This window comes from Ascaphus truei, chromosome 8 (assembly GCF_040206685.1).
Source record: "Ascaphus truei isolate aAscTru1 chromosome 8, aAscTru1.hap1, whole genome shotgun sequence".
Classification (NCBI taxonomy): Eukaryota; Metazoa; Chordata; class Amphibia; order Anura; family Ascaphidae; genus Ascaphus; species Ascaphus truei.
The window spans coordinates 80,842,901-80,987,079 of record NC_134490.1 but is presented as its reverse complement, the minus strand read 5'-3'; the positions used below and the strand labels follow the sequence as shown (position 1 = coordinate 80,987,079).

Here is a 144,179-nt window from a genome sequence, read left to right as displayed (position 1 = left end):
TTTCTCAAAAGTCAAAGAAGTTTCACTTACTATGCGCGTGCACAGCACACACAGCTTTTTTTTTATTTTTTATTAACACATATAATACATTCTAATTAAGCACTTTATATGTTAAAATAATTTAGATTTAGCACTTACTGCACTTTATCTATAATATGTGTGAGTCCCATTTTGCACCTGTAAAGAGTTAAGTGACTAGATTTATGTAAAGCGTTTGTTTTGTGTTCACTTCTTGAATGTAAGATGTCTTCTAGTGCAGAAAGGTGTCTCTTGGCAGAAGAATGCTTTGAAAATATGGCCCAGAATCTTGACATCTGTAATACAAATACTGCATAATGTTTTGCAAGACTGGACCCTGAACATGTAAGGTGTGTGCATGGGCTCTCTAATCTTGTTTTTGTTACTGGAACTGCAGTGCTCAGTACTGAAAATAGTTTCCCCATGTCATAGGGAGATCTTTTAGTAGTTACATTGTTACATAGTAGATGAGGTTGAAAAACCATCAAGTTTAACCTACAGTATGCTAAATTTAGACAACAGATTCGTTATCCTATATCTATACTTACTTATTGATCCAGTAATAGATGGCAATAATAATTGGGACAGTCATTGCAAATGATTTTCTTACCTACTGTGCTAACTTATTGATACAGAGGAAGGCAAACAAAAAACCCTGTTGACATATCATCCAATGATATCTCATAAGGGGGAAAATAAATTCCTTCCTGACTCCAAGAATTGGCAATCGGATGACTCCCTGGATCAGTATTTCAAAATACTATATTGGTTCCTGTGAGGAGTTATCCTGCAGCGCGAGGATTTCTCCCAGGTGGAGGCGATGTCACCAGATAGAACGTGATCACCCCAGGCTCCCAGTGGCAAAGGATCAGGCCTCCTGTATGCCAGATCAGATCGGACAGGAACTGTGGGCCAAGATCCAGGTGAGCCTGGTGACAGCCATTGCTTCCCTGAAGAACCATGCTGTCCGGCACAGGCGTTCTTCCCCATAATATAAACTTGGAGACATGGTGTGGTTCTCAATCAGGAACATCAAGTTGAGGGCGCCCTCCGCTAAACTGTCGCTTAGATTTATTGGCCCCTTCCCGATCATCGAAAGGATTAATCTGGTGGCTATCCGCCTACGCCTTCCACCCATCATGAGAATACTGTACCTTCAGCATTTGATGTCTCACTTCTCAAACCTTACGTACAGGATCCTTCTGGCTCTGCTCTCATGGCCCCACCTCAGCCTCTCCTAGTGGATGGTCAGGATGAATTCCAGGTGCAGTCCATCATCGACTCCAGGAGGTCCAAAGGAGGACAGCAGTACCCTGTGCACTCAAGGGGTTTCGGCCCTGAGGAGCACTTCTGATTTCCCGGAGTCAACTCCATGCTCCTCGCCTAATCTGGGCATTTCACCGTAAATACCCAGAAAAACCTTCCTCTGAGCGCCCACCGGAGATCGCTCCTGAGGGGGGTGGGGGGGAGAGGGGTAAGGCTCTGCCCCCGCCAAGGCTCAATCACCTGATTGGTTACAGGTTCTCTACTGCCTGCAGCAGCAATCCTGCATCTGATTTGAAGGTTCTCCTATTTAGGCTCAGTCCTTCCACCAGGAAGTTGGCACCCTCCCTTGTCTCACCCTGCCTTGCCTCGTTTGCATTGGACTTCACTGCTATCTCTTATCCTTGACCCCAGCTTACTCTCGATCATTCTGCTCTCTCCTACCCACATGCCGGCTAACTGACCCCTATAATCCGTATCTCTCTAACCCTCGACCTCGGCTTGCCTCCTACGATCCTACATTCTCCTACCCTGACCCGGCTATCCACTACTATGAACCTGCACACCGGACGCTACCTTGCGTGTCTCTTGGTCTGTGTTTTTTAATCCCCACCTTGGCCTTGCGGTCCTGTCCGGTTTGTGGCGAGCATCTGTTACACTATCCAATACTACTGTAACTTTAAGCTAACCACATCATATGAGCCACTTAAAAGTACTACCAAAGAAAGAATATCTAAACATTTACTTATCTTTAAACACATGTACTGTACAACTACAGTTCTAAGGAACTGGATTGGAGATACTCTAGGATAGCTTTCACCTTTCCCAGAATACGTTGCTTGTCTCATACTTACAATTGATCTCCCTAACTGTGGCAAGACGGCCTGTAGGCGAGGTCAGTCAATAGTTCACATGAGGAGTTTCAGGTTTAAAGTAAATGTTAAGTGGTTTTATTTCTCCACAATAGAACGTAACATTTGGGCACACCGTCCCTTTATAGCAACACAAAATATAGCAGCAAAAGAAATCCTGCTCCACATTGGGAGAGCTTACTAACACTGCAAGCCTATCTATCAGGCTGGCTGGCTAATCCATAACCAAACGGTAAGTATACATCAAACAGTCAGAAAAATAATCTTCATCCAATTCTATTCATGTTGGTTTATCCCAGACTGTAGGAATTTTCAAAGAGACATCACCCCCACACCCCCATTTAAAAAGGGGTCAAGGATGTTTTTTGGGGCCGTCAGGAATGTAAATGGGTGCTCTTTCGAAAGTTAAGGAAAACATGTTTTTCAGTAATGAAGATTGCACTTTTAAAAGAGAATTTCAATGATTAACATTATATAAATGCGTTATTTTATAGAACCTTTATTTAGTGTAAGTGAGATTTTCATGTGGGTTGTCAGAATGTTTTTAATGAAGAATAATAATTTGGGACATTTAAGATCTCCCAAGCAGAGCATATTCTCATTGTTGCTGTAACCTCAATGAATGGGATCTGTTGGTGACATGCTTTGTGGGTCATAGATTGAACAAAGTCTGTTTACGTTGCATTGCCAATTAATTGTTCTATCTGAACAATGCTTAGATTCATCCAAAAGGCAACGAGAGTGTAAAAGAATTAGAAATATGTATATTACTTTAATAACACAGAAAACAAAATAAAATGCTCAATCACCAAGTAGGAACATTATATGGTATTACAGTATTTGCTGGATCATTAGTACGGGAAGCAATATTACAGCTGCTGTATCTACAGAACATACAGTAATCAAGTCAATCTGGGACATGACTCAAACATGCCCAAAAAATGCAAAGAAATAAAGAAAAAGTACTAAATGTGTTCTCAAATATATATATTTTTAACATAAGAAGCATCTACAAAGCTGCATGTGTTGCTTGTACACCTGCCGAGAGAGCCATTTGCACATTGACAAAAGAAAAGTTGAAGCTGTATGAAAAGATCAGAGTATCCCCAATGCTGGTTTACTTATCACTTATATCTTTTCAGTTCAAAATGAGAGAAAGAAAAATACATGATCTCTCTGGAATTCAAGCAAATACTTTATTTCTATTCAATTTGTAACAGTTTAGCACATCATTAAGTTTCTACTATTCCATCACACATTCTTGTACATGAGTAGTAAAGTGTAATTTATTACCTGATACTTAGGTTTCTTGGATTGTGTCCTCTTTACCTGCAAATATTTACACAATTAGTGACCTCACGAACACGTGGTGGGCTTTAGCTAATGCTAATCTAGTTTATTTTAAAAACAATCCTTACTATTAATTGCAGTTTAGACTTTCACAAAAAAATAACGAAACTTCAATTGTGTACATATCAAACAGGTGGTGTTGTTGATGACCATTCAACTACATCTCCTAACCACTTCAATCTTAATTGGACATATAACCCATGGCAAAGAAAACAGTAAAAGGGTTAACACTAAGGAATGTTTATACCTTATTCCCATTATTGCATTTAATAAATATGTATCTGTACCTGATAAATATATGGGAACTGTACAATGCTTCATAAGCTACACTCTTTTCTAACCTGTCCATTGATTGCATTCCTTCACCGTACAACCATACTGCCATATATGGATCCTTTCCAAATCTGGCATTTCCAACAAAATGTCAAGCTCTACTTTCTACCTCATGATTTTAGTGGAAGAATTATACATAACATTTGGGGGTTTATCTACAGAAATGTTTTTATTAGATAATTGAACTCAACCTGAGAACCCTTACGGTATATTTTGAACCTAGGTGTACCTTCAAACTATCGACTATTTTTCATTCATAGAAATTAGATACAGTAGATAGAAAAATAAAGAAGAGCATGTTCCATAGCACAGTCTATTTAATTAGTAATAAGTGATTAGAAACAGAGTCAAGATTGAAAGCACTCAACAAAATATAATAGTTCTAAAAATTCTGGTATTTACATTCCCACCGAGTCCTACTGTATATATGGTATCCAGATTTAAGCACATGGTTGTTTTATTTTTGCGGTGACCAAAATAAAGTCAGTAGCTCTCCTGAATTTTGGAACTTTGTAGGCATATACCAAGTTGTGACAAAGTAAACACTTCCAGTGCAGGTGTGAACCTCTGTGGAGCCGTCAGAGATAAACGAGAAGATCACCAATTTGTGATTTGGCTGTGATTTAAGGAATCCTTTATTAAACGAATCAACAAAGTTATACTGCATCTCTCTTCCAACATCAAACAATGTGGGCCTTTTACTTGGAGCCTCCACACCACGAAGCTGTGCATGCATACAGCTATAGTAGAAATCAGGAGAAACACTGGGAATATCAACCATAATGTAGCAGATTAATTGAACACAACAATCTTCATCAGATCTTCTGCAACATTAACCAACGGGTTTGGTGTGAGACCAGACCTGTGATCATTTCTTCAGCACCAGTAGAACGAACTTTACTAAGGGGTAAATTCTACTGTATATACAGTACTCTGAAGTAGCCATTAAATCCCCATTAAAGCTAATAGGGATTTCGGAAGTAAAGAACCAAAAAAAAACAACTCGGATCACATAGAATTTATCCCTAACGCTTCTTTCCCTTTGTTTCAACAAAGACTATGTAACCACTAGCTTATTGGTCATTGTTTAAATGATTTACTGTCAAACATGATATGAAAAGCGTGAATAAAGAAAACACACCTGAGGATCACAGAATAACAAATGAGTTTATTTTGTGTACATGTGCACACATAGAAGGAAGTTTCAAAATAAAACTTCCCCATCGAAATGTGGCCTACAAGACATATTTATACCAAAAATACTAAGCCCACACCCCCTTTATGAGGTGGTGTGTGCGTCATCATATAAGTGTATAAAATAAACAAAATATGAATATGAGAACGTTGAGTTAATAACATAACTGTAAAATTAATACCAAAAATTAATTGAGTCAGCTAACCTTTCCTCTATATACAGTAAGTTGATTTCTGGGAAAGGGTGTATTTGACCATGAGACCCTCCCCCTGACTGTGAGATGTGTCTGCTATCTATGTTTTATTTTCATAACAGTTGAAGCATTTCTCCCATCTCCAAGGTCTTGTGGTTAGCTGAAAAGCTTATTATCACTAAAAACGTAGGAGCAAGAAGAAAAAAGAAAAAAAAGTGTCTCTTATACCTAACTTTTCATACCAACACTCATGCAGACAATAGACAAAATGGATGACAATATCAGGCACCTAAAATGGATGCTGACTAACAATGGCTGCTCAGATCCTAGTGCTGTTTACGTCAGACACCCCCCCCCCCCCCCCATAATGTACTTTTTTCTCAACTTTGTCAATGATGATGGGAGATATTCTCAAATACACCTGTGCATATTTGCTGTGGACCCACAACATATGAATGTGCCATAATTATGTTTTCATGAGCCGGAAGGTGCATTATGGAGCAAGACAGTGTACAAATGTCTGTCATTTCAGCATAAGCTCTGTGATTGAAATATTGTAATCTGCCTGACCTAAATGTGTGTTCATTCATGTGTACAGTATGTGTAATTGTACAATCCACAAAGAAACTGAATTGTATAACAAAGGCAAAGGCACCTAGTTAAAAAAATAAACTACTCTCCTCCCTCATTGATGCGAGAAACTGCATTTCAAAGTAACTGTAAACCGGTGTAGAGCCATAAATACAAGACAGCGGACGGTCACAATCCCAGTTTTTTTTCCATTTGACCAGTTGTCAAACATATTCAAATTAGGTTGATTGAGCAGGCTCTTTAGCCATGGACATGTGCAGGGAGAAAGACCCCACAACTAACATAAAAACCTAGATAAAATACTTGCAGATTAAGGCTAAGGCCCCGCTGCCTCAGACCGCGCGCCCGCACTGCAGACAGGCGGCGCGTGGAGAGGCACTTGGGGCTTTTTCCGGTCCAAAGGGACCATTTTTGCGAGCAAAGGGGGGGGCGTGGCCAAAACGGGTGGGGGGGCGGCCATGACATGAGGGGGCGGGACCGCCACTCAGCCGTTCAGCCCCTCAACCATGTAGCCGCTCACACACACAGACTGGCACTCACGCACTCAGGCACACACATACACACACACAGACAGGCACTCACGCTGCTTTCCCCCCACACTCTCCTCCCGCTCCCCGAAGCCTCCCCTCCTCCCCGGCTCACAGCCACACCACGTGACGCGTCGCCGCTTGGGAATACAATTCTCTTGGGGACCGGGACCGGCTCGGGAGGATTCCCCTGCTGGTGGGGAACGCTCGTGCGGCCGCCCACGCCGCCGGGCGAAACGGGTCCCAGCCCTAAGAGAGAGAAGCCAGGATGCAGTGAATGGAAGCCCAGTGAGAAGACACTTCCAGAACGCCAAAGATATGGGCAGGAAGATACGAGGAGCAACTATTGCAGCTTCCAAGAGTACTACTGTTAATATGCATTTTTATGTAACATGTAATTTTAGAACTACAGATGTAACACGTTACTGTCCTCAGTAAGCGGCCGGGTGGCGGGCAGTGTTTGCCACGATTGCACTGCAGTGCTTCTATGCTTCTGGATCGGACACCCCACATTGTTAATCTGTCCGGCCCATGATTGTCTAGGGACCAGGTGCAGCCACGCAAACCTGAAGGTTGCCTTTATCTTGGATATTGTAACCGTAGTTAGATTTTTACTTAAATGCAATATATTTATTTAATATATTAAACACTTGTTTGTGTTTTTCTATGTCACGCATCCGCGAAAGAACTGGAAATACATAAGGCTGCATTTCTTTCAACAGCTTAGTAAATTTGACAGCATGTGTGATGTGGGACCACAGGGCAGCACCCGCAATATACATTTGTGCTGACAAAGTGAAACTTTCCTCCATGTGTCACCATACCAAGCAACACAAAGACAACTGCCAATGCTTATTGTACACGACACACTTTCATAACAAACAGTGTGATAGGCTCATGTATAACATGAGGGAAGGATCTTGCATCGATTCAAAAGTTGTAGTGATTAGATCGGGGCAGAATTATAGATGTAGCCCCGGTCTCTTTTCAGCCTCAGAGACCCCCTTCCCTGTGCGGAGAGCGGTCGAGGGTGCCGCCGGAGGCAGCGACGGACCCGCCGGCATGCCGAGAAGGTGGGGGCCGGAGCAGGGAGCGCTCCGAGGCTCTGCGGCGCACCCGGCTAGCGGGGGCCGCCATTGTGTCTGCTCGCGGTTGCGCAGTATAGTCGCGCACGCGCTGTACAGTGCCAGGGGTGCCGGCAGCAATGTTAAGGTTGGCGTGAGGTCGCACATGCGTAGAACCACAGCGGTAGCCATTACAGGATTGCGCAGGCGCAGTAAGGGTAGCGCACGCGGTCCCAATGCTAAAGAGGTCCTGAGTGGACTACAATTCCCAGCAGCCTCTGGGGATTGCCCTTTCACCCACATCACGTGCAGCCAGCCAGCAAATAGGGTTTTGCAGCTTCTCCTGTGGAGGAAGGCTACAATGTTGCGGGGACCACGTTTGGCAGTTGAAGCTGGGAGCAGGAAGGGGGAGGCAGGGTGTAGGGAGCAAGTGGCTCCTACACCAGGTAAGGTAGTTCCCCAAGTCCCAGGCAGGCCTCAATCCCCAACAGGGTAGGGGGTAAGTACTGAGGGACAGCCCCTAGGTTAGGGACCCTGCCCTTAGCAGTGTGTGGAGTGTGTAGTCTTGTCAGTGTCACGGCTGTCAGTGCTGTGAGTGCTGACAAGAAGGCACAGTGTGTGTGTGCAGTGTAGCTGCAGGTACCAGGTTGGTTGCAGTGCGTTTGCTGCAGGTACAGTGTGAGTGCAGTGTGTTTGCTGCAGGTGTTAAGTTGAGTTAGGCAGAGGGGATCCGGGAGGTGAAGGGAGAGGTAGAGTGGGTGCAGTGGGTCAGTGACCCACCTGCATAGGACAGGCTACCCCGTTGGCCCCTAGGAGTGTTCCCCAAAGTCACCAAAGTTTGCTGTGCTGCAGGGACGCCCATAGTGGTAGCGAGCACCACCCTTCACTGTGTAGACAGTTGGGAACAAAGGGACAAGTGTACGGAGCAGGTTTGCTGGCGAGTCGTCTGGGACCAGACGGCTGGACATTGAGAGCCAGGAGACAGACCGCTGATTCATCTGACCCTTTGCGAAGAGGTAACGGTCACCGCCATGACCGGAAGGTACTATAACATCAAGTGCACCAACACCGGTCAACAGGCACTGATCCCGCCTTAGGCTAAACTCTTTAGGAAGGAATGTGGGAATCTGTCCTGCGCTTCCGTGTGCAGAGTGGCAGTCTGAGATATGTCAGACACTGGGGCAGCGCATGAAGGAGCTTCGCTTGGCCACAGAATTGACCGGTGCAGGGGGCTGTTGTTGGCTTACCTCACCTGCTTCTCCGGTCTGGGGCCTGCTCACCTCGGCTGCTCCTGCGTGCCACCGTCAGAAGAGTTGCAGGAAACAATGGCGGATTTCGGCGCAACTGCGCATGTCTGACTCAGAGAGGCTGCTGGGATCTTCAAAAAACTTTATTCGTGGAACACACAAGGGCTAGCACCGCATTCTCCCCCTCAACGCGTTTCACCCTTGGAATAGGGCTTCGTCTTGGAGTGGGGAGAAGCGGAAGCTGCCTGCTTATATACAGAAAAAGCCAGCGAAAACGGGAACATTAGAATTAAAAACATTAACCCCTCCATTGCTTTTGCCTGTTAACATATATTGTCATTAAAGTGACCAGTGCTAAACACTTGGGTTCCTAATTAGATATATGACAATGTGATAGCAATATTTACAAACATATATACTGCTTAAACTCAGGTCAATCAATGGATATATAAAATAAGTAAAAAGGTTGCTGCAAACACTGCTAGTGCATGGTTGAGTCCCATAGATTACAATAACAGCTTATACATTTTCATTGTTTTTGTGTATAAAAATGTATACTCAAAACTATCCAATACATGTTAATATGAACTGTGTTTAAGCTGATTAACCCTCATATTTTGGGCTCCCACCTGATGCTTGAATGTGACAGGGAGGGGGGGGGGGGGAGAAGGAGATGGGGAAGGGAGGTGGAAGGGGGGAAGGAAAGGAGGGGGGGGAGGAGGGAGGGGGAGGGGTGGGGGGAGGGAGTGGGGTGGGGGGTTGGGGAAGGGGGATGGGGTGGGGGGGGGGGAGGGGAAAGGGGAGGGGGTGTGTGGGGGGGTGGGGGGGAGGGGGGGGGAAAGAGAGGGGGGGAGGGGGAGGGGAAGAAAAGTTAGTGAGAAATAATCATAGAGAGTAGCATATTAAACTATATACCCTTACCCTAAGGGCATTACATCATAATAGTTATTAAAAAACTTAAAGAAACTTATAGAAAACAACGTAGATCCCAATCAATATTGAGTCCGTTGGGCTGCAGAGAATTAAGTGTGTGTATCCAGTGTGCCTCTCTCTGGTGTAAAATCCTTAGTCTATCCCCTCCTCGGGGCGGTAACACAATGTGTTCGATGGCACAACATTTGAAATTCTCTACAGAGCCCAACGGACACACATTGAAATGCAATGGTACCGGGTGTGTAGTATCGTGTTTTTTAATTTTTTAATTAGCCTGAGATGTTCCATAATGCGGATTTTTAGGACTCTACTAGTTAGTCCGACATATTGTTTATTACACCCGCATTTTAACAGGTAAATCACGAAACTAGTCTGGCATGATATAAAGGTTTTGATGGGAAATCTATGTGTTTCATCGTAGTTTGAGAAATGCTTAGTCCTAATCATGTTTGGACATATTTTGCAATGCCCGCATTTGTACGAGCCAGTGAGCTTAGGAAACATAGGAGATATGGTATGTGTGGTGCTCAGAATCAGACCGGTAACTTCTGTAACATAATTGTAATTGAGACCATAGGCTTGGTGGTCTGGTGACGACGGAGTGCCCCTCAATAATGCAATGAAACTGCGTAATAACTGTAGGGGAAGTGACAAGTGGAGTCAGTTGGGACAGCCACTGTGATGTACACAATAATCACCCTAACAGTATATAAAGGAAGGAACTATGTCCATTGAATAGCAGGGTTTAGATAAGGCACATTGGCACTTTACCTGCGCATCCGGGGGGGCACTCTCAGAATCAGTAGCGTGCAGTCCATCAGATAGGAAGTCCAGGAGGGTAGTTGGTGTAGATAGAGCACAGCTGCAGACGCCCTGCAATGTGAAGCAGGGAAAACAAAACCAGGCCACTCCGCAGTAGTAATATCAAAAAGTGTATTAAGCCAGCAAACACATACAGGGAACAAAAATAGAACAAATAGAACGCACCTACGCGTTTCGTCCAATAGTACTTTATCAAGGCTTAATACACTTTTTGATATTACTACTGCGGAGTGGCCTGGTTTTGTTTTCCCTGCTTCACATTGCAGGGCGTCTGCAGCTGTGCTCTATCTACACCAACTACCCTCCTAGCTTAGGAAACATAGACATGTTGGTTCTATTGCGGTTGATTGGCTTTAACATACTGGGCGACAACAGGTTCCCTAGTGTGGCTGCCTTTCTAAACACTATTTTGGGGCCCATGCTAACCAATTTACCCAGAAGGGGGTCTAAAGACAGGGTGGTCCAGTGCTTGTGTATAATGGCTTTAATACAGTTGGCCTGCTCACTATAATTGGTTATGAAGAAAGGGGATCCCGTGTCTTCCGCTCGTGTACCCTGTGGTTGTTGACGAACATTCATATTTATGAGTTGTTCTCTATCAGTGTCTAGGGCATTTTGATATGCCAGATCTAGGTCCTTGGCGTTATACCCCCTTGACAGGAATCTCTCTCTCATCTCGCTCGCCCTCTGTTCAAAAGATCCCAAAGTGGAGCAGTTCCTGCGTAGCCGCAGAAACTGTCCCTTCGGAATACCTCTGACCAGAGGGCGTGCGTGACAGCTTTTGGCATGAAGAAGTGAGTTTCTGGCATTCTCTTTCCTGTAAATGTCAGATTGGATTTTGTTCTCCAAGTCTATATACAAATTTAAATCCAAAAATTTAATTTGGAATTTGTCATATGTATGGGTAAAATTCAACGTATTATCAGCCAGATACTCAAAGAACTTCAAAAGCTCTTCTTCCCCACCACTCCAGATCAAAATGAGATCATCAATGTAGCGCTTGTAAAACGCCACATGATGTCTAAAAGGGTTCAAATCTCCAAACACGTGGGACATCTCCCACCAACCCATGAATAGGTTGGCGTAGGAGGGGGCAAAGGACGTCCCCATAGCTGTCCCACGTGTTTGGAGATAATACTGGTGATCAAAAACAATGAAAATGTATAAGCTGTTATTGTAATCTATGGGACTCAACCATGCACTAGCAGTGTTTGCAGCAACCTTTTTACTTATTTTATATATCCATTGATTGACCTGAGTTTAAGCAGTATATATGTTTGTAAATATTGCTATCACATTGTCATATATCTAATTAGGAACCCAAGTGTTTAGCACTGGTCACTTTAATGACAATATATGTTAACAGGCAAAAGCAATGGAGGGGTTAATGTTTTTAATTCTAATGTTCCCGTTTTCGCGGGCTTTTTCTGTATATAAGCAGGCAGCTTCCGCTTCTCCCCACTCCAAGACGAAGCCCTATTCCAAGGGTGAAACGCGTTGAGGGGGAGAATGCGGTGCTAGCCCTTGTGTGTTCCACGAATAAAGTTTTTTGAAGATCCCAGCAGCCTCTCTGAGTCAGACATGCGCAGTTGCGCCGAAATCCGCCATTGTTTCCTAAACTCTTTAGGAACACTGAGCGAGTGCTTAAAGAACTGAGCCTATACCAACACATTACCATACACGGACACAGTGTGGAGCACGCGGTAGCGGGACTGAGACAGTACTCATTAGGAGCGTGGCTGAGCCACTACCGTTATAAGGACGGTACAAGTTATTAGGGTGTTAGGCATTGCTGCTAGGGTTATGCGTTAGGATATGCTGTGGTGTGTTATGAGAATTGATATGTATTATTGCTACGTTGCATTATAGAGTGATAAGGTTGCCGTGCATTATCATTATTACAGTAAAGTTGGTTGCATCACATGTGTGTGTATGTATTTCTTGCCCAGGGGAATCTCACATTACGGGGATCCTGGGTAAGTGGAGGCGCTGCGCTAGAATAGTTACCCCAGGCTCCCAGCTAGTGGAGGTTCAGATCTCCTGGAGCCGCAGGTGTTGTACAGTGACCAGTAGTTCCTTTGGGAGGGTTCAGAAAAAGGGCTAAATAAATTAGATTATGAAAATGTCACAATGCGTGTCCCAAAAATGTTCTACATCAATATTCTCCCCCCCCGCCACCCCCCCCACAAAAAAACCTACAGAAGACTCACAATACAATGAGGGGATGGGAAGGAAAAAGTTTGTAGCTATGAATATTGGAGTTTACCAGGTGGGATATCTTGAATGTATTGCCCTCAGTTGATACCACAATGTGTCCTACATTGTCAAAAATATTTGATTGCTAAAGCTGCAGACCAAGCAATATCGTGTGTGTGTGTGTGCGTGCGTGCGTGCGTGCGTGTAATAATAAATCAGTTCTGTACTAGGAGAAAATACTTTTTTTTTTAAATGCTACAACTCTGAATAACATTGTTAAAATATTACAATGTAACCGGCATTTTTTGTTTCTATAGCAACCATTTACTAAGTCACATCCCCTTCCTCTTCTGAAACAGACTCTGGCACACCCCTTTTTGAGCCCTGCGCGCTCTCTATCAGTGCCCCAATTGTATATTGTGACTGTCTGGTCACATGATCTTCCCCACATAACTATGCATCTTTGGTCTTCCCCTGCTGCCCTGACAGCCATTTAGTGAATCCCTGAGCCGAATCTTTGCAGATCGATCACAGGAGAACGGATCGATCGACAACTTAGCTAATTACTTATCATTGTGTGGATTGTATTGATGCACATATTAAAGAGAGAAGAAAAGAAAAAAATGCAGCTTGAACAGCTGCTATAAAGGGATAGTCCTGTCTGGGACCATAGTTAACTTAGGACAGTGGCATGTTTAATAGAGTAAACTTAACTGATTTTCACCGAATAAAATTGACAATTATACTTTTTTTGTTTATTTTTTTCTTATAAAGATTTCAAAATTTCCAAGGTAAACAAATGCTTTGAAAGTGTTTTACAATCTTTAACCAAGGTTTTGCAAGAATAATATACTGATTGCCAGTCAATTAAATAGTTGGCTTAGTTTTGTTTGCTATTACGGTGCAAAAACAAACACAATAAAAGATAAGTATAAGTAGCTGATATCATTGATCGTGTTCCCAACAAGAAGGGATGAATATTCATTTGTCACAAGATAGAAAAAAGTAAGACTTTAAGACTGATTGAAGCCGTTTACACTGATCATTTGTTTAAACACTTTGCTAAATTGAGTCTTTAACCTTAAATCAGACTACGATTGTAAACATGGGTCGGATGAAGTAACATATTTGTGCAATGTTTCATGTGAATGCTGGACTATGTTGGTCCTAAAGTCCGCAGTTACTGTTGTACTATTTTTTTTTTTTAATAAAATGTTGTTTTAATCATTTTCCACTAAAAGAGGTGTGGAAGTTGTTGCTGGTTTTTGCCATCACTGCCCTTTTCTGATTTGATCTTTATTCGATAGCTGCGAAAACTGCTTTTGTGTGAAGCTGCAGAGATTTACTAAAGTACAAAAGGTTGAAGGAAAACATACAAACTGTCCAGAAATGTAAATTTTTTATTGGGACAACCTTAAGCATTGCTCCTCTGTAACCTTTGTGTGCTACACTTCGCATTCTGTTTTAAATGGGAAATACCATTTCTGCCACTAGACTAAAACTTCCATGCAAATCCTGCACTTGCTTATTCTGACATTCCTGGCTGAAACTCTGAGACGTAACCTACTGTACAACAATACGGGATGTGAGCCGAGGTACAATTGTGCAGGTTACATTACAGAACATAGATGACTCAGAGTTAAATGAAGAGGTATTAGTTATAAAGAGTTTACATTTGAATAGAAATGAGCTACATTGTTTCCATTATGGTCTGTAATTAGGGAATGTTTCCAAGGCAGCATTGCAGCCCACATTCTCAATACTTCACAAACAATAAGATCTAAAGGGTAATGTACAATAACCTATTGTAGGAAATATCAGTGCCTTATCTTTCATTGGAAAAGGTAACAGGTCTGAGAGACTTCCGGTGACGTCACAGAGCATGGTCGGGTTGTAGAGGAGCTCCAGAACACCCTCGCTGATAACTCGCCAAATATAGCACCCACCACCACCAAAATTTGCCCAAAAACCTCCCAAAACACTTAAGAACAGGGGACTATGCCAGCTAAAGGAAAGGCAACGCAGAAGCAAGCGGTCACCAAGTACTTTACCCCTGCAACGTGACTGCCGGAGCCGAACTGCGACTCCCAAGATGGCGCAGAGAAGGCCATGCAGGCCTCAAACGCGGAGCAGGACACAGACACAGCTCACCGCGAACTGCCAGAATTTGGCCTTAACAAGCAGTACTTTGACGCACTATTCCTCCAGATGAGGAGAGGAGTCCAGGAAGATGTTAATGCAGCTTTAGAAAACCTGAGATCTGATATCAACGGCCTCACGAAGCGCATACAGTAGATAAAATTGAATACAAAATAAGAGACATAATAGGGTCACAAAATAGCACAGGGGAAGAGGTGATAAGATTGGGCCGAGTCATAGAGGAACTTAAAGACACCCTCGAGGACCAAGAAAACAGGGATAGAAGACAAAACCTACGACTAAGAAATATCCCTGAGGAAATCACCCCTGAGATCCTCCAGCCCTACCTCCACAAGCTGTTCCGGTCCCTGGTGCCTGATCTGACGGAGCACGATATCCAAATGGACAGGACCCATCGGGCGCTTGGCCCCAAATCCGCAGACCCAAACCGTCGCAGAGACGTGATAATCAAATTCCATATGTACTCTGCTAAAGAACGCATTATGTCTGCGAGCAGGAAAGCAGGAGACCTTCACATAGACAACAATAAAATAAAGATCTTCAGCGACCTATCAAGGGTCACTGTGGCCAGACGGAAGGAGATGAAGCCCCTTATAAACATACTGAAAGAACGAAGCATCACTTACCGCTGGGGCTTCCCCTTCAAATTGATCGTCCTAAGAAATGGCCGCCATCACACCATCTCCAGGCCAGAGGACTCTCCTTCCTTCCTTAAAGCGCTAGGGCTAACTCCACCACAGGACTGCAAAGGCCCCTCTAAGGCTGCAACACGCCAAGATGAGGCGGAAGTACCGCGAGCCTCCGAGCGCATTGCAAACCAAAAGGCCCCTAGCGCTCCAGATCAAGACCAGAGCCTACAGACACGCTAATACTCGACGGAGATCATACCTGCCCACTTGGCCCTCACTCGCGTACCGTGAGGAGGAGAAGAAATCAACACGGCCGAGCATCTCTTCACGACACCAACTGACATCGAGCCGCCACCCCCCAACATAAGAGGGAGGACTACAATACCTGCAGCGGAGCATCCGACTTTTTCCCTCCTCGCCGCAGAAAACAACGCCGGTCAGATGGATGCACGACCAGCAGAAAACATCAACTCCAATCTACCCCCCCTCCCCGGTGTCCCATCCCCTCCTCCATATCCTCCCCTTACCCCCCCTCACCTCCCACCCCCACCCCATCCATACCTTCCCGCCCCCCCTCTCCCTCACCCCCAGAGTATACACCCACCGCGCCACCCTCCCACCCACCTATCCCCCCTGCATCCCGATACCTTCCCGACACCTCCCCCCCCATCCTCCCCCGAACTATCGCAGAGACATACCTGGTTCCTGGTCGAAGAAGTCTCCCGGCCGATGCCCCCCCCCCCGGGCCCAGCTCCGCTCTCACAGCTTCCTCCGGTGGCTTCGGAGGCTGACCTGGCGACAAGGGGCAGCTGGCGGAACATAACCACTTCGCCGCTCTCTCAGAGACGCCCCTCGCAGAGCCGCGATGATCGTTCAAGAGCGGAGACAGAGGGGCCGCATATCGATGGACGGCTTCCACGGCAGTTGCCGGAGGAGGCCCCCACCACCTCATCCGTTACCCACCAGGTGCCCCCCCTGGCCCGCTTCCCAGAAGACCGGGAGAATAAGGTCGTATAAACCCCCCCGCACACTCGCAGGTCGTCCCCCCCCTCCCACCAGGGACCACTTGGCCCGCCCCCCCCAATAACCCCCACTCGGCATACACCTGCAGAGCTAGCAAGATCACGCACCCCGATCACAACCCCCCCCCCTGGCCCTAGCCACCCCACGCCCCTATTTCCCCCCCGACCACACTCCCATAGCCTCCCCCAGGTCAGTAGCGCGCAAAAGCGACACAATCAGGGATTAACAAACCAGCAAAGAATCCAGATTAGGCCAAAATCACACTCAGGCCTCCCCGCTATGCTACAGCCCATCCCCCCACCCCCTCTATCCCCACTCGGGGTTCAAAGATAAGTAAGCAGCGACCAGGACTTTAACTCAAAGAAATGTTTGGACAATCTTAGGACGCTACGACGTGTAATAATAAGGGGGCATAAATCACATTTCGATAACAACTATTTCTCCAGCATATATGTCTGTAATATGCCTTGTCATGCTCGCACTCCCCCAAAACCTGCCCCCCCCTCCCTTCCCCCCTTTCCCTCTCCCCAACTCCCCCCCTCCCCCCCCTCCTCACTCCCCCCCTCCCCACTCCCCCCCCCCTTCCCCTATCCCCACCCGGTGTCCTAAGACCCAAGGGCAGCGCACAGGTCTCTAGTTAAAAGAGCTGAAGAGACAGCCTTGTAGTGCAAAGGACTGTAATGATAATGAATGCAAACTACATTTCAGCAACAAATGTCATTATTGTATAAACGTCTCTATAATGCTGTGAAATACCCACACACCCCACCCCACTTCTTCCCTCCCTCCTCACCCCCCCTCCCTCACACCCCACCCACCACTTGCCGTTCCCCCACTCCCCCTCACCCCCTCCCTCTCCCCTCTCCCCCTCTCTCCCCCCCCCTTATTCCCCTCTTCCCCCACCTCTCCCCCTCCCCCCTCCCTTCCCCCTCCTCTCCCCCTCCCCCCTCACTTCCCCCCCTCACTTCCCCCCCTCCCCCTCGCCCCCTCCCTCCCTCTCCCCTCTCCCCCCTCTCCCCCTCTTATTCCCCTCTTCCCCCTCTCTCCCCCCCCTTATTCCCCTCTTCCCCCTCCTCTCCCCGTCCCCCGTCCCTTCCCCTCCCCATTCCCTCCTCTCTTCCCCCCTCCCCACCCGGTGCCCTAAGACTCAAGAGCAGTAATGCAAAAGATTGTAATGATAATGAATGCAAACCATGTTCCAGAAACAAATGTCAATACTGTACAAATGTCTCTATAACGCTATGTAATACCCACACACCCTATTCCACTTCCCTCCTCCCCACTAACCCCCTCCCCTGCCCCCCCTCCCCACCCAGTAGCCTAAGATACATGGGCAGTGCGTAGGTTGTGTGGAAAACAATAACAATCATTATATAATTAAAGTGATATCACATAAAATCGATGGTTCATATATATTCAACTGAGGTGGTATCATATGTATTAACAGAGTGGGTTAGTGTAGTGTCATAAACTTCATATGTCTTGTTATCATTTATACAGGGTCAAATCAAACTCAAGAATAGTGCAAGAATAGTGCGTAGGTTGCTAGATAAAAGTCATGAATAAAAAGCCATACAATGCAAAGGATTCTAATGATAATGAGAGCAAACCACACTACAACAACAAATGTTTTCAATGTATAAATGTCTCGGTATTGCTTTGACACACCTACGCATACCCTAAACCACCTCGCCCCCTCCTCACCCTCCCCCTCCCTCCCCCCTACCCTCTCCATCCCCCCTCCCCCCCTCCCCAACCCTTCCCCCACCCCCCACACCGGGAACAGCCCCCCAGGCCCAACCCTACACCCAGTACCGCAAAAGACTCCCCAAGAATTCCTATCCAACCCCACCGAGCTCTGCTCTCATGCAAGCGGTGCTCATTTCAAACACTAGTGAGGGTGTCCGACCCTCTGTCCGAGCCCGATCCATGTCCTGTGCCCCGGAAATCTCTCCAGGGGTGTTTAACCCCTCCACCTTCCTCGACCCAACGAGAGAGGTTCCCACTTTAGCACCTGTCGAAGGCCCGCTATCCCCCTCCTTCCCTCATGTGTCAGCCCTGCCCCCCCCCACCTCCTCCTCCCCTGCAGAAGGAACGGTTCGTCACTTGCCTCGCAGCTCATCTGAACCTCCCCAGCCCCTAAGACCCAGGGGTTAGAATCCCACATACTGTGCCCCTCCCTCCCGGGCTTCCTCGGACGTCCCAGGTCCCCCAGCTCTTGTCATGGGAAATCCAAGAGCCCCGGAGCGGTCAGCTCCGGGAAAACTCTTGGATCACAAATGTCTGCTATAAAATTAATCTCGCTCAATGTAAAGGGCCTCAACTCAGTTAGCAAAAGAAAACTGGTACTCCTAGAGTTTAAAAAATCAAAAGGAGACATCATCTTTTTTCAAGAAACACACCTTAACTCCCCTACACCTCCAAACACATTTAAAAGTACATTTCCCCATGCATATTTTGCATCCTCCCCAAGCAAAAAGAGAGGGGTCGCTGTCCTGATAAGGGACAAAGTCCCCTTTATCCTAACCAAAGCCCATGCTGACCCAGATGGGCGTTTTCTGCTTATTCAAGGCTCCCTAGCGGGCTCCCCCATTACACTGCTCAACATATACACCCCAAACGATAATCAAACCTCGTTCCTACAGAACATACTTGACTCCTTGGACCAACATGCTCTCTCCTCGCTAATCATTGGAGGGGACTTCAATATGGTAGCTTCCCACACACAGGATAAATCAGCAAATCCAGAAGGCCCACCCCCAACACTTCTACCCATAAGCCACCATACCCAAGGCCAAAAGAAGGCCAAAAAATTCAGGGACATAATGGTAGCGTTTTCCCTTATAGACATTTGGAGGGCTCAGCACCAGGGTCAGAGGGATTATACTTTCTTCTCCACCCCTCATCAGTCCTACTCGAGGATCAACTACTTTCTAGGCACCAACAACATCTTCCAGGCCTCCTCCCACTCAAACATAGGCCCAATCACTTGGTCCAACAACGCCCCCATTGAACTCACTCTCACCATACCCTTCGTAAAGAATAATCCATATAGATGGAAGTAAAATGACTCACTACTCCACTGCCCAGAAACAGAGCTATTAATTAAAGAAAAACTCTCTACTTTTTTCCAAATTAATAAGGGCTCAGTGTCAGCCCCGGCAATGCTCTGGGAGGCACATAAAGCCTCCATCAGGGGAGACCTAATCTCAGTGGCGGCTTACAAAAAGAAACAGAAGCTTAAATTCCAGAAAGAACTAACAGACAAAATTGTTCAACTCGAACAACAGCACAAAATCACAGCCTCCAAAAAAATATTTAAACAATTAAACCTAGCAAGGGCAACCCTCAAACACACACAACTAGAAAAGGTGGAGCGTGCACTGAGATGGACTAGACAGAAGTTTTTTGACAAGGGCAATAAGGCGGATAAACTCCTAGCTACAAAACTTAGAGGAGCCCGAGTCAAATCCCAAATCTCAAAAATCCGCACTAAAAACGGACAAATCTCCTATTTAGAGAAGGAGAGAGCGCAGGAATTTGCCGAGTTTTACTCCAACCTCTACAATTTACACCCCCCGGGCCAAGACCCAGTATCCCTGGAAACAATCGCGAACTATCTAGACCAGTGTAACCTACCATCCCTTACGGACGAGGAACTAGATAACCTAAATAAAGAAATCTCCCAGGAGGAACTGTCTGGAGCAATAGGATCCCTAAAAGTAGCTAAAACTCCCGGCCCAGACGGCTTTTCCAACGCTTACTATGAAACATTCTTGCCGACTCTGTCCCCCTACCTCCTCAAAATGTTCAACTCCTTTCTGCAGGGAGAGCCGATCCCCGCCACAATTACAGCAGCAAACCTAGCAATTATTCATAAAGAAGGCGGGGACCCCCTCCTCTGCGGCAATTACAGACCAATATCCCTACTAAACACCGACCTCAAACTCTACAGCAAAATATTGGCAAACAGGCTCAATCCAATTCTCCCGAGACTCATTCATGTAGACCAAGTAGTTTTTGTGTCAGGCAGACAGGCATCTGAAAACACCCGCAAAATTGTGGATATAATAGACCATGTGCACCTCACAGGAACCAAGGCAATGATTCTTAGCCTCGACGCAGAGAAAGCGTTCGACAGAATCAAATGGTCCTTCTTAAACCAAACAATGCTGAAATTTGGGTTCAGCGGTCCCTTCCTGCAGGGGGTCAGAGCCCTATACCGACAGCACATGTCAAAATCTCGGGCGGATATTCTGACCCAATCAAGATAAGAAACGGGACCAGGGTTGCCCCCTCTCTCCTCTCTTATTCGCCCTCACATAATATATATAAAATACTTTTTCAGTGGTACCTGACTCCGGCTAGACTTAGCCAGATCTTCCCCGGCACCCCCGATCTGTGCTGGAGGGGATGTGTTCAAAAGGGGGACATGGCCCACATTTGGTGGTCATGTCCGGAGATCCAGAGATACTGGACCAAAATTCAGGTGATCATACAACAGACCACGGGGCTCCTTCTCCCTCTGGACCCCCTGACCTTTGTGCTGAGCTGACCAATAGACGACCTAGACCCACTCATGAGTAGACTAATAACAGCTATACTAACCGCAGCGAGATGCTCAATTGCAGCGGCTTGGAAAAACACCAAAGCCCCTGCAAGAAACACGGTGCTGAGATGAATAGATGAAGTGATGTCCATGGACAAACTAACGGCAATGTTACATAAGAAAATGCCACAGTTCCGTAACATCTGGGGCCCCTGGAGTGGCCCGATGGGAATAGATCTGCTGTAGCCCGCCCCAAAAAAAAAAGAAGAAAAAAAAAGGCCTGAAAACTCCGACCGCTCCCCCCCTCCCCAGTATGTCTTCCCCCCCCCCCATCCTTCCCCCACTTCATCCCCACCCACTTAGGAAAACACACCCTCATTGAGACTACAACATGCTTTTTTTAGTCAAGAACCATGTCATGTGCCTATGACACTGTTGTATTCATGCAAAATGTTTGTTGTTCTCAAATAAAAAAATTGTTAAAAAAAAAGAAAAAGGTAACAGGTCAACAAATAATAGGCTTTGGTCAATAATACGGTAATGCTGTCTGAACTAAGAATTATACATTTCCTAGTCTGCCATTTATGACCAATTATAATCTACTCCTCTCCTAATAACCCACGGTGTCAGCAATCAGCAATACGGTGGGGAAATGTTAATGCAGGCAGCAACAACCTTAAAATACATTGTTTACCACAATCAACGGCCTGAACAAACAGGTAAAAAGCTTGTGCCAGTGCATCAGGGTTAATTATGGTGAAGCAGACTGTCCTAATAGGCAAAAATTACACTATGATCTAAAAGAAAAAAATACAGAAAGGAATAGGGCATAGTTACTAACAAGGTGACAGTCCAATATGCAGCGATGACACTAAACAATGCCTCTTACAGCATGCAAAAGAAGCATATATCATTCAGTATGATATAACACGGCCCTGCACCTCAATATTGCAGTATATTTGTAAAAACAAAAAGATAACAAAAGACTGAGAGGTCCCTGTTTACTAAGCAGTGCTAGCCATAAAACGCCCTACAGCCTTTACTTGAATGGTTTGTAAGGTGTAGCACCACTTAATATATATGGGACTACACCTTTCAGTGCTAGACTTGTCTCTAGCCTCTAAAAACCAAAGTCTCATTATAATGCTTTCTATATACAGTATAATTTTGAGGCTTTTTCCCCCCTGCAGCTCAAGAAAAAACTCCAATAGTGTGTGGGTATTTTTAGTATCAGTTTTGAATCTAATTCTGATGATTTATTTTCCACAGATCAAGAAGATCCCATGGTTTATAAGTATTCAAATACAAGTTTTAGCTATATGGATACAATGGGAAATATTCTTGTCGCTGCGAGTTTGTCCTTGTAAAACCGCACGGTCTGACATGGTTATCAGTAGCGGAATAAAACGTGACAACAGGCCGTATTCTGATACACAAATCTGATTGTTACATCACATCTATTAAACTGGACATTGCATGAAGTTAAACAGCCAATCACAAGGCTTGTACTGGTTTGTTTTGAAGCAAAACATAACGTCAACCCAAAAGGGGTTAAATAAAAAAAATAATAAATGTTAAAGACTGTAAATAGCATGTATGAAAAATATTTTTGAAAATAAATGGAGTTTGTATTATATACAGTGGAAAAAATAGGAAGTGCTTCATTTAAAAAAAATGATCTACATAAAATGGGAGCTTAAATAGGCAGCTAATTGGGCATTAGTGCCTTTTAATCAGGACACTTGTCATTTAATCAGACAATCAGGAATGTAATGTATCTGTGTGTAATTTACATAGGGGTAAAAATGGGTTGCAGCAAAGTACATCATGAGTTAGACAGCAGTGTAGAGTTGTCATAAATGGAACTTTTCAGGTTGGGCTAAAGTCGTGAGTACCTCAGGGATCGGTACTGGGACCCCTGCTTTATAACTTGTTTATTAATGACCTTGAGGTTGGCATCGAGAGCAAAGTCTCCAATCTTTCCTGATGATACTAAATTGTGTAAGGTAACAGAATCAGAGCAGGATGTAATTTATCTCCAGAAGGACTTGGAGAGACTGGAAACGTGGGCAGGTAAATGGCAGATGAGGTTTGATACAGATAAATGTAAGGTTATGCATTTAGGAAGCAAGAATAAACAGGCGACTTACAAATTAAATGAGGATAAATTGGGGGAACCCTTGATGGAGAAGGATTTAGGAGTGCTTGTAGACAGCGGTTTAGCAATAGTGCCCAAAGTCATGCAGTACTGCTGCGGCACAGTTTATTCGAGCATTTGCCCGTTCTGTGCCGCAGCAGTAGCCTGGCGCGCGCCCGAGAGTGACGGGCGCACGCCGAAGCAGCGGAAGAGCGCCCTCCGATCGGGGTGCTCTCCCTACCGCTGCCGGGTCCGCCGGGTCCCCCGGAACCCCCTGCCGCTGTCCCGCGATCGCGGGACACCGGCGCGGCACGCCGAGGGGCGGCCACTAGCAAGCCGGGAGATTTCCCGGCTTGCGGTACCGACCACACTTCAATAAAGTGTGTCGGTAGTGTAGCTGCTAAGGCAAACAAGATCTTATCTTGCATTAAACAGGCAATGACTGGAAGGGAAATAAACATAATTAGGCCCCTTTACAAGCATTAGTAAGACCACACCTTGAATATGGAGTACAATTTTGGGCACCACTCCTTAGAAAAGACATTATGGAACCAGAGTGTGCAGAGAAGAGCCACCAAATTAATAAAGGGAATGAACAATTTAACTTATGAGGAGAGGCTAGCTAAATTACATTTATTTACATTAGAAAAGAGGCGTCTAAGAGGGGATATGATAACTATATACAAATATATTCGGGGACAGTAAAAGGAGCTTTCAAAAAAACTATTCATCCCAAGGCCAGTACAAAGGACTCGGGGCCATCCCTTAAGGTTGGAGGGAAGGAGATTTCACCAGCAACAAAGGAAAGGGTTCTTTACAGTAAGGGCAGCTAAAATGTAGAATTCATTACCCATGGAGACATTACACTTTATAACATTTGTAAAAAGGATGTGACATTACTTTAAGGGAGGATATCACATTCTTTAAACTAACGTTACATATCACATGGTACAGGAACCAATGGGATTGTCTTCAATCCCATTGGCTATAATATCATGTGATATGAGCTATGTGGTTTTAAGGATGTGACTTAGCTCTCTTGGAGATGACGTCACACCCGTAAAATTTTTTTTTTTTTAAAGCCGGTCACATGATACAGCATCCAATTGGATTGGAGCTGTACCATCTGGCCCTAAAATGTGACATTACAAGCCCTATATAAGGCCTGGTGATTGTGGGGGAATGAACCCCGTATTGTCCGATGCTTCCAAAAATCCACAGGTAAATCTGGGTGTATATGAGCAATGTCTGACACATATAAGGACAAGAATGGCCGCTACACAAACATGAAGATCCTGTGTGAGGGGACCGGCAACAACAGCAGCATACGGCAAGATAAGAAATAAAAAATAAAACCTGGGTGGGGGGCTGTTGCACAGGTACTCTCTGTGCCTTTTCATACATTAGCTTTCAAAATTGTATTGTCATTCTCCATAGAATTATAATGTTATGATTCAATGATTCTTTAAACCCGTATTCATTTTTACTGTATATGGTATATTTTGATATCATAGATGCTGCAATTCACTGTTTGTGATTTTAATTTATATGTTATTTTGTATTTTTTACTTGTCACTTTTACCAATGTTGTTGATTAATCACACACACTGCAGTCTGTATAGGATCCTCCTAACACCAATTACATAACTCACTGATTGCCATTGCCTGTTTACAATTAAGTGTTGACCAATCAGGATAAGAATCCATGTATATATTTGACTCCAGTGTAAGAGACCTTTACTCTTTGATAAAGTTCCACACAGGAACGAAACGCGTCAGAGTGGTTCTCTGTGATGCGCAGCATTCTAGTCTAATAAAGCTGTTTTTAACTATCCACGTTTGCGGCTGAGTTCCTGTTGCAGTGACCACCTATACACTACGAACAATCTATATAAGGCCTGTTCCGTCTCATTTTAGCTGAAGATGTTGACGAGTACACCTCCATTTTCGATTTACCATGGGGTTTCGATTGAAAGAAAAGAACATAGAAGAAAAGAAAAAAGGATGACAGAAGAAGATAGAAGGAGGAAGAAGTTGGAAGAAAAAAAAAAAAAAAAAAAAAAAAGATTTTGGTACCTGATGCTTATCTTCAAGGAGGATAGAGATGGATTGCAGTCGATGATGCATTCGGGTTGAGAGCTTCCTGATACGCCGGGATTCAGAGGGGGAAGACTTCTAAAGGTAAGATAAATATTGAATGTATGTAAATGTCTTTTTTCAGGTTTTTATTGTATTTATTTTTATGATTTTCATTGTCCATTGACTGCTAATGTATGAATCTGTGCCGCTTTAGGGTACAGATAAATACAGTGACAGGCAGTGCATTTTTTGGCAAATGATTGTTTACAATTGATTATTTTATCTATTTTTATTGTTTTCAATAAATTGTTTGCTATTTGGATGGCTTGTTTTTAGTACATTTTAGGATTGGTTAGTGGTTTTATTTATTGATTTTGTTTTGTTGGTTAGGTGTTTCTTTAATTGTATTCTAGTATTTTGGTATAACATCATTTTTATTCTTTAGCGGTTTTGGTGTTAGAATCATTTTATTGATGTGTAGTTGAGGCTTATTAGTTCTTTTATTTTTGAGGTGTTTAAGTGCTTGTGTATTTATTTAATTGTTGTGTATTGTTCTGCTTGATTGTTTTAATAGGTTGGCCATTGACAGCTATAGTGGCTTATCATGCCCATATTATATGGGTATGATGTGCCACGGTGTCAATCAATGGTTAGAGGGTGGGTATAGTGGCCCTTGGGTGGGTGGTTAGGCCTCTGGGTGGGTAGCAGGGGAGGGTGGGTTAACCCCTTAATTACTATAGTGGTTATTAATCGCTACGGTGATTAAAGGGTTAGGGGCCATTAGATTGTATTTTTTCTTGTACTCTTGCTGTCAACGAAGGACATGGACCTGGAGTACAGTATGATGATGAGGATGCCCTTCATGATGGCAGGGGTAAGTAGAAAGTTTTATTTACTATATGTTGGCTGTCAAATGTTTGATTTTAGAATGGGCAAATGAGCTATTATCCATATCTGGATAATAGTAATGTTGCCCATTACTGTACTGTATCTGTTGTTTGGCGTAGAGGAGGTGGGTAGCAGGGTTGTTGTGTTTTTGAATGTTTATTGTGGGTAGCGAGGATGGGTGAAGTTGGCATTTGGCCCTGGTCGGTGTTTATACCTACCAGGTGGGTAGCAGGAGGTTTTGACCCACTTCATTACCTTAGCAGTATTAACTGCTAAGGTAATGAATGGGGTTAACTCCACCTGCAAACCCCCGGCAAGGCCTAAACACCCACCAAGGACCAAATACCACCTTCACCCACCCCCATAACCCACAATAAAAATGGTACCGGTATTTAACCTTTTCATTGCCTTAGCGGTTAGCCATTAAGGTAAAGAAGTTGCCTGTAAATGCATTTTTCATGCATCTTATTCATGCCGGGAAGCTCCAGTGCTGATATTTATGTGTATCAACTCCAGAGACCGATGGCATCAATCCGATTCCCGAACAATGCATTTTTTTCCCCTGTCCCTCTCTCGCCGCCACCTCTGAAACCTGCTTTACGCCAACTTTTGTCTGGCGAGAGGAATTTGGGAGGAAATCGCTATTCTAGACCTGCGATTAACCTCAATAAGCTAATCGAGGCTAATAGAATTGCACGAGTTTCAAAACCTGCCAATAAGTGGCTTATATACTGAAACAGAGAGTATTGCCACTCACCAAATGTCCATAGAATGTATACATATAGATAGGAGGTGCATACGGGAAATGATTGCATATATCGGAACAGGAAGGGGTTAAAGAGAAACACCCAAAAGAATTCCTATTTGCACTTCCCTATACTATTAAATGGCTAAGAAGGATTCAATCCCTGTGTAGAAACCCATACAGCATTTAGTCAATCACAATTAAAATATTTTAATAAACAATTATGCAAAGACAAATACAGTTATTAAAAGAAACAGGGAGTGGGTGCAGGGAGTGGAGTGGGCTGTGTAACCCTATACAGTCAGCACACTGCTATCAAACATTCAACCCTGTTGGTATATCAATGTTGGCACATTGCAGCACAAATTACGTTGGGGTAGGACATTCTGATTAGCCGTCTATATACATAGATTTGATGTGTTATAAGTCCTATTCATGACTATGTTATGCCTACACCTCGTCTAGCATATGAGTGAGTGCTTGATAGGAGGTTTCATGCATTAATCTGGTATGATATACCAACAGGGTTGAATGTTTGATAGCAGTGTGCTGACTGTATAGGGTTACACAGCCCACTCCACTCCCTGCACCCACTCCCTGTTTCTTTAAATAACTGTATTTGTCTTTGCATAATTGTTTATTAAAATATTTTAATTGTGATTTACTAAATGGTGTATGGGTTTCTACCCAGGGATTGAATCCTTCCTAGCCATTTAATAGTATAGGGGAGTGAAAATAGGAATTCTTTTGGGTGTCTCTCTTTAACCCCTTCCTGTTCCGATAAGTGGCTTATCCTGGCTCACTTGGCGATGTGTTTTGGACGAGAGCAAAAATGGCGAAAAAATGCATTCGCCACCCACTTATCAAGGCTTTCTGAATCGCTGTAGGCATTTTTGGCCAATAACAGCTAAAAAGCCTTGATAAGTGGGTTATGAAGGCCACTGGCATGGGCCCCTTATTTGGGAAACAGATGCACAAAAGCTCTGAAAAATCGTGTGGATATCCAGAGAGCGTTCAGCATTATATGCATCAAAAATGTTGTTTTGGTCTGTGCAGTTTAGGTACCTTGCAATTAAAAGGTCTCAGTCTTCCCGCAACCACCCCTTGTTCACTCGTGGAGAAGGGGAGGCGGATACATTTGGTATAAGTGCTCCATTTTATACTGAGATTCATCAGAGATGCTTTTATCGGAAAAAAAATCCTTGCAGTGTTAAAAAAACTCTGCAATAAACACTAAAGTCAAACATCTGCAAAAAAAACAAAAACAAAACAACAACAAAAAGAGGAATTGATCTGTAATTCTGCTGTATGAGGATTTTCCCTGTGAAGCTTCTGTGCATCAGTTGATTTTATATCAGGTGTGCAACTTAAGCTGCAGAGAGGATTTATTGTCCAGTTTTACACACTCCAATTACTCACATTGGCCTTTTTCCAATAGTCACAACACAAAATTCTATGTTTGAACTTGACGAGCTAGAAAATATTAAGAGTACAGTCAATATTTAAATACAAATAAAACCGCATTATAATTTAATGCAGCAAAAATCCAACCCTTTACAGTAAAAATTTACTCGTTGGTTGTTATACATCATTGTTTCACCACATAACTTCCAGTTTAAAAAAAAATCATTATATTGTACATGCAACAAGAAATAATGTTCCAACATGCACTGCTGTCGGTATGGTATTAAATAAATGTGACGCACACAAACAAGAAAACTATTGACAAAGCACTGTCTATAATTCAATTTTTATATATCGAAGAAAACTGCATACAAGGTAAAAAAACTACTGTCACAGTTATGAAAGGTAACAAACACCCCCCAGAAAAAGCCATGGCAAAACGCACGTTGGGACGGGTCTTGCAACGTCCCCTCATACACGGATGATGGGTGACGCATACGGACGTGCACGCGGATCAATGGTACACCTCTAACTATTGAGCTCCGTGGATATGAATTCTCAAGACAATACTCTTTTTTTCCTCTGCCCTGAGATGTCGGTCCCTGCTCCCACTTATACTTTCCTGTTGGCCATACTATGGTATTGTAGTGATTGTTCGGTTGGTAGGAACACATGTTTTTTTATATACTCCGCTATCAGTACACATATTGCATTACATATGTTTGGTTATTACTTTCCCATATCTGGAGATTAGTTTCAGAATTTGCATATCTTTTGCATGTCTGGATTGAACTTTATACTCATGAATACTGCACTAGTAATTTATATGCCTGCAGACCGGCCCATCTAGATTCTAGCAGGGAACTTATCTCTGTTTCCCTGCTGAATTTGCGTGTAAGAGTTTTTCTCATCCCTAGAAGGGTATTATATTGAGTATTATTGTTAGCTTGAGAGTTTATATTGTAGAACATAATCACTGTGTCTACTGGTGGACGTTTAGCCTTTTTAGTATTTGTTATGCTTGTTAGTCTGTCTAAAATAAACGTTTTTCATTTTACCTTGAGTGCTTACTTTGGAGGTTCTGTGCTTGTTTGTTCCGATATATTATTCACCTCACAGAACAATTAGAGCTAACATTTCTTCATTTAGTATTTGTGACAGTGCTCGTCTCAAATCAGGAAGTGGACCCGCAGGGCTGAGGCAGAGATGCAAATAAACTGGACAGAGTCCTGTAAGACTATCCGTAATCGGTAAGCAGGCAGGGGTCAGGGCTGGTGGCAGATTTGCAAAATCCAAGAGAGAGGCAGAGGTCAAGGCAGGCAGAAAGCAGTCAGGTCGGGGTCACGCTCCTGGGTCAGCAACAGGGGAATAAAAACAGGCAAAAGGGTAAAGCGTGACTGCAAAGACCAACAAGAGCAGTAAACGTAGGAACTTTGTTCGGCGATTCCCACCAAGAAGTGCAGCCTTACATAGGCAGGCTGCCAGTACACAAAATGGCCAGTTTGAGTAGACAGGGCAGGCAGTCTGAAAAACCTGAACTGGCAGCAAAACACAGCATGGATCACGCAGAAGCCTTACAGTACCCCCCTCTCTAGGAGAGACCTCTGGGCGATCTAAGCCGGCTTGGCAGGGAATCTCCGATGAAACGCCCGGACCAGTCTGGGGTCATAACCCTTCCAATGGACCAAGTATTGTAGCCCGCCCCGGGAAATACATGAATCCAGTATCTGGTGTACTTCAAAATCCTGAGACAAACAGTTGTCCTACCGCTCAACCTATTAATCAACGTTTATATAGTTACTAAGGTGCAAAAGGAATATTTAGAGACATAGAAATCAAAAATGTTTCCCTAAGCAGGGAGACACAAGAAATCCCATAGATTGCACTCGGTCAGATGAATTACAGCTAGGTGTTGAGAACAATTGAATCTCTGAGCTATAGCTGAAACTCCTACTGTACACTAAAATCAAAAACAATAAACTATTTAATCAAGCATTATGCCATAATATATACAAAATATACAAATAAAGGACTGTGATATATAAATACACTGTACAATAGTGTGTTTAAAATTCCTCAATGGTGAAAAGTGGATCTTCAAGTTGATGCAGTCAGTTCATATATAGGAACACTGCCATCTATTGGTTGTAATGTGTATGTGTGTTACAGGATGGTCAGAGATATAGTACCTTACTTCTGAGAGAAAGTTTCCAAAACCTTCACCAACTCCATTGGTAATGACAAAATCAGAGTTTACAAACGGTCAGACCACGGGGGTAATCTACCTAATAACATGCATATGCGGTAAGCAATACGTGGGAAAAACACAGACAGTTTAAAGTGAAAATTCTAGGATCAATCAGAAATTTTATAGACACACCAGTTTCATGTCATGTCATTGATGAACACAGAAGTTTAAATAATGTCCTAACTTTTGTAGGCATTGAAGATGTCCCACTGGGACCACGAAAAAGCAACTGGGATAAGCATCTCCTGCAACAGGAATGTGAATGATATAGAGACTGCAAACGCTGAATCCAAAAGGTTTGAATGAGGGCTTTATCTATTCATGTCACGATGTGTTCACCACAAAGAAGGCGTGACTGCAGGGCCGAGGTGGGGATGGATATAAACACCACCCACAGCTGCGTGGGCACGTCTGGAGTGTAGGTTGGTTAAGGTAGCCGGGTCTGGGTTGGAGAGGTACATATAGTCTATATACTTGCCGGGTCTGGGAGAGGTACGGATCGTTGAAGGTACTATTAGCCGGGGTCCGGGTTGGAGAGAGAACATTCGTTGTATGGGTGCCGAGGTCAGGGTTGGAGAGGTGCGGATTGTCGTAGATAGCCAGGGTCAGGAGTACAGAAGAGCAGAGTCGAAAACAAGCCGGGTCAATAACAGAGAGCTGAGAACCTTTTTCACTGACTGCCCCACACCTCTGGAATGCCCTTCCCCTCAGTACCCGACTAGCACCCTCTCTATCCACCTTTAAGACCCACCTTAAGACACACTTGCTTAAAGAAGCATACGAATAGCACTGTGAACATTCTGAACACATGATATAAAGCTTGGCCCCCTGCAGACGCACTTACCAGAACTCCCTCCTACGGTCTCTGTACGTTCTCCCTACCTACCAATTAGACTGTAAGCTCCTCGGGGCAGGGACTCCTCTTCCGAAATGTTATGTTTGTCTAAAGCACTTATTCCCATGATCTGTTATTTATATTATCTGTTATTTATTCGATTACCACATGTATTACTACTGTGAAGCGCTATGTACATTAATGGCGCTATATAAATAAAGACATACAATACAATACAACAAGAGGACAAGACTGCAAGGCTAGGAAGCAATGAACACAACGCAACATTGAATTATGCTCAGTCAATGTGCCAGTGGCACAGCTGAGCATATATAGGAGAGAGCATCCAATGAGAAGAAGGTGATGTGAAGGTGTATCAGCAGTGGTGACAACCATTGGCCGCTCCGCAGGACAGGTGTGGGGAGGTGTCTAGGTGAATTACTGACGGCTCGCATCCTGCACGTGCTGGTCGCGCGTGTTCGTTGCGCCCCGCTGACGGTGCGGCGTGGGCGGAGTCTAGAGGTGGGCCGGAGAGGGAAGCATAAAGCTTTTGAGCGGGGTGCGCGCATGCACCCCTCATGGCAGACAGATCCTGGAACTGCGAGAGCATGAGCGGCAGGTGGAGCGAGAGGAGTGGGACCCCCGGCAGCGGAGCAAGGTAAGCGGGGAGTGTGCCAAGGGCGGCGTGACTCCCCGATCCTTACAATTCGCCCTTTCTGTAAGACACCAGTAATATTTTGGAAAAACGTCAGTAGTAGTTGGTGAACCCAAGAAATTTTTGAGATGGTTTAAGGCCTATTGGTAAAGGCCAACCAAGTACTGCCTATACTTTCGCACGATCCATCTCAAACCCACGAGAAGAGATGAAATACCCAAGGAAGGAAATCTTTTGTTCGAACTGACATTTCTCGAGCTTGACAAAGAGGGAGTGATCCCGAAGTCTTTGGAGGACCAGTCTAATCTGTGCCCGATGTTCAGTCAAAGAATTGGGGGGGGGGGGGAAAGGATATCGTCCAGATACACTACGAGAAATTGGGCAAGTAAATCCCGCAAGAACTCATTGATAAAATGTTGAAATATGGCCGGTGCGTTGCGTAGGACAAATGACATGACTAGATATTCGTAGTGGCCGTCAGGGGTATTAAAGTCTGTCTTCCACTCATCACCTTCTCTGATCCGAATTAAATTGTAAGCTCCTCGGAGATCCAGTTTGGTGAAGATCGTGGCCTTGTGTAAGCGGTCGAACAGTTCAGGAATGAGGGGTAGCGGATATTGGTTCTTTACAGAGATTTTATTTAGGCCTCTGTAATCGATACATGGTCTGAGAGAACCATCTTATTTGGAAACAAAGAAGAAACCCGCACCAGCGGGAGAGCTTGATTTGCAGATAAACCCACGGTGAAGGTGCTCCAAAATATATTCTCGTATAGCCTCGGTTTCTAGTTCCGAAAGGGGGCAAGTGCGACCTCTAGTAGGAATGGCTCCAGGGAGCAGGTTGATTGCATAATCATAAGGTCGATGTGGCGGTAACTACTCTGCCTGTTTGTCAAATACATCGGCAAAGACCTGGTAAGAAAGTGGCAGGCATGACGAGGAAGTCTTTGTAGCTAGCCGGACCTCGGAGATAGTGAGAGACACTGGGGGACAGGATCCATGACAATGTTGTCCCCAGGCTGTCACTTGATTAGTCGCCCAACCGATCTTAGGGTTGTGGTACCGCAACCAGGGACCACTGGAATCGAGGGACAGCCAATAACATAGAATGACAGTATGTCTTTGTGAAGTGCTCCAACCGTAACCAGCAAAGTCTTAGTCTCGAGGGTTATGGTCCCAGGTATCGGAGGTCTTCCATCACTGCCCACTACTGCTAATGGAATTGCCCTAGTGAAGAGAGGAAGGGAGTTACGAAAATGCGTGGTCAATGAAATTCCCTGTGGCCCCTGAATCCACAAAAGCCTGTGAAACCGACAGGAGCAGCCGTGAAGATTGTGACTGAGGAGGAATAGAAGAAATGCACAGAGAATATTCCTCTATCTTCGCTGGGCACTGGAGTTCCCCATTTTTAGGACAATTTCAGTCAATATGATCTTTGAGTCCACAGTACAGACACAGTCCCCTGACACGTCTCCTAGTTCTCTCCTGTTCAGGTAATTTGGTACCAAATTGCATCGGTTCCTCATGAGAGAGGTGTAGTAAGAGGAGTCTGAAAGTGGGAGGCAAGCCGAATTATTGGGGTTTTTGAGAGACGGTCTCACTTGGTCTGTCTTTCTCGCTCAGTCTGTTGTTTTCGCATCCAGAGATCCATTTGGATACAGAGGGCAATTAATTCCTCCAGGTCCTTGGGGGTGTCCCGGCAAGTCAGTTCATCCTTTAAACACTCAGAAAGGCCCTGCCAAAATGCTGCCAGCAGAGCTTCATTGTTCCAGCCTGTCTCCGCAGCAAGGGTACGGAATTCAATGGCATACTGGCCCACAGTGCGGGTTCCATGCTGGATTAAAAGGAGCGAAGCTTGGAGAAAGTCAACGGCATTGTCAATCAGTGGGCATTCCTTTTCCCAGAGAGTGGAGGCCCAGGCTAAAGCCTTGTCTGTCAGTAGGGAAATGACATATGCTACTCTGGATCGATGGGTGCAGAACATGGAGGGCTGGAGTTCGAACTGGATCGAACACGGATTCAAAAATCCTCTACACAACATAGGGTCCCCTCCATAACATCGAGGCATCGGGATCCGTGATTCCCTGGGCGTAAGGGATGACAGACCTGGCGTTAGAGATGCTGCCAGCAATGGCGGTGCAAGGTTAGTACCCACCTGGAATGCATCAAGCCGGATAATAATGTCCTGACGTTGGCTAGAAATGAGTGACAGCCTTTGGTCTTGCTGGGCAAGGCATGTCCCATGAACTCAGAGTTGTTCCCCTTGGAGAGACACGGCTCGCGCTACCTCAGCGGGGCCCATGTTTGGCCAAGCAAAATGTGACGGTGCTCATCTCAAATCAGGAAGTGGACCCTGGTCTAATATCCTACGTGCCTCCAGCTCCAGGCTCTGACGTCCACTTTCTGTTCCTTACCTCCTCACACGGAAAGGCGCTGCACTAACCCTCCTGTCAATCAGCGCAGCGACTCTCCCCCTCTCACTGACTGGCACTAAGGAGGAAGGACAGAGCACTGTAACTGGCTGCAGCACTCACCGATGAATTAACCTAGTGGTGCGCCAACTTTCCTCCTTGCTCTCCTCGGTGCGCCGCCCCCCCCCCACCCCTACTAGGCCCCGATGTCAAATGACGTGTGGAGTCATGTGACGTCATGTTGCCATGGTAACGTGACCCTGTGGCATCATTTGACGCCGGCTTACCTTGACGACGCATCGCTGGAAGGTAAGTGTGTTATAGAGGCCTCGCGCAGTCCCCCGGCATTTAATTTAAATGAAAAATTAGATAGTAAAGTGCGCTACTGTTAGGATTAAGTGATATATAGATATGGACTGAAAAGCTAAAATTAGCTTGCAGATCCTATACACCCACAGTGATACAAACACAATAGTAGTAAAACATAAAATACATAACCTTGTATTAGGGTGAATAAATGGAGCGCCTGCAGCTATGAACGGGGGGTGGCTCGGTACCCCTAACACTAAAAGAGAAAATGACAAAAAAACTGCTCATAGTGAAGTGTGTTTTACTTAAGTAAAATACTATAAACAGGTAAGTATTCTGCGTACATCAAGGTGGATAATCACAAGCACATCATGTATCAAGACATGGGTTACCGGATATCAGATATGGAGCTGGTGGGGGGCGAAGTTGTCATCTGCAGGTAGGTGGCCTCTCACAGGCACAACCGATCCTCCTGGAAATCAACACCCCATCAGATGAATCCTTCCATGTATAGTAACAAGATTAAATAGCGTCACCAAGTCCTGGCGAACAAAGTCCCAAAAAGCTCAAAACGTGGTGAAGATAGTCCCAGGTGTTCGATGTCATCAGATGTCCTCTCAACAGCAAGGAGGAAGACAGATTAGGCGTCACTCGGGAAGCACATCGGGAGGTGAATAGCAAACAAAGTCCCGAATACTTGAAGTGCATAAATAAAGTCCCGGATGTTCAATAGCACCAGAACCCTCTTATTAGTCCTCTAATGTGGAGCCAGGGACTACTGCAGCAGTTACGGGGAACACAGCAGGGAGTAACCACGCTAGAGTGACCACACGCAAAACAGGAAGCAAACATATACACTGCTGAGGCTGGGACTATAGGGCGTGACGGCACTGAGTAAGCGCCGTGAGTCCCAGGTGACCATACCCAATTGGTACAGCCAACAGTAACAGCCACACAGTGAGGTGATAAAGTCGAATAGATTGAACAGATGTAGATATGGCAAAAAGTTAAAATAGAAACATCCTACGCGTTTCGCAGCGCAAACTCCACTTCATCAGGGAATAAAAAATGAAGCTGACAGGTGCAATAAATACCCCGCGGTCTCTGCCGATTGGTCAGGCATTGAGGAAATTTCCAGCCAATCCACAGTACCTCATGGGGAACATCACAGCTGAAAGCCCAATGAATCAGTTTAATAACAGTCTAAGTAAAAAATACATCAATACAAACAGCTTAAAATAGCATACACAGATGCTGTAAAAAAAAAATTAAAAACAATTAGAACAATAAAACACAAATGGTCAGGAGAATTGCAAAATCTAGTTATAATCCATTATGCAACAACATGCAGAGGACAAAAACAAAGAAAACAATCCACTGTAATTTGGAATGAGATGTCCCCCAAGTTTGCGCACCCCTGGGTTAACCAACACATCACTGCAACACAGGCACCAGGGGGTGATTTCTGCACCCACGGCAGCTGCCCCATTCCTCCTCCCCTTACCCCCATCTAGATCCGACACTAGTTTATGGTGTACAATCTGAAAACATGTCTATTTAATTTACATCTGGTTTAGAACAACCAACTCTTTGATACAAAACCTTTTTAAATCTAACCTGAATGCACGGTTATCCTATGTAACTGTGCTACATTTCTAAGGTTTTCAGTACACATTGCTCATCACAAAGCAAAAAAAATCAATTAGGCCTCCTGGAATAGAAAGGAACCAGCTTTCCTTTCAAAGGGAATGAGGCAGTTCATGACATACCTCACCTCTTACAGGGAGGTCAGTACATTATTTTGTTTATCTGCTATCATGAGGAAAAAAGTACACCTCAATGAATGGCAGAACACAAAGTCCCTTTCTCACAGGACTGAGATATTTCCCTTTTAAAAATGCACAATGATGGTGCTAGTTTTCTAGCCATATGTAAAATTACAAAAGTTATGAATGGTACCCAGCAGTTAACAATATTTAAGTGTATGTGGATTAGTTATTATAAAGTAATACCTTTTTAAGGGACCATTAGGGTTTTTCACAGATATTATTATCGTGTTTAGAGTTAGTTAATAGGCCTATTTTTAGGTGTGCTTATGAAGAAACCTATGAGTTTAAAAAAAATAAAATCTGTATACTAAAGATATACTACCATTTTGTCTTTTTTTTTTCTCCTATGAATAACGCCAACATTGGTCCCCTTAGGCTTAGAGGTTGCACGGCTAACCTGGAATTATTAGGTGCTGATGGAAAATACTTTCTTGCACTGATACTCATCAGTAACGGTTTCACAGGTAAGTTAAGCATCCCTCAGTAGTTTTTTAATGGCCAATGCAGTCAAAAGTTCTTAAAAACATTTTGCAAATAAAAATATCACTTGTGAGCACATTAACATGTCTCAGACCGGTCTAAGTACATTTTATAATTCAGAATTCCAAATGTCACCCATTTAAATTATGTGGTGATGATGGAAAACATTGATTCTTATTAGTCAACGGATGCCACATATTTCTGCAATTAAAATACCATTAAAAAACAAACAAAACTAAAACAAAAAAACTTGCCAAACAAACACTGCTTCTACTGTCAATTGTTTCATCCTCACACGACATCTTGTTGAACTGTAACGAGTGAACGTACGTGGGCATGTTAGAAATGTCACATTTAGACAGCACCCTTAAAAGTAAGACTACAAGTTAAACTATAATCCTTCAAGCAAGTCATAAAGGATTGGTGCTTGGAGACTAAGGGATCCCCCCTGACAAAAATCCCCACAAATGACACACTGGCACACTGACACACTGACACACAAACTAGTAAACCGCTTTTATTGTTTTGAATAGACAGAGTAAACATCAGCTTGTACTAGTCCTCCATTGATCAAACATAACAATTTCCAAGTATTTCAACAGTCTTATTTATCTTGAAAGAAAGTGACAAAAAAACACGTTGTTTAGAAGGATGAAAAGGATAAGAAAAATATGAATTGCTTGTGTCTAGCAATAAATCTATTACAGAATAAACATGTTTTGGAGGGTTATTGGTTTGAAAAAGCAGCTGTGATCGTGTGGACTATAATAATAATAATAGTACATTTTAAAAAAAGGTTCCCAAGTGTTACATTAATTCTAAGGCTGCTCTTTGCTTAACACTGTAAGCTTTCCATGGCAACAATTTGCCACACTTTATTGCCCCAGAATTGGAGGGATCCATTGAAAATAACAGTAGAAAGAGATGCAATTTGACTGCACATAAGAGTAATAAGGGCTTTAGCATTTTTAGACCAAAAGGTTGGCAAACCGTTTAACAGGAAAATAATGAGCTCAAGGAGGATCGTAATCCCAGTAACATCTTGTAAAGAAATCCTCACTTCGGTCCATTATAATTGAGCAATAGGAAATCCCACCAGATGAGGAAAAGGGAGTTTACACAGACATTTTCTCAACACAAATGATGCATAGACAGAGTTGCAACTAACCTTTGGAGTGGGAATCAGCATAACATTTCTGGGTACCGTCTCTTCATCAGACACCACCCAGAATGCAATACTTCTTGCATCAGTTTAAATAGTATCCCCCCCCCCATACATTATTGTTTTATATTAATTTGGTGTAGTGTCGTTCTTGTCTTTTTTGTTTTTATTGTTATCCTTGTTAGGTGACTTTAGGTTTTCCACCCTGGACACTTGCAATCACTATTATCGTAAGTATTATTACATTCTTGTTGGATGTTCTTTTTTCCATTTCCTTGTTTCGTCAACACATATTAGGCATATTTAAAGAAAAAAAACTTTTAGTTTGGCCGGAGTATAATACCATCTAAGAAACACTTTTATATTGAACTTCTCCAATAGTAACAGATCTAGAAGTGTTCATGGTATGTATGCATGTTTGCCTTTATTTATATAGCGCCATTAATGTACATAGCGCTTCACTGCAGTAATACACGTGACAATCATATACATAACAAATAATACAAATAACGCATAATGGGAAGAAGTGCTTCAGCCATAACATTTAGGAAAAGGCGTCCATGCTCCGAAGAGCTTACAATCTAATTGTACCAGATCCCATTCCAAGTTTCTTTATGAATCTGAAAACCTTAATCTTATTCGCATGCATATTGATAATTCTGTTTAATTGTAGATTCAGATACAAACAGTAGTTTGTAAACAAATTATATAATAGCTTTGTTTATATGCTTATTGGTTAATAAGGCTTCAAATTAGTTCTAATAAAACATGTTTTTTATCAAAAAGTGAAGTAAGGTAAGGAAATAAACCATGCGAGATGAGTATTTCTTTTAACACTTGAAACAGAAACATTCTTCCATCCCCACCTATTAATTAAAAAATATGACAAACCATTTTAAAAATGGGAACAGTAAAAAATAATCATAGATGTGAGATTGTGGAAATGTTGAATTAAAACATATACCGTATAGGGGTCAAATTCGACGGAAAAGTAGCAAGTCCAAACGATCTTACAAATATATCCGATATATGAAGGATAAATGCTATTGTGGGTAAGAGGATAATATCTTTAGGCCTAAATTTGCTATTAAGTGCACAAAGTTGTGCTAAGGACATATGATTACAGTTGGTTTGCTCACTAGTAATCCAGATTTTACTGCAAGCACAATTGAACCAAACAGTTTTTAATTGTATTGCGTAGTAATGTGTGTATGTGGGGAACACCTACCTCCTTTATCTTTTTGTAAGAACAACATTTTCCTATTTACTTTATTTACTCTGGGGTTCTTTCTTATCCCAGACAACATTCGATACATTTCAGAAACTGATACTGGACTTCGTTTTGTTTTTTTTTACTTTTACGACATGTATATATAACATTTGTGGAAAAATCATTTTGATAGCTGCTACTTTATCCAACCAACATGTACCTATTTGAATCTAAAGTCTTTTCAATTTGATTGAATAGAGGATCATATTTGCTTGATAAAGATCTTGGTATCGTGGGGTAGTATTAATTTCCAAGTATTTAATATCTTTTTCTGCCCATTGAAATGGAAAATTAAGTTTAAGGAAATGTACTTCTTGCAGAAAGGTATTAATGTTTAATATTTCTACAACAAAAAATGTTTCATTTCAAAACCCAATACTTTGCTGTAATTCCCAAGATCTTCCATAAAAAATGGTAATGTAGAAAATGGCTAATTTATGAAAAGTAAAATAAGTAGTTCACAGGTCCTGTTTTTATGCCAGGATTATCAGAATTATTCCTTTTTTATGAAAGCTAGGGACTCCACAACTAAAGCAAAGATAAGGGGCTAGCAAGGGCATCCTCTTTTTAAGAAAAATTGAACGGATAAAGCCCCATTTTTTCCAACTATAGCAGAGGGGGAGCTGTGAAGGGCCATGGTCCAGTTAATACCATTTTGATGAAATCCAACCTTTACTAAACACTCCTGGATGAAATGCCAATTGACCGTCAAAGGCTTTATTGGCATCTAAGAGGGTGGTTGGTGTAGATAGAGCACAGCTCCAGACGCCCTGCAATGTGAAGCAGGGAAAACAAAACCAGGCCACTCCGCAGTAGTATCAAATTTGTATTTTGCCAACTAACACATACAGGGAACAAAAATAGGACAGATAGAACGCACCTACGCGTTTCGTACAGGGGTACTTTATCAAGGTTGATAAAGTACCCCTGTACGAAACAAAGTACCCCTGTACGAAACGCGTAGGTGCGTTCTATCTGTCCTACTTTTGTTCCCTGTATGTGTTAGTTGGCAAAATACAAATTTGATACTACTGCGGAGTGGCCTGGTTTTGTTTTCCCTGCTTCACATTGCAGGGCGTCTGGAGCTGTGCTCTATCTACACCAACCACCCTCTTGGACTCATCAACGGATGGATTGCACGCTACTGATCCTGAGAGTGCCCCCTGGATGAGCAGGTAAAGTGCCAATGTGCCTTATCTAAATCCTGCTGTTAATGGACATAGTTCCTTCCTCATTATACTGTCAGGGTGATTATTGTGTACATCCCGGTGGTTGTCTCAACTGACTCCACTTGTCACTTCCCCTACAGTTATTACGCAGTTTCATTGCATTATTGAGGGGCACTCCATCATCGCCGGACCACCAAATTAATGGTCTCATTACCAAATATGTCTCATGAAGTTACCTGTTCAATTTTGAGCACCACATATACCACATTCCTCTTTATTGGCATCTAACAAGACCACTATAGTTCTCTATTTTTGGAGATTTGTTTGAGCTATGATATCAATTGGTTATTATCAAATGTTGGTCTCTGGCGAATCAAGCCCATCTGATCAGGAGAAAACAAACCCAGTAAAATGTCATCTAAATCACAAAAATTTTAGCAAAAATGTTGACACCACATCCAAAAAAGAACATAGGAACCTCCTACATTCATCACACCCGTCTGTGTTTTCTCACTCCGTGAACAGGTTCCTTTGTTCTTTTTTATTTGTTCAGTATTTTCATCAAAAAACTCATGTTTTTACTAATTATGAGTCATCTACTTCTTAAGCAAGCACTTGCCCCCGATAACGAGGCAAGACACGAAGGAGTACGGCAGACAAACCAGTGTCGAGTACAGAGGTACGGTACTCTTGTTCTAAACAGGTTTGACTGTGAATATCTCCATTTTTAAGCAGGTGACGTACCCTTAGGCTTTGGTCCCGCTGCGTCCGGCGGCACGCACAGCCGCGTGCACGTTACTCACCAGCAGGGGTATCCTCCCGAGCCGGTCCCCCCTCGCTGCACGGCTCACTACGCGCTGTGACGCGTCAGCCGCCAGGGGATGCAAGAGAAATGCGATACCGAGCGGTGACGCGTCACGTGGTGCGCTGGTGAGCCAATCAGTGCCGGGTCTGGAGTTAGAGGCAGCTTCCCCACCTCCAAAAAGTAGGGGGGGGGAGTATGTGTGTGTGTATGTGTATATGTATGTGTATGTATGTGTTGTGTGTGTATGTATGTGTTGGGTGTGTCGGGGGGGAAACGGACGGGGGAGGGGGGGACAGCACAAAGAGCCCTCTGCTCAAACCACACCCACCCCAGCTCCCACTCCCTACAAACCGCATATAGTGGTCAACTGCCTCTCCATGCGCCGCCTGTCTGCAGTGCGGGCGCGTGGTCTGAGGCAGCGGGGCCTTGGCCTTGGTTTTAAATTGCTCAGATATCACTGGACACCAGAATAAATCTGTTATCCATATAGCTGCGTACAGTAGGTCTAATATGACCACAATATAATTCAAGATGATGTATGGTGAAATGCATTAGAACGGTTTTTGTATATATAAATATATTTATTTTTAACTCCGTAAAGATATCAAACTAAATTTAGAACAACGTTTGATCTTTATCAGGTTTTGGAATTACTGATTAATAAATTAATAATTAATTAATGCTTCCACTGTGTTTAAGCTCCATCACTATCGCTTTCCAATGTTTTCACATGGGAATCTGCAGAAGTTTACATGACTAAAATATGTGGATATTTTTTTTAGCCTCTGAAATAATTATTCCTCCTTAGAACTTTACCAGCTTCCCACACGATTGGAAAAATCAATCACACTATTTCCATGAATAAAAAATACTCTATAGAACAGGACAATTTACCAACAAATGAAGCGCCAAGTAATAAAGGACCATTAAATCTCCAAGTCCTGTCAGAAATATCTTGGGGAACAGGATCCATAATAGTTCTAGATGTTGGAGCAGGATCAGACCATAAAATAGAATCTATGTAAGTGATTTGGGAAATATTACAAGAGAGAATTTTTTTTCTTCTAAAGATGCGGAGCAGGGATCATCTTTATCTTTAAGATGTTTAAGGCCCAAAGATCAGCTAAATTTAGTGTTTTAGAATATTGTTCTAGAGAAGTTACTTGTGGAAAAGCTTTTTTTTTTTTTTTACAACTTGGAAAAAAAATGTATCCTCTAAAAGGATCAAAAGGTGTTGAAATAGTCTCCCACGGTCAAAGAATGTGAAGGGAGATTTTATATCAAATTATACATTTTCTGCAAAAACATGGATTAAGATTCAGGTCATATATAGATTAAATAGTATGACAAGTTGTATAGTAGCATTCAGTTTTATGGTCTGAAATATTTTACATGAAAGAGGTTTCCCGGCAAAAATGCCCATTCAATTTTTTTTCTGATCCAGATGCAAGAGATCAATGAGAATTGTTGATTAAAAAGATGCAGAGATTTTTGCTTTCGTTTTTTTTTTTTTTTAACAAGAGAATCATCTGAAAATAACAGACTGTGCTCATTAAAGACCAATTTCCTCTGAGAGAATTTAACCCATTAACATTCACAAACAGGATCTTCATGTTTTGTACACAAACAAGCAAAAAGTACAGTGAAACAATGAGGGAAAAACTGTTGAAATTAGCAGTTCAGGTAAGTGTTAAAACCACTTCTGTATATAGAATTGTTGAACACTAGAGAGAAAAAAATCAAAACAATGACCTCTGCCTACTTTCAAGAGACTGGTCAAACTTGGTCAAGCTACAGTATGCTTGAGAGAGAAACGGAACCAAAAATATAAACATTCGGTTATAACTATTGTGATCAAGGCCTCCAGCCCAGTGAGAACAATATAGTAGTTGAACAATTAAATTGACAATCTGTTCCGTTACCTGTATTACATTCTAGGAGCCTGACATTTTAAAATTAAGTCTTCCATGTAAATGGAAAATAGGTAAATAGAACATAACTGGTTAGTGACAGTTCTCGGAATAGAAAAAAAGAATCGGGTAACAGAGTTTGTATGAATCAGGGGTCTCTTGGGTCTTGATTAAGCCACACACCTCAATCTTTTAGTGAGGAGCAGATGTTCTGTGGCTGCAGTAGAAAGGACATGATTGCATTCATCTGGATTAGAGGAAGAGGTTTCAGGTAATCCAAGCCTTCCCCCTCTGGAGTATGTAATTGTACTTTTCTCCCTTGTAAAGTGAAAGAAAGTTGGAACAGAAAGCCCCATCTAGAAATACCTTTTTTTTTTTTTCTTCAAGACACTTTTTGGGAGACCCAAGGTTTCTCCTTGTACGAAGTGAATGGCTAGAGAGGTCCTCTAATACACTGGAGAGGTTACCTTGAAATGTCAGTACTTCCATATCGCTGCCTTTTTTCAGAACATTTTCTTTCATCTGGAAAGATTGAAATCTAACACGAATATCTCGAGGTCCGTTATCGTTGGGACTCTCTCCCAATTTATTTATAAAATATTTTACCAGGAAGTAATACATTGAGAGTTACCTCTCGTTTTCAAGTATGTCCTGGGCACAGAGTAAAACAAATAATACATGGTTACAAATACAGTTACATAAATGAACAAGGTATACATTTATATACAAGACATTGCATGCACAGTTAAAGAAAATATATATTATGAGCGTATGAAACAGTTACAGACCAGATTAAAGTGTGAGACAGCCTTAGATTTGAAAGAACTTAAGCTGGTGGTGGATATGAGAGTCTCTGGTAGGTTGTTCCAGTTTTGGGGTGCACGGAAGGAGAAGGAGGAACGTCCGGATACTTTGTTGAGTCTTGGGACCATGAATAGTCTTTTGGAGTCTGATCTCAGGTGATAGGTACTGCATGTGGTAGGGGTGAGGAGCTTGTTCAGGTAGCTGGGTAGCTTGCCCAGAAAGTATTTGAGGGTGAGACAGGAAAGGTGAACTTTGCGCCTAGACTCTAGTGATGACCAATCTAGTTCTTTGAGCATTTCGCAGTGATGTGTGTTGTAGTTGCATTGGAGAACAAAACGACAAATTGAATTGTAGAGGGTGTCAAGTTTGCTAAGGTGGGTTTGAGGAGCCGAGCCATATACTATGTCTCCATAGTCAATAATTGGCATTAGCATCTGCTGTGCAATACGCTTTCTGACCAGGAGACTTAGGGAGGATTTGTTCCTGTAAAGTACCCCTAGTTTGGCATAGGTCTTGGTTGTCAGGGTATCAATGTGCATCCCGAATGTTAAGTGGGAGTCAAACCATAAGCCCAGGTATTTAAAACTAGTGACAGGTGTTAGGGTGGTTTTAGCGTTGGTTCTAATCAGGAGCTCAGTCACTGGAAGCTTTACAAATTTAGTCTTGGTCCCAAATACCATTGTTACAGTCTTGTCAGTGTTTAAAAACAGTTTGTTTTGGGAAATCCAGTTTTCGAGTCTCAAAAAGTCAGACTGAAGTATGTGTTGAAGGTCAGAGAGGCTATGGCTGTGTGCATACAGGATTGTGTCATCTGCATACATGTGTATTGAGGCTTCCTTACAAGCTGTGGGAAGATCATTAATGAACACTGAGAAGAGTAGGGGCCCCAGAACAGAGCCTTGCGGGACACCACAGGTGATATCCAGGGGGTTGGAGTTAGAGCCTGAGATGGACACATGTTGGGATCTTCCTGATAGGTAGGACTGAAACCAGTTTAAAGCATGTTTCCCTATTCCAGAGCTCTGGAGTTTGTTAAGCAGGATAGCATGATCAACTGTGTCAAAAGCCTTTGCAAAATCTAGGAATACTGCACCAGTGAGTTGTCCCCGTTCCATTCCACACTGGATTTCATTGCAAACTTTTAGCAGGGTAGTTACGGTGGAGTGTTTGGGACGAAACCCGGACTGGAATTGGCTAGGGAAATTTGTCTTGGTGTAGAACTCGCTTAATTGGGAGTGGACACATTTTTCCATAACTTTGGATAGAATTGGGAGAAGTGAGATTGGCCTGTAGTTTGAGACAGTGTTTTTGTCCCCACTTTTGAAGATTGGGACAACTCTGGCAGTTTTCCAGGTCTTAGGGATATGGCCTGCAGACAGGATAGAGTTGACTATGGACGCAATTGGTTTGGCAATGGCTGGGGCACCAAGTCGTAGGAACCTAGATTGTAGTAAGTCGGGTCCACATTGGCTGCTTAGTTTTAGTTTGAGGAGCGCTTGTGTAATCTCCTCTTCAGATACTGGGCTAAATTGAAAATTGTGGGCAGTGTTGGGAGGGGGTGGGACTGTAGGGATACTCCCAGGATGAGATTCATGTTTGGGGTTTGTGCTGCGTTTCGCTAATAAGTTAGTGGCACACCCCACAAAGTAATCATAGAATGCATTTGCAATGTCAGTGGGGTTTGTCAGAGTAATATCCCCCTTAGTGATATTACTTGGTTGTTGATGGTTAGGAGGCTGGAATATATTGTTGATAACCTTCCAGAAGTTAGCTGGGTTTGATGTATTCTGGAGGAGATTGTCAGAGTAATATTGTGCTTTTGCATGCCTTGTTTGCCTTGTGCACACGTTCCGCAGGCATCTGTAGTGATTGAGATCCTTGGTAGTGCCAGTTACTTTGTAGCTTTTCCACAAGGCATCCCTGAACTGGTAGAGTGCTATAAGGTCAGGTGTAACCCATGGAAGGTGGGCCCCCCGTACCCTTATTTTGCGTAGTGGAGCATGGGTATCGCAGAGTTTTAAGAACTCGGATTGGAAATAGTCGAGCGCAGAATCAGGGTCGGGAATTAAATCGATTCTGTGCCATGGGCAGTTGGTAAGGTCATCCAGAAACTGTTGTGGGTTAAAGTTTTTAAATGTTCTAGTGAGGAGAACTTTGGGGCTTGAATGGGGCGGTTTAATTTTCCTTACACAGTACACTATTGCATGGTCACTGAAAATGTCAGGAAGGATGCCAGAGGATTGGATTCTGCTGGGGTTTGAGGAGAGAATCCAGTCTAGCAAGGAATGGTTATGCGACTTCAGGTTTATTCGTGTGGGTTGGGAAATGAGTTGCGATAGGTTAAGTGACTTGAGTTGTATCTGGATTTTGTGGTTTTTAGGGTCAAGCCAATTGAAGTTGAAATCCCCAAGAACTAGCAGCTCACTCTTCTCATTCAGAGAGGAAATGGAGGCAAGAAATTGGGTGATATCAGTCAAGGATTGTAGAAGGGCTTTAGGGGGGCGGTAGATGCCAGCAAGCAAGATGGGCTTAGAAAAGGGGAGGCAGATTTTGCCAACTAGAGTTTCAAAAGAGGGTGGACTTGGTGGGCAATTTAACAGTGTAAATTGTAAGGTGTCTGCAATATAAAATAACACCCCTCCTCCTCTCTTTGACCTATCTCTCCTAAAAATGGAGTATCCCTGAATGGCGATATTTGCATCAGGGGTTTTAGAGGATAGCCATGTTTCTGTAAGAACGATGGCTTTGGGTTTATGCATAAGGCACCATGCCCTTAGTTCGTCTAGTTTGGGCAGCAGGCTCCGGATGTTTAAATGGGCGACAGATAGCCCTTTTTGGAATTTAAAGGTGGAATTCTCAGGGGCATGGGACAGAGCTGAAATGGGAGGACCTGGGTTAGTTTCAATATCACCTGCTAGAGAGAGTAATAGTATGAGAAGAAATTTGGGTAGTTGTTTACAAGTTGTAAATTTGTGGTGTTTTCCATTAGAGTGAGCAGTGGTTGGTGTGCTGGTTTTTAGAGTTCTCCACCAACATTCAGTAGATAGTGCAAGGCTTTTGAGTAATCCAGGGTGTATGGTGATGTTGGGTGTGGGCCAGGATGGAGGAGTTTGTAGTGGATAGAGGGAGTAACATCTCCATGAGGCCAGGAGAAAGAAAAAAGTTAGAAGACATAGCAGGTTCATGATGCCAGAGGTAGGCAGTGTTGCATGGAGCTGTTATGAGCAGAGTGAGTGTGTGCAGACTAAACAGCAGGGGTGAACCTGTACCTTGTCATGTGTTTTGCTGCATTGCAATGCTAGGGTCAAGTCAGGGTTTCAGTGTATTGTGCAATCAGTTTTGGGAGAGGCTGCAGTGAAAGAAGTTGTAAAGGGGTGGGGGGTTAAACTATGCAGGCTAACAAGCATGGGATCATAGTGTGATCTGAATAGCTTACCATTTGTTGTCTTGAGTTAAAGAGTTTGCAGAAAGAAGCAGTCCCCAGTCACCTCTAGTCACACTGTAGTCTAACTGTATCACTTAAAAACCTCACTTTAAATGCCTCACTGCCTAATGCAGTTCCTGCCCAATGCAGCTGAGCTGTTAGTATTATACACAAAAAAAGGTCACATGACCCTCCCCCTCCCCAATCAGTCACCTTGTTCCATTTGTTCAATTAACAGCACAGAGTTAAGAGGAAAGGAAAAAAAAAAAAAATACTTTTTACATTCAAACATACTAACTTATATATCAATTCAACAAGGCCAGATTCAGTCTTATACAGAGAGTTTCAACATCAGGAACATACTTATATATCAATTCAACAAGGCCAGATTCAGTCTTATACAGAGATAGCTCTGAACTCGTTCAAAAATAATCATAGGTGGTTCTTAATCTGTAAATATGACACAAAACAAAATTTAAGTATAGCCTGGGTCCCCCTGGTCCACCGTTTGTCCCATTACCTTTCCACAGGAGTATAGCACAGCAGGGGAACTACAAGTTTCAGCAGCCTCAGGGGCTGCAGGATGCGTTGCCAGGCAACCAATAGGGCTGAGATATGTATGGCAGTTAGAATTCTGACAGTTAAAGGGACTGTTAGTTGGCAGCTGGATACTGAAGGAGTAGGGTGTGAATGTGCAGGTGCCTGTGTTAGATTAAAGCTGGCCGCAGCAGTAATGGGGCAGGTAGACCACAGGGGCCAATGTGAGATTGGGTGGAGGCCTGTAAAACCGTTACATGTATATGGGAGCAGACAAGGAACCGGAGGATTTATTTCAGGTATCCAGGCCAGAGACCCCTGATAGGCCCAACTCCCCTCAGTTTGTGGCTGCTACAGGGAAAGGCCCAGAAGATAGGGAAACTGCCCCTGTAGCTTGTAATGAGGGACACAGACAGGACACAGCAGCATCCTGGCTCTTGGTGGTCTGGGAAAAGACCACCCCCATGGAAGAGACTGTCCTTGAGGTGGACACCCCACACGGATCATTGTTGGTTTGTGTACCCCATCGCAGGACACAGCATGCATGAGGGGGAAGGGAGGAGGGAGGGGGAAGGGGGAGAGGGTAGAGGGGAAAGGGGGAGAGGGGGGAAGAGAATGGAGAGAAGGGTGGAAGGAGAGGGGAGGGGGAGGAGAGAGGGGAGGGGAGGAGAGAGGAGGGGGGAGGAGAGGGGAGGGGGTGAGAGGGGGAATGGGGTGAGAGAGGGGGAAGGGGGGAGAGAGAGAAGGAAGGGGGCAAAGGGGGAAGGGGGGAGAGGGGGGAAGAGAATGGAGAGAAGGGGGAAGAGAATGGAGAGAAGGGTGGAAGGAGAATGGGGGAGATAGGAGCAGCGGGGAGGAGAGAGGGATAGGAGGGAAGGGGATTGAATGGAAGGTCACACAGACAGACAGATACACAGACAAACACAAACAGAGACACACAGCACCTTCTGCACGTGCAGCTCACACAAAGATTGCACATGGGGGAGGAGGGGGGCAGCTGTGTCCGGCTGCTGTGTCCGGCACTGAACTCTCTGCACGTAGGGGAGGGGGCGTGATCTCTCTGCACGGAGGGAGGGGGGGGCCGTGATCTCTGCACGGAGGGGAGGGGGCGTGATCTCTCTGCACGGAGGGAGGGGGGGCCGTGATCTCTGCACGGAGGGGAGGGGGTGGAGGCCAGAAGACCCGGCATCTCCAGCTGATCTCTCTGCACGAAGGCGAGGAGGGGGGCCGTGATCGCAGCCATGTTTCATGCACAGAGAAAACCCAGCCGGCTTCTTCTGCAGTGCCCCCTAGCTGGTTTTTTTCAGTACATTGATTGTAAGACGCAGTCCTATTTTCAGCCACGTGAAAATGGAAAAAAAGTGCGTATTACAGTCGAGGAAACTCTGGAAATATTTGTATCAGAATTTTTCAAATCTTGCGATTTCTACATTTGCTGCTTTCTGGGAAGTTCAAGTTTTCGAAGTAGCAGATGATAAAAGATATGTTCTCTTTATTGATGGAGCTCTAACTTTCCACAGCCCTCTTGCCAGGCCAAACGCAATAGGTTTTGGGTATTAACCAAAATTTACCCTGCCCTAATCCCCTATACTGTACACTCCTCTTACCATTCATTTTGGGTGAACAAGCCAAAATGAGACTCATGACAGAAAAAAAAATGCTACTTGAAAGTATATAAAAACAAAAGAAAAATCCAGCTAACAAAAACAAAAAGTTCTTGAAGAAATACAAAGATTACATACTGCTCTTGCTGCCCCAAATTCTCTGAACTTAAAATTATACTTGGATTCTCTCAATTCAGAGGCTTAACATACTGTATGTAGCCATGTATAAAAAATGGTATACAGTTCTGTCTCATGCTGGCAGTAAACCTGGTAAATTTGCAGGATTGCCAGCATCAATCATGGAGGTTTGCCCTCACACCCTGGTGAGGTGTCATAGGTACACAAGGGGAGTGGTAACATGCTCTGTGTCCACTATTAGTGACACAAGAGGTGTGGCTATTTTCTAAGTCTATATAAGACACAGCACTGCTTAAAGTTAGTGTGTCTGCAGTAGTGATTCAGCAACAAGAGTGTAAGTTAAGGAGGTCTGCAGCAGTTAGGCTGTCAGACTTGTCTAATAGCATACCCTACACTGTGGTCAGGGATATGACACTGGGGTGATCTCCCTTAGGGGAGAGGTTATCCCATTCCTATGAGAGGCGGAGGGAACTTCTGAAAGGGATGCAGCCAACAAAGATGAGCGGCTAGGACGACCGCTGTGAGGGGCAGTCTGCCTGATGATGCTAATAAAGATGCCCAGTTTCACAAGACCCTTGCTGTGTATGTGTGGAGTCATTACACAGAAGGAGGCACCACAGAGGAGGTCCTCATCAGCCACTTCTCCCGGCAGCAGTAGATATCCTGATGAGGTGGAGGCGCTACATCGGATGTGAGTAAGACTCCAATCACACTACCTCAGTGCCTGTCATGCTGATATCCCCACCAACATCATGCGGGAGACTTAGGAGTCCTGTAGCCAGCAGGTGCACCACACACGACACATACATGTACAGTGGCAGCCACCTTTATTCTCCTGCGGCCGCCACCGCAATGTGCGGGCAGACGCGGCTGGTTTCTGATGCGTGCCGCGCGTCACTGTGGCGCCGGTCACACGTGCCAGGGTTCCGCCAGCATCCCCGAAGGTTGAAGGGGTAAGAGGGGTAAGGGGAAGCTGCGTGAAGCAACGGGGAGCAGAGAGCAGCCAGGGGGTCGCGAGGGGAGGGGAAGATGCGGGGAAGATGAGCGCGAGGGGAAGATGCAGGGAAGATGCGGCTGTTGCGCGGCCAAGTTCGGCGCCAGCCGAAAAAAGCCCCGGAAAATTTCGGGCATTTGTTAGATTAAAGCTGGCCGCAGCAGTAATGGGGCATGTAGACCACAGGGGCCAATGTGAGATTGGGTGGAGGCCTGTAAAACCGTTACATGTAGGGAGCAGAAAAGGAACCGGAGGATTTATTTCAGGTATCCATATGGCTTTTTATATGGAGAAACTGAATGCCACCATCAGTCTAAGATATCAACAAAAAACAAACAAAAAAAACCAACCTTAATATTGTGATTATGAAAAAAAGGAAACGTATATATTTTTAAACTACATTTATTTAATTAAAGCTGAATGTATGTATTGTATTTTAAATATAAATACATTTTTTTTGCTCTGGGTACTATCACCATTTTGTCTACAAAAATACATCCATTGAACGCTCAGTAACAAAGTAGGGTTCTTGCTAAATAGATGGTGTCCACAAGGGTTTAGCCAGAGCATTTCAGGCTTGGACACTGGCCGTTTAGAAGCCATGCAAATTTGCTTTATCATAAAACAAACCAATATCTGGAATCTTAAAACAATAATCTTCTAGGGCAATCTGCTGGTTAAAAGCAGATCATTTTATTTTTACATTTGATTCTTGTATTTGGATTATGCATGTACATTTAAATATCATGTGATTTCTAACAATATTAATTAGTTAAAACATTAATGAAAAATCTTCTAGAAGTTTCTGTTGCTTCGAGTAAAGACGACGATATGCGCGAAGAATTGGGGATTTCTTTAATCTGGTCACTGGCACATCTCCATAAACATGAGGTTCCCCACTCATTTTCATATCTACATAGGCTCAAATAAATGTTGTAAACATGATGAATTACATATTCGTTCAGTAATAGCTCAAGTTACTCATATTAGTAGAAGTAAAAATAGGTATGACACCAGTTTCCAAAACGGTATTTATTGCCAGTTGTATACCAAAAAAATATTTCAAATTTGTATGCAGTATTTATAGCTCAAAATATAATTTACAAATAAGGAAAATTAAAATTTTGTTGCATGTAAAAATTTGAACAATGATTTCCAACCAAGTGATTACACCAAGAAAACTATACAAATATCAGCAGCGCTATGGAATTACTTCTGTACAGAAGTAAAAATAAAATTGATCCAAGATCCATATAAATCCATGCGTATTCATTTAGCCGTTTTTGGTCTTAGGCGTCTCTTCATTATTAGATGATCGCTTTCTTTCTCTTTTCTGTCCATAATGATCTGAGAAGGCAAAATGTTAAACATGAACGTCATTTCCTAATGGCTCCAAATCAACTTGCATAAACTCCTGCTATTTCAGACACTGAAATAATCCATAGTTAAGCTCGTTAAAACATCGTTCACACCAATGCTAATCTTTAAGAGTTTAAAGACCACCAAAAACAAGTACACAGGGCCACAACCAACCATTAATAACGTTTAATTTACGGATTTAGGATTTCTGTGTACATTTTGAAAGGTGATTTTATAATTTCAACGTTTATTAAAAAAAAACAGTTGAAAACGACATCTATTGTACGGAGAATTAATTAACAGAATTAGATCTATCAAGCAGAGGGATCAAGCACACTTGGAATTTCCAATAAGGTATTTATTGCGGTGATCAACGTTCCGACCCCGATGGGACCTTTGTCAAGATGCATTAGAAGTGAAAAAGCAATCAATGTATAATCCCCACAATCAAACAGAAAGGCGTGAGGAGAAACAGATGACCCGTGGTGTCAGTGATTAGTGCCTGTGCAATAAAGTAAACAATTAAAAAGATTGCGCTTGTGTCTGTATATCATTAATGATTATCAATAACAAAGTTGGAATACAGGAAAAGACACAAGGGTAACATTAGCTGGCACAATCAAATCAGACAGAGCCTAATCATGGCTAAAGTAAATGGAAGCAGTGTCTAACCCTCCTTGGCTGGGATCCAGCAGTGTACATTAAGACGCTGTAGCGCTGTCCTGCGGGGAATGTTACCATATACCGTTACGTTACATAGCTGTTTAGACCATAACAGGTTATGTGCGTGTTAGGACCAGTAGGTCAGGCCAGAATCTGCACTTGTGTTAAGCCATCCATTTTGTCTGTAATAACCAGTTAAGATTCTGTTGTCAGCCTTTTGCTGAAATATAAATTTCTCATGTATTCAGCTGCTGCCAAAATTACAATTTCCTCCCTGCTCAGGATCTTGCTAAGATACTTTTTATGTTGTCAGCTTCCTGCTGTTTTAATAAACAATAGACTGGTTCTCTGAGAGAGGTAAAATTGTATAACTTAGTTGCTAGAGAAATTCAAGGTTTTATGATAACAGACAATGAATAAGCTATGTATTCAGACAGTGCCTGTATTGGGAGAATTAAATCCCAAAATCACGCCACTAATACAGTATGTCCTGCCCCTAAATCACGCCTCTAATCTAAGCCACACCCAGGTTACACCTACGTTACGCCTCTAATCAAACCTTTCTATTTTTCTGTATAAAAATCATTACCCTATGCTTAATAAACGAAGACAAAGGAATTTGAAATCTGGCTTGTGTTACGTTTCATTTCCTTCGTTTTCCGGGCCTGTACGTTCATCAAATCGGAGATAACAGTGCTAGTGCGTGATAAAGCTTCCCGGGGGAGTCTGCTGCAGGTATCCAGTCACAAGGCCTCCAACCCTTTTGGCAGAGGAAAGGTTCTTTTAGTGCGTCAGGACTCTCAGAAGCACATACATATATGAGCTAAAACGTCAGGAGAAGGGTCTCCAACAGGAAGGAGACGGAAAGCATATCTGGCATGGCGTAGGTGAATAAGAAGCACCTAATAGGTCATGTTGCATCTTAATAGTATATTGGGCTATAGTTGAACAGTCAACGTGAAATTGCCCGAGTGTACAGTGTGCGCATCCAGTACCACAACAGTCAGAGAACAGACAACTGCAATAATGCAGTGGCCAAGGGCTATACCTATTATCGGCCAAGTGAAGCAACGGACAACTCAGCACTGTAGCTAAATGGTTACCATACATGTGCCACGGGGGTATTCACCAATGCCATTTGAGACTTGGGCACAGTACCAGGTCAAGCCAGTGGCAATTTAATCTGACCTTCTCATGCCTACCCCGTACGTATGACGGGGCATAGTGGGGGGCCTGGCAGGGGAGAGGTTAACACAAACACTGGTATACCAGCTGTAAGGAATGCACACCTTAGTTTATTGCTTACCTTGCCTTACAGACCTGTGCAGTCCTGGAACACTTCCCCTGATATCTATCGCAGCTGTGCAAGCCAATTCTGCAGCCCCAGCCTCGGTTCACTCATTAGAGCAATGCTGTCACATGCCCCTTCTGCTATTGGTTCACTGACCTTTAAATACAGCTTTCCCACATTGCTTCTCTGCCGAGCATAATACTTCCTGGATGTCACATGTGTTTTGCCACAAGCCCTAGGCTTGTTATCTCTCGTTTAGTTTCCATGTTCCTGTTCCATGTCCTGATTCCTGTGCTGAAGCGGATGACTCTCCAGTGTTTACTTCAGCTTCCTGAGGCCTGCTGTCCTTCCATAGCAGAGGCCTATCTACTGGTTCCTGGGGCCTGCTGCTCACTCTCCATTGCAGAGGCTGTGTCCTGGTTCCTGTGCTGAAGCGGAGGACTCCGGTGTTTACTTCAGCTTCCTGTTTCCTGAGGCCTGCTGTCCTTCCATAACAGAGGCCTGTCAACTGGTTCCTGGGGACTGCTGCTCTCTCTCCATTGCAGAGACTGTGTCCAGGTTCCTGTGCTGAAGCAGAGGACCTCCAGTGTTTACTTCAGCTCCCTGTTTCCTGAGGCCTGCTGCCCTTCCCTTAGCAGAAGCCGGTCTACTGGTTCCTGGGGCCTGCTGCTCTCTCTCCATTGCAGAGGCCGTGTCCTGGTCCCTGTGCTGAAGCGGAGGACCTCCAGTGTTTACTTCAGCTCCCTGTTTCCCGAGGCCTGCTGCCCTTCCCTTAGCAGAGGCCGGTCTACTAGTCCTGAGGTCTGTAGCTCTCTCTCTCCTTGCACAGGCTCATTCTGGACTCTTGCGCTGAAGCACTGGTTTACCAGTGCTGCCAGGCAGTGTGCCCACTCAGGTCTGCCTATCCCTTCCTGAGACCGGTACCATGGGCCATGGTCGCCGCACGCACAGAACCCGCTCCCGCCCTGCAGCTATTACGCTGAAGCGGGACCTAGTTGACTTCCTGTTACCGAAACTCTGCTTGGATAACGTTTAACCTGATGTCTCCAATCCTGGCCCTGGCTTGTCCACTGACTATGCTGCCTTCTCCAGTCCCGACCCTGCTATGTACGACTACGAACTGCGCAATCCGGATCAGCCTGCGTGGTCTAAGGTCGGTGCTTATACAACCCCACCTCAGCCACGTGGCCTGACCCTGGTTTGTGCCGAGCACAACCGTGACACCAGCTCTGTATACCAGTGTGATGAATAGTGTACCTATCACCCTACTTCAATATCATAAATATAGATGAGATAAACGGTTAGTCAGGCAGGGTAAGTTAGCTCACAAAAAAGCATGGTATTACTGGGCACAGAGAGGCTGGGGGAGTAAAACAAGGCAATTCTACATAGCGCATAGAAATAAATAGTGCTGGGTATTCACACAATGGGCGCACACGCACAAATCATGTTACTATAAACAAGTACGAGAGAGGTACAATAAAGCCTGCAGTACTTATCACCGCAATAAATACACATTGTTGAAAATTCCAAGTGTGATGGATCTCTTCTCAAATAGCTACACAGATCTGCACATCCGTGATACCCTTGCTTTATTTCCCTAAAGGAGTGTCTCTTACCTCACATAGATATACAGTATAGATATATTTATTTATTTTATTTATAAAATGTTTTACCAGGAAGTAATACATTAAGTTACCTCTCATTTTCAAGTATGTCCTGGGCACATGTTGTGGGGCTGCCTAAGCAACTGAGCACTGTGGTTAGAGGTGCCCGGTAGGAAAATAAAGCTTTAAACCCCTGGTATAGACCCTTATACTATCAAAACTATCTTTTGTGTAAGCTTGGAGTAAAAAATAATCAGAATAGTCTCTTTTATAAAGATTTCACATCACATTGCATAGCCATTCCTGAAAAGAACGAGGAGTTGCAGTAATAAGGATTTCTTAAGCGACATGAAAAGAATTCAAAATAAGAAGATTGGAGACCACAAGGAGCGGCTCCAATGAAAGCTACAAGGTTACCACAAACTTTAGGAGATAGTACGCAAGTTTAATATGCTATTGCCTATGCCACTATTTTTCAACAGGAGTTCCTAGAAGCCCTTGGGTTCCTCAGGCATACCTAAAGGGTTGTGTACCAGGAGGAGAGAAAGAGATTCTTGTTGGTGCACAAACCTCCACAAATATACAAAATAATTAAATAAGAAGGTGAGACTGGAAAGTATCCCCTTTAGGTAGTGGCACACACCTAGCAAATTAAAACTCGGTTTTATTAACGTAATTAAAATAACGTGTACGGGATATAGAACAAGACAAAACAAACACGTGAACATATAATAAAAATCGGAGTGTGATTACACAAGGGTGACTGATGATATTGCAACAACACTTAGAGAGTATATAATTAAACTCTTCTACCACAACAAAATTTGTGTATGTGTTTTATTTTATCACAGTTGTCCTGTTTGAATGAACAGAGAAAGAATTCCCTGAATATCTTGAGACCCCATTATTGGTTGGGTTTCTCATGAGAATTGCATATCTCCCATAGTATCTAAGTCTGCAAAACCTTAGGTAGTTAACCAACTGTCTAGGTTGAAAAGGTGCATATGACAACCTAAACCTTAAGTGGGTGGGTATGAATTACCCCTCCACCACTGGGCTTTAATTGCTTAAATGCCCAGTTAGATAATACTGGAGACTGCACAGCAGAGGAAAGTGTCCTCTGTGGTGCTTTGACCAGTAATCAGCTAAAATGAAGCTGATAGCAGAATGCAGAGAGAATCTATGTAGGGGTGCAATGTATACACAGTCTGAGCGTTCTTGCTGTCCACAGCTACAGTCTCCGAAATGCTCAGACTAACAGGACTCCCTTGCCACTCCGAATCAGCCGACGTCGCAGGCTTGCTGACGTCATATGTACCCGACGTACGTTTCACCAATAGGCTTCATCGGGGGCAGTTTGCTATTGAAACCCCATAGTTCTTATACCTCCTCTGATTGAGAGAAAAACGGAGAGCTAGGCTCCTGATTGGCCGAGAAGACGTGTCAATCATGACGTCACGTCGCGTCATACAAGTCCCGCCTCTCAATAATTAAATTAAATGTTATTAATATATGGAGAAACAAAAGAAACTAATCTTTAAGCACACTAATCACTATTTTGTGGACATGAAACCGGAATATCACAGAAGGTAAGTTATTAACCCTATTAGTTGTTTAATACATGCACCACATGTTAAAGTGAAGAATAATTGACATTGGATAAAAAATACTTTGTATTCTTAGCAGTGATGTAATTCTGTAAAGATACACACATTTATATGCTCCCTTTAAAGAAACGCTGAATACACAAACCCTTCATTTAAACTCTTTGGGGATAAAGTTCCCAGGGTATATATCCATCTGGATTCTTTTCTTAACAGCTGTGTCCAAGTCACCTTTGTGTGCTCCCAGGGGTATGTGGTCTATGCCTTGAAAAGAGAAGAGTTACATCTCCTCCATGTACTTGGTTAAAATGTCTGGCAACTGGTGTATCCTTTTGATTTCTAATTGTACTAACAAGTTCTAAAATACGTCTGCGAAATTTGCATGATGTTTTTCTACCAGGATTTAAGGTTATGCTCAATCCGGCAGACCATCAACAAGGATGCATGGTTATAAGCAATTGTGCTAGAATGTTTGAAAATGTAATTTCAGTCTATTAGGAACACATATTTGTGTCCATCTCTCTAGCAAGACACTCTAAGAGTAAAATATGTTTACGGGTATTTTTTGCCACTATAGTTTGAGATCACATATTCATTTTGTAGTAACTACTGTACATCCTTGCTACCCCTCTACGTATCCCTACAATAATTCCTACATACCATAATATGGTATTATAGAAGAAGACATGTACATCACTCTGACACGTATATTCCAGCAGCTAAGCGCCACATTGTAGGTTTTAATTAGTTTATGTTTTCCACAAATATTAATAACATTGAATTATTTTGCATATTTGTGGAGGTGTGTGCACCAATAGGGATCTTTCTCTCCTCCTGGTCCACAATTCAATTATCCCAGGTAGCACCACTGCAGTAAGTTAGAAGCTGAGCAGAGACACCTCCCCCTTTTCCCTCTATATATCACACACCTAAAGGGATCCCTGCAGCTTATGTAATTTGAAAGTTGTAACAAATACAGAAGAATTTACAATGCATCTGATCTCAGACACGCTATTAGAGAGGGTTAGGGTTCCTTACAATGCATCTGATCTCAGACACGCTATTAGAGAGGGTTGGGGTTCCTTACAATGCACCTGATCTCAGACGCGCTATTAGAGAGGTTGGGGTTCCTTACAATGCACCTGATCTCAGACGAGCTATTAGAGAGGGTTGGGGTTCCTTACAATGCATCTGATCTCAGACGCGCTATTAGAGAGGGTTGGGGATCTACAGAATTTCACAATATAAATTATAGGGACACACACACACATACACACACACACACACACACACACACACACACACTATGTACTTACCGGATGAGCAGGGATGTCCAGCGGAGCTGAAATGTCAGTAGTATACAACTTTCTTCTGCTTCTTTTAGGCTTACTGTCATTTTCTTTTCCAAAAGCACCTACATCTGTGGTCTTTGAAGCACTAATTGTTTCAAGTAGTTTTTTCGCTTAAAAAAAAGAAATATATAATTATAATGCTGAATAAAAATATTGTACAAATGATAAAATAATAAGCAAACAATTAGTAATGGTCATGTGACAGTTCTCAAACACCGTTCTTGAACAACCAGAGGCCGCATACATTTCAAACACTGTAGTTCCCAGACACACAACTCAGAAATATGAAACATCTACATACAATCTGGACCAAAAGTACATAACATCGTCTAATGTTAAAGCTCTGGCTTACATGAATATCTTCTCTGCAAACCATCAGAACTGTGCAAATTCTCTGTAGTTATTTAAATACTATAAATGAGCCTGGCACAAAAAAAAATAACCTTATTCACTGGTAAAGCACCACAAGAGCAGAGAAGACATTGTGGAAATAAAGATGAATGAGGGAAAAAGGCCACAGTCTAGGAAGTTTTTATTTTTAAATAATGAACCATAGAAAGAAAGGATCCAATGTACATGGACAATCAATACCTTTCGTTTGGAGGAGGGAAGGAGAACTTTGTATAAAGTCACCAAGCTTTTGCAGTGTTCCATCTTTTTTCTGCGTGGACATTGTCCTCAAGGTAGATGTCTGCTTTTGTAAGGTCAGTGTCCGAGATTTCTACAGAGAAACATTGAACAGCAAAGAAATTCAAACGAAAGCACTAAACGTACAACATGTAAAGGTATTATGAGCCTGTTTTTCAAACTGCTTCCATAAGTCTGGGTAAAACACAATGCATATTGCAGACTCTTCTTTCACTAAAATACTAAGGCATTTGGGGGTCTCTGTTATCAAGGCAAAAGTGTTAATGCTGGGTCAAAAACAGTGCCAAGAGGCGCCCCCTCCCTCCACCCACCCTGAAAAGGATTTTTTTCATTCATACATATGGCGCCATTTAATTGTACAGTACCGCTTGCCTGGATACAGAAGCTCATTGGACACTAATAACTATAACTTTCTTAATACAGGGCAAAATATTGAAATTATTCTGTAGCTTTCTTTTTTACATCAATTAATGGTCATAAAATATTAATGAAAATGCTATAATGTTATAACAAATTCTACATAAAATGGCTCATATCTATTTCTTATTACATTACATCTTTTGCCTACAAGAATAGTGAAGTCTAAAATGCACTACCAATGGTTAAAGGCAACACTAGATGTACTGTACATTTGAATGGTTGGTTGGTTAGTTAGTATATTTAAAGTCTATAACCTACAAGAACATGGATTCTATAAAAACCACAAACGTGAAGCTTGGGTGAAAAAAAATAATAATCTGGTTACCTACAATGATATAATTACTTGTTCATCTGAAATATGTGGAATTTATAGAATATAAATGCACAATAGTTTGGTTCATGTTGATTGTAATTAATACAGATGCTGACGGAAATGTTCTAAATGAGACCAAAACACAATTGTAGCTACTGTACCACCTATTACAAGTCTTAGCATTTTAATATTTAGCAGTTAAAATAACTAAAAATCTACAAACCTAATTAGGTAAAAATGTTGAGAATGTTACTTGCAAAATCAGATTTCACAGTCTATAAATATTGAATTTTGTAACATTAATAGCAAGAAATGAAATATATAGCATGCCTTGGTCAGAAATTAATTTAAAGATGCTTTTCAGCTTGAGGACTGTTCTAGTGTCAATCATCTTCCTTCAAGTTAAAACCAATGAAAATTTCTAGACATCAACCATCGCAGATGACAAATAACTATGAAAAAAGCTAGCGTACAATATTTGAAATACTCAGTGGAGGAATGAAGATCACTATCCCGGAAGAGAACATGTCACACAATCAAGATTGAAAAATATTAATTTCATGCTATATAAGGCATAGCAATGTATCTAAATGAAGTCAGGAGAAAATGGTATGTTCATTTTACCACAAAAAGGTACAAGGTACAGTACCCTTCAAAGTATTTGCATATTCAGCACATCAATACAAGTCAGTGGCTAATGTATGTGAAAATGCCACCAATGCAATACTTGCACACGCTGTTCATATAGAAAGAATTGGACAAACCTTTGCTCCACTGTTGCTGGAGGCTGGACTGGATTGTGAGGAAGGGGTCTTTACAAATGCTTTTGTGATTACATTTTTCTTATTTTCGCTTTTTACAATGTCCTGGAAATATAATTGAATGAGTCACAGATTATTTCACTGGTTACCTCCCAAACAATAAAGCAACCAAGAATATCCTTCTGAAAAAAGCAGGTTATGCTTTCCCTGAAACATTTTCTGAGCTGTTAAAGTATCTGCTGTTCCTTTTCTCCTGTCTAAATGATCTCCCATTCAGTACTCATCATCCTGAGGACTTGTAGGTAAAACGGTTATACCAGTATTCCTTTATTAGCAGACACAACTGTTTCCCATTGTAGCCACATAGAACCGTTTAAAATCTTGTGTTACTCACAAATATTATATTTTGTACATGCAACATTATTAATTGATTAACAGTATCACCATTGTTATTTTTTTTATATCCATGTGTTGACACATTTTATTTAAATACACAACTGTTCAGAATGTATTCTAACTCTGCAGAACCTAGAACATTATACTATATCCTATTTTTAAACATTTTTGGGAGGCCACTTAATAGAATTTAGAAGTGAAAATGAAGCTGCATCAGAATTTTTTTTTTTTTTTAAATGTAATTATTTTTCGGGAGCCTTGAAGAAATGCATCCAGGCACACCTGTAACGTAAAGAAAATAACGTATTTTATTCCTAAAATTCGACAAGAGAAAAAAAAAAAAAAAAAAAACCACAACAAGCCCAGTTTAAGTTTAACAAAAGACAATACCTGGTTAGTATATTACTAGGTCTGGCAAACTCCAGGCCAATAGGCCTCAAGTGTTACCAGTTGCAGTAAAATGTGGAGGAAAGTTGAATGTAAAAAAAATGCTAATGCTGTGTAAATGAGTGACAGACAAATATGCAACACAGGGGCGTAGCTATAGCCCGGGGGCCCGCTCTCTCCCCCCATCTTCCTTCAGACAGAGACAGGTTTGGGGGGTAGGAGGAGAGTGGAGGATGCTGGGTGCGGAGCTGATCACAGAGCAGCTGTAGGAGGAAGGACAGGGCTGCTTAACCACTTCCGGGCAGCTGGTGGCGCTGCAGAGCTCTCCATAGTTGCTCCTCTCTACATCTCCTGGTTCCGTGTCTGTTGACGCGTGTGTCTATTGACGCGCGAGAGAAAGAGAGAGTCTGTTGACGCGCGAGAGAGAGAATCTGTTGACGCGCGCGAGAGAGAGAGAGAGTCTGTTGACGCGCGCGCGAGAGAGAGAGAGAGAGTCTGTTGACGCGCGAGAGAGAGAGAGTCTGTTGACGCGCGAGAGAGAGAGAGTCTGTTGACGCGCGAGAGAGAGAGAGAGTCTGTTGACGCGCGAGAGAGAGAGTCTGTTGACGCGCGAGAGAGAGAGTCTGTTGACGCGCGAGAGAGAGAGTCTGTTGACGCGCGAGAGAGAGAGTCTGTTGACGCGCGAGAGAGAGAGTCTGTTGACGCGCGAGAGAGAGAGAGAGTCTGCTGACGCGCGAGAGAGAGAGAGTCTGTTGACGCGCGAGAGAGAGAGTCTGTTGACGCGCGAGAGAGAGAGTCTGTTGACGCGCGAGAGAGAGAGTCTGTTGACGCGCGCGAGAGAGAGAGTCTGTTGACGCGCGCGCGAGAGAGAGTCTGTTGACGTGCGCGCGAGAGAGAGAGTCTGTTGACGCGCGCGTGAGAGAGAGAGTCTGTTGACGCGCGCGCGAGAGAGAGTCTGTTGACGTGCGCGCGAGAGAGAGAGAGAGAGTCTGTTGACGCGCGAGTCTGTTGACGAGCGCGCGTGTGTGTGTGTGTGTTTCATGCATTATGTGCATATATACGTTGTGTATTTAGTGTTTTTTTTATGTTGAATATCAATGTGTGTAGCCAGCTCTCTCTCTTACCTTCAGGCTGCAGACCACATGTTGCCAGGCAACCAAAGGGCTGCAGACAGGTGGAACACAAGCAGCCAATAGGACGGCTGCCTTTGAGGTAAGGGGGGCTCACGCTGACACTTAGGGAGTGAGGCAGTTAAAGCAGTTAGTCAGGGAGTGAGGGAGTGAGTTAAGGAGTTGGAGCCAGGGCAGACAAGGGAGGGCCTGAGTGTCACTGCCACTCACATTAGGCCAGAAACTCCCCTTAGGTCCCAGATAGGCCCCACTCACGTGAAGCGAGTGACTGCTGCAGGGAAGGCCCCTTGGATAGGGATGCTTACCCATTTTACTGTAGTGCCAGGGACACAGTGAAGACGCCGTGTGGTGCTCGCGGTGTGTGACCAAACCACCGCGGTGTTAACAAAGACTCTTAAAGGTGAGACCCTCCTACCGGAGTCCACCCAACGCAGCGGCGGACACCATCGCTGAGGGCCACGTCGCTGGATCAGACGGATCCTCATTTCCAAGTCGGCCGCACCGAGTACTGGAGTACTCGGCAGGTACCTCAACAAGTGCACCAACAGCTCACGGGAGAGCGCTACTCCTTACACTTTTGGGTGGGCTGGACGCTGGGAATGGGACATCGGGGTATTGGTGCCTAGCACCCGATGTACTTTGGGGCACTCACTGGTGGTACTGGGCGGGGTGTTCCTATACTGGGAGGTGGTGATCCTATACTGGGCGGGGTGTTCCTATACTGGGAGGTGGTGTTATGTTATATGTGCTGTCACTAAAGGTTGTTATTATATATGGTTCCTGTGAGGGGCTTTTCCCACTATGCCGGGGTCCCTTGCAGGTGGAGGCGCTGCACCGAGACTAATTATACCACCCCAGGCTCCCCGTGTCGGAGACTTGGGTCCTCTGTGAGCCAACAGGTAACAGCAGTACCAGTAGTCTCTTTATTTAGGGGGAAAGGGGGCTGTGTGTGTGTGTGTGTGTGTGTGTGTGTGTTACACAAATGTTGCATGTTTGGTATGCGTTTATATGGTGTAGTGTTTGTGTGTGGAAGGGGAGGGAGGAGAGAGGATGGGGGGGAGAGGAGGCGAGGAGTGGGAGACATGAAGAGGAGGGGGAGAGATAATGATGATGGATGATGACTAGGAGGGATGGGGAGAGATGAGGAGGGATGATGAGATAGAAGATCAGGGAGAGGATTAGGGAGGGAGAAAAATTGCAGTCAGAATTAATATTAATGAAACCTTGAAAAAAATGTTGCCTGGTGGCCAGCGAATGTCTGGCGACGCCACTGATGCAACAAATGATGATTTTTTTTCTTTAAAGTACAGTGGATCACTCCTGCTGTGTCCAATTCAAAGTTTAAACAACACTATAATTTGAGTGGAAGATTACAAGTTCATTTAAATTGCAGCATTGTAGGAAAAGGCTCCCTGCAATTGAATAATGCCTGCATAGCGTGTTCTTTATGAAGATGACAATAGCTAAGGTTATGCATGTTACCCAGTAGAAAAAGAACCACAAAAAAAAGGTGAACAAAATCTGGCCAAATTGTCGTTCACACATCATCTTTATAATCTTAAGAGACTATAGAACAGCGCCAAAGGGCATCATACAGGCGAGCCAACGAGTATGCTAAAGCTTGCCTTAAACTAGCCAGGTGCATGCTGGGTACATTTCAGTGACATTTCTGCAGAGACTAATGACCCATCGGATTAACACAGCAGGGGTTCCTGGCAGTCCCATTCAATTTGAATGGGACTGCCAGGGCCCCCCGCTGTTAAACCGATGGGCCATTAGTCTGGTTGCAGAAATGTGTGAAATGTTGCAGCATGTACCCGGGTCTTTTAGGAGATTGCCCCAGGTTTGTTTTAGAATAATCGTCGGCACTACAGTATCAAATTTGTAGAGTTTAAATCAAACCACAATTTTTTTTCTTTTGGCAAACATTTTCAAATTACTGGTACTAACATTTTACATGACAATGATGTCAGTCTTTTGGCGGCTGTGTGTACAGTATATTTGCATGTTACTTCAACGCAAGAATTACAAGACAAGAGAAACCTTGTGTAACAGGGTTTCCCTCTGGTAGTTTTGATTGGTAGGTGCAGCTGGGCAGATTAGAACAGCAACAAAAATTAGTCTACTCACTTGCAAATATAATTAAAGAGAAAAGAAAAGGTCCATACTTGTTAACGCTCTGCAAGTGTTTTGTTTAATTTCATTTTACTGTATTATGAAAATGATGCTAATCTGCAAAACTGTAGGCGACCCACGATGGGGATAGCTTTAAATGTATTTATTTTATAGCAGTCATGTCATAAAATCACAGAGCTATTTAACACAGTTTGGGAAGAAACTAAAATATAAAAAATAATGGTTTCGTAAGATTAACCATTTATCTTAAAACTGGTTTAAGGTCTAATCCTCTAAACAAAACACTAAACAGCAGGGTTGAAAAGCACAGATCACATGAAAAAGCTACTGTTCCCATAAGGGGTAGTCTACTGCAATGATGATATACGGGAAATGAATTCCGCCCCGCCCACTAAAGACTCAATACCTGACAAATGCCTGCAGAAATCTCTGGCTCGTTACATCTCATTTTCCAGCAGCTTGAAAGCATTTTATTCTTGAAAAAAAAAATCAATTGGAGAAATAAACAATTATTTTGTCCGAAGCGGTTGATACGTTATTTTTTTTATTATTAAATTGCTATCAAACCTGTCATTCCGCTGTGAACCACTTTACTAATAAAAAGATGTCAATTTAGAAATCATGGTTTCTGGTTACTGCTTGAGATCTTTAAATATGAATATACAGGCAACACAAGTACTGTGAGAAAGTATGTGCTAATATAGAATTTAGTATTCAAAGTGTAAATTAAATTACATGAAAGCATCCCTACATATTGCATTGCGTTTGGGAGAAAAATTATATAAATGTAGCCATGCCACCTGTGGCTACTAGTCTGCCCTTGTACTGGCAGTAAGCCCTGGTAGAATCAGGCTGCCAGTAGTAAACATGGGTTTTCCCCACTTCTTGGTGCTGCAATTGAGTGACAGCAGGAGGCGGTGACATCAGGCCTGGGCATGTCCAATCATGGGACAGACCTGGTGCCCTCCTCCTGACTGTACTTAAGGGCAGTGCCGCCCCAAATTTAGTAGTGCCTCTCCCCACTGAGAGAGGCAAGGTCACACAACAGGGAGCCTGAGATTGGGGCCTTCCCTAGTCCTCTTCCCCTTGGTGGAGAGCGAGTGTGGGCCTATACCCTGACTCCTGATAGGGGAGTCGGGAAGAGCTAGGACAGCTGCAGGGGCCCCTGACCTGTAGTGGTTGTCCAGGGACCATCATCCAGTGGATAGCTGACCTTGAGTAAGCTGTGATTGAGCAAACCACTGCTGTATTGTGCTGGACTCAAAGACCGTTCCTGTTTTAGTACACCACCTGCCTGGGTGTGATCTTACTGGGAGGAGGGGAAGTAATTCTACCGTAGGAGATCGCCCCCATTCATCTTGGAGCCAGCGGCAGATGGAGGCACTGCACTGCTAGAGAACCATGTGGGTAATGTACCCCAGAAACCTGATCCCGTGTCCCCACTACCATCGCCGTACAGCTCAGCCCTCCTGTTACCGGCAGGTATCATGCACCACACGACCACTAATGATAGAATCTCCCAGGGGATGGGGGAAACACCGTTAAATATATACACCTTTAATTACAGGTCTGAACCAGGGGGTCTCCAGAGCTGAACCATGTTAAAGTCAGCTTCGGGCACCCCCTGCTTCCAGAGATACTTCGCTCCGTAGGGGTGCAGGTATCTCTGCAAGCAGGGAACGGTGTGCCCAATGAAATGGTGGCTTTGAATGTCCCGCGTCACAATAGGAACCGGTGATTTCTTCCGGTGCAGCTTCCTATTGGCCAGCGTGTCCGGGACATTGAAACTGCACAAGGGTACTGGCACCCCTACAGAGGTAAGTATCTCTTGAAGCAGGGGTCCACCGAATGCAGTTCAGCTCCAGAGACCCCCTGCTTCAATCCTGTAATTACATATAAACGCAGATGCAGCGTGTACCTGTAAAGACTAAAGGGAAGGGCTTGTAGCAGGCCCTTTTTGGTAGTTTTAGATGAGGCTACAACAGGAATCTAGTATGACAGAAGCATGTTCTCCACAGCCAAAAAGAACTATTGATTGTGTAATCACTACTGTAGTTTAATCTACCAAGAGGGGAGAGCAGATCAATTTCAAGGTTTAATACCCTATCCCGTTGCTAAATCTGAAGTCAATTATTGTTGCATACAGTATACTCTAGTGAACAGGTGAAGAAATCAGTGCGCAACTAAATAGAATTCGTGAAATAAAATATATAAAAAATATATATAAAATAAATTACGTGACCTTTATGGAGCGTCTGCAGCTATGGTTATAGGGATGGCTCAAGGACCCCCAGGAACTAACAGATAAAAACACAAAAAACACAGCGCAAGACGCTCATAGTGCAATTAAAAGTTATATTAACATTAGCAGTGAATAAGATAAGTAATGTGCGTACATCAAATTGATTTTAAACAAGCATTTCTGGGATATTTTACCCAAACACCAAGTGAAAGCCGGATATGATGTCGTCACAGGTATAGGAAGATTTTCCTCGTGGCCACCGGTTCCTCTTTGGGTAAGGTATGGGGTCTTTAATCAGTCCCTGCTCCCACAAAGCGTCCAGCACGTTCTCAGCTCACACGGGACAGCTATTTCAAAGGGGGACGCACGCCAACAAGCTTCTGCTCTCCCTCCTCCGTTCAGGCACTTCCTGGTTGGTGACGTCACCGGAAGATTTTCGCCGATAATAGCGCAAGTTTGCTGGGTCAGTTCACAACAGTGGGGCAGTGTAAATCGTATTAATACACTATCCAACGCGTTTCGAAACCCGTAGGTTTCTTCATCTTTCCCTGATGAAGAAACCTACGGGTTTCGAAACGCGTTGGATAGTGTATTAATACGATTTACACTGCCCCACTGTTGTGAACTGACCCAGCAAACTTGCGCTATTATCGGCGAAAATCTTCCGGTGACGTCACCAACCAGGAAGTGCCTGAACGGAGGAGGGAGAGCAGAAGCTTGTTGGCGTGCGTCCCCCTTTGAAACAGCTGTCCCGTGTGAGCTGAGAACGTGCTGGACGCTTTGTGGGAGCAGGGACTGATTAAAGACCCCATACCTTACCCAAAGAGGAACCGGTGGCCACGAGGAAAATCTTCCTATACCTGTGACGACATCATATCCGGCTTTCACTTGGTGTTTGGGTAAAATATCCCAGAAATGCTTGTTTAAAATCAATTTGATGTACGCACATTACTTATCTTATTCACTGCTAATGTTAATATAACTTTTAATTGCACTATGAGCGTCTTGCGCTGTGTTTTTTGTGTTTTTATCTGTTAGTATACTCTAGCATAGGGATTCCCAGGAGGTGGGGAGAGGGGGGTTAATGGATTTAAACAAAATGTACTGTGGATCCCAGTCAGTATAGTGGGTTGCTGAGCCCGTATGGGGACACCGTCTTTAGTAAGGTCCCAAACGGCACCTTAGCATGGGTGGTATAGCTGTCAAATACATCTGGAAGCTTTCCAAATCTCCCCCCACCCCACTCCGGGTTCAGGACACACGGTCAATAAGTTGGTAGCAATAGTCTGATGAGTAAGCAATATAATTTATTAATTAGGGGTTGTCAGAACAAATATATTTTAGCAGGGGGTGGACAATGTTAAAAAGGTTGGTAACCGCAGATCTAGAGGAATGTTCTCATTTGCACCTGTAAGACTAATGGGTGCTGAAATGAAATCACAGCGCAAAGGATGCTGCATTGGACAGATTACTTTTTTTCTAAATAAACGCAGACTTAATCAAAATGTTAGAAAGGAGACACAACCTTCCTACAATTCGCCCAGTGAATGGTCTTAAAAAAAAGAATTCTTTATCAAGGAAGTTACTGTATGAAAAATACCAGTCTTGTATATCTTGGCATAAATGTGTATATGTAAACCCCCATACAGAGAAACCAACATTGTTCCCCTTTCTGCACAATAGTACTCAAAATAAGTCTTGTGAAAATTACCCCTTCCATATCATGACTCTTCCTCTTTCTTGTAGTCCTGGATATTTTGACAGTCCTCGGTGAAGCGTCACCATGGCGTTTGACTGCCATTTTGTTGGGCGTCGCTGGACTGAAATGAATTTCCAGTTCTGGTTTGGGAAACCTACTGGTTTTGCCATTTTCTGTAGAAATTTCAGAGGAATCCAACACCGTGTCTGACGCATCCTGTGACAAACAAAAATACGCAAGTGGTTTTATTATGCGTTTTGGTCGTGGTTTGCACCAGGCCAAAATATCCACCAGAAGCATCAAACACATTCTCAGACTTTTAAAATGAGTATGAAAATGGACTAATCCTCTATAATGCAAGGTGCTTTATAAAAAGCACAGAAGCAGGAGGACCACAGACAAAATGGGAGGAAGTGGAAAACAAGCTATATGAAGGAAGAGGCACCGTTGTATGGTTCCCTTGCACACACGTTCAAGGGAATCATTCAATGAAAGAAATAAGAGCTGGATAGAGCACAAGTCAAATTAGCTTTCAAAAGGACAAACCAGAAACATCACATTTTTGGGGTGCAACAAAATACCCTTTGCTGCAATTTATTTTGGTGTGTATATTCTCCATGCAGATCCAGCCTTGCATACATATCCTGCACAATTGCAAAGGGGTAGCTTGCTGCCGTTTATAGGGCACGTGAAGTGTAGGGAGCAGGACGGCTGATTACATTTTTAGTTAAAGGAAACAAAGCTTTGATGTGAGAAGTGAATATGTATAATACACTATAGAGCAGCAGCAGCAGCAGCATGAACTACTCTTAAATGTTCTTCAAATTATAAGTGTTTTAAATTATATCCGGGTATAATCTTACATTGATCTACGGTAAAATTACCAAATTGCTTACACCTGCTATACAGAAATGTGTCTTTAAATCAACATAACGTATCAACAGAGTGAACATAATATATATATTTTTAAAAGTCATAAAATAGAACGTATTATGTATACAATTAATTTAACAGACGCACAGCAAATTTATTATTTAATTGTAGTTTTGTGAAGAACTAGATCAAATTAGCATTACGATGCAGGTGTTGGTTTAAGGATGATTAAATTGTTGAATACATCTCAAATAAAGAATGACTGGTGTAGTGGGGTTAAAGATCTATGTTGGTATTCAGGAAGCATTTTCAGGCAACACCATAAGAGAATAAGCATAGAAGCTTGAAACTGAACACATATACACACCAACTGTTTCTCAGACTAAGAAGTTTTATATATCTCCAAATACTGACCCTGGAGTCCTCTGTAGAAGAGTTACTGCCAACAGAATGCTGCGGGACTCGCTTAGTTTCCGATTCATGCTCATTGCGAAGTAACTGGTTATTTTGTCCAGGTTTATCAACTATCCCTGTGTGTCGTTCCTTCATCTAGAAAATATGTTAATACATAGTAAATGTCAAACATACATTGAAAAGCATTTGATTTTCCAAAAGATATTATTTGAGCGAGATCTTCACTTAAAACACTACAAAAACGTAATGTTTGTAAAGTTATTCAAGTGTAAATAGAAGTGCGCATGCGTAAGATGTGACAAGATCATATAAGTGAAAAGCCAGAACATGCATTTATTTCATGTGATCTCAATGTGGCAGAGGAATAGCTCATTCTGTGGCATGCTGCACGGTATGGCAAGGTCCCCGGTGGTGACGGTGGCGCGTGCCTCAATAAGGCAGGCCCCAGTGTCTTCTCGCGGGTTGCCTCACGCAGTGCGGTGTCGCTTCAGCCAGCAGGGGAGACTATTGTGTTCCCTTGCGGCGACGCGATCACATGGTCTGCTGGGAGCCAATAGCAGGGCAGATAGCTAGGATCAATGGGAGCGCTTTGAGCTACTGGGCTGTGCTTTGTGGTGTGTCTGACGTCATGGCTGCGCCCCCTCTGTTTCAGCCACGCCCCACGCACCTCCCTACAGACCGCTGTTTTAAGCTGTGCACACGCGCGCGTGCAGCAGCCACTCTGGGGACTTAGCCTAAGACCATGGAGGAGAAGCAGCCATCGTTTTGAATCAGACACGTGCAAGAAGAGGGCATAATTTTAGCCGCTGCAGCGCGTCACGGGTTGCAATAATGTTGACGACATCTATACATTGGTGCAATCTGTGTTTAAAATTGTACACGAGTCTGCAAACAGATTCTGTGAAAGCGACTAAATTAAGAATAATTTAACCCCGTTCATTTCACATATGAACAGTTAAAATTATTTGCGCACACACGGTCGGCCCAATCTCACCACGAGAAAACAATTCCAAAAAATATCCCCTTAAAATAATTTTATTGCCAGGTTTTTAGCATCTGAAAGTTTATTGTTAGGAGCAATGTTGAGACATTTCAAGAGTCAGCGCTTTTGATAATTCTGCTACTGTGAAACGCACAGGCAGCAGACCTGACGTCTGTCATCAAACTCACTCGCAGATTAAATGCCTCAAATGTATCAAACATAAAAACTACTCGAGCTTGTAATGTTTAGGAAGAATGCATTGCAATGACACTTTGAATTAGTTTGTCAAGAACGCCTCTGCACTTTTGATGGGAAATAAAGGTAGGCTTTGATTTTTAGAGGTGCACCGAACGTGAAGGTAATTTAAAGAAGCTATTTCCTGAAGGTTTTTGTGCCTTTACCTGATCTTCTGTCGTTACACGTGCAGACAAAGCCTTAGAATGCTGGAGCTTAGCAAGTTCCTGCTGCAGCTTCTCGATAGTGTCATCTCTTGACGTTAGCTGCCTCTGCAACTCCGCTATACTTGAATTTTCCTACATATAAAAGTTGACATTTCAGTGATATAAAATACGATTGGGAAGATTTACCAAATATGAGAAGCAAAAATGGAAAACGTAAAAAAAAGTTGCATTAGTTTTGTGTGGTCTGAAATGTTCATATATTTGTAGATTTCAAGGAACTGATCAACCATATCGTCTGAAGGATAAAAAGATAAAAGACCGTAGCACAAATCCTAGTAGTGCCAAACCATAACCTTGGGTAGCATAATGTGTAGATAAGTATATGGAAAAATAAATCAAACAATCAGCAATAAGTCAACGATGGAAGCGATAGAGCAAAAAGAACAATAGTGGGCTGGTATGCAATATACATTTTGCAGTCTACTGAAATCTTAGCATTGTGGCTTTAAAGTCTGGGGTTATATGCCTAATTTTAGCCTTACACTGCTTTTTAACAATTATGGTATATCATTTTACTTTTAATATCTGCAAGACACTGTGGTACAGGTATATTGGAAGAAAAATTGGCATTCTAGAGAGCATGTTAGACAGAATATAGAACACTATATACAGCAGGGATCACCAACACGTCAATCGCGAGCAACCGGAAGCTCGCCAGTTGGTAGCTTGCCTCTAAGCAGTGCCGGCCCTCTAGTTGTTGCGGGCGTCTCTCCCGCAGGGCACCCCTCACCCACTGGGTCCACCTCTCCCCCGCCAGGCACCTCACTCCCGCCTCTTCTTGCCCCCGCCTAATTACATCTTTCTTCCTCTTTCCCCCACCACATCTGACCCTTCCTTCCCTCCTTCCCCCCTCCCCCCCCACGACAGGTTGGGCCTGCCCTAAAGTCAGCTCAGCGCAACACCGGTAAGGGGTAGTTCATTTGTTATTGTGATGCGTGGGGGTGTTGTGAGTATCGGGGGGCTGGGGGGAACCTGCTGTACTGGGGTTCTGTGTTGGAGTTGCTTGACTTCTATGTACCGTTATCTAATCCACATATTTTCAATATGTTTAGTAGCTCTGGCTAATTTTCATTTATCTGAAGAAGCCCTCATTACACAAAAGGTTACTGCTCTAAAGTATTGCTTTAAAAAACAAGAGGTAAGAGGTACATTTGTTTTCCATATTTGTAAAGATCAGTAATCCCCAGAGATTTTAAACACTCGGATATACAAACACAGTACACACAGACAAAGGAAGAGAAGCTCACCCCCTCCGTTTGTGATATGCTGCTTTTCTTCTTTAGATTTTCTATTTCTTCCTCTTTTTCCATGTTGCTGGAAAGAAGGCTTTTCATTTGAACTTCCAATGCAGAAAGAAGCTGATCACGCTCTTCTCGCCATTTGAGAAGGGCATTATCCTTCTCTGCCAGTTGAGCAGTAAGATGTTCCTAAAACAAAAATAAAACCAATAGGAAGATAGCACAGATTATTAAACTTCTAAAGAACCCGAAAATGTATACAATAAACACTACCCATAAAAGAATCTCCCGTAACCCTTTGAATTTCAGAGGGTACGCAGCCCTCTGGCACACTGCGATCACAGTCATTATTCGCAGCCCCTCTGGCACACTGTGATCACAGTCATTATTGAGGCGAACTCGAGTCATCGTCCTCTTCCAGTGCTCCACAAGAGCGCAGAACGCAAACTCCCCGGGAAAATGAGTGAGTCTAAACCAATGTTACATACATATCCTTCAATTGCAATGATGATGTGAGAAGTTACTCGTATCTTGATAAACAAACACAGAGTTCTCTAGACCAGAGGTGCGTAAACTGGAAGGGGCGCAGGGTTTACAAAGGCCCCACAGAGCTTCCCGAAGGCACTTAAATTAAGCACCGGGGGATCGGCGAAGAACTCTGTAAACCTTGCTTTCCGTGGCTTTTTAGACGCGTCGCCACAGCAATGCGGCGCCATGCCGTCGGAGCAGAGGTGGTGGCGGAGGGAGGGGAACCGCCGGCAGGGGGGCACCCCCCTGATGTAGACTGCCATATAAATGCTGTTTAATGGACAGCGCAGCTCTAACAGCACTGCCTCATTTTACTTTAGATTGATGGAAATTGTCAGTGTTGTCCTATGATTATCAGCAAACAGAATATCCATATAACTGCAGCCCTAATGCTATCTAAACTACCATATAAATGCTGTACCTGGACAGTGCATCTCCAACATCACTGCCTAATTTTACTATGCTGACTAAGCTCGATGGTTATAGGATATGTAAAACAATGTTTCTAAGCACCACGTGTTGTGGCGTCTCTACGTGTTTCTTTCCTCTACAGTACTTAGTGGATATTCTGTTTGCTGATAATCATAGGACAACACTGACAATTTCCATCAGTCTAAAGTAAAATTAGGCAGTGCTGTTAGAGCTGCACTGTCCATTAAACAGCATTCATATGGCAGTCTAGAGAACTCTGTGTTGTTTGATCATTAAGATACTAGTAACTTCTCACACCATCATTGCAATTGAAGGATATATATGTAACATTGGTTTAGAGGATCCAACTGCAGTCAGATTGTTGCAGCTGATATTATAGTAGCCATTGTTCAGTAAATTGTGCTTGGATAACATCTAATGATTCGTCTGAATTGCAATTATACCCTATGAAAGGTTAAGTGGAATTCATTATTCTCTCTAAAGATAACAGAGATGCATACCTCTTACCACAAGTTAAAATAAGAGCCAACAGTATCACATGTTTGAATTTTTCATATTGATATTTTATTCACTTATCACTTCATATCATGTTAGGATATAAAATGAAAAAATGGATTAGCTTGGAGTGCACCACGGTAATGTACTATCTGTAGAGGACTTGCTGACTATATCAGTCAATCCTCTAATTTGTTAATATTCATTTTATGCTGTAGCACTAAAGCTATATTGGCATATTTTTATACCTCAGAAATATGCCAAAATAGTTTTGGGGCACTGTATATTAAATAAAAATTGCAAGAACAATGCTTAAATGTATAAACAGTACAGAGTTTAGGAAATTCTAGTTGTTTTATCCAATTCTTCTAAGAGCAGCATCAATAAACGGTTCCTTTTTTTATAGTGAGTGCAAATGACGAGAAAATGAGATAACATGCAAATGCAGTTGCATATGTTTTAATAATATTCTTTCAAATGAATCTGTGGATAATATATATATTTATTCCGGTCAAAAATATATTAAGAGCACTGCATTTTCTGTGCTACAGATATACATTTATACTATGGGAAATATTTCATGGCAAGTGAATAGCTGTGAAACGTTCAACAAAGACCGGTTAACTACGCCGACCGCAACCAAAAACTATGTATAAAGATGACATACACAAAGGGAAATAAAATTAACCAATCTCGGCCAAACTTTTAGGCATCAAACGTCATTTGTCTATACAAAACAAATGTCAAGTGTGATTTCTCCAACACTCGTGTGACGAACAACCTTTTTGACAACAGACTTCCAGCCTGGCAAATACGTGATCGTTTGCGCAGTGATCACGATGCGCCGTTTGATGATGGAAAAGGAACAGCAGAGAGCACAGCATCCCGTATAAAAATAGAGTCAGTGCCATAATGTTCTCAGAGTGGGATAATGGCGCTGTAAAGGTTAAACCACATTAGTATCCTATTTCTGATGTTTCTCTAAGGTGCCTTCTGGAAAGATAGAAAAAAACCTAATGAGCGTATGCATTTTAACAAAGGGTAACTTGAAGTTGCCAGCTGCAATGGTCTTCTCCCTGCTTGCAAGTCACGGACACTGGTGATTCACTAAGCGCGGATGCGAAGCATCACAGACTAATCCGACGTTAACTGCCTTTGATTTGAATGGTATTTAATGCCAGGATGGGGTGCAACACCGTAGCAATATATTTACTAATAAGTGTTATTCTATAAAACATTTTCCTGTGTCAAAAAGGGCTTTATGGTATAGCCCTGCTAAGTATGGGTCCTATTTAAAGGTAGAATCCCACATTGGCGGCCTGCTAAATTGCTTAGGAGCCTGAATTAGGAAGGGTTTGTCAATCAAGTGGTTTCATTACGCTTATCCCACCCAGTGCCAATCAGAGAACCAATAAAGTGAAGGGGAGGTGCTGTACAAGCACTTGCAGACACCCACACACTGGGCATCACACAAAAGGGAGCAGCCAAAGAGAAGCAAACTCCTCACAAGTCTTAACTAATAAAATAAATCAAAAATACTTGCGTCAGATCTGTTTAAAAAATAAAATAATCCCCCAGCCAGATGAGACCCCCTGAAAGTCACTGGAATTAGTTAACTTTGGTCGATTGCCTTTAATTTAATTAGGTGTGATGCAGCCAATGATCAGTTTATGGCTGTTAGCGTTGTGCTCCATGGCTGCAGAATGTAATGATTAAAGCCCTTGGCTTAGGACATCCTTAAAAGAGATTCCCTTCTGTATAAACAATATCCGAGCTGAACATAAGAATACCAAGCAATGCATTTGCCCCGAGATACAACCTAGAACTGTTCTGCATCGTGATTGCGCACAGATTTCGAACTAGGCTGACCCATGTATTTGAGTAAAGGAGGAGAAAAGGTGAAATACAGCAACCAACAATTACATGCTGAACAAATGTATACCACCAAATGTGATACACCCACCATCTTTACCTGCTGTTTTGTGTGACGCTCTCTGTCTTCAGCAAACTTCCTCATCTCCCGGTTCCTGTGTGTCTCAGATTCTTTAGCCTGAGTCAGCAGTTTCGTTTTCTCTTCCAACCATTTTTTTCTTTCGCTGCTGTATTTTTCTTCAAATTTCTGTTTTAAATCAGTGAAATTATACAAAAAAAAATGAAGAAAGAATGTTTGTCTTGCTAGTCAAGGGTTATTTTGCTTTAGGTTTGTTGATAATGTAAAAAAAGTAGAGACCTAAATTGAATACACACTATGCACGAACAACTTCGAACTTGTCCTAGAGCATCCATTCATCTGCAGGTAAAAGGACAGCAATCCCCATCACCCAGAAATAGGGTGACCAGAATGGTCCCAGCAAATACCGGGACACAGGTCATACATGCGCACAGTGCCTGCAGACAGATTTCCTGGGGCCCCGGACTAGTTACAACCCCCCTCCCGCCCCCGTCGGCAGAGAGCCGGGCCCAGCTGCCCCTACATTAGCAGCAGCCGGGCCTCCAGCAGCCACAGGGCCCAGGACACTTTTTGGCAAGCATTGATCACGCATGCCCCAATCGTGCATGTGCACTAGCGGCCGGCAAGTACCAAAATCAGGCATGCACACTTGGAAGTTTTGCTTTTGGTCAGTGCATCGGTTTGAATACAAGTAATATGTAAATGATATATTACTACAAATGAATATAATGTTCCTGCATTTTGCAGCAAGCTTTAATTTTCTTCCAGATCTCAGGCCGCAGCTTCAACGACCCACAATGCAACTTTGGAATCACGGTCAACTTAAAAAATGATCATGGTCAGACACGGTCATCCATTGCATTTATATCTACACCTGTTGTCTCCAAGTCTACCAAAATACCATTTAAATTGTAAGCCAACGCAGGGAATCCTTTATCGTATTAAAATTCCCTTTGAATGAATGTTTAGCTTGTCTACACACTATTAAGCCGAAATTCACGTCCTCACGATTTTTTCTATATAGAGAAATTATTTAAATTAGTAGCCTGCCAGCAACAGATCATTCTTGCCACAAACCTATGTATATATGAAACCTCATTTCCCTTTGTATTTCAGCTACTGGTCACAGAGTATCTTCTACATTTCAGCTACTGGTCAGAGTATCTGCTATATTTCAGCTACTGGTCACAGAAGAGTATCTGCTACATTTCACATCACAGACATTATCAATACAACAGAGACATTCTAAGAAACATTAACATCTCTGCACTTAATGAAAATAAAAAACAACCCACTGATCCTTCCTTGGAGGAAAGATTTATGAACTTACTTCCAATTTATCTTGTAGCTTGGATACTTCCACGTGAACAGTTTCTACATCATTATTCTTCTCGCCATCCCTGCTAATTTTTTTAAGCCATTCATTACTGCTGTTCTTCTCATGTACCCTATATTTTTGTTTCCATTCTTCCAACTCTGCAGAGAGAAAATAAAACATTTACATTAATTTCACAATAAGACGTACAGTAGATCGTTCTTTTTTGTAGAGACAAACACTTCAACCAGATTTTTATCCGGTCTGTGTTGCAGACATAAATTGGGATTAGTGTGTGGGGGAGGTCACACTACAGAGAAGCAGCTTCTGCAGCTGTGCAATAGTCAATAAAGCCACTCCAGCATAAATTACATTTTTCTCATATAGAGCACTTGCCTTCAACTAATTTTTCAGCTTCTTCTTCTTTGGCTTCAAGTGCTTTATCTTGCTCTGCCTGAGTTTGCTCTTGTTCCGTAAGTGCCAGTCTCATGTCTTCAATTATTTTCTCTTTTGCTTGAACATCTGAAAGAATGAAAACAACAGCTTTTCACAATAGTCTTTATTCTCCAGTAAGAGTTAATCAAGTTAATTTCAGAGACACGCCTTTTATACTAAATGTTTTGTGCCCCTGTTGTGTTTTGGCATTCTTAAAAAAGGATATTGTAATTCTTCTTAACATACCCTATTTCCTCAATTCTAAGACGCACATTTTTTTCGATTTTCACATGTCTGAAATCGGGGTGCGTCTTAGAATCGATGTATTAAATAAAAGTGTCTACAGTACTAACCCCCTCTTTTCACTTAACATGTTTCAGGAGAGGTCCCATGTCAGCGGAGGACGAAGTGTGCGCGGCGGCAGGAGAGGTCCCACGTCTGCAGATGGTTGAAGATGGACAGCGGGCGGGAGTGCGGTGGCGGCAGGACAGGTCCCAAGTCTGCAGGTGAATGAAGATAAGAAGACAGCGGGCGTGCGGTGGTGTAGGCGACTAATAGATCATAATAGCAGGAGCAGAGCGGCATAGGGGAACGGTTTGGGAGGTGTACACTGTAACACCGGAAGTTGACTGGTGTCTGACTTCCGGTTACAGTGTGCACCTCCCAAGCTGTTCCCCTATGCCGCTCTGCTCGTGCTCAGCTCTCCTGCTACTATGATCTCCTGCCAACGCACCCAACCGCACGCCCGCTGTCTTCTTATCTTCATTCACCTGCAGACTTTGGACCTGTCCTGCTGCCGCACTCCCACCCGCTGTCCATCTTCAACTATTTGCAGACGTGGGACCACTCCTGCCGCGGCCGCCCCCTTCATCCTCCACTGACATGGGACCTCTCCTGAAACATGGTAAGTGAAAAAGTAATTTTCCTCGATTGTAACGTCCAAATCGATGGTGCGTCTTACAATCGAGGAAATACGGTATATAGAAAGGAAAAAAACATGCCTATATCAAAAGAGAAGTGCCACACAGTTTTATTTTGTTCTTGCCTTCAAAGTGTTCTTAAATTATCGAACATCTTTGTCATAATCATTCAAAGCAATGGTTGCAAGAAATTTGTTTCACTGAATGAGATTGAAAACTTGTGTTATGCAAATAAGCACAGCTATATATATAATATATATATTTTTTTTATAGTCCAATGGATATTATATTTTTCTCAATTTTGAGGAATAAATATGGTATATTTTTTTTTCCATTTTCAGCATAATATTCTTTAAAACCTATATATTGAACTGTATTGCAAAAGGGAAGAAAAAAGAAAAGAAAAAAAAACACTTCGCTGCTGGACCTCGGTGCAGATTTTTGAAGGACGCGTTTGTTTGTCTTTATATATGTTTGGACTTACATTTTCGTTGAGGTTTTTTTAACTTCTGTGCGCCGATTTTTGGGATCCCCCCCCCCCCCTCGTTTAGATTTATTGGGGTTATCTTGCACTATATTGTGTTTTGTATATATTTGTTCTAATATGGAGCAACTTTGAATTTTAAAGATATAACTTTGGAAAAATGTTTCAATTAGTGGCTCATAGTCTTATAGTATATATATACTAATTTTAAATCCATTCGCGGACTTCATTCTTAGATTTTCTTTATTATTAAGATTGTGGACCCATTTAAGGACGGTTGGGAATGAATATCACCAGTTTCCAATTTAGTACAAAGGTTGATAAGGAGTTCTTACCTTTGGGGTCAATATCCAGTCAACTATGCCTCTAGAAACATTGGCTCTGTCTAATCAAGCTATTATATTGTTAATAAAGTGTAATTTTCATTATACTATAAATGTATTCTGTTTACAGGATATTAAAATGTTTAATTGTATTTTTATTTTACAAATGTATCAGGTTCTTAATTAGTTTTAGATTCTAATTGAAATGGTCTGTCAAACACCTAGAACACTTCAGTAAGGACACCCATAAAATTAGCACATAACTTCAGAGCTCTGCTGTGCCCACTTAAGACTTCCAGGTAGATCACATGGCATACCCCCAGAAGTCGTCTTACACAGACAAAACGCGTAGGGTGAGGGTCTCTGCAAAGATCTTCCTAAACTAGTCATCTACAAAGACTGTTTTATTTCCTATCAAATTTGCTGCAAAGCCTTATTCAAGGCTATTGGGTCTGTGTGTCACACAACACATCCATACAAGTTGACAACCAACGGAGCTATCAGGGCTACTTCCAGGTTGTGATGTCACGGACCAAAGATCGCGAGATCTGGATAGTGAGAGCGAGCAGTGTCATTGATGGAGTTCCAGTAACAGTGTACACAGCATGCAGTGAGAGAGACTCCACGGATTACCAGTCCCTATGTTGCAGTTAAATATAGGATTTTATCCTGACATGCCTGATTATTTCTGCTAAGTAGCCATTTTTCTTGCGCTTTTATGGAGATATAAAACGCTACTTCACTATATTGGCATCTTTTCCATTTATAGGTCATACCTCGTCCAGGGATTCTTCCAACGACACGCTTTGCTATTTATCCCACAGGTGCTATACACCCATTCACCTGTTGTCACTGATTTGCACCAATTCTATTTGGCATCCTTTGTATATGTTCTGGTATTGTGTACATCCATTACATTGTGGCAGCACTCATTGCACACATACTAGCTGTACCCAGCGTAACATACGCCGATATAGGAGATCTGAAATGTTATTAAACATTACACTGATTTTCACCCCTCCCTGTAATGCCCCGCTCCTCTTTGCACGCTCTCCTCCCCGCCTTACGCCATCTCCTCTGTGCACACTACTCACACCACTCCTACTCATCTATCTCCTTCCATCCTTGATGTGTCTTGGTTTCCTCCTACTACTGACCTTTCTGTCTCTCCTGCCCGATGTGCACATTGCTCTCCATTTCCTCATCATCCATCTGTCTCCTCCCCTCTATCGTCATGCCCTGCTCCTTTCTGCACTCTCTGAATACTGTGTCTGCTCCTCTATGTACACACTACACGCCCCCCTCCTACCACACCTGCCTTTCCTCCCCCAATGTGCACACTGCTCCTCTCCCCTCCTGGCGGCTGCTCCTCCCCCTTCACCATGCCTTGCTCATCTTTGCAGTCTCTCCTCCCCTACAGTCTGCTCCTCTCTGAACATACTACACTCCCTCACCTACTCATATGTCTCCTCCACTACCTGCGGTCTCCACTACCATTAAAATCCCCTCCCCCAGTTTCCTGAGAGACCACTCAGCATCACAGAGGGGGAGGTATGTATTTATGTATAGATTGATTTATATAGTGCCGACAGTGTACTCAGCACGTTACAAAGTCAAAACTGTACAGGTAATTCTAATACAATATGCACAGCTGTGTCGCACAATAGGAAAGGAAATCCCTGCCCTGCAGAGCTTACAATCTAAGTGATATGTTGGGAGACCTACAAAGACAGCAGGTGAGGGAATAAGTGCTGTAGGTGGCAGTGTTTGGCCACAATAGTTGGTAGAAATGATTGAGTGTGGGACAGTAGCCATGAGTGCAGGCTATTGGGAGGCTTCTTTTGAAAGGTGAGTTTTAAGGTTGGTTGATATTAAATTAGATGGGTTAAGAGAAAGAGGATGCAAGGGGCGTGGGTGAGAGCAGGTGTGTATATGGCTGGGTCCAGGATTAGGAGAGGAGAGATCTCCCCAACAGAGAGGAGAGGGAGGAGGTGAGAAGAGTTTTTGTGGTGGTGCTTTTTATTGTGTGTTGTAGAAGTTGTTAGGAAAGAGGTGTGTGGTGCAGTGTATGGGCACAAGCATTGGTGGAGGGAAGGAGAGAGGAAGACATGTGGAAAGGAGGAGAGTGGGGAAGTTGAAGAGAAGAGAAAAGTTTACAAAGGAGTGAGAAAACAAGACAGAAAAAGCAATAGGGAGGGCATAATGAGATGCAGGGAGAGGTAAGAGAAGAGTTCCCAGCTAGTAGGTGTATAAAAATCAGGCCTGGGAGGCTGTGGCTACACAGCAGCTTAGAAGCCATTAGTTTATTGGGGTGAAACAATTGTCGGAGCATTTACAAAGCCCAGTTCTGAAAGTTGCAGGGTTGATGATGAAGTGCAGAGTCCAGTTCTTGTATTCTTCACCTTCAATTTGAACTGCACAGGCACTTCACATATGAAAATGAAGATGTTATACAGCCAATGTGCAGTCTCATTAAACAGGATGTGCATCCTCACTGTCTGTCTCTGGGTGACTGACAGGCTATTCAGCCCATCACAGGGATATGGGATGTGCAGACACCCCGTAGTATAATTTGCGTATATGTAAATTATACTACGCACTCTCGGGTTACTTTGAATAACAAAGATGTATTTATTAATTAACGTCTCTGTCCCATTACAGAATCTTTCTTAATAACCAGAGTTATTTATCAATTACTAATCATGTTTTACTGGAGCCTCTCAGTTTTAAAAAGTATTTCCAAGCATTCTTTTAGATTTTTTTTTTTTTGTGGAACATACTTTTTTTTTTTTTTTTTAAATACCTTTAATATAGTCTTCAAATGTGAGCTTTTCAACCTCCTACCCATGCCACAAATTAAAAATGATCTGTCATAAAGTAGCTCACTTCTTTAGAATATGAAGAGTATTTGTCATTTTTATGTTTTGTCATTTTAAGCTCTGTGGTTTATTTGGGTATATAGCAATTGTAATATTACTTTCCCTATTATTGGTTTTCCATTTCTTTTAAAGTCAGGGTTGGGGGGGGGGGGGCGGTTAGGGGGGGGGTTACACCCCTGCCACACCACAACCCCATCACATAAGAAAATAACGTTTTAGCCTAAGTTCTCAGCTCAGTGCACAAGGAGACAATGAATACATTGACTGTATAGTTCAACATCAAATGGTTTCTGTTATACTGCAGATTAAGGTTTTCCTGGGTCATATTCTGTCTTGTACCAGGAGCATTCAAATGTGCATTCCATCAGCTGGAGACTTTGCATAAGAAAACAGACTTCCAAACCAGTAGCACTTGTGTTATATTAGTGTCAATGTTTTTTCCCTTGGGTAAATTTCATGCAAACCACATTGATTACACAGATATTCAATCCATTACCTTGACATGACTTCTGGTACAGATGCATGGTCTCTCCTATTTTCTCATCAAGCTGTTCCTAATGAATGAAAAAAAAGTCAATGACCATCAGCACTTATTCCAAAATAATTTATGGGAATAAAATATGACTAAAGCAAAATCGCAAAATAAAAGCTGTTGCTTCATGAAATTATTTCTCAATTTAACAGGAATTCGCACAAACATCCGTATTACCATCATCTTAATACAGGTGTTATGCACTTTACAATTTATACACTAGAGAAATTATGGGGCATTTTACAATTATATCCTGTATCTGTAGACAATTTTAGACATATATTATAATTTTCTGAAGAGAAAATGCTATAACACAGGACCTATTCAAGTTCTGGTGTGTATTTTGTTAATCGCTTTCCCCGCTTTGTACTCGCGCCAATAGGGTACAAAAAACCCTTCTACAGAATAGGCTTGCCTATAGGGGCTTGAGGAAATAAGGATTAGGCAGAGAAGGCATCACCTGTAACCCAAATCCGCTGCCCATGGCACTTATCTGTGGCAGCCGCCTCTTTGCTGCCGCCCCGCTTCTCCATCTGAATTGCAGTGTTAAATGATGGCGGTTGTCACCAATGTGACGTTGCACGGCATGATGTCATTTGGCAGCGAGACGCCGTGTGACACGACGTCCGCAGTGTAATTTGATGCTGCGATTCTAAAGGAGCGCGGCGGCAAGGACGCCGCCACCACATGCAAATGCTTTCCCATTGGGCCCGAGAGCGCGGCAAATGTATATAGGGCAGACATTTTTGCCGTCCCCGGCCGGGGCCTAACGGGAAAACCGCCACTGCCTGTAACCAAAAAAGGCTCCGGGAATTTACCTAGAGACTCCGCCTAGAAATAATTACACAATTTAAAAAAAGCTCGATATTGTACAATGCATGCTCATATTTAAGGTTAGTTTCATTAGAAAGTAGACAGAGGATAAGTTAGATCAGAGGTGTGCAAACTGGGGGGCTTTTCTGGGGGGTGGGGGGGGGGAGCTTGTGGCTGTTAGAGGCCCCACGCTCTGCCCCAGTGCATTTAAATTAAATGCCGGGGGAGGGGGGGGGGAGGGGGAAATCATGTGCGGCCTCTGACATCCCTTGTCTTTGGCGTCAAATGACCCTGAAGGTAAGGTAAGGAGGGGGGCGCGAGGGAGGGAGGGTAAAGTTTGTGCACCCCTGAATTAGATCATACTCTACATTTGTGTACCTGCATAATGACCAAAACGCAAAGATTCTACATTATCGATCTCAAGAGCATGTTATATGTGATAAAAAAGGTGCTTTAAAAAGATCAGAAAATTAAAGTGCATTAAACCATGTTTTTATTTATTTTTTAAATGAGCAAGCGTTTCAGGTTGCAATACCTCCTGGGGTTTAAAATAAAATGTAAGCTAGGTTTAAGCAGGTTCTGGATAATTACAACTGAAGGGGCTGCCGGTAGCACAGAAAATGTCTGTTTAAAGGGCCCGTGTCACAAGGCCGTGATTATAGTGGCCGCTTGCGCGCCGCGAATACCAATGTGTGTTCCTCAATAAGGCCGCCCATAGCGCGTGCGAACACTGCACAGCAATCGATATTTGAAAATACAAATTATTTTTTGGGTGCGACGGGCGAGTCACGTAAACGGTTCCCCATCACCTCCAGTGCATGTTTCACGCGAACGACAGTCCCGCGTGACGTCATGCGCTTCGTCGCGCGGCAACTATAATCGCGGCCTATGAAGCCGTAAGATCATCCCTTGCAGTTTCCCATTGCCCACCGTGTGATGCTGGTATCTTTAAACAGGACCGAGATACCAGCATCGCCTTCCCATGCAAGTATCCCGGGGAGCAGGGGGTCCCCAGAGCTGAAATCAACACAATGTTCCTTTAATGAGTCTCATAGCGGCTATAAATGTATCATTCAACAATTATGGGCATAAGTAAATGGACTTTTACAATGAAGTATTCTTACCTTTTCTATTCTTCTTTGTCTCTGTAATTTCCCCAAACTGCTATTTTACCCGTAACTGACTATTCTATATTTGATTGCATATTTTTCCCATCTGTATTATTGTTCATTCATTTACATTGGTTTAACACATACAATAACAACATCGAAAGGAAAAGGTCATGGTAAAGTATTAAGTGAAAAAGATACCTTTTTGAGTTGCTGAATTGTACGCTGCTTAATTTCCAATTCACAAGACATCTGTTTTTTTAATTTTTCATATTCGCTAACTTTGTTGGATAGAAGCTTTTTTTCTTCACGCATTGCAGAAACCTATATAATACATGGTTTGCATAAATTCTGATTTCAACACACACACACACACGTTTTCTTAGCATTCTAATTATTGGACCGCTTATCTTTTAATTGATGGCAGATATGACAGAGCCCCTCCCCAACGCGTGTTTGTGCACTATGTTAATGGGTTACTGAAACTCAGATATCTTATTTGATCACGTACTAGAGAGATCATTCTAGATTCTCGATGGTCTATATAGATGGACAGATCGTTCTCATTTAGAAAATATTTTGTAATGTCTTCATGTCAAGAACTTGGAATAAGCACTTAGATTTCTTGTACTATAGAAACATATTACTTAAAACTGACAAAAAACCTTCCATGTAATAATATCCCATGAGCAAATATTGTTATACTATACATGATTTAGGAGAGTGATAACTTACTGGACAACTGTGACATCTCCTAATTGATGTGGGCTGGGAAGATATTTTTCAGACAATGGGGTCACATGTTAGCAGCTGTGCTGTGCATGGAAAGCCCATTCACTAATGGGTTTTCCATGTGCCTTACAGATGTTACTGTTTAGCAGAAGGCGGCCCAAAGTTTCATCTTCAAAAACTTGTAATGTATACATGATACTTCAAAACCCCACATTTAGAAAGCATTATTCTGTCAGTTGGAACAACTCTATTTAACCATCATTGCTAGAAACACTTTATAATATTGTGTTACTTAAATCCTGCCCGCGGAATATAAATAAAGTCACCAACCTCTCTCTCCACCTGCTGTATTTGTTTTTTGGTGTCAGCTAGTTTATTTTTCAGCTCAGTGTAATCCTCTCCCTTTCTCTGGAGATGGAGCTGTAACATTTGCACTTCAGTGGAACGCTGTGAAAGGTCTCTCTTTAACCTCAAGAGAAATAGAGGGGATTTAAACAAAATGTTTTTGATGGTACAGACATGATTGCTTTCCATCTGAAGATAGCAAATCAACAATATCAGAAACACGAATTTCTTATGATCACGTTGTAGACAGTTCCTGTTAAAACCACCATCAAATGCTACAAGTGCACTTGACAACTGAGATCAATAGCTAATTCACGACAAATAAAACAAAAATAGTTGATTTTGTCTCGATTTCCTAAACTCCTACCCTCAAGCACAAGATTTGGTTTAAAAGTAAACAAACTTTAATAGATCAGAAATTATTCAACTTACTGTTCAGCTTCTTCAGACTGTTCTAGTTGTTTGCCTCTCTCACGAAGAGAATTTTCAACATCTGTAAGTTTATTCTGCACATCTGTCATTTTCTGTACTACGTTTATTTTCTCATCGTTTACCATCTTGAAGTTTTTCTCACAGTCTACATGTTTCATATGGGCTTCTTCCAAACGTTTTTCCAGCATCCGAATGAGAGAAACATTTTCTCTGTTCTGCTCTTCCAAACGACTCGGCTTCTCACATTTCTCCTTATAAGAACCCACGGTGTGTTCCAATTCCCTTATCTGCTGATTTCCAACACCAACTTGATTTTTAAGTTCTAGTATTTCCTTTTCCAAGTCGGTTTCTCGGTTACTTTCAGTCTCTAGGAGATTGGTGCTCTCCGACAACTGACCTCTGAGCTGGATAATAAGGTCATCTTTTTCCTTCAGCAAGCAATCTTGGGCAGAAACATCACTTAGCTTGAGTTTTAGAAGGCCATATTCATGTTTAAGCAAAGCAATTTCACTGCTTAAGTTATCCAGATTTTGCTCAAGTTGTTGGATCAGCTGGTTCTTTTTAGAAGACTCCTTAAGAACCCGTTGGCATTCTTTCCACAAACCTTCAATAGCACTGTAAAAACCAGTGTCTTCACCAGGGTCTTTGATCTCCTCCTTCTGACCAGTCATTGAGCGATTTCCCTGGTTTAGATTGCTTTCATCCATAAAGTCACTACGACACAAATAATCTAAGTCAACAGCCCCTTGTTTTATCCCCATTTTGCCAAACTCATCTATCTTGCTTTGAATTGTTCTGATTTGTACCACTTTGTTAGCAATATTCAGTTTGCTCTGATCTACCTCATTCATTAAGATCTTAACAGTTCCTTCAAGATTGAGATTGAGATCTTTGTATGTCTGCAGCTCAGATATCATGTTTTTATTTTTGGATTCCATCTGCATGGCCTGTTCATCAACTCCAGCAAGTTTGTCTTCTAATGAATGAATAGTCTGCTTGAGGTTGGATACCTGGGCCCTGTAATGTTCTTTTCCTGCTTTTTCATCTTTCAGTTCTTTGTTCATATCAGATAGACCTTTTTCTAAAGCCTCTTTTTCTTCTTGCAAAGTTCTTACTGCCTCTGTGTTTTTATCAACATTTATTTGCATTCGGTCTGTTGCCATGTTTATGCCAATATTTTCAACAAGTTCTACAAAGGAAAAAAAGTGAACAATTTTGTCAAGTCAAAAATACCTACATTTGAGGGCATGATTTGTAGATGAGTGAAACAAAACCAAGCCTTCGATCTTGTAAATAGCCCTCCATAATGAGATCATATGCAGTCCAAAAGACAGATCGTTGCCATGGTGTAGACAGCTTCATGAAACTTCCATATTATACAAGGTTCTGGCGTTTATTCCTCTAAATGTAATGTATTAGGTTAGCCAATTAGAAGTCATTACTGTGAAACAATCAGAATAGAACCAGTGGCATAAAAACCACAGAGTGCATAAATTAGAAATACTTCATGTCATAGTAACATGTACAGTACATACAGGGATGGCAACCTTTTGTGACATAATATACCTAATGAATTGACAAGTACTCTTTATGTATATGAAAAAAGGTGTCCATCTCAAAACTGAAAGAAAGAGCCAGATTTATACTTACGATTCCTGAAGTCAAGTAGTGTCCAAGAATTAACCGACCTCTATGCCATTTTAGTTTTACAGCATGCATTAAATCATTATGTCCGTGATGAATTGAATTAAATCAAATGAGCTTAAATTTTACTTTTTTTTTTTTTTTAAATGCGGCCCTCAAATCCCATACACTATTAAACTAAAAAAGTACATATTCAGCCTCATCTGTCCAGATACCGGTGGAACCAATAGATATGTGAAAGTCTATTGTATAGACCTCAATAAAAGACAGGATCCTATTTTACTGGTGCACACGCCACAACATATTATGCACAATGGTAGCACAGTAATCTCAATGCAGGGAATAGCAGAGACATGATCAAAGTTGTGCCCCACACAAGAATAGCAACACTTATTTTAACTATGTAATAAAAATCAAATATATGGGTTATGGTATACTTTTATACACCAACATCTCTTCAGAACTCCTTTAGTAAAATCTACCACATGTTCATTTAGTTTCTGCATAAAGAAGCTATATTTGTTCTAGAAAATATTTTCATCTACAAACTTTTCGCTTTCAAACCTCAACTCTGAGACAGGGCACCGCAGTATCTACCACCACCTTCATTGTTTCCGACTGTACCCAAGTCAGCACGTGCTGTTGAGAACCGCCCAAAGGTGAATTCCCGAGGCTTAAATGCAGACAATATATACAGGCGTTGCAATACAGTGGAAATCTTTAACTTGTAATATTTCTAACTACAGAATAAAGACAAAATGAAAGCACAGATCTTTAAGAAAAACGAGGTCGGCTGTATCTGGTGCATGCAGAGCTCTTATCTAGTATGCGGACAAGACAGAATTGATGGTGGCTGTCCCCCTAATCTCCCAATAGATTAAGGGCAAAGCATGCCAAGGACATATGAAGGATAGCCCTGCGTTCTAGCAGTCATCATATGTGGTTGAGTTTCTCTCTGACTCGTTTAAGACTTACACAATAAAAACCAGTGTGTTTCATCGAAACTGGAACACAGATGTTTTTATTAACTAAATTCATCATGGGCCGCTAGTCTCCGATTGCAAGATGGAATTCCTATAAGTGTCAAGAATTGGACCACTTCAAACAGAGGCTTTATAATTTTTCTTGTGCAAGATTTGAGTCTTCAGTCACGCTGCAACAATGGTGCCTTGTTATATTTCTATGCAACTTTAAACCAAACCTGGCCGGTTACTACCATAAAATGTGAAATGATTCAACTTTAAGAACAAAACCAGATTAAACTATTTGTCATTGACAACTGTTTAAGAACAAAGTGAAAATATTTCAGTAGGTAGTAGATCGTTCTGCTTTCTTCAAATATGCCAACTACATTTTAAAGAAAAATACAATGCATTTTTAAAAGAAATATGACCATTGTAAATGGTCAATGAAAATTCAATACCCTTTTCCATAGCGAGGGCCGACACTGCCAGGATGTACGGAAAACGTAATAGAATATCTAAGTGGGAAGATCAACAGGTTGCAAAAATGTAGACCTGTAATAAGAGCACTGGGAACGGAAGCTGTGTAAAGCAGCAGCCCCGCTTTATTACATAACGGGAACCACTGGTGGGAAGTGGTGCTGAAGAACACTATTTTCAGTGCTCCCTTTCACAAGATACTTACCAGTGTAGATACCGGGTTTGAAGTTCCCTCCTAGGGAAACAATAGGACTGCCAAATCCCATTAGATCCAATGACCAATAGGAATCAGCAATGCAATTTGTTGCCGCTTCCTATTGGGTCGACACCACAGGCGATGTCTCCTCTACGAGGAGCACCAGCATCTTCACTAATAATCTCAAGAAATGAGGGGGGCCGGCTTCAGAAAATAGGGGCTCTCCGGCGCTGAAGTGCCCCTATGATCCAATTATGTAAAACAATTAGATTTTTTGGCAGGATTGCTGCTTTAAGTCGCAAAATAGGAGCATGGGTGATCCCAAAAAGTCAGAAGACATTCCACTACAGTTACAACTAAGCGTTGGGATGGCCATGCAACCGAGTTAAAACTATTTGTCTAAGGTTAGTTCATGCACAGCAAACAAGACTGGAAGATGTTGAAGCTATGAAAATCAAGCTGGTTTTAGGATTATGAGGTATGTGTGAAATGTCATTCATCTTGTAAAATATATTGCTATATTGATTCCTCAAATTTATCGTTCACATGTATTAAATAGTCGTGTATTTGATTCATCCTTACACCATAAGCGTACATGTTTGTTTTTGCAGTAACCTCTAAAATAGGCTTTAAAGAAAATTTATAAGCATACTAAATGAAACTCTTAGCTGCAGCTGAAACCACTATCTTCACATTTACGAATGAAATGCCATTGCTCAGATAAGCAAGGAACTATATATAGCCAAAGAGCAAGGAAATCTATGTTTCTAGGAAACGGCTTATTTAATTATTTTAAAAAAAATACCTGATATAACAAGTCTAAATCGCAAGCTTGATTTTCATATTTGAGATTAAGAATTACCAGTGATAGCGTGCAAAGATGCTACATTTATAGGGCAAACAAACATGGAAAGGTTAATTCTTATTAAAACAAAACAGCGAAGGGAGAAGCCGAAGGTACAAAAGCAAGTGTTTTATTATATTCATAAACAAAATAATTTTAAACGGATGAGTCAGGTGTCAATAAAACAGGTGAAAAAATTCGGCATTCCCTTTTCTACGTTGCTGGCAGTAACAGGCTTTCTTCTGTTTAGACGATAAAGCCTGCGTTCGGCCGCCTTCTGTCTTTGCATTGAGACACAGGGGAAAGGGATTTTCGCGCTTTGCTGCTCAGCATGGGTACCTTTCTTTGTAGGAGGCTGATCCTGTAAGGCATTTTGGTTCTCTGGTGGGCGCTTTCGTCTGGGAACCGCACGCTCTGTGGGATCACAGTTTTTGTTCGCTCCACTGCTACTTTTCACCATTTCTCCTTTGATGTCATTCATAGTTTTGTCCTGTAAAAAAAAAAAAAAAAGCAACTAGTATAAGGTGAGTTTAAAGTCTAGATTTTTGAAGAAACATTTAAATTGTTGCAAATTGCACCCACAATTTGAACTTTTTTCTAGTGGTTTAACGGTGTCCAAAGGGAATTAAAATGGACCAGAAAGTAGCAAGGACAGAACCTAAAATACACAAAGGTCCATACATTGCAGTACCTAAAGGCTCATAAGAAAATCCATTTACTTTCAAACACAGATTTAGACTTGAGATAATTTGATAAAATAGGCAAACATCTAAAATTGGTTGAGGTGTCCGTTTTACCGGACAAACTGATTATATTTTAGGATGTTGTGGGTCATAAAAGCAGTTGATTAAATATGAAATGGGCATATAAAAACATTTCCGAATCCCTTTATAAAAAGCCTCACAATGGGCTCTGCAAGTTACATGTTTTGACGTAAACTTAATTGAACCAATTGGTTATAATGAGGTTTGTGTAGAATCTATAGGTATGGCTTTAATTGACTTTTATTTTAACAAAAAAGGACTACTGACCCAACTATAAAATATAGTGTACAGGGTTTTATTCCAGTCGTAACATACGATGAAACAAAAAACAAGCAAAAGTAACTGCCTGATCATAAATGGTGCGAGCAAAGTAACTATGGACAGGGCTTCTCCATTCTGATAGAAAAAGGAACAGTAGAAGAAATTACATTTTGTATTTCTCTACCCGTGAATGCAACCCCTTCTTGAAGAATAACTTAAAATAAGAAATCGGAGTTGCAGCAAACATTTAGGGAACATAAAAGGTCATATTTCTAGACAGCCACAAATATTAACTTACATAATCTTCAAACTTGGCTTCCCATTGAGCCACAAGTGTTTCCAACCTCTCAGTTGCAGATTCCTTTTGTTGAATTATACCCATCAGCTCATCAATTTGCTGCTTTTGAGAAGAAAGTTTCTTAAAAAAAAAATGATAATTAGAAAACAGGAACTTATTTTTACTGTTAAAGCATTCAATAAGTGCAAAACAATATTGTGCGTCAGAGAGCAAGTATCCTATATTATATACTATATTACATGTAGTGACCCACCCCGCCCCACCACTATAACTAGGTCAGTTGAGGGGTTAGCAACTTTAAATGATTAACTGGATGATATGACACTGGGTTTTTTTTGTTTGCCTTCCTCTATCTATAAAGAAGCATAGCTATAGGATAAAGTATCTTGTCTAAATTTAGCAAAGGTTGAACTTGGACGTATGTCTTTTTTCAACCTCATCTACTATATAACTGTGTGGGCTCACCCAGAATAACGCTCCTCTCCAATCACATGGTGTAAACGAGTGACTTGGCCTCCTCAAAGAAGCCATGCCCACTTTAGGCACGGTGACCAGTGATGTCACGCTCAGGGTATAAAATAGCCCGATATACGATTAGACTTTTGGTCCTCAGAGTGGCAGTTGAAGGTCCTCACATTGAAGTCGCGTAAATAGGTTTCAGCGTATAGATTAGTATATTAATATTGTCCTGTCCCTAATGTGGTTTTGTAGTTAGGGAAAGTGCCCTATTGAGTTAGAAGCCATAGTAATATATTTTGATAGCTCTCTAGATTCACCAAGAGGAAGCATGTCCCAATGGGGTTCTCCAAGTAGCAGCCCTGAGGAATGGCAGGTTTAGCCAGATTGGGAGTCCCTCAGCTAACTCAAACCTAGGGCCTCATGCAGAGAGCAGCGCTAAAAGGAATCTCGCCATTTGCCGGCGAAAATGGAGCTTTAAACCGCCGAAAAAGGCAAGTTTTAAAAAAAGCGCCATTTTTTTTCCCTTGAAATTCGCCGCGCGGCTGGAGAGTTTCTAATCTCTCCAGTTTTTTTTCCTGCCGTATGCAGAGAGCCGCGATCGCCATCTAGTGGCTGTTAGCGCCAAAAAAATGGTGTGATTTTCAACATTTTTCCTCTCCACCAAGCAGCTGGCGCTCCGCGGCAGGTGGAGGGGAAAAAAAAAAATCGATTTTTTCCCCACTAGTTTCAACAGCGCTCATAGCGCTGGTTGAAACTCTCCATATGCAGAAAGGATTGTAAATGCAGTTTTATGCCCTTTCTGCATATGGAAAAAAATACTCTCCAAAAAAGCTACATTTTATTCCCCTCTCCAATTCTAAATAGCGCTGCTCTCTGCATGAGGCCCCTAGTGTGAATAGAAGAGGTACCAGTATTTTGCACTGGGATACTGATCTCAATGAGAGAGCATAGCTAATGCCAGAGGGGGGCCCAGTTGCAATGGAGTATAACAGACTATATAGGTGGCCAATATACAGCTCAACTCCCTTATAACGCTGTGCTTGGGGTCCAAAGAATTACATCGCATTATAAGCGGATCAAGTTCGAAATTATTGTAAAATGCATACAATTGCACATTAAGTATTTAAGATACCAATTATCGTGTTGTAAAGTATTCATAAATACGAAAATTGGGAGCCACGTTTGCATCGCGGTATAAGCGGATTCGCGTTTTACCGGATTGTGTTATAACGGGGTTGAGCTGTATTTAACACGGGAAGAAACAAGTCTAAGTACCTCCTGAAGAAGCTTTTATGTACAAACCCCGCAATGTCATCAGTTTATGTGCAACTGAAGAAAGTTTAAGTGAGAAGAATAATCAATGGCTGTCAAAGCTCTTGTTGTTAGTACTATAAAAGTTCCTGGCGCCCAACACTGTTCCATCTACATCCAGCCTGCACCCCGACAAGGCATGAGACTGATGTAAAAACACTTTTAGAGCCGGGAAGGGAGGGTTACATACACTAAAATATAAATCAATAGCTGTAAAATACATACCATATGACACTCTCCTAGTTGAATGGTTGTTTTACTATTTTTATCAATCTCAGTTTCCAACTCTAGAGAGAATAAAAACAGGTTTTGCATTATCAAATTATCTTCTAGAGCGGGTGCTAAAATGTCTATGGACCATTTGCTCATTAGATGGGTGCAAATAAATGTCCCAACATATACATGTACATGTATACATAAACAAACAAATTGGAGTAGCGCCTTAGTACTATACTGAATATATCTTATATAAATGTGGCTATGTTGGATAGAGTATGGCAATAGGCTATAACCAATAGATCCCTAAAGGCGTAAGCATAACTGAAAACATATACAATAATATTATATGAGATATATATATATATATATATATATATATATATATATATATATATATATATATATATATATATATATATATATATATATATATATATATATATATAAAACCAGTCCACAAATGAGTCCACGAATGTAATTAGTCACTGGAGATTTGCAGCCCGAATATATGGATCACCAAATCCCATAGATATCTGAAAAAACAAGAAAAAAACAGGCGCACTCCTAGTGTGATAAAGTACAAAAAATATTTTATAGGACTAAAACATATAAAAAAGCGCACTCACAAACAGAGCATAATATCAAGCATTTATGAGATGGCTAATACCAGCAAAGAGTGTTGTTGCCGGAGGGAACCTTCAATGAGACGCTGAGTGATGACATCATCCTCTTGGAGAGTGATCGGTTACAGCAGAGGCACCAAAGGAATGGCTGGTGTGGAACCCTGCAGTCTATGGCGATTGAGTATATCTCATAAATGCTTGATATTATGCTCTGTTTGTGAGTGCGCTTTTTTATATGTTTTAGGCCTATAAAATATTTTTTGTACTTTATCACACTAGGAGTGCGCCTGTTTTTTCAGAGATATATATATAGATAGATATAAAATAGTCCACAGTCCGGTTCTATTCTCAATTTATGCAGACACAATAGAAAACATCTTTCACAGCATTATTTCAGTCAGTTACATCATTCAGGCATATAGAATTTAATTACCCTATTTCCTTGATTGTAAGACGCACCCATGATTTAATAAAAAAAAATTGGGGGGGGGGGGAGAGAAACCCCACTATATTAAATGTGCAGATTTTTTTTTTTTGTTTGTTTAACTAGCAGACATTTATCTACACTACAACTTTATGCTGCGGCCACGCTACTGCGGAGCTTGTTTGGAAAGATCACTTCAGCCACTACGGCCACACTCACCAAAGCTCAGCGCTTGGAGAGACATGGAAAGGGAAAGAGACATGGAAAGGGAAAGAGACATGGAAAGGGAAAGAGACATGGAAAGGGAAAGAGACATGGAAAGGGAAAGAGACATGGAAAGGGAAAGAGACATGGAAAGGGGAAAGAAAAAGAGAGACATGGAAAGGGGAAAGAAAAAGAGAGACATGGAAAGGGGAAAGAAAAAGAGAGACATGGAAAGGGGAAAGAAAAAGAGAGACATGGAAGTGGAAAGAAAAAGAGAGACATGGAAGTGGAAAGAAAAAGAGAGACATGGAAGTGGAAAGAAAAAGAGAGACATGGAAGTGGAAAGAAAAAGAGAGACATGGAAGTGGAAAGAAAGAGAGACATGGCAGTGGAAAGAAAAAGAGACATGGCAGTGGAAAGAAAAAGAGACATGGAAGTGGAAAGAAAAAGAGACATGGAAGTGGAAAGAAAAAGAGACATGGAAGTGGAAAGAAAAAGAGACATGGAAGTGGAAAGAAAAAGAGACATGGAAGTGGAAAGAAAAAGAGACATGGAAGTGGAATGAAAAAGAGACATGGAAGTGGAAAGAAAAAGAGACATGGAAGTGGAAAGAGACATGGAAATGGAGAGAGACATGGAAATGGAAAGAAAAAAAGAGACATGGAAATGGGAAGAGACAGAGAAATGGAAATGGAAAGAGATCAGACGCAGAATTGGGAGGGTGGAGGCAGGGAGAGAGAAAATCAGATGAGCAGAGAGAGAATGGATGGGGGAAAGAAGAGAATGGAGGAGAGGGAGAGAATGGGGGGAAGGAGTGGAAGGGAGGGAGAGATTGAAGGGACACACACAGACACAAGAGTTCCCTCTCACCTCCTGCAGTTCACACAGAGATATGACAGGGGCGAGGGCCGTGTGATCGGCGCCTGTAATGATCCCTGGCCGGCATCTCCAGCTGATCTCTCTGCACCATGGTTGAGGCGGAGGGGTGCAGTGATCGCAGCCATGCTGTTCCTGCACACTGAAGATCCCCAGCTGGAATCTCCAGCCGCACCCCTAGCTGTGTTTTTTTTGTTTAGTACATCGATTCTAAGACCCATCCCTATTTCAGACATGTGAAATTGGGAAAAAAGGTGCGTCTTCAAATCGAGGAAATACGGTAGAGAGTGGAGAATCTTTAGCTTCGTTGTTCTTAGCTTGATGGTGTTAAATGATTCTGATTCTATAAATCCAAATACAATATTTATAGATTTCCTTAACATATCAATCACCTGTTTTTCCCCACCTTCGGCTCAATCTTCTTAGTCAAACATTAGAAATTGACTTTAATTTAAAAGAACCTCTTTGTTCGGTCACTAACTATAGTTAATCCTATGTTTCTTATCTTTGCAAGACCTCGCTCTATTGTATTGTCTTTTACTACTATCTATTTAACTAACCTTTGATTCCAAACTCAAGATCATATACTATTCAACTCAGCAGACATTAAACATTATGTACCAAGTTTCTAAATCTCACAAAACATGTCGACAAAGATAAGCTTTAGACAAGCAGATTTAGAGTCAGCTAATCATTATCCAATATAAAGCCCAACTTAATACTAAATTACTTATTTTAACTAGTTACATGAGATATATATATATATCACAACTAATATTTAGGTTTCAAATCGTCCTATCTTCAACCATTAGCAAACAAAGGGGTATCCGTTGCCAAGGCATTAAGGGATTGTGATCAAAAGGGAAACGTTGACAGCAAATGGGTATTTACTTTTATAAAATGTGCATGTATTTCAGGCCTACATTGCCCTTGGTAAAGTCCTTGGGCTTGACAAGCAGCCATGAGGGCCTAATAAAACATTGCCCACTGCTCTTTGCGTTTAGTTGTGACTAGAATTACAGCATCTTTTATTGGAATGCTCCTGACACATCTTTGTGTTATCCAGAATGATCCTGGGGGTGATACTGAGCCACCTGGGACAACATCCTATGAACTATCCTGTTATTTACACACACAAAACCATGTGTGTTTGGGCTACACATAATGAATGGTTAGTGTCTATTTTGATCACTAGTGATGTCCCTTGCATCACTCCATACACAACAGCAAACACAAATACTTATTGTAGAATATCAATAAGAATGTTACCCTTTATTTTCATCTTTAGTTGTTCTTGGGTTTTAGAAAGTTCAGATGCACCCTGGGTCAACTTCTGTTCCAAGTCTGCAATGTTAACTGGAGCATCAGAAATTGATGCAATCTGGAGGTGAGCCTCTAAGGCCTGTTTCTTAATTTCTGCCAGGTCACCTTGCATAGGACAAATGAACTCTTCAAGCAGAATGCTGCCGCCCCCCACCTTGCAAAACAAAGTATATAAGAAATAAATCGCGTCATTAAAAAGGCAGCAAAAAAAAAAAAAAGCCATCCTCTTCAAAAACAAAGTGCTGAAATGTTCTTGCCCATGGGGAGCACAACTACGTGGTATATAGACGCTGTAATGGCCCATCAGATTAACACAGTGTGGGCCCCTGCGTTTTAAAAGGGATTCCAGTCCCGTAGGATGCACACAGCGCAAGTCCCATTCAAACACAGGGAATCCTGCCGTTTTAATCCGATGCGCCATTACAGCGTCTATGGACTATGCCAAGGATTTTCCCTGACATGTTCATGGAATTCCTCAGCATCTCGGCCAAAACCGCCAGGTGCATCTATTTATGTGCGATAAAGACGCCAGAATCGACAACTATGTAATGGTAGGGTGGGAAGGTGGCTGCAGAACCCGAGAAAGTGTCATTAATTCATTAGGTGACACAGAACCTTGTGGATACGCGAGGGATTGAGGCCACATACTGAGCAGTACTTGTTCCGCCCCTTAAAATAGATTTGTTTTGCGGAAGGATGACTGATGGGAGTTTTGTTTTTCCCCACACAGTTGTATGTTTTGTAAGATTAATAGTAAAACCCATTACTCTATTCTTTGCATGTCTGTTCTTCTCATATGTGACCTTTTAGGAAAATATATTTTGAAGAACCTGATAATTATCTAATGCATGCGAGTGCATAGAAGACCTGTGAATATTTACAGTACCGCTTTATTCCAAAAACACAACTATACCATCATGTTTTCCTTTTCATAGTCCCGCATGAAAAAAACAGAAAGGCAGAGCACTACATCTCCATTGAAGAAAAAAAAAAGAAAAAATGATATTACAGAGATATCGTTCCCATAGTAAAAAAACGAAAAATGTATTGGATCAAAAACACACACACACACAGACCATTTAACAGCACATACGCGTTTCAGGCAAAAAAAAGCCATTTAACATGGTAACTGAACAAACACTTACCGGAATGTTTAAATACCGAAATTTCACGCTGATCGATCCCATCCACCTCCTGGTGCATCTATGCGGGATCTATGACGTCAGCGCGCAAACGTCTGTATTCAAATTCTAAAAAACTAACAAACGCTATCCCCTTGAGTAAGGCCGGGGCCATGGTACAAAATACAGTGCTGACGCTCATGCAGGAGCTTTTTTGTGTCCTGGCATGAGCGTCAGCGAGCGCGCTTGTAAGGCAGGTGGGAGGCGGGGCTAGCACGCCACGTCATGGAGTGCCATTGGATTTTGCCGGTCACGTGACCGGTCCTCCGCGCGAAAAATTAAATGATCTGTCGGCTGCAATTCCACACGCCTCTGCACGCCTGCGGAAAATTCTACCAAAGCCCCACACATGCCGGATGAAGGAGGTAAGTCTCCTGGCTCAGTGCGGCACAGCGCTGTATTTTGTACCTTGGCCCCGGCCTAAGGGTTTGGGATGGCAGCCGCCTGCCCTTAAAAACGTGTGGGAGGCACTCCGTCAACTTAATGACACGTCCTCCAATTTGGTTTTACGGGAGATCCCACTGTTCCCATTTTAAGGGAACATAAAGCCTTATTAGAAGAGGGTTCTATTTTGGGAGTATTGGATGCCAATGAACTGGAGTTTATTTTTTGAGGCCTATCTCACTGTCCCGATTTTTCACCATCTCCCAAAGATCCATAAGACGTTGGTCTCCCCTCCCCTCCCACCCCCCGGAGGCCAATAGTCTCTAGTATTGGATCTTTGGGAGGTGGAGTATCGAGATATGTGGATCATTATCTACAGGTTCTTGTTCACACACTGCCTTCATATATAATAATTAAAAAAATTAAAAAAAACAGTCGGTGTTTCTTTCTCATTTTTCCAATTAAGAATATTTTGAACACCCTTCTGTTTATCTCATATACATTGTAATACACAGATACATTATATTTATGATTAATGTCTATCTTAAGAAGAATGGTCCATTTATAATATTTCAGAGTATGTCATAATACATTTCTTTTGTGCTTTAGCTGTGATAGCATTTATTTGGGTATTGATTATTTTTTCTCTTACCTATTTATAGTATTCTCTATTTGATTAGCTCCAATTAATAACCATCATTATAAGGAAACTGATTGAATATATACATTTAGGTTTTTATTTACTGATGCAGTATTAGGTTCATCTCGTCTAGGTTTGTTAAACATACACAGACAGCTGTTTTTCAGCTGTTATGTTTTTTATTCCTTTCTGGGGAAATTATACATTTTGATTATTTAATAGCTTTTTTAATGTCTGTTTCTTTGTTTAAAACCATTTTTCATTAGACCCTACTGGATTGCTCACTTTGTCAATAGCGTTTGTTAATAAAGTTTTTTATAATTTGAATACTGACGTTTGCGCGCTGACGTCATAGATCCCGTGTCATTTGACGCACCAGGAAGTGGATGGGATCGATCGGCACAAAATGTTGGTATTTAAACATTCCGGTAAATGTTTGTTCAGTTACCTTGATAAAGGGCTTTTTGCCTGAAACGCGTAGGTGCTGTTAAATGGCCTATATGTCTGTGTTTGTGTTCCAATACATTTTCCATGTTTTTTCACAATGGGAACGATTTCTCTAATATTTTTTTTTCTAATGGAGATTTAGTGCTCTGCCTTCCTTTCCGTTTTTTCCTGTCATCAACTTCAAGCGGATGCACACCAAGTACCTCAGGACAAGTGGAACCTGACTTCAAGACAGTGCACTTATATGCGAGTCTATCCTTCTTATTCAGTGATGTATATTTTTTTGGACACCAGAGAGTGTTAAATCTTCACCACAGCACATAGTGGGATTTTTTCCAGTTAATACATCGAACATCTGAGACTCGTGCATTCTGTTACCGGAAGGGCACACCGTTGAAGATTCTGTTCATTTCTAAGATCTATCAGCATTATCTACCATGTGTTTGAGCATCACACAAGTGGTTTTTCTTTAATCCCGCATGGCAGCACACCCCATCGGCACGATATAGGAGTACAACTGACTGGACAATATTTTTTATTAGCAGCACCATTAAGGGGTTGTATTTGCTTATTTAAAATGGGTTAAGGTCTTTTCCATAGCTGTATTGGCCATCAGATTCAGCATGTATGAGTTTTAAAACAATTAAGTAGCGCCCTTTATTTTGTCATTTTTTTTTATGCTGCCATTTCATTGAACAACATTTTCAGCCATGCTTTAATGCAAGCCTCTGAATTACTAGTCTCCAAATGGCACACTATTTGAATGAATCAGTCATTTGACACCACAGCCGCTGTTTCATAGGTTAGGAAGATTTAAGCCCAATTAAAATATCTAAGGCACGTTGCAAGAAGGTGTAATTCCACATAGTTGGCCAGTTTCATTTCTTGGGGGCTTCTAAAGGGAAATGTTTGCGTAAATGGGACAGGGGGAAATCAAACCCCTCTGAATTTGAACTTCAAAAATGAATTCAAATGAAAAAAAAATACATATAGGTGCAAGATTTTGGTTAAAAAAGGCAACAATTACAAAGCTAACTCTTAAAACATGCAATTGGAATTCATTCACTTTGGTAATAGAAGGAATTGCACCTTTAAAAATCGTCAAGCATGGGTAAACATATTGCATAAGACCCACAAGAGTAACACACCTGGTCTGAAGTTGCCTCTATAGCGGAGACGTCTTCAGTTTCATAATCTTGATCATTGGAGTGTTTCCTGACCAAGTCCTGCAAGATCTCAAGTCTTTCATCACATCTATCTTCCATCAATTCCGTTTCTTTTTCCAAGGATTCCCTATTATATAAACACAAAGATTAAGCAGTTTCAGTACTCGAGGACAGCGACTTACTTTAGATGGTCTACCAGGTACAAATTGGTGTCTCAATTAGCATTTTCCAGTCTTATAAATTTGCAGCCTTCAGTAACTATGTACGTATAAAAACAAATTAAAAAGGATATCGCCTACAGTAGCCACGACCGCGGCGGAAATCCTGGAAGTCAATGAACATTTCTTTTCCCCGACGACCGCCGTGTGACATCAGCGGGCACGTGAGCGGTTCACCAATGAGGGCGAACTGCTCACGGCCACGCCCCCTGGTCGCCATCTCATCTCCTACACAGCAGGCAAAAATAATGCTGCTACAATGGTGACAGATGACATCGCGTCACCAGGACTATAAGCGCGGCCTAAGAATTGAAGAGGCACTTTCTGTGCAGGCATCCACGGCTAGAGAACGAGGAGCGGTGCTACCCAATCCAACATGAATGGAATTCCTGTGCAGCTTCATTGTCCTGACATAACTGGAAGATGGCAATGCCAGCTTAGCCTGCAACTCACCATAATTATACCGATATTGGTAGATGGCAGGTTTCACACCCTGCAATAGGATGCCATTTTATCTTTAATTCTACATCCAAAATGTAGGTTCTCCAATGCATTAAAAAAAAAAAAAAAAAACTGCAAGTACAGTGCATTTTATTTTGAATACATCCAATATTTCATATTTCCAAAATTGTAGTAAAGGAAGGGTTGAAACATATGCAGTGCTGTTTGTAAACAACCCTATTTAAATAGTGGATGACAAAGGGTCTCATAAGGGTTGGAAGTAGCTTAGGTCGTGCTTATACCCAATGCGGCCGGCGCGTGCCCCCAAAACAAACGTATGTTTTGCACTGAGCGCACACCAGGTGCGTGCGACCGAGGCAGTCAAGCGTGTGAATTTCGAGCAGATAAAAGAAATTGATTTTCTGGAGCGACGGCCACATCATTTGAGCAATCAGCCAATGAGGGCGAACCGCTCATGATGTCATGGCCACACCTCCCTGTTGCCTCCCGATGTCTCCTGCCTGCAGTGCCAGTTTCGGGTGTTCGCATCACCCAGAGGGAGTGCGCCCTACCGAAGCTGGTATACATCACAGCCTTAGGCTGCGCTAATTAATGTATTTATAAAATATTTTACCAGGAAGTAATAGGTTGAGAGTTACCTCTCGTATTCAAGTATGTCCTGTGCACAGAGTTAAGACAAATACATGGTTACAAATAGTTACATAAGTGAACAGGGTATACATTATATACAAGACATTGCATGCACAGTTATAAATATATATCATAGGCGTAAGTAACAGTTACAGACCAGATTAAAATGTGAGACCGCTTTAGTTTTGAAAGAACTTAGACTGTGGTGGATGTGAGAGTCTCTGGTAGATTGTTCCCGTTTTGGGGGGCACAGAAAGAGAAGGAGGAACGGTCGAATACTTTTTTGAGCCTTGGGACCATGAACAGTCTTTTGGAGTCAGATCTCTTTTAAGTGCTGCATGTGGTAGGGGTGAGGAGCTTGTTCAGATAGATAGATGGGTAGCTTGCCCAGCAAATTTTGGACAGCAAGACAGGAAAGATGAACTTTGCGCCTAGACTCAAGTGATGACCAATCTAGTTCTTTGAGCAATTTGCAGTGATGTCTGGTGTAGTTGCATTGGAGAACGAAACGGCATATTGAATTGTAGAGGGTATCAAGTTTGCCAAGGTGGGTTTGGGGTGCCGAGCCGTATACTATGCCCCCATAGTCGATAACTGTCATTAGCATCTGCTGTGCGATACGCTTTCTGACCAGCAGACTTAGGGAGGATTTGTTCCTTCAAAGTACTCCTGGTTTGGCATTGGTTTTGGATGTCAGGGCATCAATGTGCATCTCGAATGTTAAGTGGGAGTCAAGCCATGTGCCCAGGTATTTAAAACTAGTAACAGGAGTTAGGGTGGTATTACCGTTGGCTCTGGTGTTAGCGTTGGTACTGATCTGGAGCTCAGTCACAGGAAGCTTTTTAGTCTTGGTCCCAAATACTCTTTGATAAAGTCTTTTTGCAAGGACGAAACGCGTCAGGGTTCCTGGCTCCATGTATGTCTACTTTTTGGATGAATAAAGAACTTATTTTTATTTGCGGTTTGCTTCCTTCCTCTGATCAGTGGAGCAGTGACTGCCTTCTTTACAGTATCTTTTCCATTGGTCCCAAATACCATTGTTACAGTCTTGTCAGTGTTTAAAAACAGTTTTGGGAAATCCAGTATTCGAGACTCAAAAAAAGGTCAGACTGAAGTATGTGCTCAAGGTCGGAGAGGCTATGACTGTGTGCAAATAGGATTGTGTCATCGGCATACATGTGTATTGGAGCTTCCTTACAAGCTGTGGGTAGCTCATTGAGGAACATTGAGAAGAGTAGGGGCCCCAGAACAGAGACTTGCGGGACACCACAGGTGATGTCCAAGGGGTTGGAGTTAGAGCCCGAGATGGACAAATGTTGGGATCCACCTGATAGGGAAGCGTACTTTAAACTGGTTTCAGTCCTACCTATTCCAGAGCACTGGAGTTTGTTAAGCAGGATAGCATGATCAACAGTATCAAAAGCCTTTGCAAAATCTAGGAATATTGAACCAGTGAGTTGTCCCCATTCCATTCCACACTGAATTTCATTGCAAACGTTAAGCAGGGTAGTTACGGTTGAGTGTTTGGGGCGAAAGCCAGATTGGAATTGGCTAGGGAAATTTGTCTTGGTATAGTAATCGCTTAATTGGGAGTGGACACATTTTTCCATGACTTTGTATAATATTGAGAGAAGAGAAATTGGTCTGTAGTTTGAGACAGTGTTTTTGTCCCCACTTGGAAGATTGGGACAACTCTGGCAGTTTTCCAGGTCTTAGGGATATGGCCTGCAGACAGGATAGAGTTGACTATGGACGCAATTGGTTTGGCAATGGCTGGGGCACCAAGTCTTAGGAACTTAGATTGTAGTAAGTCGGGTCCACATTGGCTGCTTTGTTTTAATTTGAGGAGCAATTGTATAATCTCTTTGGATACTGGGTCAAATTAAAACGGATAAAAAAATTTTTTTATAAAGGGGTGGAGTTGGGTATTATAGGCCATTTGTGTGAATGTGTGTCTAAAGTGAAGGGCTGACTAAAACCCATGGTTTAATTTTCTCGAAATATATCTCCCTGGATGTACCTCTGCACGTGTTTCTTACAGGGCACTGTACTGTAGCTCATAAAGAGTTTCTTAAATGTTCACCCTTTAGGCACCGAAGAGATGTCACGCACCCCATGCTGCAGTGCTTTGCCCTCTATGCAGCCGAAGAACTACATGAGCATATAATATTGCTAGTGTAGGACCTGCTTAAATGGGTTTACAGTGACGTGGTTATAGGGAAATGACAAAGCTAGTCTAGTGAAATGCGTAGAAGAAATCCCTGGTAGCTGGCGTCTGTGCTAGTCACGCCCCCTTCAGACGTTACCAAGCTCCACTATCACTGCAGGACCCCGGGGAATGTCACGAGGAAGGAGAAGCAGAACATCAGAGCTGCGACCAGGAGCAACAAAGGGGAGACGCGGGGCTTGGGAGTCAGGCCCAGTGTGTACTATACTCACATTTATTGCTAGCACAATGTGCAAGTGCATTTATTTATTTTATTTATCTATTAAATTCGCTTGATATACTTCACCATCGGAGGCTTTTCTTTGCCGTTTCTTTTAGGTTCTGTTCAATTCCGGGGTCAAGGATCATTCCAATGAAAGCAGCAAAAGCTTGGTTTAGTTACTTTATATAGTGACATTTGAGAACACCATTATATTGCCTCAAAGTTACATTTTCCTACTGCTGTCTATTCATTCGTCTTATTTTTATATTTATATATTTTATAATATTTTTTCTATATTTATTATCTATATATATTGTCTATATTTTTTCTACTGCTGTCTATACCCTTATAGACATTATTTTTTTCCCCATACTTCAATATTTTTGTATCAACATTCATTTGTCTTATTACTATTGATATTAATTACTACAAGTACAAGCTAATTTATAATCATAATGTAAGCATTTCTGTGAGTGCACAACGTGGGTATTTGTTTCTATTATAGTTTGGGGCTTTGAGCTTGCCAAGACTGTCTGTCTATATATTTATAACAGGTAATTGATGCAGCTACTGCTTTAGAACCCAAGATGAGTGGAAGCAAATGCAAAATGAGCAACAAAGTTATTCATCTCTGCAAATCAGGGATGAAAGCGCTCTGGAAAATTGCAAAAACATTCCTGTTATTTTTAAGTTACCACTTGCAGGAACATTACAAGATACTCAGGGGAAAGCATATTTAAAAAATAAATGTAAAAAAAATTACCTAAAGTCGTTTTCGCGTTGCATGAAATGTTGAGTAAACTCTTCAGCTACTTCTTCACGGATTTTTATTTCCATTAAAAACTTATCTTTTCTCTCTTTAACCAGCTTAGTTTTCAGTTCTTCTACAATGTCCAGAAGTTTCTAAGATCAACAGAGTACAAAAAATAAATTGCACACTTGGAAGAAAGAAAAAAAATCTACAAAAGTAATGAAAAATAAAATAAAAGCAGATTACTGTGTGTGTTTAGTGTTTTAGCGAAAACATTGATTCTATCCCAGACTTTCAGAAGTCACTTGGCATGCAGAGATAGAACCGGCCATGGCATAAACATATTGATATTGTATTACATTGATTATAAAGTTATGACAAACCTTTCCCATTAACATCCAATAACCTGAATGTAGTCATGCGATACACACCTGATGCTCATCAACCTTCATGATAATGTCATTGTCCGCTTGATCTTGATCATCCTCCTGATCGTCCTCTTCATCGGTAGCGCTAACAGACACATCACCCTCAAAGTGCTCTTCTATCTCCCTATCTCCCTCTTCTGTCACAGTCTCCATAGGTGACTCCCAGTGCATCGTCGCTCTTTTTCTTGATCTACACATCTTGTCAGCATTATTTATTATGAACGAAAGTTCCCTAGCACTTTTTTTCTGACAGCTGGATAAACCATCTGAAGTCTTGCAAGAATCCAAAATAAGAACCTGTGTGCATACATATTTAAAAAAAAAAAAAAAAATTACATTTAAAAAAAAAAAGGGCGGGATAGTAGGAAGAGAAACAAGATTAGCTTGTACAGTACTGCAATGTGCTCATGAGGCAGTAGAGAGGTTAATGTTAAACTGTTGGGTTTTGACCCTGTGTAACAATGAACACAGCGTTTTCTACATCTGAATTTACTCTAGATTAAAACCTCTAGTAAGTGAAGGCATGCATCAAAAAGTTCATCTTGTGTGTACACAGTGATATTGTTAATACAGCTGAACCCCATTATAACACGCTACTCTGGGTCCACATAATGAGACCGCGTTATAACCAGGATAACGTTGAGGGGGGGGGGGCAGGAAAGGCAAAAAGGCAAAAATAAATCTTGTATTTGATTGTATCCAAATCTTGTATCCCAATCTTGTATCCCTCGATGATTGAACATTCAGCCGGTAATGCTTAGCAAGTGTGTGTCAAGACGACCAGTTTGCTGCTTTACATATTTTCTGTGCAGAGGCTTAAGCCTTTTCAGCCCATGAAGCTGCCGTGGCCCTGGTAGATGGAGGGCTATAGCTGGCTTCTACCCTGCTTTTCTATAGGTTTTGCAAATAGCTGCCTTGATCCATCTAGACATCAAGGCAACATGTTGCCAGACCCTTCCTATATACGTCAAAACACAAGCCACGGTGAGCTCTTCCCAACACTGTCAGTCCTATGTGCACGTGCATGTATATGTGGTAAGAACTCTACTACATTGTCCCACTGACGTTTCTCATCGCAAGATGGGGTCAGATAAAATATTCTGACGGATATGAAAATCTGACCACTTTAGTTTGAAAATAGGGACCGATCCTCATCACTGTCTTGTCTGTGATAGAACGGTTCACATCAGGGTAAAGCAAGGAGCTCCCCAAATCCTTGCGCGGTTGTAATCAACAGTACCAAAAACAACATTAAAATAATGAGTAAATTCATAGACCGATCATAAACTGGTTCAAAAGACTGAAAGCGAGAGAGGTTTCAGAACCAGGATCAGGTCCCACTAAGGAACAGGTATCCTTATAGGTCCAAATTCTAGAAACGACTCATAATTCAAGCAATCATAGGATCGAGGGCAATTTGTTTGACAGAATGCAACCGATGCAGAAACCTGGACCGTCAGATGCCAGCTTCAATCCCTTCTGAAATCCCTGCTGAAGGAAGTCCAATATATTATCGTGCAATCATTATCTTGCGCTCATCTCAAACTGAATTTAGTGTCTGATTATATATGGATTTAAGTTTGACACTTACACTGAATCTTTCTCACAAATATTGTAGCAATTCTATGCATTATACTTTGTTTTCTGAGATAAGTGACCCAAGATAATTTTTTCACCACAAACTTTGAGGAATTGGAATTCCTTTATCTTGGCCTGCTACGTTCATAAAATACAAGGTTAAGTAAACCTTTTTGATTACACTATTGTATTAATGGTAATTGGACCAAATATTTGTTGTGCGGAGTCACCAAGTATTTCTTAATATAGTTAGTGCCTACATTTCGCTATATTTACAATATATGGACTCCCAGCTGCATGGGTTCCACGTTCCTTATGTTACACCAGAGGATAAACATCCAAATCCGATAATAGGCTCTAGATGTCACTTGTTTCTTGGAACACAGATGTAGATTTAACCTCAAGAGAATCCCTATATCTTTAATGAAGCTGAAGTTCCACGATGTCAACCTCAAGAATTGAGGAAGTGAACCAGACTTTAGAGTGAACATTTACGGAAATACTGGGAGAATCCCACGGCTCCTACAAAAAACACCTTAAATCCGCAAACAAAATCTGTTAGGGCTATCACAAATCCTCGAGCAATGTCTCCCTTGATCTTGTTTATCACCTGCTGAGGAAGAGGAAACGTAGTAATGATTTAATCCAGGTGGAAATTCCAAGTTATCAAGAAGGCATCCCAGGCTATCCCTTCCGGGTCGTGCCATCTTGACAAGTCTACTTTTTTGTTGACAGATGATACGATCAAAAATAGACATATAGTTGACCCAATTTCTATATTAATTGAAAACTTCCTGGTTCAGTTTACTGGGTGTATGGAAAACCAGCTTCATAGTTTGTGCCTCCTGTAATATAAGATAGAAACTTTGTTGAGAACTCGCAGGCTCCTTGTTCCTCCTTTCTGGTTTATATATGCTACTGCGGTAACATTGTTGGACGGAATTCTTAATGGAGAAAGCTTCAGTGTGGTCTGAAGGAATACAACTTGAACCTACAATACATTGATCAGAAGGCTTCTCTTGGATTTGACCAGAGCTCTTGAAATCACTTAACCCTGACCAATCACACCCACTACTGAGAGACTTGCTTGATCGGAAGAATCAGTTAGACCTTCCGAAAGGGTTGGATTGTGGTCCCCACAGAAAATAGTCTTGTGATTGGTAATAACAGGATTCTGAAATTTGGTCTGGGACTTCAGTGTCCAGAGATGAAAAGTAGCCCAAGGAACCACATCTAACTAAATTGAGGAGTCCTATTAGGTGCATAAACTGTGTCCTTGAGAGGGTTGAGAGCTTGCTGAAAATTCAAGCTTCCTTTATAATTCTGTGGACTTTGGGAAATCAGCAGTAACACCAGGTGCGCATGTGTCGTGTACAAATCCTAAAAATGTAATGACTTGAGCTTGCACAAAATTGCTCTTTTAGTTGACAACCCACACTGCACTATACGTAAATATTCCTTGGAGACTTGGCCATACAGTCGTCCACGTATGGGACTACGAAAAAGCCTGCCTTTGCAATGCTGCCACCACTGCTTTATGAAGGTTGTGGGTGCGGTGACCAGTCTAAAAGGAAGGGCTGGCTGTCGAGACAACATTTGGAGCGTGCAGTGCGGTTTTTTTTTTTAATCGGAATATAGAGACCGGCATCATGGAAAAAAAAAAAAAAAAAAAAACAATTCAAGACCAGAAATGCTCCCTTTTCCCTCAATGACTCCATGTTGACGTGCCGGATGCTAAGAGGTACTGACCTCCTTTAGAATCACACTGAATCCTCCAGATGTTTTCAGCACTAACAGGACCAAATAAACTATTTTGTCTCTGAGAAGGCGTAACTTGCTGAATTGCAGCATTGGCCTGCAGGTCTTGAATTGCCTGTTTTAAGACCAGATTTTCTGGATTGTTTGAGGGGCAACTCCTTGAAATGATGTCCTGGTATCTTTAGAAGCACCAAGGAATAACGCTGGACTATAATCTGTCGAACCCAGTAGTCTATCCTTTGGACCCAATGATCAAGAAACCCTGCTGCTGACCAGCATTGCCTTCTGGATCGCAGTCTAATGCCCTACAGGGAGTTTGCTTCTTGATGGTCACTCGACTGGTATGAGGAGGTCTGGTGCGATTACGACTCCAGGGCTGCTGCTGGTATGAATCCCAATTCATCTTATAGGCTGTACCCATTATATAGGATCCTGCCTCCTGGGAAATTCACCCTTGAGGCAGGACCAATTATGAAAATGTGATCTCTTCTGTTGGAGCAGATAGTGACCTTTTCCTCCCATCATCTTGGAGATATCTAGTGGTTCACTGAAAAGATAAACTCCCCCCCAACCCCAATAAAATAGACCCTAGCCTAATCTTGGAGGAGGCATTTGCTGCTCAAGGCTTGAGCCATAGCACTCTCCTTGCAGCCAATGAGTATGCCTGAAGATTGTGCTGCAAGACTAATATCCATTGCACAGTGTATTGAATCTTTTAGATTTGAGAAGTCCTTCAGTAACTTCTGCCTAGATGTTTCAGATTCAATTCTAACCTCCAGATTTGTTATCCAGATCCTGACTGTCTGCGAAATACAGGCCAGTGCAGATTTCAGTGTTGCTCAATAGAGTAGTATTGTTAGCGTAAGCCACCCTCTATTTGCCAATTCATGGGATCATAAAAAGATGAACTAGCTTCTAGGGAAATCATTGTGTTACTCGCCATTTTGGCAATTGCTGCATCCACTTTTGTTTGTATTCTCCAGCCACTGCAATCTCTCTCATTGAAATACAGTGTCACAGATTTCTTGGTCATCCTTTACCCAGCAATGCTCATTCCACCCTCACAATCTACTTTGATAGAATTGTGAACCGGGAAGAACTCCCAGTTCCTCTCTGGCATCTTCCATATTGTCCTCATTCTTAATAAGATGGGCTGTGGTGTTTATTCTGAAGTACTAGAGGACCCACATCTGTTTGGGTCTCCTCTTCCTCGGAGAAAGAACATTCACCTGCTCAAAATGATTTAAAAAAAATGTTTTTAAAAGGGGGACCAAGCCGTCAGCCTGCAGACAGAGCCAAAGAAATCTGATCGGGGACTTTTTAAAGAACCCTCAGACAGCAACTTATTGAAGGACTACATGAACAAAGTTTTCATCCAATCAACTAAATGTAATTGCGCTGAATTTTCTTCATTAGTCATCTTTTTAACATAGTCTGCACAAAACCTCTTGGGGTAAAGTTACTGATAGCTTGACATCACACCGTGCAATATTTAGAGACCGCTTTACTAGGTCCACAACCAGAGCTTCCCGCTGAGGCTGCTCAGCTTTCTGATCCCCTGCAACAGCAGAAAGAGTTGAAATGCTGCCGAACCATGAGCCACCAGGGATACAACGGCATCAAGATCCAGCCTCCCTCTGGAGGGGGAAAAAAAATACAAAAACCTCCGGGAGAGACGTCTTGTTCCAAGAGAGGTCAATAAGGCCATGGTGCGTGCGTGTGATCGTGCTAGTGGCTTCACGCTTGCATCTAGCTTCAGCTATTTGTGAGCTCTAAATTGCACGTGATGAGGGGGCGTGTCATTATAGGAGCTGGTTCGCCTCATTGGGCGAATCACTCACGTGACCCGACTGTCGCGCGAAGAAACAAATGTATTTGTTTCCTCGTGCATCGCGAGCACTTCTGATCGTGCGCTCTCGGGACAGCCTCAGAGGCACATCACGTTGATCTCGCCGCAGTCGTGATAACCATGGATGCGGCCTAAAGACGCCGATGCACTGTGCAGTGCAGGCCCCATGCTCAGGTGCAAGTCAGATTCTGCACCATGCAGTTCTACCGCCCTGACGGATCCCAGGGGAGGACACCTTCAGGCACAGAGAACAGGGTAGTGTATCGCTCATGCTGGATCAAAGCTATAAAGTGGCTGGAAAGTGGCTGGTCTTCAGGTGGGAGCAAGGGATTCCACTTCCTCTAATCAGGGCAGCTTAACGGCTCGCCTGAAGGAAATGTCCAAAAAGGAAACAAAACTGCAGATAAACCGGCAGATGTCCCTTCTCTCATCTTAGGACAAGAAATGGCCATATTATAGTGGTCTCGGAAGTGCTCGGTCCTAACCTCTGCTGGATGGAGACATTAAACCATTAGCGTCTGCCATAGCCGATGTAGAAGAAAATTGGTTTTCGCTTGTGACAAGCGGGAATAAAAATCGGAATGCATAATGTGGGCAAAAGAAAATGTCAAGAATACAAAATGTGGCATTGCTTTTGACAACAGATGTGTTCTATACTGTAGGCCATTTATACACCTTCCTTTCTAATGTAGTTAGGACTTTCCTAACTCCTTTTTCCCTAGAAGACATACCTTTTGTGCAACAGCTGAGAACTTGAGCACGTTAAGAGTCTCATCATAAGCGGATGCAGTTTGGCAGATATTTACAATCATGCACACTTTGCCTTTCCCACTGAAAAAACTTTGCAGGTAGTGGGTAAGCTTGCTCTCTCGAAAGGGCACATGCTGTTGAAGCCTAAATTGAAATTTAAAAAAAAAAAAGTGAGGCAATTTAAATGAACTAAAACTACAGGCATACCCCGCATTAACATTCACAACGGGTCCGGAGCATGTATGTAAAGCGAAAATGTATTTAAAGTGAAGCACTACCTTTTTTCCACTTATTGATGCATGTATTGTACTGCAATCGTCATATACGGGCATAAGTGATGTAAATAATGCATTTGTAACAGGCTCTATAGTCTCCCCGCTTGCGCGCAGCTTCGGTACAGGTAGGGAGCTGGTATTGCTGTTCAGGACGTGCTGACAGGCGCATGCGTGAGCTGCCGTTTGCCTATTGGGCGATATGTCCTTACTGGCGAGTGTACTTAAACCGAGTGTCCTTAAACCGGGGTATGCCTGTATAACACTGAAATACATTGACTGGTGCTTTCTCACAATTAATACATCCATGACTGCAATAACTCGAACATTTTAGTGTTTGTTAATTGAAAATAAATATACAGGACAGTTAAACTATTAACAAGTATAGTGACTAAATAAATTAACTTCGAACAAAAATCAAACTAGAGCACTAAAACTTATGAATTCTTGGTTGATTTGGAAAAGGTGCTAAAGACTGTCTCACTGACCAACACAGATCAATAATCGAATATTTTTTTATTTACGAGTCAAACCTTGTTGCATTATACAGCTCAACCCCGTTATAGCGCGATCCGCTTATAACGCAATTTGAGCGTGGACCCAGAATTAAAAAAAAAAAAAAAAATATGTACGTTTTTTTGCACACACACACACACAACACACACACACAACACACACACACAACACACACACACAACACACACACAACACACAACACACAACACACAACACACAACACACACACCACACACACAACACACACACAACACACACACAACACACACACAACACACACACACACACAACACACACACACTGCACACACACACTGCACACACACACACAGCACACACAGTCAAATATACACACAAACAGATACACACAGTCTCTTTAAGGGAGCTTGCTCTCGCAAGACGGAAGCAGAAGCAGGAAGCAGAGACAGGGAGAAGAGCTGCCAGATGCCGGGTAAGTGCTGCGTGCTGTTGCCGCTGCCCCACCGGGTCTGGGAATGGTGGGAGAGTTCTCAGCTTTCCCCCTCCGGCAAACGCGGTACCACCACAAAAAAAATTATAATGCGGTGGTCGCGGGTGGCCCCCGAGGACCGCGCTATAACGGGCTTAAGCTGTAATTAGCAAATGCAAAACCTTGAGGAATGTCCTGCTGAAAGATACACACGCTGCACCTACTTTGATTGCTGACTGTTCTTCAGTGCATTGATACATTTGCCAAGAATCAGCAAAGATGTGTTTATGTTCCCACTCTCTTTTAATCTTTCTCCATCATTCTGTGTCTTCGTGCATCTTTCAGATCCGGCCAAATCACACAGCGAGAGTCTTAAAAAAAAAATTAAATTTTTTTTTTAATTACTTTTTTTTGCACTCGTTAATGAGAATTTGCATTAACTAGAAAAATAATTCACACTTACTCACTGACTTTTATCACTTGCGGATTATTTGCATCTTTAATTCTTAATAGCCGAACCGTAAATATGCTGTGACTGAAAGAAAGCAATTTGTTAATGTATTTTACACAACAATTGACCCTCATTTTCCTCAATTTCAACTGCAAAGATAACAAAGTATTCTTTGCCCATCAGACTCATTAAGTAACTTTCAGCATTTTAATAGATTGAAATGGATAAAACACAGATTAAGCATTAGATTCATTAGGAGTATTCTTCAATAAACAGGCGTAGAACAACACAAAAAGCAAAAAAGGTTTTAAACTTGCATAGTAAGCAATACAGTTATTAACGCATACAGTTATTAACGCATGCTTACCTTCTACTGGACAAACTATTCAGCTTAGTGCACGCAATACTTTGAAACTTTTTTCCTAAAGCCAAAATTCTACATGCTTCTTTTGCATCAGAAACTTGTATCCATTGGAGATCTGTGGAAGAAAGCAAGTGTGTATATGTATTTGTTAAGGCCACAGAAAAAGGGACAACCATACCCTTAAAGAATGGTTTAGATCTGGGGTGCGCAAACTGAAGAGCGCAATATTATCTGCGGGGGTTTACAGAGGCCCTGCACGCGTCCCGAAGGCACTTAATTTAAGTGCCGGGGAAGCAGCGAATGCCTTTGTAAACTTCACTTACCTTGCTTCAGACTACTTCTCGAGATGTGTCACCATGGGACGTCATATTGCTATGGCAGAGGGGGGGGGAAATGTTCACAATACTAAAACTGAAAGGAAGTGAAAGGCACTTTTATATGTTTGAATGCAACGTTAATCCACAATTCCCGTGAGAGAATTAGTCTACACGCTCCCAATGGCAGCCGACAAGACTAACAATGGTATTTGGGATCAAGGCTAAATTGAGAGCTTCCAATCAGAACCAGCTCTAAACACCATCCTAGCCCCAGTTACTAGTTTTAAATATCTGGGCACATGGTTTGACTCGCATTTAAACATTTGGGTTTCACATTGGTACCCTGACATCCAAAACCTAAGCCAAATTAGGTGTACTTTAGAGGAACAAATCATCCCTAAGGGTAGGTCCCCAGTGCAGCCAGCGGCACATGCGCCTCTCACCAGTCCCTTACCTGCTCCCTGGCTGTCCCCGGTCCCTCCGTGCTCCCAGGCTCAGTGCGCACTGTGACGAGTCAGCCGGCAGGGACTACAGCCTGTTTGTGATCCCGAGTGGCGACGCGTCACGTGGTGTGGCAGGGAGCCAAATCAGAGTGGCTGGGGAGCGGGAGAAGTATGCCGAGCTGTGTGTGTTCTGTGTGAGCGCGCTGTGTATGTTCTGTGTGAGCGCGCTGTGTGTGTTCTGTGTGAGCGCGCTGTGTGTGTTCTGTGTGAGCGCGCTGTGTGTGTTCTGTGTGAGCGCGCTGTGTGTGTTCTGTGTGAGCGCGCTGTGTGTGTTCTGTGTGAGCGCGCTGTGTGTGTTCTGTGTGAGCGCGCTGTGTGTGTTCTGTGTGAGCGCGCTGTGTGTGTTCTGTGTGAGCGCGCTGTGTATGTTCTGTGTGAGCGCGCTGTGTGTGTTCTGTGTGAGCGCGCTGTGTGTGTTCTGTGTGAGCGCGCTGTGTGTGTTCTGTGTGAGCGCGCTGTGTGTGTTCTGTGTGAGCGCGCTGTGTGTGTTCTGTGTGAGCGCGCTGTGTGTGTTCTGTGTGAGCGCGCTGTGGATTTTTTTCCCCAAGTTTGGTCGGCGTCATGGCCCCGCCCCCTCATCTTGGCTGCGCCCACAGCCCGTTTTGTCCACGTCCCCGCGCCTCAAAACGCATTATAGCACTCTACGCGCGCAGCCAGGTTGCAAGGCGAACGTGCAGGCTCGTGCAGTGGGGCCTCAGACTTTGGCTGTGTCCCCCCGCTAGTGCTGAGCAGGCGGCGCTTGCCGAGTTCACTTTGTACAAAGTAAATTCTCACATCACCACTCACGCGGCGCGCGCGGACAACGCTCTCCCATGCTTGGCAAGTCAAAAAAAAAAAGTGTTCGAAGTGCGCTCAATAGGACCCCCATGCAACCCTTCCCCCCAAACGCCCCCTCCCCTCGCCCCCCCGCACGCACAAAATTCACAGGACATCCGCGCTCATGCTTGGAGAGTTGGTGATGTCACCACTCAAGCATAAGCGCGATCAGCGCCAGCAGGGCCGCAGCCATAGTCTGCTGGTTCGAAAGCGCATCGCGCAGCAGACGCTAATACCAAGTATAGAGTATGGGGACATAATATATGGTACAGCACCCCAAACTCAACCTTTGCAAACTAACCACCATCTACAATTCAATATGCCGCTTCATCCAATATAACTACAACACACATACTGTGAAATGCTATAAGAACTAGTCAAATACAGAGGGATAAGGGCAGTAAAACCTACTCTAATGAAGGTGAGGTGCTGTCCGATAAGGAAAAAAAGGGCAATAGAACACACGTTTTGGAAAAGTCGATGGTTCTAAAAGATGCCACCAGAAGCCAAGAATCAATTTTACTACAGAAAATAAGTAAAGATTGGCCCGATGGTACAGTGTCAATTTTACAGTTAAATCATAAACTCACCTTTAACAAAAGAAAATCCTTTAATATCTTGAGCAAGGCGCAGAGTCTTCCGCTTACAGAATTTATCACACGATATAGGATCCAACAGGTCATAAATGTTCTCGTTGTATATTTCGCAGAAGGAAACCCAGACAGAAAATTTTACAGAACTGTCCACATTTAATTTGAACTGTTCAGATTCTCTCATATGTTCATCCAACTGTGATATGACACTTAAAGAATTCTGGGAGCTTCCCGCAACTGTGAATCCAATGAGAGAAGCAAAAATCGGTAAAGAGGCACTTCTTTATTAAATTATGTATTATTAGTCAATACATTTGCTAAAATTAGATTTTTCGGCCAAATTCAGAGAATTCTCTGATATTGTGATTGTTCGGTTGGGATTTCAAAAAGTATGGGAAGTGTTGCAAAAGCCCTTGTATTGTATGTCTTTATTTATATAGCGGCATTAATATACATAGCGCTTCACAGTAGTAATACATGTGGTAATCAAATAAATAACAGATAATATAAATAACAGATCATGGGAATAAGTGCTTTAGACATAAACGTAACATTAAGGAAGAGGAGTCCCTGCCCCGAGGAGCTTACAGTCTAATTGGTAGGTAGGGAGAGCGTACAGAGACAGTAGGAGGGAGTTCTGGTAAGTGCGTCTGCAGGGGGCCAAGCTTTATGTATCATATGTTCAGAATATCCACAGTGCTATTCATATGCTTCTTTAAGCAAGTGTGTCTTAAGGTGGGTCTTAAAGGTGGATAGAGAGGGTGCTAGTCGGGTACTGAGGGGAAGGGCATTCCAGAGGTGTGGGGCAGTCAGTGAAAAAGGTTTAAGGCGGGAGAGGGCTTTAGATACAAAGGGGGTAGAAAGAAGACATCCTTGAGCAGAACGCAATGGTTCGATGGTGCATAGTGAGAAATTAGGGCTGAGATGTAAGGAGGGGCAGAAGAGTGTAAAGCTTTAAAAGTGAGGAGAAGAATGGAGTGTGAGATGCGGGATTTGATCGGAAGCCAGGAGAGGGATTTCATGAGGGGAGATGCTGAGACAGATCTAGGAAAGAGTAGAGTGATTCTGGCAGCAGCATTTAGGATAGATTGTAGGGGAGACAGGTGAGAGGCAGGAAGGCCGGACAGCAGGAGGTTACAGTAATCAAGACGGGAGAGAATGAGGGCCTGAGTCAGAGTTTTAGCAGTCGAGCAACAGAGGAAAGGGCGTATCTTTGTTATATTGCGGAGGAAAAAGCGACAAGTTTTAGAAATATTTTTAATGTGAGGGGCGAATGTGAGAGAGGAGTCGAGTGTGACCCCTAGGCAGCGTGCTTGGGCTACTGGGTGAATGATCGTAGTTCCAACAGTAATGTGGAAGGAGGCAGTAGGGCCAGGTTTGGGAGGAAGTATGAGGAGCTCTGTTTTAGCCATGTTGAGTTTAAGGCGGCGGAGGGCCATCCAGGATGATATAGCAGAGAGACATTCAGAAACTTTGGTTTGTACAGCAGGTGTAAGGTCGGGTGTTAAAAAGTATATTTGTGTGTCGTCAGCATAGAGGTGATATTTAAACCCAAAAGATGTTATTAGGTCACCTAGAGAGAGTGTGTACAGAGAAAAGAGAAGAGGTCCCAGGACAGAGCCCTGGGGTACCCCCACAGAGAGATCAATAGATGAGGAGGAGGTGTTAGCAGAAGAGACACTGAAAGTACAATGGGAGAGGTAAGAGGAGATCCAGGATAGAGCTTTGTTCCGAATACCAAGAGTATGGAGAATGTGAAGGAGAAGAGGGTGGTCCACTGTGTCAAATGCTGCAGAGAGGTCGAGTAATATGAGCAGTGTAATGACCTCTGTCTTTGGCAGCATGGTGGTCGTCAGTTATTTTAGTGAGGACTGTTTCCGTGGAGTGAGCAGTGCGGAAGCCAAATTGTAGAGGGTCTAGGAGAGAATAGGTGTTGAGAAAATGGAGCAAGCGAGAGAATACAAGACGTTCAAGTAGTTTAGAGGCAAAAGGCAGGAGGGAGACAGGTCGATAGTTAGAAAGATAGGTAGGGTCAAGCTTGCTGTTTTTGAGTAATGGTATGACTGTTGCATGTTTGAAGGAAGAGGGAAAGGTTCCAGAGCAGAGGGAGGAGTTAAAAATGTGTGTGAGCGTAGGTATTATAGTAGGAGCAAGAGGTTTTAGGAGATGGGAGGGAATGGGGTCAAGAGGGCAAGTGGTAGAGGGGGAAGAGGCGATCAACAGCGACACATCCTCCTCTGAGACAGTGGAAAAAGAGTCAAGGAAGACAGGAGGCGAGTTAGGAAGAGGTGCAGGATGGGAGGAAGAAACAGAGGGGATGTTCTGACGTATGGATTCCACCTTTTCCTTAAAATAGTCAGCAAAGTCCTGAGCGGAGATGGAGGAAGGAGAGGCAGCTGAGGGTGGTTTGAGTAGAGTATCAAAGACAGAGAACAGTCGGCGTGGATTAGACTTGTGCATGTTGATTAGTGAAGAAAAGTAGGCTTGTTTAGCTTGCGAGAGGCCAGAGTTGAAACAGGATAGCATAAATTTGTAGTGAAGGAAGTCTGCGAGAGTGTGAGACTTCCTCCAGAGGCGTTCAGAGGCGTTCAGAGGAACGAGTGGAGAAACGCAGCATGCAATTGTTGATGTTGCCATAAGATCACAACAGTTTAACATGTCAAGTTTGTAAGCACATCTTGAAGCCATCCTAAAAATATAAAAAACATAATAATGCCTTGTAGTACGTCAAACAACTCACTCCCAGTTTAAAAGAACAGAAAATTACACAAACAAGCACAAAACACTGTGGTCTGAAATATTGATTATATTGTACTTCCTGACTATTCAGAATTAGATTTAAAATATTCATATATCCCTAGAACTTCTGAAGTTATTTCATCTGGTAGGAAAGTGTAATTGTGTAAGAACGGCCATTCAAATGAATGTGCAAACACAGCCAATCACACTTCCATTTATCTACCTTACAGGTGTGCAGTGGGGAGGATCAATAAAGGAATTAACGGTGGAATGGAGTGGTGTAAATAAAATAAATTGTATTTAGTATTCTGCAATAAGGACTATAACAAACAGTAGCTTTAGATGATGCTGCATATGTTTTTATACCTTACCTTCATCTTCAATAGAGTCAGTCGTATCTGCGGAGGTCCTACTACCGTTACTCAGTATGCTGCTTTGAGAATCAATCTAAGAATGTTTAAGAACAGCACAATTAAAATCAAAGCAGAAGTACTAGACATAAAACCATGATTACAGTGTTAAAAAACAAAACAAAAACCCCACGTATCTAAATGACCTTTTCAATAAACCAGGAGATTAAGGATACAAGAATTTAACACGGCTTCATGGCAAATTTGTTACGGCCTAATAAAAAGGTGCCCTGCCCACACAATATGTACATTTGCCCGTTTGATGACGTAAAACCAAGTCCTAATTTTAACCTATAACATTTCCATTATAAAACCAATTTGAAGGATTTTACCAATCCTTATCTAATGTCATTTGGTGAACAGGTCGTTCCTCAAAAAGGCACAGGTAAAATGTTTTGCTCTTTTAGCACCATATTTATTTTGTAAAGGAGTCGAAACAGAACAGAACTAGCCGATATGGTTGAATTCAATGTTCCCAGAAAAAAGCTAAACATTAATTTTTTTCACATGATACAAGCACATGAACCTGATTAAATGAGAAGGAAATAAGGAACCCAATTATACTGATCTTGCTTAAAAAGAATTGAACCAGTACACAGGATACCCCTTTAAGGTAATCATTGTGTCACATAGTTTGAATGTGAAATGCCAACAACTGAACCATTATTAACTTGGTAGAGGGGCAGACATTTTCTACGTACCTCTTTTGTTTGACGAAGCACCATATTTTTTATTGCAATTTCGTTTTTCACTTCGCACTTTGTCAGCCTTTTGTATTCTCTACATCTATGAGGTTTTAGATCCATATTTAAATACATGTTATCTTGAATAGAGTTAAACAGCATATTCATCGTCCTGGGCAAAATACCAGCATCATCTTTTGTGCCTGCAATGAGAAAGTAAAAATAAGGCCTCCTGGGCAATCGTGGGTCTTCTTTTCGCTGGGAATGGAAGTACATAGGAAGGTCTCTAGTACCAGATTGAGAGAGACCAAGACTCATTTGGTATTCTTAAAGTTGGAGGCATTTGATAGAGTGGAGTGGGGTGTTTCCTCTGACAATTTGGTATCAGTCCCGATATCTGCTCTGTCATAAGGGCTAAGCATTCTACAGCCTACATTTTAAATTAATGGTCTGGGGTTGTCCCCTCTCTCCAATGCCATTTTCCCTGGCTTTAAAAAGTAATCAGCAACCAAAGTTACAAAGGATCCCAAAATTTTAGGGTGCTTGGATAATGCCACCAAAATGGCTTTGTATGCATATCATTTAATCTTTTCCCTCACCAAACCACATTTTTATCCCCAGGTTAATCTCAGAGGTTGAAGAATTTGATTCTGTAACCAGAACGTTTCACCCATTTCAACAAATTTGAACCTAGAATATTTCTTGTACTAGTCATCGTCAAAAGAGTTAATTAAATCAGAGAGGTCTCAACCAGACACGGTGTCAATTTCAAAGAAATGTTCCAGAATGTATCCGTTTGAAGAATAGAATGCAGAATTCTGTTATATGCTAAAAAGGTGGGCACGGCCATATCTAGGATCGCTAGGAAGACAACCATACCAGTTAAGGATGCTACTTCTTTCAGAGATCCTATGGATAGAACAGAAAATGCACTCAGGACATTTTTAGCAGCAGGGGCTTCAATGCAGACCGGCAGTGTCAACTACGTCAATAGCCACAGCAATGAAAATTGTGGATTTCCAATGTAGAGAAAGCTCTTGAAAAAGTGTTTCAAAGGATCTTCCATTATCAGTGCGCTTTCAGAAATGAAACAAGCCACAGAATTCATTGCAGAAGCATCTTTGGACTCGGTCCGGCTTGCTGCTAGGCCTGTGGCGTGGTCTGGAGGCGCCAGAAGAGATCTCTGGCTTAGACCATGGAGTGCAGATTACGCATCCAAGAACAACCTTTGTGTATTAGGCTGCACTTATAGTGCCAGCGACACAATGCCTCGTCAAAACAAATGCATTGCAGCCGTCACATGCACTTATAGTAAGCGCGACGCGACGGCTTGGTCCCGATCGCTGGAAGTCATCTCTATTTGATTTTTTCACCGACCGCAGCCTGATGTCACCGTTACTATAAGCGTAGCCTTACCCTTTGAAAGTCAACTACTGTTTGGTAAACAATTGGATACCATAATTTTAAAAAAATCATCAGTAGGAAAGAGTATATTCTTGCCTCAAAGAGAAGATAAGGCGTTTCACCAGTTTTAAAGCCAATAGATTCAATAACAGGGACATGAGCCTAAAGACCGGGCAGGGGCTTCGCTAGATCAGCACCTTGGAGGGGAGGAAGAACAACAAAAAACAAAGAACATATAACACAACACAATTATTTCTTGGCGCACTGACAGATATTAAAACCATGACCCCGAGAGGACTCAACATTGAATTTGACCTGGCAGCATTTTTGAGGGATAGTTAGGTCTGTATCCTGCTGATATTGGATATTGCGAAACCAGGTTATCTGATCCACTAAATCCATTTTTTTCTCTTTCCGCCTCTGGGTCCTCTATGTTGGCAGTGGCTGGGAGTTAGCCTAATAGCCATCTATTAATTTATATTTGCATCAAATGCCACAATATTGCTAGTTACTTTTTATTCATTTTTTATATATATATAGCCGTATCGATTTTTATTGAGGTATTTTTATTGGTAGCTGTATTGGTATTAGAGTATATTAATTATAGTCTATACCTTATTTTTATATGTATCAGTCACAAATTATGCTGTAGTATATGTAGAAGTTGTTTGTTACTGTCTAGGCATGAAGTGGTTAAGTTAGTTGTCATCACATTGCCCTTTATCACTCATGTGCGGACAATTAGTAGGAGTTCCCAGTGAGGATAATTAGCCAATGGGAATCCCTCGGACGCTATGCACAAGTGTACAAATAACCTTCAGTGCCCCCACGGCTCCATTACCCCTGAAGAAGTGACGTCAGCAGTCACGAAACGCGCGTAGGGTGGAGCTTTCAGGACGTGCTGCTACGTGCATACCCATTGAGAGGAGAAGAGGTTGATTAGCGGGGACGTCATCGGAGGAGGGACTAGGCGCTCCGAGTCGCGGCCACGAAGCGGGGACCCACGCCAACTCCAGCCTCCTCCTGCAATCCCTCGGCATCCTCCCATGTAAGCGGACGGCACATTGTAAAACACATATAGGGCATTTCGGCATGTGAGTGCATGTTTTTTACCCTGTTATTTTAGCAATAAATATTTATGGTATCACACTATTGGTGCCCATCTTTGTTCCCACACGGTCTATGGTGGTGCTGACGCTGGAAGTAAGGATCACGTCACCAGCAGCAGGATTAAGTCGGAGCCAACCGTGAGGAAAATAAAGAAACCTTTTGAGGCCCATTTTTATCTACTTTTAAGTAAGTAGCTAGCAACGGTGGGAGTGAACGGAACTGACCACAGGGTACTGCGCAATGGCTGTTTTGTTTTTATTCCCAGATCAGCTTCCAATCTAAAAGGAACGGGACACTGTGGACTGTGGATCTTATCCTTCATCATCATTTGATTCATGGGACTACATTCTCTTTGTCAGGTTTAATATCTGTCAGTGCGCCAAGGAATCATTGTGTTGTGTTATATGTTCTTTGTTTTTTGTTGTTCATGCTCTGTATACATGCCTTGTGGATAGGCTTGTTTTATTCCTGAGGCAGCCATTCCCCATTCTATCAAGATAGTCTGTGAGGGATCACGTGTAGGGTTTCCCATAAAGGGGATTCTCTCTTATTTTGTAGAGCACCTATTTATTTTAATTAGTATATAGGTTAGGGTTTATAGGTTTGAGCGCTGATTATATGTATTTAGTTTAATTTTTTCACCACACCTTGGAGGGGAGGGCAGAGTAATCTTATTCGTGCCCCAAAAAGGAAGAAGTAGTCACTTCAGAGGCTCTAGATTCGCATGAAATGAGAGTAGTCCAATCGTCTTGGGTTGAAGGTCAGCATTCATTATTTCCAAGACGCTTGGGCGCAGTCTGTCACAGACTCATGGGTGAACACCATAGTAACGATACCATTTTCTGGAATTTCGGACAGTATCCAAAACAAACGATTGGCAGGTCCAAGAAACAAGGAAGCTTCCATCACAACAAAAGGTTTCAAGGCTTCTACTCTGGTACCAAAGAACACTTCTTCAGGGCAGCCCAGTTCTTCAAAAATATCAACTAATCTTTAGACGTAAATAGTTCTGAATGGAATCCCAGAGTCCAATAATCTCCGCAGTAGATCACAACAACTGGATGGTCTCATTAGATTTCAAGGATGCCTACATTCACATAGCGAACCCCCATCAAAAATACCTACGGTTTGCAGTGTGGCAGTCATCAAGTCACTGTACTGCCTTTCGGTCTAGTGACCTTAGTTGCAGAGTTAAGAGGCGATACAAATATTTCATTATCTGGACTATATATATTCATAAAAGGCACAGGACACAAGTTTCCTTTTACAACATCTTGCAAGGGTGATGGATTTTAGAAAAGCCGGATGGGTGATCAACGAAACCAAAAGTCATCTCGCCCCCTCTCAAAACCGAAGGTTCCTGGGAGTTCAGTTCTGCGCAGCAAAGGGGGTTGTCGTGCTTCCCAACGACAAAAAAAGACAGTCTCATAAAATACATCAAATCCATCAGCAACAGCAATCACATAGAAGCTCTACACTGCATGAAGATAGGATACCGATTTATCTTCCATTATACAAGTAGTTAGGTGGGTCAGATGGCACATGCAGTATTTCAACACGGTATTTCCTTTGTTAGTGGGACAAAGCAAGAAGAGATCTGCATCAAAAGAATCTGACTCAGTCGGGTAAAAAAATATAATTAAAAAATAAAAAAAATCACTGATGTGGTGGGAACAGGAAGTAAGACGCAGGCAAAACGCTGTTAGACTGAGATTGGATTGTGCGGACCACAGATACAAGGGCTTCAGGTTGGGGAGCTCAACTCTGTTCTCACTCGCCACAGGGAAAATGGCCAGTCAAAGAGAAATGTTCCAAACAAACGAGCTGTAATGCAAGCAAATAGAAGGCAAAAGCTTACGGATCAGGCAAGACAACATCACTACTGTAACATACTGAAACGAGGAACAAGGAGCTCCTTGTTCCTGAAAGAAAAGGGTCCCATCTTCAAACGGGCAGGAAAACATCTACATTGCCCTACACAGCAATATATATTCCAGGAAGTTGAAATACAAGGGCAGTCAGTCGGTGAACAGTCTTGCCAGGAGAATGGTCTCTAACAGACGACATATTTTGCAACATTACTCAAAAGTGGGGGCGTACCACAGATGGATCTGATGGCTACAGCCGAAAACGCGAAGCTCGTAAAACGTCTGTTAAAGTGTCGCTCACAAAGCCGCTTCCTGCATAGACGCTCTCTCGATCGATTGGAAGTTGTAACTAGCATAGATCTTCCCTCCTGTACCCCCAATACCAGTTGTTATCAGTAAGAGAAGGCAAGACAGAGGAGAGAGAGTGGCGATCATTCCGTTTTGGCCACGCAGAGCATGGTTCCCCTTGCTCATCAGCATGGTAAAAGACCAACAATGGGAGTTACCAATATCGCCTCATCTATCACAGGGACCGATTTATCACCCTGATCCACAGAGCTCATCTTTATCGGCATGGAAGGTGACTGGAGATTGTTACACAGCAAGGGCCTAAAAAACAAAACTGTACAAACCTTAAAGCAGGCAAAAAAGGCCTCCATCTCCAAATCCCATCACTGAATATGCCAGTGTTTTAATCAGTGGTGTAGTATTAGACATATAAACTACTTAAATCCATCAATATTGGAATTCTTGCAGTAGGGACCTGACCTGGTCTTGGCACCAGTTACTTGGAAGTTCAAGTGTCCGCCTTAACGTTACCAGACAAACACATGGCCATACTGGACTTCTGTTTTTTTTCAGGCAATGTTCTAAATAAAACCTCACGTTAGAGTGCCACTGCCTCCATGGGGTTTGCCTCTAGTTCTACAGGCGCTCACACAGGCACAGTTTGAACCTCTCAAGCCGGTCTTGCTTCCAAACGCAATGTGGAAAATGATTTTGTTGGTAGCAGTTACTTCAGCTCGTAGAATAAGTGAACTACAAGCTCTACCAAGAAAGTAACCATTGTTGGTGCTCCATCAGGATCAAGTAGTACTCAGGCCAGTACTTCAGTTTGCCAAAAGGTGGTATCATTTTCTCTTTTAAACCAAGATATTATCCTTCCTTCATTTTGTCCGAAACCAGCAAACGGTACAGAGCAACTTTTACATTCATTGGATGTTGTCGGATGTCTAAAGATATCTGGCCAGAACCGTTCAGAGAAAAAACAAAAAATTACGGACAGTCTGAACGTACTTCCCGTGGTGGGAGGGGGGGGGGGGTGAGGGAATGCTGGCCATGGCCAGGAGAAGAGCACAAAAAGCGCGTTAAACTCATATAGGCTTCTGTGGATATTGCTGCTTTCAAAATGATGACTCGTGCCCCAGTTAATTAGTCTCCACGGTTGGGTTATCGTCCCAAGTCCCTGCATAGCTACCTGTTATTGGTTAGTAACAGCGACCTCACTTCTATATCCCCTTTGGAAGCTCTAGTGCAGGAGTGACCAACTTCAGTCCTCATGGGCCACCAAAAGGTCAGGTTTTAAGGATAACCCTGCTTCAGCATGAGGTTCAATCAGTGGCTCAGTCAACCACAGCCACCTGAGCTGAAGCAGGGATATCCTGAAAACCTGACCAGTTGGTGGCCCTTGAGTTTGGAGTTGGCCACCCCAGCTCTAGTGCAAACCAGAGAAGTATGATCACAATACCATGAATTAATGCCCATCAAGAACAATTGGGAAATCATTTGTAATTTTATTATTCGGGAGGGGGAAAAAAAAGTCCTTTTGTGTGAATTTTAGAACAGGCGCTGTCACCTGTGCTGGTGAACAGAACAGAACTAGAGGAAACAATAAGAGCTGTGTCTATGCTCCTTCAATTTAGGCTGTAGCGCAGGTGAAGGCATCACTGGAGAGAGGGTGACATCTTGTGGTTGCAAATGGTAATAAAGCAGCCAGAGAAAAGGCTTGTGTATTCACATTCTTAATCATCCAAGATACATTACTGCTTTATCTTTGGTTAATCACCCAAGTTATAGTTGTAATATGGATGAATACGAATCCAATAGGACCAGCAGGCACATGCCATCCATATTTTTGGTATTTTGTTAGAATAAAACAGAATATATTAAATAGTTAAAACAATACACAAAGTACATTACCTTGGAATGTAAATGTTTTGCCCGCATTTGTCACACCGTATGTGAAAAGGAGATGATTCTGACCCTCCATAAAGTCCATCACTTGTTGCTTCATAGTACCATCAAAAAACTGTGTTTGTGATGTCTCAGGACCAAAGACCTATGGTAAAGATGAGTTAGCACAAAGGTTTCTGCAAATTTAAAAAAATAAACCAAAACTCACAAATCAGGATGACAGATTTATTTTTTTTACATACACAAGGTTATTTAAAAAAAACACACACAGCATCACTTGTCCTTTTTAAAATAAGTAGTGTTTGGGATTTATTTTACCCCCTCTGGATGAACAACCAGAAATACATTTTGCTGCATCGGTGGCAGAAATATAGTTCTACTGCACTGCAGTGTGATTAGTTTATTACAGTTTGACACCATCTAATTCGACAGGAAAAAGCAGCTATCAATGAAACTACCATCCGGGGAGAGTCTTAAATATGTGAATGAGCAGAATTCAGAGGTTATTCATGCAAGTTTATTTACAACGTTAAGAAAAAAAAAAAAACAATATGCTGTGCGCGCAGGTAGCAAATGTATTTAAAACTATTAAAATATATTTTACACAATTTTCAATTAGCCAAATACATATTTTTCACTTGCCACACAACTGCCTGGAGTTTAACACCCACTCTGTGGGGGGCAGGTCTGGCTCTTTTTGGGATCCTGTTTTGTCCCATTACATGCGCTGTGTCTCTCTGTATATCTGTGTTGGCTATCTATGTTGCGTCTTTATTTTGAATTTTTCGGCATGTCTTGCTTTTTGGGTTTTTCATTGGAAAAAACAGTTGTATTTCCCAGATTTTGAATGGTTGTTTTTGAAGTGAAACTTCTTTAGTGGCACCTAGTCAATTTTGATGGAACAAAACTCCTTCATGGAGACGAAAATGTGAAACGAAAATGACGTCACGATACCCGACGCTCCCTCCACATGCCTGCTGTCACATGCGGCGGCGATAGCCGCCGGCGCCACTCCTAACGGCCGCCGTTCCCCCCACACGGCCGCTGACTTATGCTGCACATGCACAGTAGTGATGGCGCCGCTGACGGACGCCACGCATGCGCAGAAGCGGCGCCGTTCCCCCCACACGCCCGCTAACATAAGAGGACACGGAGCGCAGACCACCCACCCACACCACCTGTGACACACACACACACACACACACTATTACAAACATCTATAACAACATCTAATATTGTTACTTTATATGTTGCTGACAACACACAAAGAAGTTTCACTTACTATGCGTGTGCACAGCACACAATTTTTTTTTTAAATATATATATATATATATATATATATATATATATATATATATATATATATATATGCAAGTTTGTTTGTGTGACCCCCATTGTAATGTTTCTGTTAGGGAGGGTGGGGTGTTCGTGCTTCCTCTGCCTTGTCAGTGTTCCCTCCGCTATGCAGGCTGCTTCCCAGAGTTCCAGCACGGAACCACTAAAAAGTTAACCCTGCCAATCCCATCCAGGCTCAGAAGCTGCAAGCTACATAAATACTCTGCTGGAACCCCCAAATTAGCTCATGCTTGGCCACTGCAGTACTGCTTAATGTCTATGCAAACCTGGCACTTTAAAAAAAATAAAAACTGGAGATAGTGTCGAAGTGCCAGGTTTCCATTAACATCTGATACTTGATATGCAGGGTTTAATTTCTGGTGTTTTTGTTTTGCGGAGGGCAAAACAGAGGAGTCGTCCCTGCACTGCTGCGGCACTTCTGACGAGTGGCGTTTGTCAGCACTGGAAGCAGGAAAAAGGTCTGATCAGCAGGGAGGGGTTTACAGTTGAAACTGGAAAGCTGGCAAAAGGAAATATTGTGCCCTACATCTGCTGCGCTAGATATTCATACACACTTTAACCAAGAATTATGCAAGCACTAAAAAGGAATATTATGGTCACTTCTAGCAGGATACATTTCATTGACTCCAGTAAGAAGTTATGTTCTCTTACTTGTGTAAAAGTGAAATTCTGAGCAATTAGGGCTCTGGCTTTGTCACTCAGTCGGCCGGTCAGGGAAGTCTGTGGAGCCTTCACCAACACACTGCAGGAGTCCTGAATACTGACACAGTCCTAATGAAACAGAAGCAAAATGCAATAAACCTTCTATAAATGGGAAAGAATAGCTCGGTTCTCTCCGTCTTTCACTGACCTTGGACTCATTTTTCTCCATCTCGGATGTAGTGAGGGGTCGAACGCGAAGGTAAACGTGCATAGGTTCTTTGCCATACAAATCATTTTTCTGTAAAGAAAAGGAGAAAGAATTACACAATTAAGGTCAGATCACATGCAGATATAGTGCATTCCCCTTCTGTAAAGCTCCTTCCTTATGCAGCAACGTAGCTGTCCGAAAAACCTCCACTTCAATGGGCAGTAAGGTGCTTTACGGCTCAGCTCTCAGTGCCAGTAATTGCAGTGCCCCTTGCCATTATTGACCCACGAAACGCAGCACAGCATTGAACTTGTAGCCGTTTTTGTAATATAGCTTACATAGATTATTAATATGTATAACTTATTTATTGGAATAAAATAGCCATTTTGCATTTCTTTTTTTAGGCATCCTATAATTGTCAAGTAGCGGATTGTCCTACAATTACGCAAGTTTTTTTTGTAATTACCCAATTACATACTCTTAATTAAGACTCATGCACGCACAAACGCAGTAGGGCACTATACTGAGATACTAGAGAGCCAAGTGCCAAGTTTCCAAGACCAGGATAAGCCTATGGACAGCATGCAGAAACTATGTACATAACCAGCAAAAAAAACTGGTTTACATTACAGGCATAATATACATTTAAGTAACAATATGGTAAACAAACCCTGCAACAGACAGCTTTGTTTTTAGGTCTTTTCTGCTTTGCCGACAAGAATACCTGGTTAGAGCTCGATTCAGAACCTCCCAACAATAAAAAACGGTCAGAGAGGTTTGTTTTGATATCATCAGCGTCTTGTGCTTCTCTTTCCTGATAATCTATATCCGTGCCGAGATATGAAGGTCTGGAAGGTGCAAGACTGTCATCGTCAAATGAATCCATTACTTGGGGAAAGGAGAAACAAACAAATATATATAATTACTACAAGGATTAAGCAAATACAGATTAGTTGAATGGGCATAGACACTACTGGTATCAGGACATTAAATTATCTGTAGAAAAGATATATCTAATGTTTCCTACAATTCACTAAGTGTTTATATTTGCATACACACAAAGTGACCTATAGTTGTGGTCTTCAAAAAGAATGAGCAAAGAAAGCCAGCAAAATGTGACACGTACATTGATAATAAATGTTCTAAATAAATTTGTAGGCACTATTTTATTTCATTTAAAACAAGTTTGCAAGACTTGATAGGTTTGTTTTATGTTTTTGAAAGCTATCAGTTATTTATTTGTAAAGTCGCGCTTATAGTGCCGGCGACGTCGCGCCAAAACAAATGCATTCACGCCGTTGCGTGCGCTTATAGTAAGCGCGACGTAGCGGCTTGGTCACGACCGCTGGAAGTCCTTTCAATTTTTCCAGCGACCACAGCGTCACAATCAGCTAAAATCCTAGCAGTGGGACTATACATGATTATACCATTTAAACAGAATACTATATGCCAGTGATTCTCTTCATTCCAAGAACATTTTGGAAAAAATGACACTTTCTGGTAAGACTATTTGAAGTAGTCTGTGTACATATTGATTGCTCCTTTGTACTCAAACTTGGGTCGTATTCTAACTTAAAGAAGCAGGAAGTCAAAATGTAAACCTCTTCCCAGTAATAGTGTAATTTGCTTCCTTAGGCTGCGTTTATAGTACTCGCTACAGCGACGCTACCCGTGACGTCACACGTTGCAAAAGTTGCAGATGTTGTTGGCGGCAAGGAGCTATGTGATTGGGTACTCCCAGTAACGTGGTGTTGCTGTCTTTGTAAATCTCAAATTCTTTTGACTACAGCGATTTTGGTAGCGGTGACGTGTCACGTCGCTGTCGCACCCACTATGGCCGGCCGCTACTGACTACATGGAGTTGTTGCCGAAGCCAGTACTATAAACACAGCCTTAGAAAGACTAATCACCATTTAAAAAAAAAAAAAGTTCGTTTTACGGGGTGCGCGCAATGTCAATGCGGGTGCACACAGGCTAGGGAAGCTCTGTGCACCCGACGGTGAAAATAATTGAAATCCCCTGATCGCCGCTCCGATCAGTTCCGCGGGACACCCGATCAGCTGGGGGGAATAGAAGGGGAAGGAAGGGGGGGATGTCCTCCAGGAAAACACCGAAACCAGGGACCCCAGATCTCTTTTGCTTCAGCCGCGGGCAGCAAGCAGCATCAGAGAAGAAAAATAGACAAAAATGTCCCTTTGATCTAGTAGCCATAAGCCCCCCTCTGACCAAATGGCTTGCACTCTATTTCTTTGAAGCTCACAAGGTTTTTATTATTTTTAATCCTGCATTTCAAAGCCCAGGATTACACACCCTAAGTGTCATCACCTGTTTCTGGGCTGAATGACGGCGAATCCCCTCCTGTCTATAATGTTAATTTCCTTACTCATAACTTTAAAATACCAAAATTATAGGGGACATTCATTTAATACTGGGGGTGAACTTTAATGCTCAAAAACATAACCCCTCTATGTGTTCGTACCTCAGTAATGCCCACACCAAATATCATCTTTCTAGGATGCGTCTAACTAAAATGAGCTATTGGCTTTCATGTGGTTTTAATCTTATTTTAAGAAAACAAACCTGCTCAGTCTTTTACCTGACTGGAGTATGGGGATAAACATTAACCCCTTATGCCCCGTGTAGGTTGGGGGTATTTTTCACACAGTCACAGTAATGCATACACAATGCTCGGGCCCAAGAGCTGACATTCTACATTTTAACTTAAAACACCTGTAACACTCTTCACCTTATCCCTGGTGAGAGATGTACTGAACCCCACACTGGGCTTTTGTGCAGCTTCTCTCCCCCCCCCCACACACAGGCAGCTTCTCTCCCCCCCCACACACAGGCAGCTTCTCTCCCCCCCCCCCCCCCCCACAGACAGCTTCTCTCTCCCCCCCCCACACAGGCAGCTTCTCTCCCCCCCCCCCCACACAGGCAGCTTCTCTCTCCCCCCCCCCCCCACACAGGCAGCTTCTCTCTCCCCCCCACCCCCCACACAGGCAGCTTCTCTCTCCCCCCCACCCCCCACACAGGCGGCTTCTCTCTCCCCCCCCCCACACACACAGGCAGCTTCTCTCTCCCCCCCCCCCCACACACACACAGGTAGCTTCTCTCTCCCCCCCCCCCCACACACAGGCAGCTTCTCTCCCCCCCCCCCCACACACAGGCAGCTTCTCTCCCCCCCCCCCCCACACACAGGCAGCTTCTCTCCCCCCCCCCCAAACACAGGCAGCTTCTCCCTCCGCCCCCCCAAACACAGGCAGCTTCTCTCCCCCCCCCAAACACAGGCAGCTTCTCTCCCCCCCCCCCCTAAACACAGGCAGCTTCTCTTCCCCCCTCCCCACACAGGCAGCTTCTCTCCCCCCCTCCCCACACAGGCAGCTTCTCTCTCCCCCCCCCCCAAACACAGGCAGCTTCTCTCTCCCCCCCCCAAACACAGGCAGCTTCTCTCCCCCCCCCCCCAATAAATAAATACACAGGCAGCTTTTCTCCCCCCCCCCCACCACACACAGGCAGCTTCTCTCCCCCCCCCAAACACAGGCAGCTTCTCTCCCCCCCCTCCCCACACAGGCAGCTTCTCTCCCCCCCCCCCCCAAACACAGGCAGCTTCTCCCTCCGCCCCCCCAAACACAGGCAGCTTCTCTCCCCCCCCCAAACACAGGCAGCTTCTCTTCCCCCCTCCCCACACAGGCAGCTTCTCTTCCCCCCTCCCCACACAGGCAGCTTCTCTCCCCCCCTCCCCACACAGGCAGCTTCTCTCTCCCCCCCCCCCAAACACAGGCAGCTTCTCTCTCCCCCCCCCAAACACAGGCAGCTTCTCTCCCCCCCCCCCCCAATAAATAAATACACAGGCAGCTTTTCTCCCCCCCCCCCCCACCACACACAGGCAGCTTCTCTCCCCCCCCAAACACAGGCAGCTTCTCTCCCCCCCCTCCCCACACAGGCAGCTTCTCTCTCCCCCCCCCCAAACACAGGCAGCTTCTCTCTCCCCCCCCCAAACACAGGCAGCTTCTCTCCCCCCCCCCAATAAATAAATACACAGGCAGCTTCTTCCCCCCCCCCACCACACAGGCAGCTTCTCCCCCCCCTCCCCCCCCCCACACACACAGGCAGCTTCTCCCCCCCCCCCCCACACACACAGGCAGCTTCTCCCCCCCCCCCCCCCCACACACAGGCAGCTTCTCCCCCCCCCCCTCACACACACAGGCAGCTTCTCCCCCTCCCCCCCCCACACACAGGCAGCTTCTCCCCCCCCCCCCACAGGCAGCGTCTCTCCTCCCCCCCCCACCCAACACACACGCAGCTTCTCCCCCCCAGGCATCTTCTCTCCTCCCCCCCCCTCACACACACAGCTTCTCCCCCCCCCCCCCACAGGCAGCTTCTCCCACCCCCCACCGGCAGCTTCTCCCACCCCCCACAGGCAGCTTCTCCCCCCCCCCCACCCCCCACAGGCAGCTTCTCCCCCCCCCCACCCCCCACAGGCAGCTTCTCCCCCCTCCCCCCCCCCACACACAGGCAGCTTCTCCCCCCCCCCCCCCACAGGCAGCGTCTCTCCTCCCCCCCCCCACCCCAACACACACGCAGCTTCTCCCCCCCAGGCATCTTCTCTCCTCCCCCCCCCCCTCACACACACAGCTTCCCCCCCCCCCCACAGGCAGCTTCTCCCACCCCCCACCCCCACAGGCAGCTTCTCCCACCCCCCACAGGCAGCTTCTCCCCCCCCCCCCCACCCCCCACAGGCAGCTTCTCCCCCCCCCCCCACCCCCCACAGGCAGCTTCTCCCCCCCCCCCCACCCCCCACAGGCAGCTTCTCCCCCCCCCCCCCACCCCCCACAGGCAGCTTCTCCCCCCCCCCCCCACCCCCCACAGGCAGCTTCTCCCACCCCCCACAGGCAGCTTCTCCCCCCCCCACCCCCCACAGGCAGCTTCTCCCCCCCCCCCCACCCCCCACAGGCAGCTTCTCCCCCCCCCCCCCACCCCCCACAGGCAGCTTCTCCCCCCCCCACCCCCCACAGGCAGCTTCTCCCCCCCCCACCCCCCACAGGCAGCTTCTCCCCCCCCCCCCACCCCCCACAGGCAGCTTCTCCCCCCCCCCCCCCACCCCCCACAGGCAGCTTCTCCCCCCCCCCCCCACCCCCCACAGGCAGCTTCTCCCCCCCCCCCACCCCCCACAGGCAGCTTCTCCCACCCCCCACAGGCAGCTTCTCCCCCCCCCCACCCCCCACACGGCAGCTCTCCCCCCCCCCACCCCCCACAGGCAGCTTCGCTTCTCCCCCCCCCACCCCCCACAGGCAGCTTCTCCCCTCCCCCCCCCCACCCCCCACAGGCAGCTTCTCCCCCCCCCCCCCCACCCCCCACAGCAGCTTCTCCCCCCCCCCCCCCCCACCCCCCACAGGCAGCTTCTCCCCCCCCCCCCCCCACCCCCCACAGGCAGCTTCTCCCCCCCCCCCCCCCCACCCCCCACAGGCAGCTTCTCCCCCCCCCCCCCCACCCCCCACAGGCAGCTTCTCCCCCCCCCCCCCACCCCCCACAGGCAGCTTCTCCCCCCCCCCACCCCCCACAGGCAGCTTCTCCCACCCCCCACAGGCAGCTTCTCCCCCCCCCCACCCCCCACAGGCAGCTTCTCCCTCCCCCCCCCCACCCCCCACAGGCAGCTTCTCCCCCCCCCCCCCACCCCCCACAGCAGCTTCTCCCCCCCCCCCCCCCCACCCCCCACAGGCAGCTTCTCCCCCCCCCCCCCACCCCCCACAGGCAGCTTCTCCCCCCCCCCACCCCCCACAGGCAGCTTCTCCTCCCCCCCCCCACCCCCACAGGCAGCTTCTCCTCCCCCCCCTCCCCTCCCCCCCCCCCTCCCCCACACAGGCAGCAGCTTTCACCCCCCACGCACGCACACAGACAGCTCCCACACGCACCGGCGCCACAAATAAGCTAAAGAACCCGACTGACCCAAACCACAGCAACAGCCCCCGGAAAAGGGACTTCACAGCCCCCGGCAACGGGACCTCACAGCCCCCGGCAACGGGACCTCACAGCCCCCGTGGGCTCGGAGCAGCGGACAGACAGCACCAACACCGATAACAACGCGGCGCCTTTTTTCAAATGTATCCAGCCCGGTGCATCATGGGACAATGACGTCCGGGCTCAGCCTGCCCCCGTAACCCATTCGCTGCCAGACATGTGCATGACGCTGACGCGTTGCAGCGGAGGGTGTCTGGCCGCCAGGCTGCGCTCCCGTCTGCTGCCGCTGGCTTCCCGGGAGTGGCACTGATGTGGGGCCGGGGCCGCTGATTTCGAGGCTCACTGATGAGGAATCAGTGCATTTCCGTGACTTGGGGATTATTTGGTCTCCGGTCTCTCACAGATTTGAGTTTAGAATCTCTCGCACAGGTGTCATCGCGTTTTATTAACCCTTAAAGCGCTGACCCGTGCTGAGGCGCGCTGCTGCTCGGCTCCGAGCCCCTGCAGGCGCAATGAGAGCGGCTTTAGCAGGGGCTCGCTTACGCAAGCGTGCGGAAGCGTAAGTCCTAGAAATTTTTAAATTCAAGCGGTCAAGGGAGCGCAGGTCCGGTCACGTGAGCGGTTCGCCCAATGAGCCCAGCCTTAGGCTTCGTCCAGGGTGGCGCCCGCTCGGCGCTCGGCGCTCAGAGCAAGCAATTTGAATTTGCCGCTCGCAAGCGCGTCACGTGATTGGACGAACCAGCTCCGTGATGTCGTGCCCGTGCCTCCAGGCGAGCGCGCGCCTTGCCGGCCATGAATCGCCCGGCCGAGCAGGGCATAGCGCACGAAGGCCAGCGCGCCCGCTCCTGCCTGGCCGCAGCCTTGGGGCTCGACCTGGGTGGCGCTGAGCGGGCGCGCATGCTCACTGTAGACATGTTGCGACAATGCACGTGTCCTGCGTGAGGCACGCCTCATACCATATGTACATGCTTTCTGGACATATTCCTATGCGTCATATCACACGTTCAGGGATTCCTTCTCCCCTGAATGTCAGGTACCCCTAGTGGGCTTTAGAGGAGCCTTATACCCTCTGGAATATCAGCACCACCTAATTCTAATATTTTCACACATGTACCCTATACCTCCACGTGTATATTCCTATTATATGCCATAAACTTTTTTTGTTTTGCGTCTTTTGGCAATTTAGGCTACTAGCTTGGGTTTACATTTTGTTCCACCTAATGTCCCCATAGAGTGCAATTGTGGGTTTTTTTTCTAGCTAGGATTCTCATCCTGACTAGTTTTCTGTGCAAATGTACCCCTGCAAGAAATACACAAACCTAGCAGACCCCGACATATGTAGAGGAAAGGTTACAAGCTTGCATAATGATTTTCTAGCTGACTCAATTAATTTGTTGTTATTCTTATGCATTTTATGTTATTAAATTAATGTTCTCATATTCATATTTGTTTACCTTATACGCATATGTAATGACGTACAAGCCGCCTCATAAAGGAGCGTGAGCTTTAGTATTAGGGTATAAATATGTCTTGTAGGCCATATACCCGTCAGAGAGCTTGTGTTTATAAGCTGTCTCCTGTTTGCACCTGTACGCAAATAAACTCATTTGTCATTCTGCAATTTAACCCTCAACTTGTATTTTTATTCACGCCTTTTTGCAACAGTATGTGTGTGTGTGTGTGTGTGTGTGTGTGTGTGTGTGTGTGTGTGTGTGTGTGTGTGTGTGTGTGTGTGTGTGTGTATAGATTGTGTGAGTTAATAATTTATTACAGTAAATAATATTTTTAATAAAAAAAACCGACTTGTATGAATAAAAATTATTTTTATTGTGCAATGTTGATAAATATATATACATACAAACACATACATTACAGCGGCGGAAGCGGCGCGCAAATTTACTTTTCCCTGTCTTTCCCCCTGTCGGCTGGCTCCACGCTCACTGCTGTGCGCGCAAGCGGCCCTATTATAGAAAGGCTGGCTAACCACAGCCAATTAAAAGTGCGCGCGCACGGCGCAGGAAGCACGCCCACTATACACGCAGCCTAATGTAGGAAGCATTTCTAAAGTGACAGCCCTTCCCCTTCTGATAGGCTCTGGCTCTTGAGCCCCGCCCTCTCTCTAGCAGTGAACCAATTGTATCTAGTTACAGTCCAGTCAATCATTCCAGGAACTACATTGCCCAGAATGCTGTGCAAGGACTGCATTAAATAACCCTGAGAAAAGCGATCAATTACAGGAGAACAGATCGATCTGCAGCTTAGCTAATCACTTGTCAGTGTGCAGATTGTATTGATGCACATATTGAATGGTAAAAAAATATATACAGTATATATATATATTTTTTAAACCGCAGCTTGAATTGCAGCTTTAACCATGTACTCGGTCGGCACTCGCTTTATAACCCCATGCAGCCACAAAACCTACAGCCCCTTCGCACCTGATAAGGTCCCTGCCCCCCTGCTTCTCCCTGTCACCGCCATATAACCCCACACACTGTCCTTCATGTGTCTCACAACATACTCTGTGCGCTCTCAAGTCCCTCTGCCAACCCCATGTTAAAAGTGCTTTCAGACTGGGGATGATATAAATGAGCTGGGGCGCTCTCTGAATGTAGGTGTACACGTTAAACCACACAAAAAAGTATAATCATTCAAAATACACAGAATATTGGACCAGAAAATACACAATAAAATAAAATATTAATTCTGGCCCATTGGGTAATGTTGCAGCTTAACCAGAAGAAGATCAATGGAAGTGTCTCACACATGGCTGTGTGAGTATCTGTTTCACATATATTTAGTGTCACCCCCAATTGGTGTGGATTACTTTCATGTTCAGGGGCCAATCCCCTGTTTGAAGTAAAATATTATATTCTTTTGCATTTGTTATTGTTTTTATATTGAGATCCATCTTGGACATCCTTGCGCTGACCATAACATACACCCAAGCTTTTAGACTGGTGCACAGCATCTTCCCTAAAAAGGCGGGTCACATACACTTCAAAATATTTATGCTTATGTAGCCAGGTCCCCTCTGGCTCCCCGGTTTCCCCTTTCTCCCTCACTCACCTTCGCTCCGGTAGGGGATACTGCTGGGGCGAGCATATCACCGGGGGCAAGTGCGTCGCCGGGCGCTCCCGGCGACATCAGTGACAGGGCGCTGCCATATTTATTGTGTCTGCATAAGCGACACGGCGGCCATCTTCCGTTTGGCGTTAGGCTCGCGCATGCGCAGATGCGATGCGGCAGTCATTACAGGGAGTGAGAAGAGGCGCACAATAGTCAGGGACATCCCCCAGTTCGCACATACGCAGTTAGCAGCGGCGGCGGCCATTACAGTTCGCGCACGCGATCCCAATGCTAACGAGGCCCATGGGGAACTACAACTCCCAGCAGCCCCAGGGGCTGGAGCTCAGGTGATGCAACAGCAGCCAATAGGGCTTGCAAGATTCTCCTGCTAGAGAAAGATACATTGTTGTGCACAGACCATGCGAGTTAGTTGGAGCTGGGACACAGACAGGGGAGGGTGGGTATGTGTATGGAGCCAGTGGCTCATGCACTAGGCCAGACATCCCCCTTAGGCCCCAGCTAGTCCCCAACTCACCTCAGCTTGTGGTTGCTGCAGGGACTCCCCTGAGATAGGGACAGGGTCCTGTAGAACCTAGACAAGTGAGGGTCCAGCCAGGAAACGTAAATATCCTGGCCATTGCTGTGAAGGCGAAGCATCCTCTGCAGTAACAGAGGCAGAGACATTCTTAGGCCTGGGACATAGTCCAACAGACCCCGCTGAGCCGTGCTAAGCTGTGCTGAGCAGATGAACTTACCCCCTTCATTTGTGATCAGCGCGGCTTTAGCAGCCGCTTCCGCATGCGTGCGGAGGCTCAGAAATTTTCAGGAGACAGGAAGGTTTGAATTTCGGCACTGAGGGGAATGGAGGAGCGGTCACGTGACCGCAAACATCCAATGGGAGTGAGGGACTAGCCCCGCTTCCCGCCACGCCTCCGTACCGCTTCCTCCCCGCCCCCAAAGCGCGCTCACTGCCTCGCCTGCCAGGACGCAAAAAAGCACCAGCTTGAGCAGGCGAGGCAGAGCTGGAGCACGGCTCAGCGTGGCCCGATGCACCATGCCCGAGGCCTTAAGGTGGATCAATCCATGTGGGAGCCACCCACCGTTGAGACGGAGGCATCTTGGATCATCTGGAGCAAGGGATTCCAAGTCAAGCATCTGCGTGCCCGGGTATGGACACATCTGGCAGGTACAGTCAAGTTACCAAGTGCACCACCATACCGGTTTACACAGGCATTGATCACGCCTAGAGTTGTGGGACTCTGGGTACACGGTGTGGGGTTAAGGCCCGGCGAGACGACGGGTAGTTTTGCCTATTAGTGTCTTAGAAGGACACTGTCATATTGTTTATGAATGTTGTATTGTGTGTAAGGGGGTCACCCCCGGTTCCCCTGATCTTCCTTTGCCCCCTGCCTTACCCCTGTGGCAGTGGGGGAAGGGGACGGCGACTTCTCCCGGCGGGCACCGCCATCTTGGTTGTGGCGCGAGCTTCGCCCATGCGCAGTAAAGATCGCGCACGCGGTCCCCATAGAAAAGAGCTGTACCAAGAACTACAATTCCCAGCAGCCTCTGTGGACTGCTCTTTCACCCTGGTCACAGGCAGCATTGAAGCCAATAGAGCTGGCAGATTCTCATGCTGCAGAGTTGCAACAATGTTGTGTGCAGACAGGGTTTTGTCAGTTGGATCCAGGAAGAGATTGGAGAAGGTAGTGTACACAGAGCAGGGCTCTGCTGTACTAGGCCAAAGAAACCCCAGGCCCCAGGTAGGCCCCACTCCCCACTAGGTTAGTGGGTAAGTTCATAGGGAAGGCCCCTTGGGTAGGGACCCTGCCCTTTTCTGAGTCTGAGTCTTGTCAGTGACACAGCTGCAGTGCTGTGTGCCCTGACAAGAAAAGACAGTGTGGCTTGCAGTGCTGCCACAGCAATTACTGCATTAGGCCAATAACCCCCTAGGCCCCAGAGAGGTCTTGAACTCCCAAGTTTGTGGTGCTACAGGGACAGGCCCTAGGCTAGGGACCCTGTCACAGTAGTACTAGTGTTAGTTAGGGACACAGCGGACGCTGCGCTCCCCGAGAAGAGACTTGGGCTCAAGTCTGTGTCCACAGAGACCGAGACTATCTCCAGGGTGGGATCGCCCCTGGCGGACCCGTGCGAGGAAACACCGGATCAGACGGGATCACCAAGCGGCAGATCCTTTTCGAAGTAGCTTGCAGGCCCGAGTGCAGGAGCGCTCGGCAGGTATCTTCCTATGTGCACCAACGTATCCTAACATATCACAACTACACATAGTGGCAGCGCTGACCACGGGACAAAGGGGTTAGACTGTGGAGTTACTCCCTAGGGGGAATGTTATTAAGTGTGTTATTTCCTGCATATATATAAGAGTGAGAGAGAGAGTGTGTCTGAGAGAGTGAGTGAGAGTGTGTCTGAGGGAGTGAGAGAGTGTGTCTGAGAGAGTGAGAGAGTGTGTCTGAGAGAGTGTGTGTCTGAGAGTGAGTGTGTGTCTGAGAGAGTGAGAGAGAGTGTGTCTGAGAGAGTGAGAGAGAATGTGTCTGAGAGTGTGTCAGAGAGAGAGAGAGTGTGTCTGAGAGAGTGAGTGAGAGTGTGTCTGAGAGTGAGTGAGAGTGTGTCCGAGAGAGTGAGAGAGAGTGTGTCTGAGAGAGAGTGTGTGTCTGAGAGAGTGAGAGAGAGTATGTGTCTGAGAGAGAGAGTGTGTGTCTGAGAGAGTGAGTATGTGTCTGAGAGTGAGTGTGTGTCTGAGAGAGTGAGTGTGTGTCTGAGAGAGTGTGTGTGTCCGAGAGAGTGAGAGAGTGTGACTGAGAGAGTGAGAGAAAATGTGTCTGAGAGTGTGTCTGAGTGAGTGAGAGAAAGTGTGTGTCTGAGAGAGTGAGTGAGTGTGTCTGAGAGAGTGAGTGAGAGTGTGTCTGAGAGTGAGAGAGAGTGTGTCTGAGAGAGTGAGAGAGTGTGTCTTACAGAGTGCGTGTGTCAGAGAGTGAGTGTGTCTGAGAGAGTGAGAGTGTCTGAGAGAGAGAGTGTGTCTGAGAGAGTGAGAATGTGTCTGAGAGAGTGAGAGTGTCTGAGAGAGTGAGAGAGAATGTGTCTGAGAGAGTGAGAGAGAGAATGTGTCTGAGAGAGTGAGTGAGAGTGAGTGAGAGTGTGTCTGAGAGAGTGAGTGAGAGGGAGTGTTTCTGAGAGAGTGAGAGACAGTGTGTCTGAGAGAGTGTGTGTCTGAGAGAGAGTGTGTGTCTGAGAGGGTGAGTGTGTCTGAGAGAGTGAGTGTGTGTCAGAGAGTGAGAGTGTGTCTGAGAGAGTGAGAGTGTGTCTGAGAAAGTGAGAGTGTGTGTCTGAGAAAGTGAGAGTGTGTGTCTGAGAGAGTGAGAGTGTGTCTGAGAGTGTGAGAGAGAGTGAGGTCTGAGAGAGCGAGGTCTGAGAGTGTGAGAGAGAGTGAGATCTGAGAGAGTGTGTGTCTGAGTGAGAGAGAGATTGAGAGTGTCTGAGAGATTGAGAGAGTGTCTGAGAGAGAGTGTGTGAGAGAGTGAGAGAAAGTATGTGTGAGAGAGTGAGTGTGTGAGAGAGAGTGTGTCTGAGAGATTGAGAGAGTGTGTCTGAGAGAGTGAGAGAGTGTGTCTGAGAGAGTGTGTGTCTGAGAGAGACACCAACTGCGCACTGCAACTGTTAGGTATGTATATAAACTTTGTTTTTACTTTGGGCGCCGCGGAAAAATCCTGATCGCCTTGGGGAGCCTTGAACCGAAAAAGTTTGGGAACCACTGCGCTAAGTGCAAGCTGTTGAGTTCTACTCTTGCCTGACTTAAAATGTTATAGACTTTCCTTGACGGATTTTTCTTGGGAGTGTTCCAACTGTACAAATTTTTTCTGTTAGAAGTTTTTGTTTCTCTATTTTTATCCTCTTTCTTTGCGTTGCTATTGAAATGAGCTGTCCTCTGATCGTGGCTTTATGTGCCCCCCATAATGGTCTTGTCTGATCACGTAATAGGCCCTATATCTGAATGGACCAATACTTCCAAGATACTTCGGTTACAAATCCATGTCTGGATCTAATCACCTCCCAGGATCAGTTGCTGATCTCTACTTTTCCCCATAGATTCAAATGTTTCCCTTAAAAAATTAATTTGATCCTCGTTGGGAGCGTAGATATTTACTAAATTAATCTGTTGGCCTGAGCAGAGCCCGAGGACCACCAGGGACCTCCCTTTTATCCCTCTTGATTTCCAGTGACTGGAACGGAATAACCTGTTTTATCTGTATCGCAACCCCCCTTTTTTTACTGGTAAAAGACGAGTAAAATGCTATAGGGTTAATCCCACTGAAAGTATTCGGGGGGCTCCTGGGAGTTAAAATGTCCCTTGTAGAAAGATATCTGCTTTCAGATTCCTAAATCGTTTTGGGCTAATCTGCGCGTACTATTGCTATTAAGGCCTTACACATTCATGGATACTAACTTCAGTGGCAATTGACTAGCCATTAGGCACGTGCACACACCACACACACCTCTCCTCCCCCCCAGGAACTTGGATACTAATGTAACCCTGTTCCCCCCCCCCCCCAATCTCAGATAGGGTCTGTTGTGGGAAAGAGTACAGTGGTTACTCTAAGTAGTGTGGTGCATACCTGCTGATAAACAGTGGCCCTGAGTCTCCCGCATGGTGGTATAGGGGAGGTCAGGCCAGGCTTCTGGGGTATTACCCAAATCGTACTCACGGTGACAGCGCCTCCATCTCTTGCAGCCCCCAGAGATGTGGGGAGAAATCTCTGCTCTGTTAAGGGGCAGGGGTTACAGCCATCCACTTCAGGTTATAAATAGGGGCACTCTCTTAGGGTGACCAGGTGTCCCGTTTTAGCTGGGACAGTCCCGGTTTTTTAATGGCTGTCCCGGTTTTTTGATGGCTGTCCGGCTGCCCCGCATTTTTTTAAATGTCCCGTTTTTTGTGTGGCTGTTCCGGATTTGCCCATCAGATCAGGGGGCAGCAGAGAGCACAGAATGCAGGCAGGAGGAGAGCGGAGGCCGGTCTGACTGCAGTGGGTGGGGGCGGGGTTAGCTGCAGAGGGTGGGGGCGGGTTAGTGTCAGCGGAGCCTCAGCAGTGAGAGCCGGAAGTGAGGTGCCTGCTGCCAGTCAAGATGGCTTCCCACCCCTCCATGCTCCACAGTGACAGGTAGGACACAGAGAAAGAGTGAGTGGCTCTGTGTGTGTCACTGGTTCTGTGTGTGTGTGTGTGTCTGTCTCACTGGCTTTGTGTGTGTGTGTGTGTGTGTGTGTGTGTCTGTCTCACTGGCTCTGTGTTTGTGTGTGTGTGTATCACTGGCTCTGTGTGTGTGGGTCAGTGGCTCTGTGTGTGTGGGTCAGTGGCTCTGTGTGTGTGTGGGTCACTTGCTCTCTGTGTGTGTGGGTCAGTGGCTCTGTGTGTGTGTGGGTCAGTGGCTCTGTGTGTGTGTGGGGGTCAGTGGCTCTGTGTGTGTGTGTGGGTCTGTGGCTCTGTGTGTGGGTCAGTGGCTCTGTTTGTGTGTGTGGGTCAGTGGCTCGGTGTGTGTGTGTGGGTGGGTCAGTGGCTCTGTGTGTGGGTCAGTGGCTCTGTGTGTGTGTGTGTGGGTCAGTGGCTGTGTGTGTGTCTGTGGGGGGGTCAATGGCTCTGTGTGTGTGTGTGGGTCAGTGGCTCTGTGTGTGTGTGTGGGTCAGTGGCTGTGTGTGGGTGTGTGGGTCAGTGGGTGTGTGGGTCAGTGGTTGTGTGTGGGCCAGTGGCGGTGTGTGGGTCAGTGGCTCTGTGTGTGTCAGTGGCTCTGGGTGTGTGGGTCAGTGGCCCCGTGTGTGTGGGTGTGTGGGTCAGTGGCCCCGTGTGTGTGGGTCAGTGGCTCTGTGTGTGTGGGTCAGTGTTTCTGTGTGTGGGTCAGTGGCTCTGTGTGTGTGGGTGTTATGGGTCAGTGGCTCTGTGTGTGTGGGTCAGTGGCTCAGTGTGTGAGTGTGTGGATCAGTGACTCTCTGTGTGTAGGTCAGTGGCTCTGTGGGTCAGTGGCTGTGTGGGTCAGTGGCTGTGTGGGTTAGTGGCTGTGTGGGTCAGTAGTTCTGGGTGTGTGGGTGTGGGTCAGTGGCTCTGGGTGTGTGGGTCAGTGGCTCTGTGTGGATATAACTTTTTTTAGATCTATTTATCTTGCCTTTGGCTATATCCTCCCCTCCAAATTTCGT

The 144,179-nt window shown here is 43.6% G+C and overlaps 1 protein-coding gene across 2 annotated transcripts; it reads right to left on the bottom strand.

The window, feature by feature from the left end:
* Positions 1-51,639: 51,639 nt before the first annotated feature.
* On the bottom strand, positions 51,640-135,047 carry KIF20B (kinesin family member 20B). 2 transcript variants are annotated; one of them, XM_075612841.1, is made up of 35 exons: positions 134,903-135,047; positions 129,678-129,841; positions 128,954-129,043; positions 128,755-128,874; positions 126,754-126,892; positions 120,191-120,375; positions 119,451-119,526; positions 116,338-116,577; positions 114,115-114,226; positions 113,760-113,831; positions 113,521-113,667; positions 112,043-112,205; positions 106,130-106,423; positions 105,711-105,850; positions 101,191-101,335; positions 97,337-97,544; positions 93,947-94,008; positions 91,952-92,071; positions 90,968-91,118; positions 86,503-87,691; positions 86,056-86,194; positions 85,195-85,317; positions 83,036-83,093; positions 77,895-78,020; positions 77,514-77,659; positions 76,205-76,351; positions 72,787-72,966; positions 71,480-71,611; positions 70,097-70,231; positions 68,822-69,025; positions 65,275-65,343; positions 60,823-60,924; positions 59,269-59,398; positions 58,642-58,787; positions 51,640-52,148 (listed from the first exon to the last, which is right to left on the bottom strand). In XM_075612841.1, exons 2-35 carry the CDS (start codon positions 129,837-129,839, stop codon positions 52,071-52,073), a joined length of 5,730 nt encoding a protein of 1,909 aa, XP_075468956.1. In that variant the 5' UTR covers positions 129,840-129,841; positions 134,903-135,047; the 3' UTR covers positions 51,640-52,070. The 2 variants fall into 2 exon arrangements, with proteins under 2 accessions (XP_075468956.1, XP_075468957.1); XM_075612842.1 differs by lacking the exon at positions 65,275-65,343.
* Between the last annotated feature and the right edge of the window lie 9,132 nt (positions 135,048-144,179).

Coding starts and splice junctions, on each gene's coding strand:
- KIF20B (XM_075612841.1), bottom strand. CDS start 129,839: ATGGATTCATTTGACGATGACAGTCTTGCACCTTCCAGACCTTCATAT. Junction 128,875..128,953: donor TGGAGAAAAATGAGTCCAAG/GTCAGTGAAAGA, acceptor CTGTTTCATTAG/GACTGTGTCAGTATTCAGGA. Junction 60,925..65,274: donor TTTCTGCAGGCATTTGTCAG/GTATTGAGTCTT, acceptor TTATATTTCCAG/GACATTGTAAAAAGCGAAAA.